Consider the following 141,792-nt stretch of genomic DNA (forward strand, 5'->3'; position numbering starts at 1 on the left):
TCGATCTATTGTCTTCCAAGAACCACGTTTCGTCGAGTATTTCCGCCTAGTGAGTGATCTAATCAACTTTTGTACTCTATCATTTACCTGTACTTGGCATGTGATCTTTTACTTTCCTATATATAATGCAATTCTTGTTACAACTGACAGGCTACGCCTGAGCTGGAGTATGGTAGGATGCAACATAGGTAGCCGACCATCTAAACGAAAGCCAAGTGGGGGCATCGAGTCACTTCGTGCAATTCCTTGGATTTTTGCATGGACACAAACACGGTTCCATCTACCAGTGTGGCTTGGCTTCCGTGCAGCTTTCAAGCATGTCTTGCAAAAAGATGCCAAGAATCTTCAAACTCTTCAGCAAATGTACAATGAATGGCCATTTTTCAGGGTCACCATTGACTTGGTCGAGATGGTTTTCGCCAAGGGAGATCCTGGAATAGCTGCTCTATATGACAAATTGCTGGTTTCCGAAGATTTGTGGAAATTCGGGGAACAGCTAAGAGCCAACTACGAAGAAACAAAGCAACTTCTTCTTCAGGTGCAATCTTCTTTCTCTCTAAGTTTTATCATCGTGAACAAGCTAGCAAAAAGTGGTGCCATCTTTAATTGGTTTTGTTAATTCTTTTATTAATTTGTGCCATCTAATCTAATTCTTGTAGGTTGCCGGGCACAAAGATCTGTTGGAAGGGGATCCATACTTGAAGCAGAGGTTACGTCTGCGAGATGCATACATCACGACTCTGAATGCTTGCCAAGCCTACACCTTGAAGCGAATCAGGGACCCGTCCTACCATGTTAATGTGAGGCCTCATCTCTCCAAGGAGATCACAGAGTCCAGCAAACCCGCCGCGGAGTTGGTGAAACTCAACCCCAGCAGTGAGTATGCCCCTGGTCTGGAGGACACCCTCATCTTGACCATGAAAGGAATTGCAGCTGGAATGCAGAACACTGGTTAAATTATGAACTTATATTGTCATCAAGTTCCCGATCGATAAATAAGGCATTGCAAGCTTCTCTTTTCTCTTTGTCCTGTAAGCTGCTAATTCGCCAAAGCAGCATTGAGGCTCTTGTCAGACAAACATTGTTGTCCGAAATGCTTTTCTCCATTGTTGCCTAATCAAATATAGAAGCTTCCTTACAAAGCTGACCGAAAAAACTCTTTCCTTTCTCACAATGTGTTTCCTGAACTTGTTAATGTTTTGAATTGTGATCATGTTTCTAGCCAATGATCTTTATTTTTGCTTATTTATTGGTTTATGCACTCTCCCTGCTGAAGCTTACTATACTTTGCATAGGGAAAGATTTATCAATGTGATCCAAAAATTTATATATTTTCACATTTGTTGTGTTTATCATATCCCAAGTCTTTATACAAGATGAACACACACACACACACACACTTAAACTAGGGATTGAAAATAGCATCAGAGAAGAACCACTGATTACATTGTCCCCAAGAATCAAATTAAATAAGAAGCCAAGTCCATCAAAGATGAATACCACATACAACTTAATATAGCTAGATGGTGTATCATTACATTAGGTTCATATTTATGAGTTTCTAAAATAAATACAAGAAAAGAACTTAGAACATCATAGGAAGTAGAACAAACCAAGTTTCCTTTATTTTCNNACCTCTCCGTAATATAAGAGTCTACTCTGGTTACTATGTTAATTGCTTCAAATTTCATATGACACAACACAATTCACACACACTAACGTATAATTCTAGTGTTTGTGTAAAAGGATCTATCAACAACACTAACACTAAATATGGTTACTATGGAAGACTTGACAAAAAATTATTGAGGTTGAATATCCTACTTTATCCATGAAAAAGTATATGTTATTCAAATGTTCATGGTATTATCCGACTCCAAGAATAGGTACCAGAATACATTCAAACTATAATTTAGTTGAGGTTCATGAAAATAAATTAGATTTAACAAGTTTGAACCCTTCATTTTTTACAGTACAAGTTGGTCAAGTTTTCTATCTTGAATACCCGATAGAGAAAAGAAGAAATAGTACGAAGGGAATAAGATATAGTGAATAGTTAGCAGTTTGTAGAATGAAGCCTTGCTCCACCATAAAAATATCAAACTCCATCACGAACCAAAACTATAATGCATTTCAAAATGAGAAAGTGGAGATATATTTAGTTGATTCACAAATTCAATTTACACCCCAATTACTTGTAGATATAAATGTCTAGCAATGAGAAGTTTGATGTACTAATAGAGTCTATCAATGAAGACTTAGAAACTATTAATGTTGCTAATGATTCAAATTGTAATAATGATTAAATTTTAGGTACAATCTTGCTTTTTACATAAAAATCTCACTAATTTTACCATGTAAGCCATTAATGTTCTAATTTGATTATTATTTAGTATGTGTATGTGTTATAATGCTATCTTACATATCTGGCATCATGTCAATATTGCAGTAGTTGGTCAGATTATTTTGAGAATTGTTGGAAATTGATAAGTATTGATGTTATTAATTAGTAATTCAAATATCTAATCATTTATTTATTATTTTGATAAATGAAAGTTTTTTCATGCAATTTTATTTTCGATGGTCATAGTGTAGTTGTTTATATAAGTAAAAAATTTAGAGAATGTCAGTGCACTTTTGGGTACTATATGGATGGTATAAAAGCAAGATGTGAAAGAATTTTAGTATAAAAATTTTTTCAAGTAATTTGAATATTATTAATACTGTATACTTTTATATCCTTTTATACTAATTTTTTAAATATTATCGCAGAAAAAATATACTTGAGAGCTAGGACATGAGACACAATTTCAAAAAATATAGAATAATTATTGTGCCAAACTATACAAGTGGAGAAGGAAGAGAACAAGGTCATCACATGTACTAGATGAGAATTGGAATGAATAGAAGACCATTTGGGCTGTAGAAAAATGATAGCAAAATTCATCGATTGCTCGAAACAATAGGAATACTGAGGTTGCTGGCCCGATCACCTGATTCACAAAACATACGTCTAGATCACGATTTATTGTAGATCATGCAATCATGCAATAGACTTGATAAGTCTACCATAAAGTTATATTAGAAATTTATTATTATTAGTAAACTTATTTTTATTTTATAAAAAAAGTTGTGTATGCAAGTTGATGCTTTACAAAGACGTACGTCTCACTTGTTGGGAGGCATTTCGCAATACACACAAGAAGAAGGATGACACTATTGTCGATGCTTGATCAAAGGTCATAGACGTAAAAATATAAACTTAATTACCAGTCACATTTAACAATTACTAGTTTTGTTAATTAGATATTAATAATATTTTTTACATAGGATGAAATCACTGATCAAGTTGCTTTAACGTCTTAGCCTGCTATAGAGGGAGAGGAGTTACAGACTCCATTAGACGATGTACTAGATGATATATGGCATTGTTGGTCGAAGGAAAAAAGAACTCCTTCTATGGCCTTGGCTCCCAGACAAAAGTTGCATATAAATGTGTGATGACTCCTAGGCTCAGGGGTCATCCTAGTTCTTCTTTATCTGCTCAAGTAGAAGCGTTAGAATAAGAAAATTAAATCAACACTACAAAAAAACAGGTTTTTAGGGACGAATTTTTGGGACGAATAATATTCGTCGCCAATCAGCAACGAATTTTGGGACGAATCTAAATTTCGTCGCTAATCTGCAACAAAAATTGTGACATACAAAAAATTAGTTGCCAATTTAGCAACTGAAAATATTCGTTGCCAATTTCGTTGCCAAAAATAATTCGTCGCCAATTTCGTCCCCAATTTGGCGACGAATTTTACTTTGGTCGCCAAATTAGGGACGAATTCCAAATTCGTCGCAAAACTTCACTGTACCACATCAAGGTCTTTGTTTTTTTTTTCACCGACGCGAACTTGGCGACGAATACTCAATTCGTCGCCAAATTGGCGACGAAAAAATAAATTCGTTGCCAAATTAGCGACGAAACAACATATTCGTCCCCAAATTGGCGACGAATCCAATCTTTCGTCGCCAATTTGGCAACGAATTTGGCGACGACATAGAATTCGTCGCAAACAAATCAACGAAACCCTAGATCTGGACTGTTCGCCACTTTTTCCACGCGAACTTGGCGACGAATCCAGTATTCGTCGCCAATTTGGCGACGAATTCCTGGATTCGTCGCCAAATTGGCGACGAAGCATGGATTCGTCGCCAAATTGGCGACGAATCCACGAATTTTGCGACGAAAATTATTTCGTCGCAAAAAAATAACTTAAACCTAGATCCCGACTTTCTCCTTTTCTTCCCACGCGACCAAATCTTCTCCTCTCACCGATTCTTTCACCGATTCTCTCCCACGAACGCCGCCGGAGCTGTTCCTTGCCGATTTTCTCCCTCGCCGAACCTTTCCTTCGCTGGATCTCGATGATTTCTGTCCGAAATCTTTCCTCCTCGCTCGCGGTAAGCTTTCTCCCTCCCTTTTCCTTTTTTTCTATGTTTTTTGCCGCCGGCGCCGCTGGAGAGAGATCACCGGACGATGGGCGGCGTCGGGCGGCGCTGGCTGGCCCTGGGCGGTGTCGGGCGTCGCTGGACGCCTCTGGACGGCGCTGGCCGACTCTGGCCGGTGCTGGCCGCCTCTGGTCGGCGTTGGCAGCCCCTGGCCGGCGCTGGCCGGCGTTGGCAGCCCCTGGCCGGCGTTGGCAGCCCCTGGCCGGCGCTGGCCGGCGTTGGCAGCCCCTAGCCGGAGCTACTGTATTATTTGGAGGGTCCTTCAGTGTTTATGAGTTTAAATTTCGAACTGATTCAAATACGGGGGAAAAAGTTTTAGAGAAAATAAGAACAGGAAGAAATTGAGTCACTTTTGTTTTTATGAAATAAAGTGGCGCATTTTACATGCTTCATTCAATAGATTGTTCGTGATCCATAGACTCTACTTTTGTTCACAATACCTCTGGTTCATAAACACTAAAAATTTTATTTCCTGATCACACTCCAAGCTACTCGGTCTCAACTATGTGGATGTCTTTCAAGTGTTGAACGACTGTTTGACGTATCAAAGTTAAACTTGCTCTATTATTTTCTGTGATTATAATACAGTTGTTATCAAGTATTCTCTTTTTTTTTAAGGCTTACCTCGTTATACAGCTATCATCCATTGCCCTTTTGAACACCTTTATACCCAGTTCGATTTTTTTATCTCTATTTTTCTTTCCCCCTTTAATGGGGTGTTAAATTCACTAAGATTGTGTCGATGAATTTAGGTAAGTTTCTAAGTTTTGATATCTCTTGGCTTATGCTATCACTGACACCCTTACTATGCAAAAATGGTTGATATCGCAGGTTCCCTTTGTTGTGCATTACTAACAGCACTCACTCACTCTATTTTATATTGAACAGGGAGTATTTGGCCACTGATAATTTTACAGGAACTGTTACAGATTTTGAAGTTCTCTTTTCTTCTACAAAAGGTGGAACCCACCACCTTAACGGTCCAACATGGTCGGTCCCACGATCATCTATGAGGAGGTAAATCGAGAAACTGCAATTGGTCATTATGCAGGAGGGTGAAAAGATAACAGAATACACAGAAGAACTTAAAGAAATTGGAGTCAGATTTGATTTTACGGATGCATCAGAATATATTGGCACCCCTCACAGAGAACCAATTCAAGGGGATTATCAAGGATAACTACTATACACCTCAACACTTCTGGTTTGAGCTGCTTGACCATTCTCAGACAAGAGCTTTAATTGAAACTTTTGTGCCTTTACCTTCATCCTTCGACACCAGAGGAGTTCCTATTACTCTGATCCAGATCAAAATGCTACCTGTTGATATTGATGTTGTTCTGGAGTGATATTAATGTATTTGATCATGATATGTATTGATATGTATATTTGTAGAGTGTGGATTGATATATATGGATATGGATGTTTGTGATTTCAATTTGTGTGAATTGATATATGTATGTGGATGTGGATTGATATGTATATTAATTTGTACAGTATGGATTGACGATATATATGGATGTGGATGTTTGTGATTTCAATTTGTGTGAATTGATATGTGTATGCGGATGTGGATTGATATTAATATGTGTACAGATTATTTGTAAAATTTGATTTGATCCGATTGGATCGTGTATTGTATATATGGGATAATCAACAAATAATGGGTGGGAAAGTAAAAATTTGATTTTGCGACGAATTCTGCGACGAAAATGATTTCGTCCCTAAATTCGTCCCCAAATTCGTCGCAGATTTGCAACGAATTCTGCGACGAAAATAATTTCGTCCCCAAATTCGTCGCAGATTTGCGACGAAAACATTGTCGTCGCAAATCTATGGGATAATCAACAAATAAAGGGGATGCGACGAATTTTGCAACGAAAATTTTTTCGTCCCAAAATTCGTCCCCAAATTCATCGCAGATTGGCGACGAATATCAAATTCGTCGCAGTTTTTTGCGACGAATATCAAATTCGTCGTAGATTTTTACGACGAATATCAAATTCGTCGTAGATTTGCGACGAATTCTTTTTCGTCGCAAATCCGCGACGAATCAATTTCATCGCAGATTTGCGACGAAAATATTTTCGTCTCAAATTTGGCGACGAATTAGATATTCGTCGCCAATCGACGACGAATTTGGGGACGAATTTTTGTTTTCGTCGCAAATATCTGCAACGAACGAGAAATTTCGTCGCCAAGTTTGGCAACGACTTTATAGCAACAAAAAAGAATTCGTCCCAAAATTCGTCCCAGAATTTTTTGCGACGATTTTTTTTTTAAAATTCGTCACAAAATCATTGTTTTTTTTAGTGCAAGAATTGATAGATCGAGTCATCACATCATTAAAGCAATTTCGAGTTAGTAGTAAGCAGTCGATGGAAGATCGAGTTAAGATGTTAGTAGAGAGACAAATATAATGTAAGAATTCATAGATCGATAGAGTCTAAATTTTTCAACGCCGCATGATTTTAACTCATAAAAGACTCAAGATCTAATACTTCTGATAAATAGCTCATATTTGCAATAGTTCTTTTGAGGTGTCCTAATTTTCAACTTAATTTTTTTTATTTATCACTCATAAAATATGCAAAACGATTCTCTTAATTTAAATATTTTATGCATTGTATTGCTTACATCTTTTCAAGAATAATATAGATATAAAATCAACATTTAAAGAACTGATTTTGATATTATACTGTCATTTTGATAGTAATAAGTAGTTTTAATTTTACATTCATATATGAACATGAAGTGTAGTTTGAATTATTTATTTATTTTAATAATCTATTATAATATACTTACTGTAGGGTAGGATGGGATCAGATGCGATAATGATTTTAAGATTTGAGATGGGAAATGATGAAATTGAATTATATGCTTGATTTTGTGGTTGAAGTTATAATTGTACGATGTACAATGTTTTTGTGATGTTAGATTTTATTTTTGAACCATAATACATGTTTTAAATATTAATGCTTTGTACATAAATGAATGTACTTGTGAATGTTGCATTCAACATTAACATACTTTGTGAATGTTAAATGTGATCATGCATAAATGTATGTAATATAAATATGAATGTATCATGGATGATTTGAATGCACATTGTGAATGCTTGTACTATATATCATAAATGTTGAATATATATCGTGAAGGATAAATCTTTATAATGTATTAATTGTAAATATGTAAACATGATTTAGATCTCACAAATAAAGAGATTATGTTAAAATTTCAATTAATATTAATGATGAAATATTAATTTAATCGTTAATCTAAATTAATGAAAATAATTTCATCGCTAAATAACGGTGGAATATAAATTCAATAGTTTTGGTCGCTATTTTTTTTTTCTCAGTGAAGGCGATGCCAATGTTAAAAAACAAACTGACAAATAATTTGTCAATTTTCCACAAATAACTTGTCCACTAGATTCCTTGCAAGATCTACTATGCCTTCTCTTTCCTCGAGTATTATAACGGCATGAGAGGAGAGGTGGCATCAGTCCTCCTTCCCGCAGCAGTCGTCCTCCTCGTTCCCATGCAGCACACGTCGCCATGCATGGACCACCTTTGCATGCATGCACGTGTAGCTTCGGCATGCCGACTGGGGGCTGTCTCCTAAGTCCTACCACCATGTGGCTGATGACTACCGGAGCAGGCGTCGTGTCTTAACTGCGAAGACATAAAACAACTTAATTATAGTGCAATGTGTGTCGATCGCATTCCTTGACGATTTGCACCCGTTTAATTTGAGGCTTCAATTATTTGAACCCCCTCAATCAATATTTCTGTTTACTTTATTTCAGCCGATCGAAGCATATATCGATCATGGCCGGATTCCAGTGAGTCAGCGACCACCACCACCACCACCACCACTGTCACTTTTCCACGCCCGAAATGGCTGGCAAGTAAAGAGGCTCCGTGTTGATTGATGATCAACGCAATGCATGCAAGAAGCTCCCTGAGTGGATTCCAACTCCTCCCTCGACTGAAATGCTTTCCACCTACTTCTTCCCTTTCGTGTCCGAACTAAACATGTGCAGTCCCAAGCTGCTGCGCAGGGCAGGCCTTCCCAAACTGAGACAGGAGGCGATCGAGGCGATTGTTGTTGCTGTTGTCCCTCCCGAGACAGAAGCAGAAGTTTCAAGTCTTTCTGACACAGTCGTCGTCATATAATTGGTCCTAGCTAGCTAACTTCTTCTTTCAGAAGCATGGGCACATCACAGCTTTTGGTGTAAAGTACTCGAACAGCCATGGGAAGCTAGATGCGATTGTTGGTCCAAGTCCAGTCCAGAATATAATATTGTTTTGCATCTCGTTTTGGCAGCAATAGATAAACTATTTCTCAGTATCTACGACGACACTTTAAATTGGAGATCTTTGGATCCGAGAATTATATATGTTGCCTGAAATCGTTTAAATATGTTTTATGATCGATGTAGTACATGTTACTTCTATTAAGTACTTACTAAAATTGTGAACTTTAAACAAGTACGGAAGTGAAACCATATATTTAATTTAAGATCGATCCCTAAGCGAGAAGATTAAGTTTCAGTCGAAGAGGATTAGGATACATCAGTAAGAAAACAATGCATGAATAGTTACTTATGAAGATTTAATTTCTTTAAAATGACATATCAGGAAGAATCATCCTTGTCATTGCATCATGCATAAATAATTTACATTAAAAACAGAGATCCCGTGAAGATCATACAATACATAGGTGGAATATTCATCTTGCACATATTGATAGTTACAGTTCTTGGCAGGAAAAAGGATTAGGACTAAACAGAGGTGCGATAGCATCCTCATGCCACAAAGTGTTATTATCAAGCTACGTGCTTCTTTTTCCTCATCAGGTAATGGCACTGATCGATCATTCCTTCAAAAGAAGCTTCTTCCATGCAACGAGCTGACGTAGAAACTTATTGACCTGTAAATAAATTCAGAGAAAAGGTATTAGCAAATTCAGTAGTAGTTCACGTCAGGAGATCATGAGCTACTAGCTAGTTGCCCACCTCAGCTGGTTCTTGAAGAGAGTAGGACGCATTTGTTTCCTTTGCAAACTTAGACACAAGGATCCCTACACCCTGTCCTCTTTCACGCAATACCTGAGATTAGGACAAGCTAGTGAGCATGATTAAGAGATTAAGAATGATCAGAAATTCAAAATGTTGAGCAGGAAAGGACACAATAATTAGGGATACCTTGAAAGCATCTTCGTCTGTGCGGTCATCTCCTATGTACACTGGAAACACATTGTTACAATTTGCGAACCCTACAAACCAAGAGAAATATCGATGTGAATGAGAACGAAGTCGATGAATGCTGCCGTGCTAGATGAGATTCTTGCTCAGGCTTAATTACCTATGGACTCTAACAAGAACTCAAGAGCCTTCCCCTTGTCCCATTCGATGCTCGGGCGAATCTCCAATACTTTTCTTCCTACGGTAAGCCGGAGTTCAGGGTACTCATTCACCACTGAACGGACTAGCTCAGCCAATGAGTTCCATATCTGCAAATTATTCAGTAAGGAATATGCTTATTCATACCAATTGCGACGAATCAAATAAAGAGTTCTTCTTCTCACCTTTTCCTCAACACATCGGAAGTGGACTGATAAAGAGAAGGTGTTGTTTTCAACTTTGGAACCTGGGACGAACTTTGTTTTCTCTACCAGCTCTTTATACACCTTTAAACAAGGAGATTGAATAGATCAGCACAGGTAAGTTCGAGTAGAATTAAACTGCTAACTGATTCAAAAACATCTCCTTTTATTCTTCTTGTATATTTCTTGGATCATACACACCTCATCCATCACAGGAAGGAACTCACTGGCCGGTTGAAACAAAACAGGGTTGGCCTGCACCCATCCACAGAGCACGAGCAGCAGGGATCAGTGAACTGTCGAGGGCAATAAAATAGGGAAGTTTTTGAGCGCAGAGATAGAGACAGACCTTGGATGTTGTCTTTTTGGTGCTTTTGCTAGGACCTTTTATGTCCATGCCGTGGCTCCCAGCGTAGTACAATTCCTTCAATCGTACAAAATCGAACACCTAAACATGCATTCGAGTGAGTTCGAGGGAAACAGATTCATGCTGACTTCATCCATTGACATGAATAGAGAGATAGGAAGCTCGCCTTGTTCCTGCATCTGCCACTCACGATGGCAGTTGGGAAGTGCCTCGCCACGTCTCTCACGGCCTCCCTCATCTGAATTCATGCGGCGATCAACGCGCAATTTCATAGGAAAAATGTTTTGGAAATTTTGTGAGGACTCACCGGCTCAGACATGAAGGCGCTGTCGGGGTCGTCGACGATGGGGGACAGAGTGCCGTCGTAATCGAGGAACATCACCATCTGCTTCCCCTTTGACGCCGCGACGACGTCGTTGAAGTTGCCCAGCGCCGACGGGTGCTGCTTCTGCAGGTCGACAAATCCCGCCAAATTAGCACCATTGAAGCTGGCCAGTTTTGGAGCATAAGTGATAAAAATTACCAGCCAATCCTTGTACTCTCCATCGGCGACGACAGACAAGTCGGAGGCGGTCTCCCTGGGGTGGGTGGGGGAGGAGGCGCGCATGGAGTCGACCAATGCGCTGGGCCTCCAGCCGGCAATATCTTCCAGGCTCAGGAACCGGTTGTTGAGGCCGGGGCTAGATTGACGTGGCGGAGGAAAAGCAGGGAGGAGGAAGGGAGGTTCAGCCTTCGCCGCCGAGGTGGTGCCGGAGATGGAGATCTCCTCTGGGAAGATGACACTCTGCTTCACCATCTCCACGAAATATATCATGCAACTCTGTTTCCTCTCTGTTTTAACTTTAATGCGGAAAAGAGAGCAGGGACAGAAATCAATGGGAGTACGAGGAGGGATCGACTAGTGCTCTTCTTCGACTTCTCACGTCGTCGGGGGAGCTCAAATAGAAGAAGGAAGGAAGAGCACTGCCATTGGCGATTTGGCGGTGATCATATAAAGGCTCAGGAGCTGCATGGAAGCGGAGGCGAAGGCGAAGAGGGGGACGCGTCAAAGCTCCCCACGAAATCACCAGTAAGAAAGCCAGCCAGTGGACCCCATCTGCCTGGGAACCACGTCGGATTATTAAAAGCTGACACGCGTTCTATTGGTATTTCCTGTTTGAGGCGGGACAGCCGAACCCTTTCCACGGTCCCCAGGCTCCAATGAATTATTTATTACTCACGCTGGATTTTATTTCTTTGTTAATTAATCAATCAATTAACAACTTTGTGATTGATTGTTCTTGAGATTTCAAAAATGTTATTGTGCTTGCTTTTTGTTTGAAAACGATGAGAAAAGGGACCACGGGTTGACGTGGAGCTGTGGGCTGGTTGGGAACCATAATAATTAATAAAATATGTTAATGAATATATTAGAGATTAAGATTAAGTGAAGGCCCATGCTCCCTTTGACACATGTACGTTTCAAAAGTTAACATCAACTTAAGCTCGTATTATATTCATAATCCACCTATGCCAACTGCCAACGTCGTATTTTCCTTCATTATAATTAAAGTATATGTCTTAGTATCCACACAACTTAATTATTTTAATTAATTCAAACATAATATATATCTCTTTAATTAACTTGTTGCACACTTGGTATTAATTTTAAACAATTTCTAAACCACGTTATCTACACAAGGTTTGGTCGTTTGGTTGCTGTACTATAACGTAAGTAATTGGTGATTGATCTATTCAGTCTTGATCACAATTATTAATTTTTTTTCTCGTGGTTATCATATTGATTAAGTAGGCTTTGCATGCATCACATGTAAAGTAATTACATAATCATTCATCTAGTGAAATGTGCCTTCGAGCTAATCAAATAGGAATGTGAAATGAAGAAGGCATCCCTCGACAACTCGACTTAGTTCTTCTTTACTACGAATTAATTGCACCATAATTAATAATTAGGACCAAAGCAAGGAGAGGTTGTGGTGAGAAGAGGCACCACTTGCACGGTTTAATAGCCATTAATTATAATCTAGATATTCTAACAGTAGTATATGCATGCATGTGACGTTATAGTGTAATGAGATTAAAGTTCATTTTGATCATCATTTATCAATATTTCTCTTTTTTAAGTAAATAATAAAATCTGTCACCGTATCAGCTCTATAGGATCGATTTCATAATTATTTATGAGGAGATAAATTAAAAAGCTACAGTTAACCACGACGGGGAGGGCATTACTTTGATTTCATCGAGATTTGACTCTTGTCCATTTCCATAAGTCTGTTTCATCATAATCAATTTAATTATGCCATGAAGGCGTATTTCTCTAACTCACTATGATGTGGAAGGAGGGCTTCAATACTCTTGACTGAAACTAATACCAATTAATTGATCATTATATATATATATATATATATATATATATATATATATATATATATATTTTTGATATCCTGTGCGACTTATTCCGAGCGACACCCCTCCTACCCACCGTCGCTGTTGCCACCGCCGTCCACCGCCTCGGGTCCGATCGACGCGCCGCTCGCTGACGCTCTGTCCGACGGTGGATTTTCGGCTGGATAGTAGTCGGAATCCGACGAATTTGGATCGACGCGCCGCTCGCTGACGCTCTGTCCGACGGTGGATTTTCGGCTGGATAGTAGTCGGAATCCGACGAATTTGGCCGGAAACGCGGCCGACTATTTCGGGCATTAATTAGATTTCGGCCGCGATTTGGCCGCCCGTGTCGGGCGCCAGATTTTGACCAAATCGAGATCGGTCTTCAGTCGCGATTTGGTCGGAATCTGACGCTCGAAATTGCCGACCGCGTTTTCGATCAAATTCGTCGGATTCCGACCATTATCCGGCCGGAATCCACCGTCGGACGAAGCGCCGGCGAGCGGCATGTCGATCTGGCCAGAGGCAGCGGCGGGCGATGGCCAGATGTCACGGCGAAGGCGGCGGCAGTGGCGATGGGTCGGAGGTGTCACGCACGGGTCGCGCGAGATACATCGCGCAGCATATCAGCTCTCTCTCTATATATATATATATAATATATTTTCGGATTTAAATTTGTATTACAGGCTCGAATGGAAACTAAACAGTCGGGTTAGAAGGCAGGCCCGCCACGTCGGCACTCGGTGTGGGGCCCTGACACCGGATCCAAGGCCTTGGTCGGTGACCTTTTCGTACCCTTTTCCCGTGAGGCCCCGGTGTCAGGTAGATTTTGTCGTCTTCTTCGAGGGGTCGCCTTCGGATCTATTAATTATTCCACCACAGCCGGGTAGAGCGAACTCGACAACCTACCGACCTCCTTGTTGGCGCAACCGAGGAAGGCCCAGTCGGGCCACGCTATGGACCCCACAATTTGACCAATAGAAGGAGGGTATTGGAGGCCTGCCACGTTGGGTGATCGGCCACCCGCTTGTGCATATGCGGATCTGAGATCGCCGTCGCCGGCGGGCCACTAACTTGGCCGGTCGGTCGACGGTTTCCACCTGCCTTGTAACCGTCAAATTTAGTTGATTAGAAGTTGGAATCCATCAGTATAGTGAATTTGTGCATTAATGCTAGCGCTCACCGGGTCAGTTTTTGGCAAAAAAATATATTATAATTTTAAATTTCTGTATATATATATATATATATATTCATTCAATTAAATATGCCAGATTTATAAAGTGAGAAGAAAAAAATAATGAATAACTTCTGATATTGAATTGAACAATTATTTATAACCAACTCTGAGTATCGATAATATATACGAGTTAATTAATAATCAGTCTGCATTATTTAATTATAGGATACGTGTTGATCATTGGCTCTATATAGCATTTTTTTCCCCTTTTGAAGAGGGTTTAGTGACACCTAAACATGGAATCAAATGAAAAGATTAGATCTGGCCTAATGATTCCAAATGGAATATTATTATTGCTCTTTTTCTAGATTAGGATAAGATAGTTCTATAGATTTTGAAGTGTATTGTGTGATCGATTGTCATATAACCTATCATACTATAAGTTGCAGTATACATAAAAAATAATATACTGCACATATTATAAGAACACTAAAATAAATAAATAGATATAGTTATTAGAAAATTACAAATATGTTAATATATCTAAAAGTAGTTAATTAGGTACGTCCTCCAATGAATTATAATTGAGATATATACAAGGTAAGCGCAGGACTGTTTGCATGATCAGCTGTTGCAGGCTACTTCTTAATAAGATCCCATGCACATATCAGCCGTACGTGCATGCATGCATGCATGCTTTTTTCACGTCCACCTCCTCTTTATATCACAAACGAACTTAGCACAAAAGCGATCTTAGCATATATACGCATTAATTGCTCATGGATGGATGCAATGTATCAGTCGATGCCCTTCCAATAATTGTTCTGTGCCCATGCATTTTAGATTCTCCTGCTGTTGTTCTCCACGATATATATATCATCACTTAGTAATTCGATAAGACACTGTCCTTTCGGATTCTTCACGGTGCACCATATGAGCATGCATGCACTTAACGTTAAGGTATCTTCGAGCTTTAATTTATAAGTGGAAGTAGAATCCTTGCGTACATGTCTTCTAAATGGGCATCTAGATTGGTAAATCAGAGTTGGTGTGATAGAAAGATCCATTTAATTATTCAGCATCCATATGAGCAGTACTGAATGCATATCCATCACAGTTAAATCAAGCTAGCTATTTGGATAAGAGCATAAAACAAGAAGATAAAGATTCATTTTCAGTTCGAATATTTCCATGAGAAGCAAAAGATTTAAAGGCTTTAAATTGCATTATAAGGAAAGAATTCTTTGATTAATGCAGTATGAATAGAACCTCAAATTGAAAGTTCTCTCTTTCCTGCACCACTTTAACATTCGGCTAGCTACTTCATTTCTTTATTGTATATTTGAACAACACAATGAATTTTGAGTTTAATTGGAATATCTAATAAATACATCTCATTGTGAGCATGAGCATGGGTTGGTATATTGTGGTATTCATTCAAATTTATTAAGATAATCGAGCCAAGTCAAAAAATGAATTAAACGGAATGATTGTTCAAGCTTGATTTGGTTTTTTTTTTTTGTTATAAGCTTGAGCTTAGTTTAAACTTGACTTAAGCTTGATTTGTTTAGATGTTATTAAAATTTTAATTCAAGCTTATTCGATTGTTTAAAAATTTTATATTTTTTAAACTTATTTGATTGATTATTAAATTTGATAATATAAATATATTTGTTAATTTTAAAAATTTTTATTTATTTATCTATCATAATTTTGGAAGTTTTTAAAGAGTTTTATTAATTGATATAATTCATAAATTGTATTCATGAATATTATTCACAAACAATATCATTGTAATCTCTGTCTATATGTTGATGTTTTACTCAGTACAAGTTTATTTATATCCATTTGATATACATAAGGCTAATTAAATGAATAAGTTTGAACAACTCATTAAATTAAACAAATAAGTTTTAACACATATGTACTTAACATCATTAATATTCGTAAATAATATTTGTGAACATTGTTCATGAATAATATCTTTGAATCATGTTTAATTTATCAATAAAGCTCTTATCTTATTAAATAAAAAATTTAAAATAAATAAAATTAAAATGTAAAAATTTCAAACAATTAAACAAATTGAGAGTATGATAATATATAAACGAACTAATTTCAAGTCAAGCTCGAACCAAACTTAAACTCATAAAAAAATAATCAAACTAAACTTGAACAATCACTTCTATGGCTTAATTCATTTTAGATTCGTCTCGACTTAGCTAGCTCGACTTGATTACCTTATCAAATGAGTTTAAACACCACAAAACTTGATTTGACTTGGTTTATTTACCGTCCTAATCACCAGCTGGCTCTTGCCTTGTCCAAATCAAGAACCAGCATCCTCGCAAGTCTCAGTTCTCACAGTTGAGTCGTCGTCACCATTAAGCTACTCACTAGGCATTAGCTGTGTCTCCATTCTTCCCACACCAAAACCTCCCTTCTGTTTCTTTTCCATCCTTCTTTATTTTTGTGTTCTCATTTTAAAAAAAGAGCTAATGTTCAAACATAAAACAGAAATCAATAGCATCTCTAATTTACATACTGCAGCTTATATGATGAATTTGTCTGCATTTTCTCCTCCCAAATATATAACTTTATTGTTGTCTTATCCTTAATCACTTCATCTCCAATGACTCTGTGAGCTCATTTTGTTCTTGCTTTTAATTTGACTAGATTTTGGTGATTAGTTTAGGAGAGCTGCTTTTCCCCCCTCCCATCTGACAGCCTCCCCTCCCTCCCTCCTCTCTCTCTCCGTCTCAAATGACACTTTTATCTCCTTCTCTCTTTTTTTTATTTTTTTATTTTTCTAAATTTTCATTTAGTTTTATTTTTAATTAATTTTATTTAAAAATCATATTTTGCTGGATTCCGCAAAAATAAAATATCTATATTTTTAATTTTATTTTTTAATTAATTTAATTTATTATTTTTTCATCAATATGATTTTTTTTTCATTTTTTTAAATTTTATTTAGTTTTATTTTTTAATCAATTTTGTTTATTATTTTTTATCAATATTTTATTTTTAGAATTTTATATAAATTTTATTTAGTTTTATTTTTTAATTAATTTTGTTTATTATATTTTTCAATTTTAACATGTGTCAAGGGTTGGAAGAAGGATAATTTAAAGTGATGAGAGATTTTGACATGTGTCAAAAGTTGGAAAAAAGGTAATTTAAAAGGACGAGAGATTTTGACATATATCAAGAGTTGGAAGGAAGGTAATTTAAAAGGACGAGAGATGTTGACAGGTGTCAATGGGAGAATGAGTAATTTAAAGAGGGTGAGAGATTTTGACATGTGTTATGTGTCAAGAATTGGAGGAAGGGATGATTTAAAGGGAAAGAAGGTTCTGACATATATTAAAAGTTGGATGAAGATAATTTAAATGTCGAATTAGGAAGGTAATAAAAAAAATGAAAGATTCTGACCTAGTTAAAAATTATATAAAATTTAAAAAAATTAATAAAAAAATAATAAACAAAATTTATTAAAGAAATAAAACTAAATAAAATTAATAAACAAAATTAATTTAAAAATAAAACTAAATAAAATTAAAAAAAAATATATATATATATAAGTATTAATGAAAAATAATAAACAAAATTAATTTAAAAAATAAAGCTAAATAAAAATTAATTAAAATTAAAAATATATATAAGTAAAATAAAATAAAAAATAAAGAAAAAGGGCAAAAACGTCATTTGAATGGGGGAGAGAGAGAGGAGGGGAGGGGGGTGCGGTGTCAAGGGGGGAAAAGCAATTTACTTAGTTTAGCAACTGGACTTGAAGGGGATTCTTGATTTGAAAGGGAGCCCTGAAACAACGATCAAAGTTGGTACTATGTGATCTCGAGATCGCGGAAATAACATTTTACAAAATGCAAAGTAAAATCGCGCGCGCACAATAAATCCAATGTGATCCCAGAAGAAAATGGTTGACCGTCTTAAATGTGGGAATTTTATGCCTACATGGAGTCTATCTGAAGCATAACCTCAGTACAAGTGAATGATTAGTTCTCGGTTATTTCATTTCACTTTCATTCGTTGACAGATAGAGTTACCATTGTCTCATAAGTAACAAAATCTGAGGCGACTTCAAAACCTTCTGATCAAACCTCTGCTACTGATTGATACGTGGAAATCTCCTACCAATTGAACTGCATAGATAATTAGAACAACTGGTTGAACAGTGGGGTGCGATTTTAGAGAGACTAGCTTTAGAGAGATCCAATGAGCGATGAACAGCAGGTTAGGTGGGACTTAACAAAGAGTGAAAAGATTCTGTAAGCCGAGTCTTTTCTCTCTATCGTCTCATGGTTTGTTTGGTGGCATCAGACTGCAGTAGATTTGTAAAACATAAAACCCATAACGATTTTGCAGTTTGAAGGCTGTCTATTTTCTTTTGATGTTTGTGCACTTTAGCTCTTGTAACTTCAGACAGTCTTTTTTTTTCCTTTATAAAATCAAACTTTTCTCTTGATGATCCCATTGGAAGCAGTAAATGAGCCAGTAGCTAGCAAAAATGTAAAGACAAAGATGATAAAAACAATGTGTTCCTGTGTTTATGAATCAGCATCTCCTTTCCGCATGACAGTTTCCTTCCCCCAAATATTAATAAAGAAATTTCCATGTGATCTCTTTCATGGACTTCAGAATTAATGGTCAACATCTCCTGTGCCATGTCTCCAAGGCATATATTGTTTAATTAATAACCAAAAGATGGAAGAAAAATACCTGCTATAAATTATAAAATGTCAGTATAACTGCAGATAATGGGCATTGCAACTGGCAAGGGGCCATCAATCATATGAGTTAAATGGAACTGATGAAACCATGTCTTCTTTACTGATTAAGAAACTGACAGCTTAGTTTTTTTAAGGAAGCTAAGTCACTTGGCTCTTGTCGACAGGTACCTTATTGGATTTGTCTACTTTGATTTCATCCATGTTTAATACAAGGAATATTCTCCTTTCAGTAATAAACTAATTAAGTTTAGTGTAGAACTTTTACTGTACTGCTATTAAAGTGTTATGGTAATTGATGTGGTGGAACTTGGGCAAGCAACTCTCAACATAACTAATTGGTTCATGTCGGTAATAATGAGGATCGAAGAAGGCTAAACAAATGAAAGAACACAAAGGAAGCCATGCCATGCACAAAATGGCTAAAATTTGACAGCTTAGCCTAGAAATTCAGCTTTTGTTCCTCATTAGTTCACTTGAGTAGCCTCTTCAGAAAATAACTGATTGACCATTGCAAAAATTTGAAATAAAAACCATAGCCATTTCCTTATGTAGAATTGCCACTCCTATCTGATGAACATCATATCTACTTTGCATTTTAGTAGTGGTGTCTGATAAGGTTTCACTATCAAATCATGCTACAAAATTTCAGCAAACCACTAATTTGGCTGGTCCTGCTACGATAAGCTCTTCCGGCACACTTAGTTAATCTGCCATAACTACCAACCGGGCAAAAATGCTGCAAAAGAGACACTTTTCTCTCATGAACACATGGATCTGCTTAATTTCCTCTTCTTGGCAGCAGGAGAGGTAGCATGAGAATTACCATGTGAGCGAGCTGAAGAATCATCACTTTTGTAGCTCACACATGAAGCATCCAGTGTTCTTGATGGGCTCTTTGGCACGGCAGAAACTGAGGGACTTTTGTTGCTATAAACCATATTCTTTGTCAAATTCATCCGTCGAATCACTTCATGACATCTTAATACTTTTTCCTGAACCGATGGAGCAAAGTCATTAACAAATGTGGATCTAAACAGAATTACTCAATTCAGTGTGGAAGGCAAAAGAATAATCTCACCTTATCTACATGTATCCAACAAGCTGAAGCATTGTCAATGTTTACAGTATGGCAACCTCTCAGGGTTGACAATGCCACTGCTGCAGCAATCTCAGAAGGCTTGAACTCCAGGAAACCAATCCCTGCAATCAAGTCATAGTCAAATTCCTCTCATGCTGTCAATCCAACATCTCTCTCAGTTTAATGTATCATGTGTAATTTACTAGCCTTTGGCAATGCCCAAAATGAGGTCCACAGAGGAAGAAAATAACGAGCTATCCGAGAATTTGCCTTCATTGAATTTATACAAAAAGTAATCAATGAATGAAAAAGGTGTCACAATATGCATCCTCCAATTAAGGGTGCTAAGCACTGCAAGTTCCATTCTCTGTATAGTCCTGGCTTCAAATGCATATTTTGCCTCACCAACCTATTTGTTCACAAACAAAGTTAACCCACAAGTAACAAGATGTTACAGTCCAAGATTTTTCAAGTAAATTGGTATTAAGTTTCTTCCAGAACCTGCAAGTCCAGAGATGAAGGCACTTCTATTTCCTCCACCTTGGCAGCAAGAGATAAGCAGGCCACTGATACCAACTGTGTCATCCAAGCCTTGTTGGTCTGAAGCAACAGTTTCACAATCATGGCACGGTGAGAAAAATCAAAATTTTCTTTAATGAATATGTTCTTGGTCTCTTTTCTTACTGGGGATTGGTATGAGGAGAGGAATCGATCCAAGTAATTTACAGACAAATAGGCGCTTAGAGGTCCAAAATTGTAATGTGCATGAACCTGTTCATTCGGAAAGAAATGCCCAATGTTCAAGTTGATCGATCTGTCAGGATCATGGAAAAATTAAGGAAAATGCGGAGTCTACCTTTCGAATCCACTCAATGGCATCACTTCTGAGAGCTAGGTCTAATTGCCCACCCAGCAGCTTCTCGGCATAGTCTCCGAGTGGCAGGTGCTGGTGGGACTCCCTCTCGATCAGCAGGGCAATGCACTCCTCCGACGGCAAAGCGAAATCCCTCAGCATCCCCCCATAAAAATCGCACCTTTCTCTGGGAGATTGGTAAAGGTTGCGCCTTTGGTGTTCTCCATGGAAGGGCTGTTCTTCTTCGCCAAGCTCCAGGATGCTATTACTGCCCTCCGGGCAGAGGAGGACGGAGGAATCATACTTATAGCTGACACCCATTGAAACTAGATCAAAAATGAAACATTCTTTTGTTCCTCCTCAGAATGGCCTCTTTGGAAACAGAAACAGCGAGGCCAAAATGAAGAAGATAGGAAAAATCATAACGGAATAAACCGAGAAGGAAGGAGAAGAGGCTTTAGGAGGGGAAGCTTGGGCGGTGGTTATATATAGGAGAATAGGTTTGCCCTGTAGCAGTGTCCATAACAATGGCTTCGTCTTTTGTACCGGGAAAGAAGAGTAATCTTGCTTTAGGGGAGTGGTTAGGCTTGAAGCTATTGCTATATTGGAATTTTGTTCAGGCATTTTCTTTGTACAATTCATCTTCTCATAAACGAATCTCATTGTTTATGCAAATAATAATATTACTCCAAACTTCATCATTGAAAATTCACTCTTGTATCTCTTGTCCTTGTGTTCCATTCTGTAGATTTAAGCATATCTTATTAAGACGTCCCAAGTTAAAAAAGTATCAATATTACTGTTTTTTCATCACACGAGTGAAGTTAATCTTTGCCCATAGTCAATGGCGGAGCCAGCCTGGGTGATTTACCCGGGCTGATCTCCGACGGTGGGCTATGCCGACGAGCTCTGAGTTATTTTACCCGGGCTGGCTCTTCTATTTTCTTTTAAAAAAAAAATTCTTACGTAAATTTAAACTGTTTCGCCGTGGAGCACCCGAGCTATAGCCCGGGTAAAGTAAAACGTGGCTCCGCCCTTGCCCATAGTTTGTTTTCTTAACGTTGAAGTTAGAAACCTTCTTGAATAAATGAACGTTGTAATCTTTCTAACTTCAACCATGGTCAAACAATGAATCGTTGATTGCAAAACATGCTCAGAAGATATTCAATGATCTTTTAACCAGTAGCTCTGGAAAATTATTTGCACTATGATAAACTTCAAATTTTCTTGCCCTTACACAACAAAAGAATTGTTCCCTGAGGACTATTTACTAAGAAAATAGATGTCTGGTAGATAATTAGGAACTTTAAGATCGTTGATTACACACAGTACCCTGCCGAGTTTGACTGGATGGATCGTTTTCTCGATTACGATTTTAAGGCGTTCCCATTCCCTCGCGAGTTTAGCCATTTGTTGCGATTCTCTCCGAGTTCAATGCGACCCCGTTCCGATCTTACCACTCTACTTTAGCAGACGAATGCTCCACTGACGAATCATTGAGTCATTGACGATGGCTATAAAACTGGTAGAGTTGCAGAGCATGCAGAGAGACAGACCATCTTCTTCATTCTTACTACACCATTCGATGGCTGCTTTACCCGTTGATCCGGAATCGCAAATTGCTCCAGCTGATGCCCAAGCCAAGTTGATCGAGAAAGCCCTGCCAGTGCTGTGGCAGCTCATCTCCCCGGGGGCCGTCAAGGCTTTCGGACCGACGGCGCCCAAGGACGGCCATGAGCGTGCGTTCGCTCTGTACGTCTCAGCCTTGCTCATTCTCTACGGCCTCGACGTCTTCCTTGCTGCATGCGTCATTGCAATAGCCTCTGACATGAAAGAATCTGCGTGGGCGCGTAAAGCCATGAGGCCTGCTCTGTTTGCTGCTTTAGCCACCTCCTTCGCTGTGGTAATGCTGGGAACTGTCCTAAGCCTTCTCCCTTGATCAATGCCTACAGGTGCTTCATGTTGGATTTTATCTTATTATGTGAACTTATATGTTATTTTATAACACACGATCTAATTAATGTTAATTGCGAGTTTATATTATTGTACTTGGATTTATACGGGTTAATATACATTCTGTTATTAATGATGAATGAGTTTACTGTTATATATTAGGAGTGATCTCTATATGATTGGGTAATTTTAGATCTTTTCATTTTCCATTAATGAAGAGAGTACGGTTTGTCATCCAAATTTTTATTGCAGATCTGCTTGTTGTTGTTGTTCTTCTCAAAATCATTGAATTTCTTGAACGATGCTGAGACGATGACAAATTTACTACGTTCAGATTCATTATTTTATTATTTATTTAACTTCTATTATAAAATCTGATGTAACTAGATCTTATGTACGATTCTTTTCAAGCTAAGTTCATATGGTTGCTAGAATTTCAATTTTAGAATTCATATTAAGAAAACCACCATCAAATGGTGTCAAAGCACAAGTCATTTTCATCCATTTTTATAGCATAAAGTTAGGAGGTTCATTCATTTTCAATTGTTCTATATTAGATTCTGTTGGCATAAAATAGAAAAGAAAACTTAGGATTAGGGGTTCGTTTTTGAATTTCTCATGCTTTTCCATGAAGAACACAAAGAACAACAGTAATCACCAATGTTTTCAAGGAAAATCATCGTGTTTGTTTCAAAAAATTAAATTGTGTTAATATTAATCAACTAGAGTGCCTCAACAATTGACTGTTACACCTAAAATAGCGAAGAAAATTTTTTTGAGACCATTGTGGCACTCGACTGATGTTATCAAGTAGATTATCATATAGTAGTAATTGACTGTTGTGTCTAAAATTGGGAATAGAAAGTTTTTAAGTCAATTGTGGTAATTGAATGATCCTATTAGTCAATTATCATACAGTAACAATCGATTGATGTGTCCTAGGTTACGCACAAAATTTTTTGGATCAATCATTACTATCAATTGACTAATATTTAAGAGTAGTAGATTGTTGATCACAAGGTCAAGCGTAGAAGGTTTGTCAATCATTTGCGACACAAAATTGGTTTCTTATTAGTCGATTGCTATTAAGCATCAATCGATCGATGTTGGTTAACTTGAGCACATAAGGTATTTTAGTCGATCAACTCACTCGATTGCTGATTGTTAGTGCAATCAACCTCAAGTCAAGTTGATTAAGTTCGATTTGATTTGACTTGGAGAGTTTCGATGTTTGATCTATATAGTATTTGATCAAGATGGTAAAGTGAGACGTCACGTAGGTCAAGATTAACTGGATACTTGACTATGTTAGAAGTCCAACATTACGTTGGCATGAGCGAGGCAAGTTCAAGTGGATTACGGTTGATCGGATACTTAGTGATTGGAAAACCGATAGGAAGTTGGCATAAGGGGAGGAAAGTTCAGGTGGGTCATACGATCGAACACTTGGTGATCGAAAATCTAACAGAGAATTGGCAAGAGGAAAGTCTAAATGAGTCACTGTTGATCGGACACTTAGGATGAGAGAAGTCCTAACAAGTCATGATTGACTGAATGTTAGGTATGAGACGAAAAGTCCAAATTAAATAGGTCAAGGAAAATCGAATGTTTGACAATGACGAAATTCAACAGGTCAAGATTGATTGGATATTGGGCAACGGAAAGTCCTGACAAGTTAAGGTTGATTAAAATGCAACAATCAACTGTTGGGTCTAGCAATCAATTGCTAGAATGCAACAATCGACTGTTAGAACTTAGAAGGAAGCAATCGATTACTTGACCCAACAATCAATTACTGGTGTTTAGTAATTGATTGTTAAGGTAAAAAAGAGTTTTTCTTCAAGTTTAAATGATCGAATTCGATGACAATCGATTGGTGGTTCTTGAGGGTTTGGAGATGAAGTGTTATTGTATTTTTTACCATCAAGAGACTATCTAAAGTGACAAACAGTGATCCAATACAAAAATTCACTTGTAAAGTTTCAACTTTCATTTGCATTTGTTTTGTATTTCATTTTTGTATTACTTTTGTAAGAATGTGTTGTAAGAGGCTTTGTCACATCTGGATGGTATCCGAGAAGGAAAATGATAGTGAGAATAGTTCATTAGGATTAGCCTTTGGACATAGCAGTCTTGGGAGGCGGTGAACTAAGTAAAATAGTTTATGTTGTGTTTGTGTGTCTCTTGTGTATTATTTATTTGTTTTGCTATGTATTAACGTATTGTAGATGAGCGCATGAAATCAAGACAAAGCGAATAGAGCTATTCACCCTCCTCTCTAACTCGCACAAGTCTTAACACTGACAACTGATCGGGATTAAGTTGAGCACAATAGTCTTATCAATCAGCTATTGTTCATGGACTAGTCAACTATTAGGCTAACACTTGACTTTCATTAAGGATCGGTCGACTACCTTTGTTCCGTTAGGCTTTTTAGGATTTATTTACACATATATTACTAAATTAAATCAATATTATTACAAAGTGAAACTATTAGATACATTTAATATATTTTGTGTTGATAAATATATATCTATGTTAAAAGTAATTGACTCAAAGGAAAAAAATATTTTTAAATCAGATATATATTTAAGGACAGGTTTAAATCATGTGCATAATATGTTGATCTAAAAGAAGACATATTACGTGTTTGATTCAAAATATTGTGAGTTGTGGACTCAAACATATACATATAATTCTTATAAAATATTAAATTATGCACATAATGTGTCGCCTCAAATGAAGACATATTATATGGCCAATTAAGGTTCGCATGAGCTATAAATTGAGAGCTATAAATTGAGAACATCATTAACAAATTAAATTATATTTTCATCCAAAGACTAAATATAATATTGTATTTGATATGGGCTCATACATATGCATCCAGATACTCATCAACACTAACTTTGTCCAATGGAAAGGATTTGTTGTTGTCTTGGACCGTATGAACTTAGACTATGCATTGAGGTACGATCGCTTTGCACCCTTGACTAGTCTAGCACTGTGGAACATATGGTTGCATTTGAAAAATGGAGCGTTATAATTGCATGAGTCTATAAGTATCATGAAATTATCCATTCAGAATCAATTAGGGGCACAATAACTAAAGGGGAGGATGTTAGAATTCTCCTGAAACAACTTACAAACCATTTCATCTTAAATGACAAAGTCGAGACAACTATGGTATTATCAAAACTTATCTCAATGCAGTATAATAGAAAAGAAAGTATAAAGAAGTACATAATGGAGATGTTTAATCTCGCCATAAGGTTAAAGATAGTAAAACTAGATATATCTGAAAGAATGTTAATGCACTGTGTCGTGATATCTCTTTTTGCACAGTTCACTCCCTTTAAGATATGTTATAATTAATATTCAAAAGAACAATGGACATTAAATGAATTTATTGCTTAGTATATGTGTAAGAAGAGAAAAGATTGAGGCATGAGACATCTGAGACTGCTTACTTAACATTCACTTCTAATGTTTGAGCAAGAAAAGAAAAAGAATCAACAATAACAGAAAAGGTAAATAAGCTGTGCTTCTGGACATAAACAAAAGAAACAAGATAAAGAATCAACTTGTTTCTTCTGCCTGAAAAAAGACCATGCGAAGAAAGACTTCCCAAATATGCCAAGAAAGATAAATTTCTTGACTTTGTTAGTTTACAAGTCAACTTAGCTATAGTAATTACTATTGACCCTTAATAGATAGTTACCGGTGTTACTACTTAAATAAGCGTCACTATGCATGATTTTTCATAAATTATTTGCAAACATGATCAAGACCCTTTTAGGCCATCAGGACGAGGAATTGTCACATGAAGATTATATTTCATATAATTCTCATAATACATAGTGGCGTAACTAGGATTTTCAATTAAGGGAGGGGGGGGGGGGGGGGGGGGGGGGGGGGGGGGGGGGGGGGGAGCAAATTCAATAAATTAAAAAATTAATACAATACAAAATGAATAATAAAAGTCATATATTAACTTCATGTGTTTTTACAATAACACTTTCTAAGATTTCATACTTTGAAAATATTGAATAATAATTTCATTATCAACTGTATCAAACACATCTCGCTATAATATATGACACCAAACAATCATTTTCTAAATGTCCAAAATTTTGCATTTTACTTCACACTACACATAATAATTTCTAAAAATTATATTTCACAATTATAATGCATCAACACTTCCAAAATCAAATTATCCAACTCTAAAAACTCAAAAATACTTAAAAAATATAAGTTAAATTTTTTAAAATTTTCAAATATTATTGTAGGTTGATTTGCACAATCCAAAAGCCTAAATTTTGAATTTAAGGAGCTGAAAATGAACTTAAATTTAAAAATTTAACCTTAGCACTTGGTTCTAGTTGAAACAACGATCCATCGATCCTTAGAGTTATTTTCTTCAATACATATTCGAGAACACAACACAATTTAATTAAACTAAAGTTTAAAATTTTTGACCCTAAATGCCCAAAATTCGAATCAACAATCAAAAAGTGAGCTAGGATTCCATTTCTACTCACCGCACACCACACAACCTCCGAAATCACACTTTAGGTATTAAAATTGAGTTTAAGCTTTTTATACCATAATTTTCAATGATAGTAAAAAACATATCGCATAGTTTCGATGAGAGAAGAGGGCCAACAGACTCGTCCAAGTCACGATATATTCTCACAAAAATAGTACTAATGGATACCTTAGGTCGAAGACTTTCCAAATATATGATCAATTTTAGTTTTTCGATGACTAACGATTGTGAATTGATCGATCAAAGTGGCATTGAGGGTTTAAGACTATTTTGGGAAAGAAATGGGGAGAGAAATAAATATGAATCAAATTTATTTTGATTTTAAAGAATTCACTTGGAGCTCTGATCTAGAAAAATTCTTGTCTAATCCGATGGAAATTTAATAGTGACAATTGTAGTATTGTTATGTCGATGTAGTATAGTTCTTGATTTGTGATGTGATAATAATTTTTATACTTGTGTATTCGTGAAGTTACTTTTATATTATATTTGATATAATTGATATGAAATTTTCTTTTCTATGCATGCATGCAGCATAGTGAATAGGTGCAGAGATAAAGATTTTATTGATTCAAATCGGAATTGATTTGGAGTTAATTTGATTAAGTTATGGCCGAACTAAGTTTATTAGCTTAAATTGGTTCGATCGATTTAAAACGAATTAGAAGAATTTTTATAATAATAAATAAACTAACTGAATTGTCGAATACGAATCAAGAGTGCTGAATTAAAATTGGATGGGGTTCAAATTAAATCCAACGAGTATGTGAGGAGATAAAGATTTTGTTGGTTCAAATCGGAATTGATTTAACCAAGTTATGACTGAACCAAATTTATTGACTTAAACCAGTTTGATAGATCCATAAATCTCAGAGGGGAAATTACACCCCTTTTCTTTTGTATTTCTGCTCCGTCGTAACCAACTCAACTATGCCCCGGAGGTGGGAAATTGCACCCCCTCGTCCTCATGTGGCTACATCACTGATACTGCAGATTCATATTTGATCTATGTTATTGATGGTGTTGGTATTATAATAATTATTGTTGGAGCTTGATAGCTTGTTAAAATTATAGTAACTATGATATCTTTGTCCTATACTAATGAAATTAATATACCAAATTATTCTAAAGGGACATTTTTACTCATAAAGTTTGATATTGTTGAGCTCAACTAATGTTTATTTATGTGTTGTATACATACTCACATGTAGCAGTACAAGTGATAGATTATTGAATTTTATCTCATTATTTGGTAGGCTTGCATGTTGTTTTGCACACAGTTTTATATCATTACGGACAAAATCATTAAGTAATCTAATTAATATTAAATATGAATTTTTATTATTAGATGTGGATTTATAGGTATAGAACTCGTTAATCCACATTCTATTATTAATGATGAGCTGATAATATAATCGAGTTTGCTGCTATATATATATATATATATAGAGCGTGATCCTTATAACATTGGATAATTCAAGAATTTTTCACTTTTCATTGGCGAGAAGAGTACAGCGCTTTCACCTAAATCTTTACAGAAGATCCATCTGTTGTTCTTTAATTCTTTTACTCTTTAGGATCATCAAATTTCGTAGACGATGATAAATTTATTGTATTCAGATCGATCGTCTTATTATTTAGTTAATTTCTGATGTAACTTGAGCTCGTATGGTTGTTAGAAATTCTGATTTTATAATTTATAATAAAGAAAACTTCTATGAGTTCGTTGTCGTGTAAAAATTATGTAGTACGTGGCTTGCTGTTCACCAACCAACGCTGCATTAATGTCCCCTTTTGATCCCCTGGCCTCTATCTCTATGTATTAATCGATCCCTGCTGTTGTTGTTTCAGTGAAAGATGTTAGTTTTTTGAATATAATTGAGTTGATTACTACGAAGTAGATTTATTGTAATGAATAAGGATTGAATCTCGATGAAATAGAAGAATATCCTTTTTCATAATGATCAACTATAATTTTTTAATTTAGTTTTTAATAAATAATTATAAAGTCGATCGTGTGAAATCAGTGGAATGATGAATTCTATTTTTTTTTCAAAAGATCTTAAATTTGCTTTAATTACCTCTCTGCCGGGGAAGCTTCTCTCTGTGCATACTCGAGCACCAAAGAGCAGTGTAGTGGCCAATCCTTTCCTTTGGTAAGAGAGGGCAACATTCTGATAGCACATTTATATATATTTGTTTGTCAAACTTATTCATTTTCTTTTTTTCTTGACTAAAAATGAACACCAATCATAATATTTGTATAAATAAATATTTGGTGAATCAAAGACTTAGGGCTTTGAATTGTGGGCTTGGAGCCCATTCTTAACGATTCTTAGTTTCCAACACAAAGAATATTCCATGTCGCTCTCTGGTTTTAGCATGCGTTCATACTCATTCTTTAATTGGAAATCAGTCGATTATATGTGTGTGTACACACACATCAATTACAATTCCTCTCTAAACAAGAAATTAATTATAGACCATCAATCAATTGTCAGTCGTCGTCAACAGCATCAATCTAATTAATTCGATAACTAATTGAATTAATTGATATTATATTAATTCAATTTATTTAATTTTATTATTAAAGTTCGATTGGTTCAATTTATCTAAAAAACTTAATTTATTCATATTCGATCGGTTCAATTTTAACCTAATGATATTACAACCGACCATGCTCTTTGTATCCCTATTTTCCTCGTGTACATGTTTCTTTTTTAATTGATACTTCTCATTGCTAACGTTGACCTGAGTTTTCTTCATTTCCTTTTACCTGTAAACCTTTTTAATTTCCTGATTGAATTACGACGCTAATGCCATTTTATATATCCTAAAATTTCTCAAAGTTTGGAAACTCATTCTAAGTTGAGATTTTAATCCCCTATCGAATCAGAAGCAATACATGAAGCGGTTATTACCATCGTAATTGTAGTATCAAACCCTACTAATTAAACTCTTGTAAGAACTTTCACTTTGTGCCTTGGATGAGTCACAACAAGACTTAAGTCGCGCCCGAACCCTAAACCCTCACCAGGCTAACCCTCATTTCAAGCTCGAACCGAACTCAGTGCACACACTTTGTTAGTGGGCATTAATTTTTTTCTTCCAATCCAGTACAAGATCTTCAATAAATTAAATGAAATCTCCGTCTAAATGGTGTGGTATATCGCATTAGACTTAAATCTTCTTCTTGAATCTCATCACTTGTCAACTTTTCTTTTCCCTGTCACCCATTGAAATTAAGAAAGCGAGCTGCAGATATATATTAATTTATATATATATCATTGTCAAATTAATTATATCCCCATTATCGAACGTCTGATGATTCAGCACCACAGCCTAGTTGATATTTAATTTCTGTCACATTCAACCATACTCTTACTTCCACAACGTGCTCATCCACCATCTTTAATTTTCAATTTTATGATGATAAATGATTCATCATATATAAAATATATTAACAAATGGTTGGATAATTAATGGTACACGCTGTTATATACAAACACACGAGGTGAGCATGACTAATTAATTATGTTTGAAGGTAGAGAACTTATAAGAATATTAATTAATTATGTTTGAGCATGACTAATTAGTATCGTAGATAAAGTTAAGCTTCGATTATGCACTGCTAAAAATAATATCATAGTAATTATCAAATATATTAGGAGAGCGTTTGACTTAGGATTATCGTTGATAACCTTAATTATCTATTTAAGGCTATTTATTTGGTTCAGATTATTGGGTAGCGGGTCGCGAGCATGAGGATAGAGAGATAACGTGAGACAGAGAAATCAAATTTTTAATTAATATTTTTAATTAAAATTTTAATTAATTGAATCAATCAACTTTTAATTGTAGTTAAGATAAACTAAATAGTTTCAATTTAAAATCTAATAAAATTGTCTTAAAATTTTTAAAATAATAAAAAATTTAAAATATCATCCAAATTTATCATCATTAATATTAATAATAATATTATTATTATATATTTATTTTATTAGCATGATCTGTACTAGATTATATACTAAAACTTCTAAATAAATAAAATTTTATTTTATTATTTAATTAAATTAGATAATATTAGATTATATTTTATTTCTATAATTATATGATTATCTAATAATCACATAATTAGATGATAATCTTAAATCAAACACATTGCATACCTACTTCAAATTAAAAATAATGCATGTTTAGGTGAGAAGTGTCATTCAAGCATCTTAAATTCATACTGCCCTCCTTTTCTTGCTCTTAGTGGTCCAAATATAATGGAAGCTATCAATTCTACCATATCCGATATTGACAATTCATAATTTTAAATAATGTTCATAAACATTGTTATGGGATAATTATAATAATTATAAAGAGCTATTAAGAATTTATAAATTTTCAAGAAAAGTCAAAGGCACTGCATAATGATATTATTTGAAGAGTATTTAAATTTATTATTTGTATTTTAAATAAAAATAAAACAAAATGAATTAAGTTTTTTTTTTAAAAAATACTAAATTAGACGCTACGCAACCCAATTTTAAACCCCCAATAATTTACACTCCTCGTGACCGGCGTAGCAACCGCGGTTGACTTTTTTAATCAATTTATGAATATTTGCGCCCACTAATTTAATTGCCATAGAAACACGGCATATCTAGCTGTCCACAGCTAGATGTTTATCAAAATACTTATTAAACAAATCGTTAACTGAATCACAATTTGATTTAAATCTACAAAATATCATAGAAGAAAAAAAAAACTTTAGGCTTCATGTGCTGATCAAAATAAAATAAATTTATAACTATGATCATGGTAAATTTTATTTCAGTCACGTGCTATCTCTATTTATTTTAATCTATCACCTACTTAGAAATCTTATAAAATTTATCATAATGTTAGGATTTTTTTTAACTTTCTGTTATTAAATCATGATGTGCCAAAATGCTCACATGATCATCAAAGTTTTCATTTGTCATATATGCTTTAATTTAATCTATAATATCCCCAACCTTGTTTGTACTTTTGTCTACATATCTCGATCATCTTCTTTAATGAAGAATAAAAAAATAGTTACTTGATTGATTTAACAATGTACCCTTGTTTTAGTAATTAACTAAGCCGTCGGGCAAAGTTGGAAAGGTAGATCCAGATTTTCACACGTGCCGCACGTGGTAACTGTTTATTCAACTCATGAAATTGATTATCTGATAGATGGATTAATTGGGTTTTATTTATTTATTTATTTTAATTCTCGTTCTCTCTATATATGATCTTCCTTGCTTCGCACAGGCAACAAAACCATCAGTAGCTAATTGTATATCTCCTCAATTAACGAAGTTTGTTCTATGGCAAGCAGTTCGACTGTAGACGCCTCTACCTCAAATAACCCTCCGCCGTCTTGTGGGAAGAGGATCACCATTCTCAGCATCGACGGCGGCGGGGTTCGCGGGCTCATCCCCGCGAAGATCATCGAGTTTCTTGAAAAACAACTTCAAGTGTGCATTCGATCGAGAATATTTATGCTTAGCTGCTTTTTTATCTTGCTGAATTATTGTATGCATATACTGAGAGGTTGAAGTTGATTCTTGGTGTTGCAGGTGATTGATGGAGGAGACGCGAGAATAGCCGACTATTTCGACGTGATCTCCGGCACGAGCACCGGCGGGCTCATCGCCACCATGCTCGCAGCGCCCGGCGAGAACAACAAGCCACTCTTTGCCGCCAAGGATATCGTTGACTTCTACCTGCAAAACTGTGACAAGATTTTTCCACAGCACAGGTTAGACATGAATCACAAATTACAGTAGTGCTGAAGAAATTAATGAAGATTTTTTTTTTTCGAAACTATGTCGATAATCTCATGTTCTTTACTTTAGGACTGTAGCTATCTTCTAAATTCTGATATCTTGTTTAAAAAAGAATAAGATGAGAGAGAAAAGATTAGTTTCGACTTAATTCCACAGTAATTTTAATTTAATTGAGAACTAGATCTTAATGTATATATAAACATTGATTGATGGAGCTAGGCTTAACAATAATTAGTGTGCATATATCTATATATGACAAATACTAATTATAGGGATCGAAATTAATCAATGATTTCCTCTTTCTATTTCAGGGCCGGGTTTCTTAATCCAGCATTAAAGCAGGTGGATGCGTTCACCGGACCAAGATACGACGGCAAGTTTCTTCACTCCAAGATTCAAGAACTCTTGGGCGACAAGAAATTAAGTCAAACGTTGACCAACGTTGTCATCCCTACTTTTGACATCAAACTTCTGCAGCCCATCTTCTTCTCAACTTATGAGGTTGAGAATCTTGAGATGGATGATAGATCGATCATCTTACTTTTTTTGTTTTCCAAATTAAAGAATAGATAGATATAGGTGATGATCGTACCTACTTCCTCCTTCCGCAGACACAGGATATTCCTCTGAAGAATGCTCGTTTATCGGACATCTGCATCGGCACCTCCGCCGCCCCCACATACCTCCCCGGCCATTACTTTGAGACCCAGGACGATAAAGGCAACAAGAGGAGCTTCAACCTCATCGACGGTGGCGTAGCGGCAAATAATCCCGTATATAACCCACGCACACACATCTAAACAATCTACCCATAATTAATCTTATTCTCCAATTCTCATATGTAATGATGCATGGTTGGTCATGAATAGACTTTAGTCGCGATGAACCAAGTGACGAAGCAAATTCTGAAGTCGAACAAGGATTTCGAGTCGTATAAACCGGTGGACTACAGTCATTTTCTGGTGATCTCGATCGGGACTGGATCAGCTAAGCAGGAGGAGAGGTATAGTGCCCAAGAGAGCGCTCGATGGGGCTTGCTTGGGTGGCTGAACAACGGAGGGAAGACGCCGATCGTCGACATTTTCACGCAGGCGAGCTCAGACATGGTGGATATCCATGCTTCAGTCGTTTTCCAGGCACTGGAAAGTGCGGGCCAATACCTTCGCATACAGGTAACCGACTGATCTCCATAAAGCTGCGCCAAGTCTATCGATTTTAACTGAAGAGATTGTACGATTAATTGAATGCCAGGACGATACTTTGACTGACGTTGCGGCTTCGGTGGATAATTCAACGAAGGAGAACTTAAGCAATTTAGTTCAGATCGGGGAGAATCTTCTGGAGAAGCCGGTGTCGCGGGTGAACTTAGAGACTGGGAAATCGGAGCCGGTGGTGGATGGAAAGGGAGCAACGATTTCGAACAGGGAACGGCTTGTTAAATTTGCCCAGAAGTTGTCTGATGAAAGGAAGAGTAGGCATGAAAACTTGGCTTCGTCTGCGTGATAGTTGTGTGCTTCAATATTGATCACCAAGCATCATCAGTACTGAATTATGTCCATCAGTGCATCAGTTCATCAGTGATTTTTTTCCTTCTCATTTACGATCTTTTCCATCAACAATAGCATTTTATGTTGTGAAAAAAATGCACTGTCCATTGCGTCATTGTTTTCGCTCCTTTTGGCTCTCTTTGGGACCAAAATATTTAAATGATGGCGGATTCTATAAGCGGTTTCATGGAAAAGTACAGGAACAGAAAACAATTCATAATTATTCTTTTTTCATTTCTTAATTTTTTCTTGTTTTTCAATATTTTTACGGTAATTTACTGAACTGCGTAGGAAAGTTTTTGAAATACCCATCACATACATGAGTTTGGAAATTCTAAAATCGCGTACTCAATTTCAGTTATGCCACACTTTAGCCTCATTTCACTTTGGCCTCATTCAAAGAGCCATCCAAAGTGGAGATAAGTTATATGTTTGCAATTGTTCTGGACAATGTTGCTAAATTCATCAAGCTCGAATTGATTTGAATTAGATTTTGATGTTTGATTGTTAGTATCAATATGTTAGTTAGTCAAGTGAGACATCAAGTAGATCAAAATTGATTAGATACTTGACAATTATTCATTAATATGTTTAGTTGGTTGAGAAAAAAGTCAAGTAGGTCAAAGTTGACCCACTACTTGATAAGATATGAAAAATTCAAGTAGGTCATAGTTGATCAGATATTTGGTGATCAGAAGTCCAACAGAGAATTGACAAGTGGAAAGTCTAACTGATTATATATAGGTGACCAGACACTTGACAATCAGAAGTCCAACATGGAATTGATATGAAATGGAAAGTCCAAATAGATTACGGTTGATTGAACACTTGACGGTTAGAAAATTCAACAGGGAGTTGACATGAACCATGAAGTCCCAACATGTCAAGATTGATCGAGATGCTAGGCAACGAGAAAGTCTCGACATGTCAAGGTTGATCAGATGCTAAACAATGGGAAAGTCTCGATAGATCAAGGTTGATTAGATATGCTAGACAAAGGATGTCTTAATAGGTTAAGGTCAACTATATACTAGACAAGACAAGAATTTGACTTTGATAGGTTAAAACAGGAGAATTAATTGATTGATAGGATGTATCAATCAACTAATAGAAGCAAAATTTCAAAAAAAAACAATATGGTTGCTACAATGTTGTTATAATGTTGCTACATTAAGTGTGGGCAGTATTTTGCTATGATTTAGTCAACTGATAAGTTTGATCAGTTGATTGATGGACACTATAACAACATATAGAAGTTTCAAAACTCGATTGATCACAATCAGTCGACTAATAGAATGTAATAGTCAACTAATGTCATTGTTCGAGCAAACAGAAAGTTTAAAATTTGACAATGGGATTCGATTGATTATGCAATAGTTGACTGATAGTTATGATAGTTGACTGATATTGAGGTGGATGGAGATGTTGAGCAGACAGGTCAGAATAACATTCAAATTTATAGTGAATCAATCAACTGATGGGTAAAATCAATTAACTGATAGGTGGAAATCAACCCAGACTTGAAGGCTATAAAAGAAGAATTTCAAGGAGATTTTCAATGTTGATTCTTAGAGGTTTGAAGATGAAGAACTATTGTATTTTTGGATTCCAAACAACAAAAAAGGATAAAGTAAGATTTCATTTAAAAGTTATTTGTGCTTTTATTTGTATTTATATCATGTATGCTTGTTGTATTTGTTGCAAGATCACGTTGTATGAGGCGTCTTCGCTTTCGAAAATATCTGAAAAGTAGAAAGTTTAGTGGTAGTAGTATCGCTAGAACTAGGCTTTAGAGTAGTCACCTTGGAAGGCGATGAACCAAATAAAATCTTGAGTTGTACATGTGGTGTCAATTTTGATACAAGTTTGTGTTATGTATTTAAAGGTCGAGCATGAAATCGAGATGAATTGATTGAAGTTATTGCCCCCCGACCCCCTCTAACTTGCACGGTCCTTAACACTATATTTAAGGAGATAAAAAAAACATTTTAATGCCAAGTGATATATGATACATTTTTTCCTAACTAATCTATTTAGGTTACAAGCAATAAATTGATATTTATTGTGTTGTTCTTGTATTTTAGTTTAAAAATTATTTTATCTTGCAGGACATAGCCAGACTCAGCAGCACTCACTATTGTCAATAGGTGTCGTATCTGATAATACTAAAGTAGGTGATAGAATTGTCTCATTCACCGACTTGTTTTATGTAAAAACTTACTTCACAACTAAATTAACATGTCAATCACTAGAAATAGATTTTTGTTCTTTACTTTTCATAGATTTTGTTGTGACTAAAGTCGGAATTTACTCTCTCTTTAATCTTTGGGGTTCATCATCTACAATTAAGTGAAGCAAGACAGTATGAAGAAATTAACAATTATGATTAAAAAATACCTATTGTCATTGTTGAAACTTTATAGTATGATAGTTATAAATTGATTTTTTTTCTGTCTTATAGATTTTGTTATTTTGGTTGAAAATTAATGTGCTTAAATTCTTATTGTTATCTAATTATTATTATTGTTGTTGAAATTTTATAATATATTTGTTGTAAATTAATATTTGATATGTTATTAAATGATCTTGTTATTTTATTTGAGAAATATTTTTTCTTAATCTATATTGTTATTGGATTGTTTTTGAAATTTTATCAGATGAGTATTTTTGTAAATTGATATTTGCTCAATATTATTATTGTTGTAGTTCTTATAATGAGATTTTAATAAAATTTCTAATACTTTTACGAGTTGAAAAAATCACTACTGTCGATTTAAGATATCACATTAATAATGTTTGAGGGCGTAGATATATTCAAGAGTTTTAGACGAGTACATTTATCTTCGTTTGAAGTCATTCAAAGTTCTCTAGATCCATTAACCACATTTAATCAAAATCCACTAAAAGTGAGGATTTGATATTTATATCATAATCCCCATAATTGCATGTCTAATTCACCGCCTTAGCCTCATTGATATTCAATTTTTGTCACATTCAATCATACTCCTACTTCAACAATGTGCTCATCAACCTTTTCCGCCCTTTGGGACTTGGTGCGATGATAAATGGAAGGATGAGTTTCCCAAGCAACGAGAGTTCAATTCCCACATAGTGTAAATAAATGCCTACGACGTTTGAACCATGTTCGTGGTATTGGGTCATCCCTGTGTCTCATCTACGTACGCTTCTTGGATTTATCTGATGGTCAATTGAAAACTTATATGGAATCGGACTGGGCACCTCTGGTGAATGAAGGGTACAAATACTTAGACACCTGGGCTTTTTTTCATCTACTTTCTTTTCCAAATTTTTGTTATGATCGAAATGTCCACAAATATTTTCATGCATGTTTTTCATTGTCGAGTTTATGTTTAATAACATGATTGAGGAAATATTTATGATGATAAATATCTCATCATAAAATATTTTAACAAATGGTTGGATAATTAATGATACACACGGTTATATACAATTAGTATACCTAGTTATAGAACTAATTGAATAAGGACACACGAGGTAAGCATCACTAATAATTAATTAGGTTTGAAAGTAGTATTGTAGATAAACTTAAGCTTCAATAAAGTTATAAATATTTTAGTATACCTACTTTTTTCGCACTGTGTCAAGAACTCCACTCACACAATTTACACAGCTTATGAATAATTGGGCCCACTAATTTAATTTAATTGCCATAGAAACATGGCATATCTAGCGGTCCACAGCTTGATTTTGGTCAAAATACTTATTAAACAAATCATTAACTAAATACTTATTAATTTGGTTTTTTTTGGTAATGTATAAAATCTACTAATTAATAATATAGAAGAAAAAATTATGACTATGATCATGGTAAATTTTATTTCAGTCACTTGATATCTCTATTTATTTTAATCTATATATCACCTAGTTAGAAATCTTATAAAATTTATCATAGCGTAAGATGTTTTTTAATTTTCTGTTATTATTAAATAATGATTTGGCAAAATGCTCACATGCTTGCATAATCATTAAAGTTTACATTTGTCATTTTTGCTTAAATAATGGTCATCTTCTTTAATGAACTTTACTGAAGAATAACAACATAGTTACTTGACTGATTTAACAATGTACCCGTTTAGTAATTAACTAAGTCGTCCGTCAACGTTGGAAGGGTAGATCAATATTTTCCCACGTGCCGCACGTGCTAGCTGTTTCTTCAACCACTATCTGATAGTTGGATTAATTGGCTTTTATTTATTTATTTTAATTCTCGTTCTCTCTATATATGATCTTCCTTGCTTCGCAGAGGCAACAAAACCATTAGCAGCTAATTATATATCTCCTCAATTATTAAGTTTAATTTGTACTATGGCAAGCAGTTCGACTGCCGTCGCCTCTACATCAAATAACCCTCCGCCGTGTCGTGGGAAGAGGATCACCATTCTCTGCATCGACGGCGGCGGGGTTCGCGGGCTCATCCCCGCGAAGATCATCGAGTTTCTAGAAAAGCAACTTCAAGTGTGCATTCGATCGAGAATATATATGCTTGCTGGGTTTTTTCTTGCTGAATTATTGTATGCATATATACTGAGAGGTTGAAGTTGATTCTTGGTGTTGCAGGAGCTTGATGGAGGAGACGCGAGAATAGCCGACTATTTCGACGTGATCTCCGGCACGAGCACCGGCGGGCTCATCGCCACCATGCTCGCAGTGCCCGGCGAGAACAATAAGCCACTCTTTGCTGCCAAGGATATCGTTGCCTTCTACTTGCAAAACTGTGACAAGATTTTTCCACAGCACAAGTTAGAATACATGAATCACAAATTACAGTACTGCTGAAGAAATTAATTAAGATTATTTTTTTTTCGAAACTATGTCGATATATAATCTCATCTTCTTTACTTTCTAGCTTTAACCATCTGCTCAATTCTGATATATTGTTTAAAAAACAGTAATAGAGAAAAGATTAGAGTTGACTTAATTTAATTTCACATGTAATAATTGAGAACTATACAATATATATATATATATATATATATATTAGAAAATGGAGAGTATGAAAACTAGAACATTTAAGAATGGAGAAAATTTTTTTCTTACTTCTTCAAATTGATGAATACATAGGGTATTTATAGGAAATACCTAAGAAGTATCTATATAAATATATGAATCAATAATAAATGACATATATGTATCATTGAAGAGTCATTCATGAATCCTCCAAAAGACCTCTAACATTCATGCATGTAATTTTAATTAAATTTGATTTATTTTCAATTTATATATATATATATATAAAACAAATTTTTAACTTCTTAATTAACCTTACTAATTATAGGGATCAAAATTAATCCATGAATTTCTCTTTTTATTTTAGGGCCGGATGCCTCAATCCAACATTAAAGCTAGTGGATGCGTTCACCGGACCGAGATACGACGGCAAGTTTCTTCACTCCAAGATTCAAGAACTCTTGGGCGACAGGAAATTAAGTCAAACGCTGACCAACGTTGTCATCCCTACTTTTGACATCAAACTTATGCAGCCCATCTTCTTCTCAACTTACGAGGTTGAGAATCTTGAGATGACTTTTTTGTTTTCCAAATTAAAGAATAGATAGATGTAGGTGATGATCGTACCTACTTCCTTCTTCCGCAGACACAGGATATTCCTCTGAAGAATGCTCGTTTATCGGACATCTGCATCGGCACCTCCGCCGCCCCCACATACCTCCCCGGCCATTACTTTGAGACCCGGGACGATCAAGGCAACACCAGGAGCTTCAACCTCATCGACGGTGGTGTAGCGGCAAATAATCCCGTATATAATCCACGCACACACATCTAAATAATCTATCCGTAATTAAGCTTATTCTCCAATTCTCATATGTAATATAATGATGCATGGTTGGACATGAATAGACTTTAGCCGCGATGAACCAAGTGACGAAGCAAATTCTGAAGTCGAACAAGGATTTCGAGTCGTATAAACCGGTGGACTACAGTCATTTTCTGGTGATCTCGATCGGGACTGGATCAGCTAAGCAGGAGGAGAGGTATAGTGCCCAAGAGAGCGCTCGATGGGGCTTGCTTGGGTGGCTGAACAACGGAGGGAAGACGCCCATCGTCGACATTTTCACTCAGGCGAGCTCAGACATGGTGGATATCCATGCTTCAGTCGTTTTCCAGGCACTGGAAAGTGCAGGCCAATACCTTCGCATACAGGTAACCGACTGATCTCCATAAAGCTGCGCCAAGTCGATCGATTTTAACTGAAGAGATTGTACGATTTGTAGGACGATACTTTGACTGACGTTGCGGCTTCGGTGGATAATTCAACGAAGGAGAACTTAAGCAATTTAGTTCAGATCGGGGAGAATCTTCTGGAGAAGCCGGTGTCGCGGGTGAACTTAGAGACTGGGAAATCGGAGCCGGTGGTGGACGGAAAGGGAGCAACGATTTTGAACAGGGAACGGCTTGTTAAATTTGCCCAGAAGTTGTCAGATGAAAGGAAGCGTAGGCATGAAAACTTGGCTTCGTCTGCGTGATAGTTGTGTGCTTCAATATTGATCACCAAGCATCATCAGTACTGAATTATGTCCATCGGTGCATCAGTTCATCAGTGATTTTTTCCCCCTGATCTCATTTATAGTGTTTATTGGTTATACCTCAGCGTGTGAATTAGTTATACCTCGAAGAAATCCTTGCTGGCTTCTCGTCGCAAAATATGGCAGCACAATCGGTAATCGTTAATCAGGCATTTATCTACTCCCTGTCGTCTTGCTTCTCGGATCTGGATCGGTGAAATGAATGGTAGTTCAAGGCATAATTGTAACGATTAGAATGATAGTTGATATGACTGAAATATATTACCCTCACATGTCATACGGGATAAAATTATAAAACTGATTCACCTTTAATATTAGAAAATTATCCTAAGACTGTTTCAGCTGAAGAATAAGAAAAATATTTTAAAATATTTCTTAAATAAATATTTCAAAATCTTTTTAAAAAACTAGAATAAGTATCTCGAAATATTTCCTAAACGGACGCTAATATTTTAGAAATCAATTCTATAAAAGATTTTTCATACCTATGGACACAGGTACACATATAAACTCTAATTTCTTCAAGTCATTAAACTTTTTCCTCACACACAACCCTAACTTGAGCGTTGGAGTAGCTTGCCAAGACCCATCTCCAAAACCTGTTAACTCTCTTTCTGAGTATTTTTCAGGTCTCTTTTCTCTCTCTATATGACTATCTTCAAGGAGCGTGTATGTCAATAGTTTATTGGCCATTAGTTTGATCATCCATAGTGTATTGGCCGGAATAAATTGGCACCGTCTGTTAAAAAATTGAGCCAAGACACTGTAATGGTTAACTTCGAAAGAACTAATAACAATCACAGCTCCATCGGGAAAAAAAAGCTACAATGAATATCTCCTTTTTGAATTTTCTCCCCTTGATCTTCCTAACGGTGGTAAAAAGTCTCCTCCGTCAAAAGCTAAGTATAGAATTTATTTCATTCCTATTTCTATTAGACTTGTTAATATCTTTCTGTGCAATATCCACAGTGTCTCATCTCGATCGTTTTAGTCTTGAGTCTTGTCTTAGTCATTTTGGTCTCAAGCCCTGCCTCGCAATCTCGGTTCCGAGTCTCATCTCGGCCATCTCTGTCCCAAGTCTTTTCTCTGTCAGCCTTGTCTCGAGTCTCGTCTCGATTAGTCTAAAGTCTCATCTCGACCACCTCTATCCCAAGTGTTGTCTCAGCCAACCTGATCTCAAGTATCATCTGACCATCTCTGTTTCGAGTCTCGTCTCGGTCAACCTTGTCTCAAGTCTCGTCTCTGCTAGCCTTGTCTCAAGTCTTGTCTCGGCCAGCTTAGTTCTAAGTTTCATCTCGTTCATCTTTGTCTCGAGTCTCGTCTCGGTTATCCTTGTCCCGAGTCTCATCTCTGCTAGTCTTGTCCTGAGTCTAATCTCGGTCGTCTCGATCTCGAGTCTCGAGTCTTGTCTTGACCGTCTCAGTACCAAGTCCCGCCTAAGCAATCTCGATTTCAAGTATTGTCTTCATCGCCTTTGTCCCGAGCCTCGTCTCGGCCAGCCTGGTCCCGAGTCTCATCTTGACCATCTCTGTCTTGAGTCTCATCTCGATCAACCTTGTCCCCAGTCTCTTCTCTGTTAGCCTTGTCTTGAGTATTGTCTTGGCCAGTCTGGTCCCGAGTCTCGTCTCGGCTAGCATAGTCCTAAGTCTCATCTCAGACATCGCTATCTCAAATCTCATCTTGGGTAGCCTTGTCTTGAGTCTCGTCTCTACCAGTCTTGCCTCAAGTCTCGTCTTGGTCAACCTGGTCCCAAGACTTATATTGACCATCTCTGTCCTGAGTCTCGAGTCTCGTCCCTACCAGCCTTATCCTGAGTCTCATCTTGGTCATCTCAGTCCCGAGTCTCATCTCGACCATCTCAGTCTCGAGCCCCGCCTGACAATCTCGATCTCGATCTCGATCTTGAATCTCGTCTCGATCGCCTTTGTCCCAAACCTTATCTCGACCAATCTAGTTCTGAGTCTCGTCTCGGCCATCTCTACCCTGAGTCTCATCTCGGTCATCCCTATCCGGAGTCTTGGCCATCTCTATCCCGAGTTTCGCCTCGGCCATCTCAGCCACGCCACCTCAATTGGCTACTGCCTTTATTAACTCATGACTGACTTGAGTTCCGGCTGAAGAACTAGTTTAGTCAGTCTGATTCACGCCTTATTCGACTAGATTTGTGGGGGGACTCATGTTATGGGTTAATACGCCTAGATCAATAAAGTCAAAATCTGATCCAATTGGCAGCAACATGACAGAGGCAAGACTCAATCTCTTAGTCGATTGGCTCAGATCGGTGCCTAACCCCATAGCTAACTTGGCTCATCACCTAGCTTGGCTCGAGGCCCCGCAATCTGAGCTCGAGCTCTCCTCACCGCCGAAGCTCTCCTCTCAGTGACCACCCGAGCTCACCCTCTAACCCAATTGTCGATCTCCCACTCAACCCCCCACTCGGTGCTCCACTAACTTTGCTCCCGAGTGAATCCATGATCTCTTAACTAGAGGTCGACTCGTCCGTCAGCTCAGCCTCTTTGAGTCTGCGCTTCTGCCCAAACCGCCACCAGAAGGACACACACAATATTTGACGTCTGACAGGAGTGTAGGATCGTAGATGCGCTAGAGGGGGTGAATAGCGCTATCTTTTTAGCATTTTCTTGATTTTTCAAACACGTCAATTATGCTCGTAAATCAAAGTTGATGTTGCAGCGGAAAAAATGAAAACAAGAAGAACAACAAGAACAATGGACACAATTTATTTTTTACTTGGTTCACAGTCACTGTTGCTACTCCAAGGTCCACGATCTTTGATCATTTACGTATGTGCAATCCATTATTTAACTCTTTCCTTACGGAAAGGAGTTGTAATGATTTATAAAATAATATTACGATAAAAATTTTATTGTAGAAATTGAAGCATACAAAAACTAAATCGTTACCCAAACCACCGAAGAAGAAGACGAATCTTGCGGTGCGAACTCCGACATTTCGACAGCTGCTAGGGTGTTCCTTCTCGCGCAAAGTGTTGTCGGCTTGCTATGGAAAGCTCTGAATTGATGTTGTGAAGCCTCTGTTCGATGTTCTTTTATAAGGCTTTTCAGGCGCCTCCACGCAGTCCGCTGATCCACCATCTACGCAGCTGACTCGGCACTTCCAGTCGCCTGGATTCCCCTTCCAATTGACTCCATGCTGACGTGGAGGATCTGGATGAACTTTGACTTTCGCTGCGATTATCCGAACTCGAGTCGCTTGGATTCACTTTCCAGGCGCTTGGACCGTCTGGTCGATTGGATTCCGGATAGAGTCGTCCGGAGTCAAAATCCTCACCTCTCCAATTTACATTATAAGTTAGTCCAAAAGCCAAAATAACAAAGTTGGATTAACAGTTTTTGAACTGTTAATTGGTCTTAACTTCAGATTTATAGTGCAACCTTAGGTTAGACCGACGCCTACTGTTCCACTTTGAGAATGCGCTCTTACCCACTCCGCTCGGAAGAATTTACCTGACTTGCCACTTCTCGCTTAGTCATGATCCTCGACCCTCAGGATTTGCTGCTAGGCTATCGGTCCACCTGACCGCCTAGACTTTCACCAAGCATCCGGTCCTCCTGACTTGTCTAGATTTCTGTCATGCTTCCCGGCCCTCCTGACCTGCCTAGACTTGCACTTATGCACTTAATCTTGCTAAGACTTTTGTTTGATCCTCCAAATTAGAACTTACCTTTGCCTAGCCGCGACTAGGACTTACTTTTACTCAATCATTCTGGGTTCACACCTCCTCGTAGATGTTTACTTAAGATGTCAACGTATAAGCATTCATGACCAAGGTGACTTGAATACCGCAAGTTTAATGAAACTCACACTTAAGTTGCACTGAGATCTTCATTGACATATGTATAAAATCATATGAAGTTTCAAGACAGGTCATTTCAATGAACTAGTTACCTTTAACTAGCATCCACATTTAACTTTCAACATCTAATGCCTCCAGCAGTGAGATCGGCTGCTTGATAAATCAAGGAGTTTAAAACGTGCTAGTTTCAACAGAATCGATAACGTCCATGCTCATCAATTTCTCGACTAGGAATAATTTTAATATATTCATAATTGCACATGTAGAGATGCTCACTAGTTGTAATCCAATCATAAATTCTCTCATGTTATGAATCGAATTACGGACATTCAATAATTGAGTTTAAGATCCAATCAAATATATAAAAAATGTGCACTCAAATAGTAAATTGTTATTTATCCAATAAATAGTATAACCGTAAGGAGATTGTCTTAATTAGAACACCTCTCAAATATAACAGTGATATGGTGGGGCGATGACACCACATCAAGGTATCTCGATAATAATTCAACACAGTCCAATTAGTCGGACTATGTCTTCTTCGACTAGACTAATTGAGGATGCTTGTGATGTGGCAGAAATATATTATTCCCACGTGTCATGTGGAATAAAGTCATAAAACTGATTCATCTTTAAGATTAGAAAACTCTAAGACTATTTCACCTAAAGAATAAGAAAAATATCTCAAAATATTTTATAAACGAATATTTCAAAATCTTTCTAAAAAATTAGAATGGGTATCTCGGGGTATTTCCTAAACGGATGCTAATATTTCGGAGATCAACTCTATAATAAATTGTTCATACCTATGGGCACAGGTACGCACACATACGCACACATAAACCCTAATTTTCCTAAATTATTAAACTCTTTCCTCACGCACAACCCTAACTTGAGTGTCAAATTAGCTTGCGGGGATTCATCTCAAGTGCTATTCTAACTCTCTTTTTGAGTGCTTTTTAAGTTGCTTCGCCTCTCTCAGTAACTATCTTCAAGGAGTGAGCACGCCAGTAATTTATGAATCGGTGTCTTGACCATCCACGATATATTAGTCAAAACAATAGCCAATGAAATCTTATGGATTAACTCCTATCATTCTCAATTAGTAAGATGATCAGCTAATAGTTTTCAAATTGATTAAATATTTTCGATCTTAAGTATTACGAACAAGAAGAGCCCATACGCAGATTAGCATTTCCCTCTTGCACACATTCAATGATGTTGGAGATGTTGATTTTTTCCTTCAGTTCAATTCAAACATTTAGTCCCACACTGCTAAGTTTAGAGTGTTTGGAAAGCCTCACGCTCGCATCAGGCCCCGTCTGATTGTTGGTTTGGTTTTATTTTATTTTATTTTTGTTTCTTTTCCTTACGCACGAAGCAGCGTCGCCTGTTCCTCGCGATCGCGACCTTTCTTCGAGTCGCATGAACACCTATTCGGCGGATATATATATGTGCGCGAAGAGAAGGAAAAGAGAATATAGATTTTCTCGAGCGCTTTTCTCGTTCGTTCTCCTTCTCTTTCCATCTGTTCTTGAGGTTTTGTGCTTGGCGATCTGAGGTTGAGTCCGCCGGCGACATTCGTCTTGGAGTGCACCTACGAACGGCGCGAGTGGTTGTCATATCTTGGGAGAATTTTGCCTGCGAGCCTTTGCACCGTGAGGCGGCAATAATTCTCTAGGGACAGTCGGCGTGCCGACGCTTCGATCGGATAACTATTCTTAATTCTGCTCTTTATATATTCTTCAGTTTGCTATTTCGGTGTTGTGCATGTATTGTTTTTTGCTTACATTCCTAGAGAATTATTGCACACCTAAGTAGATGATGATGAATATTGGAACATCCGGATCTGATGAGGCTAGTGCTAGGCCCGAGAGGTTTTTCGGGCAAAATTTTAGACGTTGGCAACAACGAATGAAGTTCTGGCTTACTACGCTGGGGCTTTTCTCCGTCATAGAATCGGATCCTCCTTCACCTGATGAAGAGGAACCTGCCCGTAGTGTTGTCATAGAGAGTTTTAAACAGAAAGATTATCTCTGCCATGGGAGAATTCTGTCTGCTCTCTCGGACGCACTATTTGATGTGTACTGCTCAACATCCTCGGCAAAAGAGTTATGGAAATCTTTGGATAAAAAATATAACTCTAAGGAATCTGGTTTAGAGAAGTACACTGTGGGGAAGTTCTTAAAATTCAAAATGGTTGAGGGAAAATCTGTTGTTGAGCAAACCCATGAATTTCAAATTCTGATTCAAGGTCTTGCTGAAGGAGATATGCCGATACCCAAAAAACTTCAAGTTTTGTCTATCATCAAAAAGTTGCCTCCGAGTTGGGAAGATTTTGGCATGACACTTAAACATAGGAGAGGTAAAATCTCTCTAGATGATTTAATGATTGTCTTAAATATCGAGGAAGAACATCAGAAGCAACATAAGGATGATAATAAGACGATGCCTATAGATTTTGCTCCAAAGGTGAACGTGGTGGTCTCTTCAAACAAAAATAAATTCAAAAACTAGAAGATGAAACCCAAACCAAAGGTTCAGAAGAAAAATGGAACTAAGTCGTGCTGGGCTTGTGGGCAAGTAGGACATTTTGCCAAGTTCTGTCCTGAACGAAAGGATAAGAAGAAGAACCAAGGCAACATGCCCAACACCAAGCCACAAGTTAATGTCGTGACGGCTAGTGCTGGCACCAACAGCGGGTTTGTTTCCTTTAACCCCGAACTAAATTTGATTCATCAACCCAATGAGTGGTTAGTTGATACAGGTGCTAATGTGCACTGTTGTGCTGATCGCTCTGCCTTCCTTACTTATCAGGTAATTGAAGGCACTTCCGTAACCATGGGGAACCATTCTGCAGCCACGGTGTTTGGGATAGGACGATCAGTTGACTTGAGATTTACCTCAGGAAAGGTCCTATCACTGCATGAGGTGCATCATGTTCCAGCAATTTGACGGAATTTGATTAGCGGGTCAAAGTTAGTTCGTGCTGACTATGAACTAAATTTTAACTGTAATAAAGTTGTACTGTTACATTTAGGAACTTTTATTGGAAAGGGTTACCTTAATGAAGGTTTATTTAAACTTAATGTTGAAAATGCTATTTTAAATAAATCTTGTGATATTGGTTGCTCTTATAACATTGAATCTTATGATTTGTGGCATGATAGATTAGGACATGTTAATTTTCATACTGTAAAAAGGATGATGAATCTTGACATGATTCCTAAGCATGCAATAAATGATAAGAAAAAATGTGAAGTTTGTGTGCAATATAAGCAACCCCGTAAACCCTTTAAGTCAGTTGATAGAAATTCTAATATTTTAGAATTGATTCATACTGATTGTTGTGAGTTTAACGGCATGATAACGAGAGACCATAAAAGGTATTTTATTACCTTTATTGATGATTACTCTCGTTATTATTATGTTTATTTGTTGAAAACTAAAGATGAAGCTTTAGATAAATTTATGATCTTTAAATCTGAAGCTGAAAATCAAACAAATCAAACCATTAAGAGGATAAGGTCTGATAGGGGTGGAGAGTTCACCTCAAACTTGTTTCAAAAATTCTGTCAAGATTCAGGTATAATTCATGAGGCCACTGCTCCATATAGTCCTCAATCTAATGGTGTAGCAGAACGTAAAAACCGAACCCTTGAAGATATGATTAATTCCATGTTAGGGAGTTCTGGGTTACCCAACTTCATGTGGGGGGAGGCTCTATACACAACTTGTCATGTGTTAAATAGAGTACCAATGAAGTCAAGGGATAAAAGCCCATATGAGCTTTGGAAAGATCGAAGGACAAGTTTGAAATACCTTAAAGTGTGGGGGTGCCTTGCAAAGGTACTAGTACCCGAACACAGAAGGAAAAAACTTGGCCCGAAGACTGTAGATGGTATCTTTTTGGGTTACGCTCAGAATAGTCCTGCATATAGATTTCTGATTATTAAATCAGAAATTTATGGAATAGATGCAAATACTATTGTAGAACTTCGTGATGCTACATTTTTTGAGGATATATTTCCTATGAAGACAAGAACACCTCAGTCTATTTCTAGTACTCCTACTAGAGATGAGTCTGCTTCCATAGAGGTCCCATTATCCTCAGTATGTGCACCTTCCTCAAGTCACTCTAGACTAGATGAATCTAGCGAGTGTACAGAATTGAGAAGAAGCAAGAGGCAACGTGTGTCTACAGATTTAGGTCAAGACTTTGTCACCTACAATATAGAAGGTGATCCTATAACATATAGAGATGCTATGACTTCTTCTGAAGCCAAGTACTGGAAAGAGGCCATTAAAAGTGAAATGGACTCTATTATCTCTAATGGCACTTGGAAGTTAGTAGATTTGCCTCCTGGATGCACCACCATAGGATGTAAATGGGTGTTTAAGAGAAAAGTAAAACTTGATGGGTCAGTAGATAAATTCAAAGCTCGCCTAGTTGCTAAGGGATTCAAACAGAAAGAAGGGATCGACTATTTTGACACTTATTCTCCTGTTACCAGAATTACTACAATCCGAGTGTTAATAGCACTAGCATCCATATATCATCTTGAGGTCCATTAAATGGATGTCAAGACTGCATTTCTTAATGGAGATCTTGAAGAGGAGATATATATGGATCAGCCAGAAGGATATGTAGCTTCTGGAAACGAGAATAAAGTATGTAAGTTAGAAAAATCCCTTTATGGTTTGAAGCAAGCCCCAAAATAATGACATGAAAAATTTGATAGAGCTATGCTATCATTTGGCTTTGAAATAAATGACTCTGATAAATGTGTATATACTAAAATGAAAGGTGATAAATGCATTATTTTATGTTTATATGTAGATGATATTTTACTATTTGGATCCAACCTTTCTATTATTAATGAGACAAAGGCGCTCTTGAGTGGAAAGTTTGATATGAAAGATATGGGTTGTGCTGACATGATTTTAGGGTTGAAGTTGACTCGCTCAACTGATGGAATAGCAATTTCTCAAGCACACTATGTTGAGAGAGTGTTAGAGAAATATGGCTATAGCCACGTAAAATCTGTAGTCACACCCTATGATCCTTCAAAGACTCTCCACAAGAATAAGAGTGGCGTGGCAGTGTCTCAATTAAGATATTCCCAAATAATTGGTAGTCTAATGTATTTGGCAAATTGTTCTAGACCTGATATTTCTTTTGCAATAACAAAATTGAGCAGGTTTACTAGCTGTCCGGACAGAACACATTGGGATGCATTAGATAGAGTACTCAAATACCTGAAGGGGACTATATCCTTGGGCTTGTGGTATGGGAGTTTCCCTGCAGTCCTGGAGGGATATAGTGATGCTAGCTGGATAGCCGACACTGCTGAGTGTAAAGGCGTTATTGGTTATGTTTTTACACTGGGAGGCGGTGCCATTGCTTGGAGGTCTGTTAAACAGACGATTATATCCCGTTCTACATCTGAGGCAGAATTGTGTGCTTTGGATACCACAGTAACTGAAGCTGATTGGCTAAGGGATCTTCTTACTGAAATTCCCTTGATTATGAAGCCAATACCTCCTATTTCAATGAACTGTGATAATCAAACAACAATAACACTACAACAAAAATGACTTTCCGCAGCGCGCAAATATGCTATCCGCAGCGCACATCGCACGCTGCACAGTTGCAAGCTGTTAAAAGTCGTTAGGCATCCGCAGCGCGCAATGCACGCCGCGGATGATCGCATCCGCAGCGCACAATGCGCACTGCGGATGTGAGCTTCCACAGCGCACAATGCGCGCTGCGGATGTGAGCTTCCACAGCGTGCAATGTACGCTGCGGATGTGATCAATCGCAGCGCGCAATGTGCGCTGTGGATAAAATAAAATAATTAAACCATTTAAATCACAATTATAAACTCAAAACTCAAATAATTAATAACATAAATACCACACACAAATACCATATAAAATTACACATTTATAATCCAACAATTATATATAACATTCACATCTGTTTTGATAAACTTACAAGACTTTGTTATCATGAACATAAAGAAAAACAGAAAATACATGAGGTTATGTGTATATATGTGCTGATACTTAGCACATATATACTTGTTGACTGGAAGAGCTTTGTTGACTCAAGATTAAGGACAAAAGTATTATCCATTGGTTGCATGTTGATGCCTTCTCCTCCAAAGAGAACCAGCCGGTTACCAAAATTGCAACGGGAAGGTTCTACTCTACCGCCAACCGTAAACTTCTTCCATGAAACTGCCTCCAGTGTGGTTAGCTCCCTAGCAAGTCTGCCCCAGCCTAATTTTTTGGTGCTCAGTTCCAATCTTATGGTCACTTCCCTTCCCCATGCATTTTGGCAAACCACCTTCCTCAAGTGCTCATTCTTTCTTAGCTGACGAACTAATTCTTCAACATTCCTGCCAAAAATATTATCCCTCACTAATTAGCCATTAACATTAGCACAAAATTGGCAGCCTTTATATGTTAAAAATGACATAATTTAAGACTTACTTTTGATTTGGATTAAGTGGATCGGTTAACTCATCTATCCGATAATCAATTGTTGGCAACCCAGTTGTATTTGGGTAACCAATCCATGTTACCTAACAATCATCATATACCACTAATCATAAGAACAATAAGCTAGTAGAATGCTGGTAACCTAAATCCTACTACGCTATGAACATGGAAGAAAAGCAGGAAGAAGGGGAACAGGAAACTCCATGAAAAAAGAAAAGTACTTCATGAAATGCAAGGGATGGTCAGCATCAGAAGATGAATACTTTTGCAATTGCTGAGAATAGCCACATAATGCTGAAAACAAATAATTTGACAGCTATTACCTGAACTGGAGCAGGCCGGCAAGCCATCATGCCCAATTTATTATTTGCAGTGTGTCCCGTAAGCTCCACCAATATATCAACTTTATCATCTCTAACCATGCTAGCAACCCTTTTCTCATCTATACCATAAATATCTCTCCACAGACCGCCCTTTTTCAGAACTCTATCCTTAAATTTAACTGTCTTCGCGTCTGCCTAAAGAATCATACCAAGTATCAAATCAGCAATGGAAAAATGGTTATTCAAAATACTAGGAAAATGGTTATACAAAATGCAAAGGCAAGAATATTCAAGAATAAAAACTGAAAAGGAAAAGACTTGGCCACACTCCAACACAAGGAAAAGGTGCAAGGAGAATGATTCAACTAAACAAATATAAGAAGAAAAATAGAAATAAAAGGAAAAGGAGAATTTTCACCTTGACAACGGCAGAGTATACAACCACCTTATAGTTTGCATAGTCATGGTGAGAAAGAGGTGCTTCAATGAAGTAGGAAACAGAGTGAGTAAAATAATCAGGGGGCACATATCCAACTATCAGTGGTCGTTCCATGTCTTTAGGATTATCCCAAGTGGTGTATTGCACATAGTGATTCATAAAGCGCCTTCCCCATTCCCTAAGAAACAGTTAAATTTAGAACCAAGCCACATAAAGAAAGAAAAATCATAAAGCAACCAAGGAATAAACTTACAAACAATCTTAGGTTCCTGATAAATAATGAAATATTTAAATAAAAAAATGACAACTATGAATTACAAGTAACTATTGATAAACCCTTTCCCAAATAAGTTAATAAAATAATTTTATTTCATTTACCAAAAAATGAAAAAGTTAGTGCTCTCAAAGAAAAATCACTCTAATGGAAGATGCAAAAACAAACAAATGAAGTGAGAATTTTGGTTATTAAATGCTCAAATGCAGTCCTACCACAATAATTATGGACCTTCTTGTAGTAGCAGGTACACTGGTGTAAATTTAGTCATTCGACAAATCAAACTGAGTGAGCATCTGAAGTGTGTTCAGACTGGCATTTGATTATACAGAGGAAAGATTCAAGTATGGTACCATAACATTCTAACATTCTAAGGACAATGAAAATTGTCTTGTACACTGCCTTCCAACCCTAAACTAGACGAGCAAATGGTATGTCTAATTCTTTGTCAACAATGTTGTTTCTAGTGTCCGACACACTAATTCTAAAATGAAACCCACAAATTAGCAAACAAGTTCTCAATGTTTTTTTCTTTTATGTTTCTTAAAATTATATAGTCTTTCCCACTAAGTATTCAACTCTATGACACTTTATACCATAAAAAGTTAAAAACCACAGTACCCAACGGCAATATTGAACTGGGATAATGCACCTTATTTGTCTTCACGGGTACGAGATCGTCCATGCTGAGCTCCTCGTTGGTAACGGGGCATTTTCCATGATTCTTAAGAAAGAAACAGCAGGAAAAAAAAAGTCAAATGTAAGATGACTAACTGAAGTATACCAGCGAGCTAATAGCCACTCGACCTTCAAAAACGAAAGACAAGAACTAGGAAATCAACGGGGAGAAGAGGCGGAGGAAAGCATACTGCAACATGGTGCTCGATCAACCGCCGCTCGAAGAGAAGCCCGGATCTCTTAGCAACAACCGGCTCCTCCGACACTTCGCCGGAGACTAGAAGGAAAAGAGGGAAAAGGCGTGGTCATAACCCTAAATTGCACCGGAGGAGCAAGAACAGAAACCATACAGACTGCAGATGGACAGAGGAAAGAGGATCTTACTCGCGCAGATCATTTCTGATTCAAGCGAGGGTTTCGCTGGTGAATTCGGCGGTGAAGCAGGAGTTCGGCGGTAGGGTTCCGCAAAGCTTCAGAGGAGCTGCGTCGTCCACCCCAGCGGCCACGTCGACGAAATCCCAGCCCCGGTCACCGCCGCCGACGTCATGCTCGCGCACCCGAACCACGCCTCCCGCCCCACGCCTGCCTGCACCGGGCCGAATATACTGCCTTGTCCCCGTCGCCTCCCACAAGGTCGCGCCGCCGCCTCGCACCGACGCGCCGACGGAGAAAACCTAAGCGGGACGGAGGAAACCTAAGCGGGACGGAGAAAAGGCGAACGCGAGGGGAAATGAGGGGAAAAAAGAGTTACAGTATGTTAAAAGAAATTAAAATTAAAATTTAAGGGTTTTTTAAAAGAAATTAAAATTAATATTATTAATATTATAATTTATAAATTTTTAACGGCGGATATTGTACGCTGTCAATATAAATTTTTAACAGCGCACATTGTACGCTGTTAAAAATACTTTTAACGGCGCACAATATGCGCTGTCAAAAATAATTTTAACGGCGTATAATGTGCGCTGTTAAAAGTATTTTTAACAGCGTATTATTGTTGCGCGCTGCGGTTGATAAAAATATGATATTATCCGCAGCGCATTTTATTGGGCGCGCTGTCAAAGCAACTATTAACGGCGCGCCTATGATGTGCGCTGCGGATGACGCGTTGCGGAAAGTCATTTTTGTTGTAGTGAAAAGCAGCGCCGCCTGTTCCTCGCGATCGCGACCTTTCTTCAAGTCGCGTGAACACCTATTCGGCGGATATATATATGTGCGCGAAGAGAAGGAAAAGAGGATATAGATTTTCTCGAGCGCTTTTCTCGTTCGTTCTCCTTCTCTTTCCATCTGTTCTTGAGGCTGTGTTTGGCGATTGAGGTTGAGTCCGCCGGCGACATTCGTCTTGGAGTGCACCTACGAACGGCGCGAGTGGTTGTCGTATTTTGGGAGAATCTTGCCTGCGAGCCTTTGCACCGTGAGGCGGCAATAATTCTCTAGGGACAGTCGGCGTGCCGACGCTTCGATCGGATAACTATTCTTAACTCTGTTCTTTATATATTCTTCAGTTTGGTATTTCGGTGTTGTGCATGTATTGTTTTTTGTTTACAGGAGATGCTCAAGTGTAAAGAGAATGAAGATGATGAACTTTCATACTGATCTGAGAGTAATTTTCAGGCTAATAGGAGATGCCTTTTTCAGGGAAAGAATTTAAGACATAATCCATTCATTGCGCACAATCACTACAACAAGAGAAAATTTATGATCATACTGATTGAGACAGGAAGGTGATGGCGACAACGAACTCACAGAACAAAGAGATCGGGATTAGGAATTTAGGATGGAGAACAATGAGATTTTATAGGTCTATGATTAAGATCGTGATTTTCATTCCATGTCACGAGACGTGTACACTCGCACAAATTTTATAGAATAATAATAATTATAAAGAGCTTTTAAGAATTTATAAATTTTGAAGAAAAGACAAAGGCACTGCATGCAGAATGATATTTTTTGAAGAATATTTAAGTTTATTGATTGTATTTTAAATAAAAATTTATTTATATTTAATAAGAATAAACAAAATGAATTAAGTTAATTTTTTTTTTTAACTACTAAATTAGACGGTACGCAACTCACTTTGAAGCCCCCAATAATTTACACTCCTCTAGGGCGGCACGGACAGTGTGGGCGCTTACCGTGTCAATAATTGCACATTGAATTTGCATGACAACGGCGGACGGTTGAATTTAAGCTGCTTGTGGGCGGCGCGGACCGTGTGGGCTGCGCGGATGGAAATATAATAAATTTAAAATTATAATCATGATAAATTTGTATTTCAATCCGGTGCTATCTCTATTTATTTTAATCTATCACCGACTTAGAAATCTTATAAAATTTATCATTGTGTTAGATTTTTAAAAAACTTTCTTATTAAATTATGACCATCAAAGTTTAAATATGATCTATTCGATCCCCAACTTTATTTACATTTTTTCTACGTATCATGGTCGTCGTTTTATTCTATAGATATCCCTACGGAGAACGAGCAATTAAGAAATTTTGAAGGTTTTTTTAGTCGTTATGAGAATTTTAAATTTTGATAAATAATATACGATCGAGAAGAGTAAAATGCATTGATAAAAATTTTAACACCCTAACAAATTGAATACAATTTTCAAAAATGATAGATTTACAAAAATTAAACTTGTTTTTTTTAAAAACAAAGTTAGTTGATTGATTTAACAATTTATCTTTTTTTTTAATAAAATTAACTAAGCTATGTGGTCCTTTTAGTAATTAACTAAGTGGTCCGGCAAAGTTGGAGAAGTATATCCATATTTTTCACACATGTCGCACGTCGCACTTGCATGTTTAATTATCCAACGCATCACCTAACTGAATAATTAAATATTTCTTGATGAATTAAAATTCTGTCCAATCCGAAATCAAAATAAACACGCTGCGCTTTTCTATAATTATATCTTAACGATAGGACCGATCGATTACTTTTATAATTAATTGAATAGTAAAAATTAGATAAAATTAAAAAGACATCTTAAATTTTATAAATCTTCAAAAGAATATTATTTTAAAAAATTATTAAATGGGTACTTCATCCAATGTTTTATAATTGATAGTTGCTACGACTTAAAATTTTAATTATTTTATTTTTATCAAAATTATTATATATAAAATATTATTATATCAAAATATTTTTTTATTAATTTGATCAAAATTACCTAAATATAATTAAAATTATTTTAAAATAGTTGTAAAAGTTATTAAACTAGTTATAGCTAAATAATAAACCCTCAATAAGGTTATATAAATTTTTTTATTAACGTAATTAAAATTATTTAAATTTTATCAAAATTATTTTAAAATAGTGATAAAAAATACTTAAATAGCTGTGAGTAGAAATTACTAAATAGTTATTACATTATAGTAAACTCTAACTTTTAAATTCTAAATTTTAAATGTCTTAAATTTTAAATATTAAATATTATTATATTAAAATATTTTTTATCAGTTACATTAAAATTATTTAAATTTTATTGAAATCATTTAATGGATCAAAATTATTTTTTCAAAACAATTATAGAAGTTAATAAATAATTATTATAATATTATAATAATATTTTATTAATTATTATATATTCTAGTAATTATAGATAACTGATGTACTATGCAGCAGTTAATTTAAAATGGTTTTTTTTTAAACTTTTCTTATTTAGACGGATATGACACTATTTATGAAATTTAAGATGCCCCTTTAATTTATATTTTTTTAAGACCTTAACAGCCAGAGGAGGCAAAGATTTAAGCTATCATATATTCCAATTCCAGCAGTAGAACTGTCACATGAACAGTTATTTTTCATCTCATATTGTAAATTTATTATCTGATTGTTGGATTAATTGGGTTTTATTTATTTATTTTTAATTCTCATTCTCTCTCTCTAGATATATATATCTTCCTTCACACAGGCAACAAAAACATCAGCAGCTAATTATCTCCTCAGATACTAAGTTTCTACCATGGCAACAAATAGGCCTCCGCCGTCTTGTGGGAAGAGGGTCGCCATTCTCTGCATCGACGGCGGCGGGGTTCGCGGGCTCATCCCGGCGAGGATAATCCAGTTTCTCGAAGAGCAACTTCAAGTGTGCATTCGAGAATTTATATATATTGCTGAATTATTGTATGCATATATTGAGAGGTTGAAGTTAATTAATTCTTGGTGTTGCAGAAGTGTGATGGAGGACACGCGAGAATAGCCAACTATTTCGACGTGATCTCCGGCACGAGCTCAGGCGGGCTCATCGCCGCCATGCTCGCAGCTCCCGACAAGAACGACAAGCCACTCTTTGCCGCCAAGGATATCGTTGACTTCTACTTGAACAACTGTGCCGAGATTTTTCCACAGTGCTGGTTAGAATAAATTTAGTAATTGCTATGACATGAATCACAAAAATAACACAAATTACAGCATAAAACCATGAATTCCTCTCTTTCTATTTCAGTATCCAGTTCCTCAATCCAGCATGGAACCTGCTGAAGGGGCTCATTGGACCAAGATACAACGGCAAGACTCTTCGCTCCAAGATTCGAGAACTCATGGGCGACAAGAAATTAGGTCAAACGTTGACCAAACTCGTCGTCCCTACTTTTGACATCAAACTTCTGCAGCCCATCTGCTTCTCGACTTATGAGGTTGAGATGGATGATATTGATAGATCATCTTACTTTTTTGTTTGCCAAAGAATAGATAGATATAGGTGATGATCGTACTTACTTCCTTCTTCCGCAGACACAGGATATTCCTCTGAAGAATGCTCGTTTAGCGGACATCTGCATCGGCACCTCGGCCGCCCCCACATACCTCCCCGGCCATTACTTTAAGACCCAGGACGATCAAGGCAACACGAGGAGCTTCAACCTCATCGATGGCGGCTTAGCGGCAGATAACCCCGTATATAATCCATACACACGCACATCTAAATAATCTACCCATAAACTAATTCTCCAATTCTCATATGTAATGGTGGTTGGTCATGAATAGACTTTAGTCGCGCTGAACCAAGTGACGAAGCAAATTATGAAGTCGAACAAGGATTTCGAGTCGTATCAACCGATGGACTACAGTCAGTTTCTGGTGATCTCGATCGGGACTGGAGCACCGAAGAAGGCGGCCTGGTATAGTGCCCGAGGGAGCGCTCGATGGTGCATGTTACAGTGGGTGTACAACAAAGGGAGGACTCCCCTCGTCGACATTTTCACAGAGGCGAGCTCAGACATGGTGGATTACCATGCTTCAGTCGTTTTCAAGGCACAGGAAAGTGAGGACCGATACCTTCGCATACAGGTAATCGACTGATTCTTCATAAAGCTGCGCCATGTCGATCGATTTGGATGGAAAAGATTGTAGGATTAATTGAATGGCAGGATGATAATTTGACTGGCAATGAGGCTTCGGTGGATATTTCAACGAAGGAGAACTTAGAAAAGTTAGTTAAGATTGGGGAAGATCTGCTAGAGAAGCCGGTGTCGCGGGTGAACTTGGAGACTGGGCAATATGAGCCGGTGGTGGATAAATATGGAAGAACAACGTCGAACAGGGAACGGCTTGTTAAATTTGCCAAGAAGCTGTCAAAAGAATTGAAGCTTAGGCATGAAAAGTTGGCTTCGTCTGCGTGATAGTTGTGTGCTTCAATATTGATCATCAAGCATCATCAATAATGAATAATTCTGTCCATCGGTGCATCAGTTCATCAGTGATTTTTTTCCCCCTCTCATTTACAATCTTTTCCATCAATAATAGCATTTGCATTTATGTTGTGAAACCGCATGCAGCATCGTCCAATTAGGACCAAAATATTTAAAGTACATGAGCAGAAAACAATTCATCAATATTCTTTTTTTCTTTTCATTTCTTAATTTTTCTTGTTTTTCAATATTTTTATAATAGTTTATACCCTTTTAGGAAATGAAAACAGAGGAAATTTTCATGAATCAGATAACAGAATACAGCGGAAATTAAGAAATCTAGCTATCAACTTTCATCTCCTACTTCGACAATAGGAACTATTATTTAAGAATTAGATTCTCTCTTAATTAGCTCTCCTACTTTACACTTCTCCCACTCTTCCTGCTTCTATTACTCTTCTTTCTGGAGAAACAAAAATATAATTTTTGAGATCGATTGTGCGGCAATATTCGTGAAGAAATCGAAAAGAACTAGGGAAAACGGGAGAAGAGAAAATTCAAAATTTTAACGTGGTTCAGTTATATGTCTATTCCACGAAATGGCCGTCAAGAATTCTCAACTTAGATTATTGTTTTAGGGTTACAAGGTTCTTATTTATACAACCCTAGCATATATGGTATTTTAGATTAAAAAAATACCATATAAATTCAGAAATCCCGAATTAGTTTGCACCTCTAGCATTGGACATGGCTTGGTCGTGTCCAGGAACATGACTTGATTGTGTCCAGGAACATAGCCTGGCTGTGTCTAAGAACACAAGCCATGCCAGAGCTCTCAGAATTTGACACGGCTTGAACGTGCTTCTCAGCACAGTCGTGTCGAAGCCACGTCAGAACCCTCAGAACCTAACACCACATGGTTGTGCTCCTCAGCACGACCGTGTCAACACCATGCCCCATAGAAGTCATATTTCAACAATCTCCACCTTGATGAATATCCACCCCTTAGGAGAAATACAAACATATGATATCCACCCCTCGAACATTGAATTTGGACTGCCCCCTAGCAGCTAAAAAAATTGATCAAGTATAAGCAATGCTTGAACTTCTCTACAGTAATTAGTTTTGTTAACATATCTATAACATGTCAGAGGTGTGGACCTTCTCAAGTAGTATTTCACTAGAAGATATTAACTCTTTGATATTGTGAAATCTCACATCTATATGCTTGATCCTCGCATGATACATTTGATTTTTCATCAAATAGATAGTACTCTGAACTATTACAATATAATTTGACTTCACCTTATTAAACGCCTAATTTTCTTACCAATCTTGTAAGCCATAATGCTTCATTGGTTGCTTCAACTACTGCCATATACTTCGACTCAATAGTAGATAATTGGTAGCAACAGGTGAAATTGCTACCTTGGAGACCCCTCCAGGGTGGCTTCACACTTAACTCAGTAGTAGACAATGCAACTACATGTTGTACTATGGACTTCCAATAAATAGGTCCTCTCGCCACAGTGAACACATACCCTATAGTAGACCTTCTGTCATCCAAATCTCCTGCATAGTCTGCATCTACTTATCTTGTAACTGAAGGGGCACTCTTCGCCCCCGGGACATAGTTGAGTTGGTTACGATGAAGGAATCAAGTGTCGAATTTCGGCGAAGCCGAGATAATGCCCTCCTGTCTGGTCAACTGAACATGATGAAACCGATGGATTCCACCTTTTATTGAAAAAGAATCACTCTGTTGTCTGCTGAATATAATGATATAGTATTCCTCAAGTATCTAAAATTCCATTTGATTGCATCTCAATGTTGTCGGCCAAGATTTGAAATAAACTTGCTCACCATACTAACAACATGCACTAGATTAGGTCTTGTGCAAACCATAGCATACATTAGACAACCAACTGCACTGATATATGGAACCTTTGACATGTCATGAATCTCATCATTCATCCTTGGGCATTGTGCAAGAGATGAAATGATGCACCAAAGGTGTACTCACAGACTTCACATTACCCATGTTGAATTTGTCCAATACCTTTTCAATATAACTCCATCGAGATAATCATAATTTCCTAAAGACTCTATTCCATATATCTTCATCCCAAGATTTTTTTGGCCGTCATGCCCAAATCTTTCATGTCAAATTCTTTGCTCAATAGTTATTTCAACTTGTTGATCTCACTCATACTCTTTGTAGCAATCAACATATCATCCATATAAAGTAGTAAGAAAATAAGTGAATCGTTGTCAAAGCTTTTTACATAAATGCAACAATCATACTCATACCTTCTATACACATTTTGAATCATGTAGAAATCAAAACACATGTACATTATTTTGGAGATTACTTTAGTCCATAAAGTGGCTTCTTCAATTTACAGACTAAGTGCTCCTGCTCAAGCTGACTAAATCCTTCTGGTTGTGACATATAAATATGTTTTTCCAAATTACCATGAAGAAATATTATTTTCATATCCATTTGCTCCAATTGTAAATCATAATGTACTACTAATGTAACACTACTCTAATAGATATATGTTTGATCACTGGAGAAAATATCTCATCATAGTCAAGTCCGAGTAACCTTTTACTACTAGTCGAACTTTAAATTTTTCTTCCATTTGCATCCTATAACTCTTTTCTCTTCAAGAAGTATCACCATATCTCATGTTTGATTCTTATGCAGAGACTTTATCTCCTCCGCCATAACACTCATCCATTTGTCCTTCTCTGACCTGTGTATTACCTCTTTAAAAATAGTAGGATCTCTGCTACAAATGATAAGTGCATAAGAAATCAAGTTCTCAAAACCGTACTTTGTAGGTGATTTGATCGTATGTTTGATCCTTTCTGTGGATGCTCCATGTGCTTTGAGTTAGCATTATCAAAACCATATGTTTCTAGCTTCACTTGCACAACATTCTTATTGTTGTTGTAATTCTCTAATAACTGTTTCTTTTCCTCTTGAGTAGGTTGTAACATGATTTTTTTCATCAAAAATCACACCTCTGTTGATCACCACCTTGTTTGCCTTAGGATTTTAAAGCTTAAAGTCTTTTACCCCTTTCTGATAACTTAGAAAAATACACTATCAAGACTTCGCATCCAACTTTGATTTGTCTTCACTTGAAATATGCATGTAGGTTGGACATCCAAACACTCTCAGATTAGAGTTAATTGATTGTATTTCCTATCCACACCTCCTATGATATTTTGTCATCTAGTGTTGCCCTCGGTGACTTATTGATCAAGAAATATGCCATATTTACTGTCTCTGCCTAGAAGTTCTTTGTAAGCCTTGTATTCAATTTGAGACATCGAGTTTTCTCGATTATTGTTCTATTCATCCTTTCTAATACACTATTTGCAATGGTGTCCTAAGAAATGCAAAGTGTCTCTTCATACCATGTCACTTATAAAATTTTTGGAATCTTGAATCTGTGTACTCAGTACCATTGTTTGATCTTGGACACTTAACTTTCCTTTCAATCTGATTTTTTACATTAGTTTTCCATATCTTGAACTTTGAAAAAGTTTTTGACTTGTTACACATAAAGTACACCCAGACTTTCCGTGAGTAATCATCGATGAAACTCATAAAGTACAAATGCCCTCCACGTAATGCTACACTAGCTGGTCCCCATAGATCTATATGAACATAATCAAGAATTCCCTCTGCCTCATGTATAGCTATCTAAACCGTACTTTGCTTTCATTTCCAAAAATACAATACTTATATAAATTGAATTTGCATATCTTGACACCCTTCAATAAATCTATTGTATGAAGTTTCAACATCCCACGCTCACTCATATGACCCAGTCGCAAATGCCACAAAACTGTATTATCAAATTCAGATTCAATTCCACAACGATAGCTCCACCTACAACTGTGGCACCTAGCAATTTATAAATATTCTCTACTAGTTTCTGTCATTTCATCATAGTATGAGCATCTTGCTGACTTTCATTATTTCGCTTGCAGATTTGTGTACTATAACCATTGTCATTCAGTGTGCCTAATGAAATCAAATTCTTCTTCAGATCTAGTACATGTCTAACATCGCATAATGTTCTAATCACACTATCAAACATCTTAATTATAATATTTTCTATTCCAATAACTTTACAGGATGCATCATTACCCATCAGAACAGAATCATAATTAACTGACTTGTAGGCGGCAAACCGATCTTTGTTGGGTGTCATGTGATAGGAACATGCTGACTCCAGAATCCAACAATATATCAAATGTTCTAAAACAGATGAAATAGAGAGCATGTTACCGTTGTCGCTATCTGAATTTTCTCCTTCCACTATATTTATAAATTTTGATGAATCGTGTTTATTCTACATTTACTTTCTTTTTCTCTAGATAATCTCTCTTGATGTGACCCTTTACCCCAAACTTATAACACGTGATTTCCATCTTCTTTCTTGATTTAGATCGATTTTTGTTATTATTGCCCGACCCATATCGAATCTTGCTCCTACCACATTCCTAATTACCTCTCACAAGTTCTTCACCTTGAGAAATCTCATCACTAGCTTTCTTTCACTGATGAAAATCCAACATAGCATTTGTGACTTCCTCCGATTTGAGAGTTTCTTTCCTCACATCAGAGTTGTAATCAAATTCTCTTAAATATGAGATGATGGTAGAGAATTCAACAACATCAACGCCTTGTCTTCATCCATAACGTGATACATCACATTATCCATTAGACAAAGCCTAATTGCTACCACTGCCTTTGCCTGTAGTTCCTTCTGGTCTGTCTTCTCCATCCAATTTGATTTCTTTTAGCCTAACGCCTTCACCATGCCTTATCGCACTAGTAGATCTTTAACCCTTCTTTGCCATAATCCAAAATTTTCAATTCCAGTGAACTTTACCATATCAAATTTCACAGAAGAGATCCCAGATATGTTGAACCTCGCTTGATACTAGTTGTTGAGATTGCGCCGCAACAATCATGAAGAAATCAAAAACAAAATGGAAAAAAATGAAAGAAGAGAGAACACAGAATTTTAAGGTGGTTTAAAGATGTACCTACTCCACAAAACGGCCAAGAATTCTCAACTTAGATTGTTGTTTTAGAGTTACAAGGTTTCTATTTATACAACCCTAGCATATATGGTATTTTAGACCAAAATACCACCTAAATTTAGAAATCCCGAATTAGTCGGCACCTCAAGCATTGGGCACGGCTTGGCCGTGTTCAAGAACACTACTGTGTCAAAGCCACATCGGAACCTGCAGAACCTGACACGGTCTAACCATGCTTCTCAGCACTGTCATGTCAAAGCCATACTAGAACTCTCAGAACATAACACGACAAGATTGTACTTCTCAACACGGCCGTGTCTAAGCCATGCCAGAGCCCTCACAAGTTAACACGGCCTAGCCGTGCTCCATAGCACGGCGATGTCAACGCCATGTCCCATATGAACCACACTCCAATATGCTCGGTAACGGTAAGGAATACAAGTCATTACTTATTTACCTGTTTTGGCTGGGTGAGGGTGACGACCCACCTCAGGAAAGTAACTGTTTTACTTGCCAATGACAGTGCCATTATATTCAAGTATTGCATTGCTTCTTCAGCACCACTTCTGCAATGCTGAAGTAAAATGGATGTGCATGACCAGTATGTTCTGCATGACGAGCTTTGAACAAGGGAAGCTCACAAAATCGATGTGCAGTAGCCATAAAACATATCTCAAATCCAGACTGAACTAGAAACCAAATTCCTAATCTGCACCAAGTTAGAGTTAGAAAACAATAGTGTGCTGGTTTCAGATTTTGTTCCTATGCATTGAACTGCAAGACAATTCATAAGGTTTTTCATGGATGCAAACACTCACCTTCGTCCATATGGTTATCTGTCATATAGGACCAAATGCATAATTCTCAAGTATGCTCAGTCTTGTACCTGTCATTTTGGGACCACGGCTGGCGGCGAGTACCTGACATCCGGCCATGTATGGGGAGATGGGGAGACGGAGTCCGCCGAGGATCTACTCCGGCGGTAAGCTGCATCTCTGGGGAAGGAGAGGGACAGCGAACTGCGAAGGCAGGCAGACAAGGGTTTAGGGTTTAGATATGGGCCATCGGATAGATAACAAGAGGAAGGGATCACCGTTGGTTCGTTTGCCCAAGCCGCGGTTTCCGTACTGTTACAAACTCCGACCCGGTTTGTTGCACAACGATACTTGGTGCATAACTCGATGATCAAGTGCAACTTCGATTTAAAGTTAAAAGAAATATTTAAAAATATTTAATCTAAAAAACTCCATTTATAGAAATAAATTAAAAAATTGAAACTTATAGGAATTCCAAAAAAATCAGATTAAATTATGAGGTAATATTTTGCCTGTGTTTGATTGGTAGTTAGGAACAGTCAAACATTTCGAACACTCCTTGATCGGGAAGGATCCGAACGATCGACGAACACGATGACGAGGGCTGCCGTTGATTCGAGCAAAATGAAATAGAAAAAATCCCACGGACGGACGCCTTCCACCCGCCACCTGATGCTGTGCTGCTCCTTCCGTTTGATGAGATTTCTCACCCCTGCTTTTCTCCTATTCACGTTCCATCCAAGACTTACAGCTGAGATCGATCCGCGTGCCCTTTTCGACCTCGGAATTCAACGGGAACAAGGTAAATTTGAGATAGTTTTGATGGAATGGAATTTTTCTACCCTTTTCCGGTGTGGTCGCATTTATTCCATCGATACCTTGGTTGGAATATGCTTCGATTCCTTTGCTCGTTGACGACCTCAATCTTGCGCCATTATTGACGGCGTCGCAGTTAGGGTATTTGGATCCTGTAACTGTATACTGCTGTTTGGGACGGGAACTGAAGGTTGGGTGGGTTTGAAATCTGTGATTTGGCTTCTCTCGTGCTCCTTGCCGTATTTGAAAAGGTTTTTTTTTCCCCTGTATTAGACTTTTGTAAAGATCGAATATTTCCTGCGATCTTGTGGAGTTTGTACATTATTAGTTCTTTCGTCCCGTTTCCGTCTCGATTCCCGGTACGTATCCTCGAGTTCCGGCAATACTTGAGAGTTGAGATTCCCAAGCGGTTGAGATTAATTGAAAGATCTCAAATTCCGGATTTTGAGGGTTTCTTCTTGACGTCTCTTCAAGTCTTGGCGGTAGGCCAAACCTTTCACTTGCGCCAAAGGAGGAGTCTTTGGGAACGATGAATGCTGTCGGGAAGCTCGGCAGTTACATCTCTCAGGGTGTTTACACCGTCTCCGGCACCTTTCATCCGTTCGGAGGAGCGGTGGACATCATCGTGGTCCAGCAGGAAGATGGGAGCTTCAAGTCTTCCCCGTGGTACATCCGGTTTGGGAAATTCCAAGGTGTGCTTAAGACGAAACAAAATGTTGTCAGAATATCCGTCAATGATGTTGAAGCTGGGTTCACTATGTTCTTGGATGGTAAAGGAGAGGCCTTCTTTCTCAGGGACGCTGAAGCTGGAGAGGCAGAACTTGCCTTGTCACCACCAACTTCGGGGGATGAAATAGAAGGAATGGCAAAGAATGGTCGATATGAGAACACTCATAGCTTTGAAGTTGATGGTGGACATGATGGGATTGCTAATATTTCAAGTCAGATGAGTTCAAGGAAATCTACATTTTTTGGTTTCATGTTTGGGCGGAAATCAATCAAGGAGAATGGCAAGGGCGGGGATATGGGGAGAGTGAGTTCATTGGAGCGTGCTGAGATAGCAGCTGATCTCTTGGAAATGAAGTGGTCTACTAGTATGACATCTAGTAACCTGCAAGTGAATAACACCCCGGTAAACATACTCAATAACAATGATATGAATGTTTATGTTGCTGATGAAGATCATCACGTTACACTTTTGCCAAAAGAACATTTACTTTGTGATGAAATCCTTAATTCTCATGGTGTGAAAATGGTTGATAGTTTAGGGGCAGGAATGTCAAGTAGATATTATTCAGAGACAAAAAAAGATGATGACCTGTCATATCTAGATGTCAAAGAGGAGATAAAAAATCCATGTACAGAAGAAAACTATGGTGAACAGAACTCTGAAATTGTCCTTGGGAATAAGAACCCTATTGGTGTTCAAATTTGTGACTTAGGTAATGCTGAAGCTGAAGTAGATCATACTCATATGAAAACCAGGTTGATTGAGAACTTTGACGAAACAGTCTCTCATGAAAATGTTCAATTATGTACCTTGGAGGTGGCAGATTCATCACATAGGAATGAATCAATCTCAGAATTAGTAGAGGTACAATCAATTGACACTGATGCCAAAAATCCTGGTTCAGCTACATTTCACAATGATACATCTGAATCTCATTCTGGAAGTGGTATGGATGTGCTGTCAGTTATACCATCATTTGAAAACAGGAAAACCAATAATGCTTCCTTCATCTATTATGAGAGTAGAGAAACCGCAAATATTATGTTAAATAATTCAGATGAAAATTGTCCTGAACATATGACCCTCCTCTCTAGTGGGATTGAGCCTAGTAACAGTGGACCTCTTTCTGATGTAAGTAGTGTGTTTCCGGTAACTTCACCATCCAAATCAGCTGCATCATCAGTTATAGGAGTTTCAAATGTTTGCCTTGAGCATAATTTGGAGGCATCCAACTCCAAAACCAGCAATTCTTTCACGTCTGAGAAATCTCAACATGGGTCCAACATAAATGACTCATTGGAGACTTTGTATGAGAATGCCTTATACACTGAATCTGATCACATTCCGAAATCTGAACGAATTTTACATGCTCTTCCTTGTAACCCTAAAGTTGCCATTGTTGTCGAACCTCTTCATGAAAAAGAAACAGTTCAGAAATTTGATTTTGATGGGTGTTCCACTGATTTGAGGGAACAAAAATCTTCCGAAAACCTATCTTTTCCCATTTCCATTTCTAGTGCTACACTTGATTCTGCTGATGCTGCAGAATCACATAATGTTTCTGTACATCCCAGTTCCTGCAATTCAATTAATGTAGATCAAAACATGGAAACAGTTGATGCATTTGTCAATATGACTTGGTCTTTTTCTCTGGAGGGGGCAAATATTGATGGGGATAATAGCAGTATGCCTATAGAAGCAACTGAATACAATATTCAATATTCTAAGAGCTCGGACGATGTCCAATTTCCATTTAGTGGCGGTGAAAATTTTAGCACTGAAGAAATTGACACCAAGCTATTAAACATTGAGAAAGTTGCTATAGCCAACACACTAGCAGATACTGCAGAATCAAATGAGGCAGAGCAAGATTTGCAGATCAAGAAACATAAACTGCCCTCAAGTGGAAATTCATATTACACCATATCTCCTTCTAGTCCAATAACTATTCCAGGCTGTAAGCCATGTCGTGGAGAAACTAACCTATCATCAACATCTTTGCCCATCATTAATAGTCATATTAAAGAGCTTGAAAGGTATTATGTTCATCAATCACTGAGTTGGTCACCAAATTCATTAGCTGTCAAGCATGAGCTGGACGCACATATAATCGAAGGTTATAGTTCTTTGGAGCTGAAGACAGAGCCTCAGAGAGACTGTATAAATAGAGAGAAATCAACTGGTACTGATCCTGCTATTTCTGCTAAGAATGAGGAACAGGAAGGTGCTATGTCAATTGCTGCTGCTGGTAAAGAAAGATTTCTTGGTTTATCAATACTTTTCCCTTTTTCAAAATCCATATCTTATATTTATACTGTCTAAATTCTAACTACGCCTGATTTGCAAAACTTAAATTATGTGTAATAGGGAAGCAATGTGTTTTCTGTCATGATACAGCGTGTTTTCTTTTTTCCTTAAAAAAAGGGCCAGAGTTAGATGACCTTAAAACATACATATTTTCTTGACTTGAAGAATTGTTCATCTAAATGCATGCTATTTCATCTTACTTATCATTTAAAATATGTCTTTGCAGACGGTACTAGAAGCAAGTATATGATTAGTTATATGGTAAATTATCTGAATGATAGCATAACATGTTTTTTTGCAGAGTTATCACTCAATAAGAATGTCTTGTTTGAAGGTACAGGAACTCATGCAGCTCAACAAGTATCTGATGCTGAAAAGGTGAAGAGAAATTTTCTGCCTTTGATCCTGCATATGTGAAGAATGAAAGGCTTGTTGTTAGTAAATAACTTCCATTCAATAAATCTATACCTATTACATTGGGCATGATTTGTTTTGGCCAGGGAAAATTGTCTGATCCTCTTGGTATGACACAAGTGGATGAATCTGTGAAAAAATATGGAGCTTCAAGAAGCCTTGTAGCATCTCGAGGCAGTTGGAACCTATGGCCTTTCTTTAATAGGTCCAAGACCATAAGCAATTCCAAAGCAACCTCTGAAGGTAAGATGGAGACGGCTGATGATCTGGCTTTCAGAAGCACAGGAAACATGACTATGGAAAGTAGCTTGCCGAAAGAGAAGGGATCAAAGAAGATTCAGTCATTAACTCCGACGACTGAAGAACTCGCTTCCTTGAATCTTAAGGAGGGAAAAAACTTGGTTAAATTTAATTTTTCTACCCCAATGCTTGGACTGCAGCAGGTTTACCCATCATTGTTTTTCTTTTACTGTTCTTGCTGTGCATACAACTTGTTGTCCGTCTTCTCATTCATTGAAAAGATACCTAATTCTTTCATATTCACTAGGTTGATGCAAGGATTTACCTTTGGAAATGGAATACTCAGATAGTTATCTCAGATGTAGATGGAACTATTACCAAGTAAGAATTATTTGAGCTCTAACTAAAAATGATTCTGTGTTGTTTTCCTTTGTGGCGGTTAATCTGTTTTTCAGATATCTGCTCTAAGATAGCATCCATCCTTGTAGAAGGCACTGGTTTGGGCTGAAATTTTGCCCATAAACTCTGCTAAATGCCTGCATTTTTCTCATTGGCATCGCTTTGTTTCAAGGCTCCATCTCTTTGATGTTAACTAACTTGACTGATATTACTAGAAGAAAGCATCACTTGTTTTTTTTTTTTTTTTTGACTTCCTACTCCATGTGCTATAATCCCCTGAATTATGCCTTCAACACATGCAGTTTTATTTTAGTTTAAGCACTTGGTTAATTATGAGCCACATGACAATTGTGCTAAGCATTGTAAACATCTAGTTACTAGCGTGTTCAGGCCCATACGATGGACCTGAGCTCTTGCACTCCCCCATTCTGTGATAGAGTGGTGTCCATGTGCACTCCAACACGTTCATGACTACCAAAGGTAACCCAAGTATATTACATCCACCGTATCACTCTCACTGATAGGTCAAGCACAGTTGAAAATAACACATTTTAAACTGCTATATGGTGCATCATTATCCTAAGGGGCTAAGGCTTTGTCTGCAATATATCATCACATCAGAAACCATGACCACAAACAAAAGGCAGTGCACCTTGTGCTTTTTCATTGTCACTTTAGTCCTGAAACAAAAGCAGCACGCACAAAGTTCACACAATATTTCATATTTAGTTAAGGCAGAATTGCTGTTGAAACATTAAACACTATTTTCTAATTCTCTAAATGTTATAATCATTGTTTTCTAGCCCTCTAAATGTTATAGTCAAAATTCTTGGGCGTGTGGTTCAACAACTTTTGTGTGATTTTTCTTTGTTGCTTCACAGATCAGATGTTCTTGGACAGTTTATGCCTTTGATGGGTGTAGATTGGTCCCAGACTGGTGTGACTCATTTATTTTCTGCAATCAAGGTCTGCCTATATTTTTCCTCTTTTACTGCATTTGGAATTTGGCGTGTGGAAACCACAGATTTAGTTTTATTGTTATATTTTCTTTTGATGTTAGAAAAGTATGGTTGAAATATGTATTACAAGGAATGTTAACTTACCAGGCACAACCACTGGCCCAAAATGTTAAAGCCCGAGTTTATAGCTAAGTCTTTTAAACTACTTAAGCTTGTTCATTAGCCCACAATACACATTGTGCGACTATTTTAGGATGGTATAATCTTCCCCATTTAAGGCTTGACATCCTGTTAAAGGTTCAAACTCTCAACTTTTAACCCGAAATCCTTACTATTCAGTAGCATGTGTGGCCCAATAGTGGATACACAAGTAGTCCTTTTCAAAATCTCTCCATGTTTACGATTGGTCTGCTTTGATACTAATTGTCCTACACTGCCGCTTAAATAAGATTGGACCAAACCCAACTACTTATAAAGCTCTTTTGTTAGCTAAGTCATCTAAACTTATAAGCTCTTGTTAGCCCACAACTCACATGACCATGTGAAACTCTTAGAATTTATTTTTATTGGAGCTGTGTGCAACAATAAAACCAAGATTCTCTCTCTCTCTCTCTCTCTCTATCTCTTGCTCTTTGTTTTTTAAGGGGTTCTTAGAAGAATTACATAATGCATTCCATTAGACTTGTCTGTCGTTTTAATCTTTAAGATAATAAGGGTCCTATCCTGGGAATTCATTATCATTGCGGTGGTGTTAAGAAATTCCTAGACTTTCCCTTACTATGTAGCTTATGAACTGCCAAATTCCAGTCAGAAAACTTCATACTTATTGAGCACAGATGGGACCGTGAGGTGCTTCTATGTTTATTCTTCTTTTTGCCCCATTCATTATCATTGTAGTGCTTCCTTTAAAATTAGTGGGGGACTAGACTTTCCCATCCAAGATTGAAGCTAAGGATTCTAAGGAATGAATTTCTCCTACTGCACTAGAAAGAAGAGATGCTACTTTATTTTGTCCATTTTTGCGTAAGTGGTTGTAAAATGATTGAACCTCACAATGGTTGATTGCTTTTTGTTACTCAGGAATAATCGGTTCTATGTTCCTGGCACTTGTTCTGGCTAGCAGGTTCAATATCCCGTTGTTATAACTAAAGAAAAGAGGGAAGTTAAATTGTGGAGTTGTGGGGTAGGGTGCATGGGGGTGGTGTACCTTCATGCAACAATTTGAGGAAGACGACAAGAATGCCTGGCAAAAGATAACCCAACCCATCTACATGACTGGGCAATAATGGGTTGTGATGGGTTTGATACCCTCATCCATTTAAACACGATTCATTTTACTTATTTGAGCACAATGCCTTTCAAACTACTCAAATATGACATGTCACCAGATAAAACATTATTCATTGTCTTGGTATGTTTTACTGTTTTACATTTGGGCCGCCCAACATTGTTTTCCAAACAAGTGATGTCACCTCGGATGATCCATTTAATTAAACAGGTCAACTCAACCTGTTTAAAATGTTGTATTCAGGTTGTAAATTTTGATTCATTTATCAAATGGGCTATGTTTAGATTAGATTAATTACATCATAAGTTAAGACGACATGACCTGTTGACCTGAATTGCCACACAACTAAATATACATCGTAGATCCAGTGGATGAGTTTCTACTACTTTGACACCGTGTGACAGAGCACCAAGATACATCGTGTATTTGATGTAGCTCTGAGATAGATTGTTTGCATTAGTTGGTGATCTCATGAGAAAGGAGGGTTTCTCATAACGAAAATTGTATCATTGGTTGATTGTCTAGAACACTAGGATAATGAGATGTTGATATCTTTTATGTGTTTTACAATAACCTGGCTCATAAGATAGATAAAATAGACTAGATTTCTTGGAACTATTAATAATAGAAACAATAAACCTGCAGTTATTCATAGAAATAAAAAAAATAGAATTTAGTCCATCTATCAATTTTTTTTATTGATCCAATTTATTTTTAAAATGTCCAATTTTTATCTGCATCACTTAAGCTGTTAGGTAAGTTTCCATTTTGATTATGTATCATCAATATTTATTCCTTTAAGATGTTGCATTGCTTTGGAATGAGTTTTATAAATTCCTACATCTTAATTTTTTGTGCAATTAAATAGCCACATGATATCATTTTTTAGTTTTGATTCTTGGTAATTGTATTATTTCAAGATAAGATGATCATCTAGTTCAGAGCACTTTAAACAGAATAAGTTTCCTTTTTCTTCAGGAAAATGGATATCAATTGCTCTTTCTCAGTGCCCGTGCAATTTCACAGGCTCATTTAACAAGACAATTTCTTTTCAATCTAAAACAGGTAATAGACAAGATCCTTAATGCTTTAATTGTTTGTAACTAGTACTTATGCTTAAGTATTGAGGCAGGACTCAAGAGGAAACACTTCCTCATCTGTTCAGGAATCTAAAATTATATTTCAATTTGCAGGATGGAAAGGCTTTGCCTGATGGTCCAGTTTTCCTATCTCCAGATGGCCTCTTTCCTTCACTTTACAGGGAAGGTATTGGATTTGGACCTCAACTAATTTTCTTTTTTTGATTGAGACAGATCTAAGAAATCTTCTTGTTTTATCTATCCTTTCCTCCCTTGTAGGAGCAGTTATTGTTCAGTGCAATGAAATTTGATAATAAATAGAACAGTTCAAAAATTAAATATCTCTTGATTTATAGATCTATATGGACTACATATTAGTTTTAGTCTTTTAGACTTCTATCAGATATCCTTATAGATAAGCCGTCATGGTCATTTGGTGGACAAATATTAGTGTACTTATTTAGTGGTCACGCTCACAGGTTTTATTATGTAATGAATCTGTGGAAACCCTTCAAGAATGGTAACAATGGTCACATAACTGAATCATATATTTTGTTTGTTTATCTTCAGAATTTCACAGATAAAATTTTCTCAAACAAAAGGCTGTTATGCTAATTCACTCTAAGTGGAAATGAATATGATCAACTATATATTAGTAGAATATGAGTTGGACAAAATAGATCCCTAGACATACAACCCTTAAAACAATACTATTATTCCCTTCTCAAATACTTTTAAAGTATTTGATGACATTCTTACAGAAATTAAGAATATTAAAGGATTTGCTATTTGAACAAACCAAGTGGATCACACTGGCTTTCTTCCAGCTTTGCGTGTTAACTGAGCGTCCTCCCACGGGAAGAAAACAATAGAAACTTAGAAACTAATTATAATTATTAAAGATCAAGCAACAATTCTCAAGTAGGCATGGTGAAATTACTATCCAAGGAAATATGACAACCTGTCAGCTGCAGAGTCACATAGCACCTGTAATTAATTATGGCTCTTTTTCTAGTAAGTTGAGTTGATCTTGCAAAATAGTTTATCCTACAAGACAATACAGCAAAAGATCTTTTGCCTTGAGGACTAGCTAAGAATTCAGGAAGCCAATGTCAGCAAGAAGTAGGTAAAACCATAAAGGGCCTTTTTAGAATTAGATTGTCACTGGAGGCGGCCCATCAGCATAATGATCTGTGAGTCAGTAACCACGGCACTATGAGAATATACGAGATAGTAGAATTGGACATGCCATGGAAAGCCAAGATTAAGCAAACATGCTTAGTCTTATGCATATGGATTCAAACAAGTTTTCAATTTTGGGTAGAAGCTTTAATTGTACATAGAAAAATTTTATGCCTTATCTCTGAGTGTCTTGATTTATGTCTTAATAACTAATTTTTTATATATTATATACTTAAGAAACATGCCATTTGCCATAAGTTAATGTTGAACTTCATAAAGAATCAATTAGGAAAAAATGTTACATTAGTATGACTTTCAGTTATGAATGTCCTCAGTTGGCTTGACAAATAACCAAATAGGACCAGTATCAAACATCCATCAAATCTCATATACATTATCTGTCAGTTATGTAAGAGGGAAGAAAGAGAAAACTGATATAGGGACAAAATTGTCTTTGCATTTGAGATATTGAATCTTCTTATTTGGCTGAATGGAGAAAATAGTAAACAAAGACAAGGAGTGTAAATTGAAGTAATGGCTCAATCTGATTAAAAAATAATGTTTATTAATATCTGTAGAGGGCCTTGCTTGTAGACCTGAAAGTTTTTGTTAAGCAATATAATGGACTTTACAACAATTCATAATTCCATGACTTGGAGAATTAAGCATTCAGCTTATTCCACTGTCTCATGTGATCAATATGATTCTATAAAATGTGTCTTTTTTTATTGTCAACACTTTATGCCTTAAGTAGAACAAGGCAAGATTCATCTGCAGAAATATGTTGTAGACAAATTAATTCAATACTTTATTAGAAACAGATTGTTAGCTTGATGGGGTCGCTACTAATGCCCTAGAAAAATGGTCTTTATTCTGCTTTTTGAGAAACTGAGTTCAACTTGTTAACTGTATCAATAAAAGTAATAATTGTCAACCTTGTTGATTGCAGTGATTAGAAGAGCTCCTCATGAATTCAAGATCTCGTGTCTAGAGGTTAGTCATGTGCTCTTATGCTAGATTTTATATGTAAAATTTGATTATTGAATTGTATTTTTTTCTTATGTTGATCTTCTTTGTGTAACATGGAACCCCTAAAAATAGTCATTTAGTGTTTGAAAGTACTATAAGGGGAGCCTTGGCGCAACGGTAAGGTTGCTGCCATGTGACCTAGAGGTCACGGGTTCAAATCCTGGAAACAGCCTCTTGCCAAAGGCAAGGTAAGGCTGCGTACAATGGATCCTTTCCCCTGACCCCGCATGGCGGGAGCTTCGTGCACCGGGCTGCCTTTAGTGTTTGAAAGTACTATGCTATGTGTGGATCATCAAAAGTGGTGTAGGTCTTTCAGAATTTTGAATTGTATAGCTAGCTTTTCACTTGTTTGACCCACTTGGATGTGTATATTGCATGCATTAAATTATTATCCAGAAGTGACTTCTCCATCTAGGTAGAAACCTAGTTTTATCTCAAAATGAAGGAACCTGATACTCTATCTGAATTTTTTGATGTTGCTACATCTTTCGTTGGTTTCTAGCTGTTAGCTTCTTGCTTCTCTTTCTATGTTTGCTGAAGGATGATATGACCATTTGGTTTAACTTTGTTGTTAAAAATCTCTCCTGGATAACAAAGTCAATTTTGGCGAACTTCTTGAAGCTTTATCTCCCACTTCTGTGCATGTAACCTTATCAAGACCTAAGTCAGAAGTCAGTATGGTATCAAAGAATTGGTACCAAAGCTTATTTTTATGTCTTTTGGAGGTGAAAGAAGGATCTTATGGGAAAAACTAACTGTATCTCAAAAAGTATTTGGAGCAGCAAAAGACAAAGGAAAAGGGAGGAAACAAAAACAATTAGGAAAAATGTGAAACCCATCTGCTATAACCAAGTTTTATTCAAATTATGATCTTTCTGTGTAACTTGCAAGCACATTTGGTTATTCAAAACAGATTGAATTATTAACTGATATACATTGATTAATTCATACTTGAAGCAATCATTCTTGTAGATCTCAAGGAGCAGAACTTAGGCAGGCTGCTGTCGCTACTTTGTGTTTGAGTTTGAAAATTTCCATTCAATGCCATTGGCAGCAAGTATTTGTGGCAAAATTTTCTAGTTTTTTCTTGAGTGAAACATGTGCGCCTTCAGTTATTTCAATCGGAAATATTACAAACTGAAACAAATCCTTGTTAGTTTTGAATGCAATACTCTTAGGATAGTAAGAAAATGAAACATGATAATGCATCGTTGATGATATGATAGCTTTGTCTAATCCAGTCAGCAAAATCTGTTTTTGATTAATATATACCTTGTCAATATTAATTCCATAAGTTACTTCAAAAATAAATTTCTTCAAGTGTTAGTTGTTTTCTTTGTTAGCGTTGCAATAAACTTTTATTAAATTGGTTTATTAATTTCTCAAGTGCTGGTTTGAGTAGTTTGTCAGAACTTAGACTAGCTGAAGAATTAAGTACACCATTTTTCTATACATTCATGATTCTTTTACTAATCTTGTGGAAAGCAACAAAATAAAAAACTTAAAAAGAAACTTCTTTCTTAAAATGCAATCTAGTTCATCCTACCCCATGTGTTTTGTTTGTGCAATTAGACAGTTCATTAACCAATTGTAACTGATCTGAAATATTCATACTTGGAAAAGATGTCAAAAACCTCTTCTCGGACATATTTCAGGCTGTCAAGTCACTTTTCCCACCTCATTGCAGTCCATTTTATGCTGGCTTTGGAAACAGGGACACCGATGAGATTAGTTATCTCAAGGTTGGAGTTCCACCAGGCAAGGTCTTCATTATCAATCCCAAGGTATAAGTCTAAGAGACGCACAGATCTATGTATATATGTTCTGACCCTGATCGGAAGATTTTTTGTTCTTTTAATGACTTTTCTTTACATTCTCAGGGTCAGATTGCAGTAAATCGTCGAGCCAATACCAGATCGTATGCTTCACTGCATGACCTAGTAAATGGAGTTTTCCCACCAGTGTCCTCATTTGAACAAGTAAAAATTCTGTGAATTATAGACAACTGATACTTCTTTCTGACTCATTTCAACTTGCGAAGGCTATGAGTTATTTGGTTCTAGTACCAATTCATCATGAATGATGCTTCCATTACAACTTATACTACATTCTGACATTGTTTTGTTTTCGTCAGGAGGACTATAATTCATGGAACTATTGGAAATTGCCTCTCCCTGAAGTAGATATAGCCTGACATCAATCTTTGACTCCACAAAGGAAATTGGCACAAGAAACTCTCACTGTCATTGAAAGGGTTTTACTAAGGAACTTCCGTTTTCTCATTTCGATTGCTGTGAAGATTACAGACTAATCAGAATGACAAAGCTGGGAAGGAGGTGGCAACTATACATATCATACTATAGGGAAAAATGAAATTCATGCATTTCTTGGATGGCATAGATAGTTTACTTCATTTGGGAGTTTCACTTTCTTCTCCTTTTGTATACAGAGTATGAGCTAACAATGTTCTGGATGTTCTGACCATCAATCTAGGTAGGTGAACTAGGGTGTGCATATACACGAAGATGTAGCATATAAAAGGGTGATAATAAACTGGTTTAATGGTCTTTTTTTCTGGTAATTTATGGAGAACCTGAGATAACTGAATAAAGTTTGGGATCCTTTCCGTAAATCTCAAACACTGGGTTAGGCACAAACAATATCTTTATCTTTCTCATATTTCATGTTCAACTCCAAGACTCACCAACTGCCTAGCAAAAATCCTGAAATGTCTCAACTATAGTAAGGCATTGCCGTGGAACTCATTAATACACTTGTGTGATCTCCATTCTTTTTATTATATGAATTTCTGCAGGCAATTTACTGGTTGTTGATCAATGCATTCTACCTAGTGGTTGGAGTTGGACATTGCATGTGAACACCAACAAGTCAAAGACGTGGATCATTGATTCTTTATGGCCAATGTGTCTCTCTTATTGTACATATTAGCTACTTTGTGACACAAAGGATGTGGAATTTTTGATGTATTAGGAAATGGATATCAAGTTTGTTCTCTGTATAAAATACAGGAAAAGAATTCACTCTGAGCAGAATGTAAATGGTGTTGCATGTTCATGTAGATGGTCAAAACATTGTTTGATTCATGGCTAGTTTCTAAGGATAAATTCTGTTTTGCAGATCGTTGCCATTTTTGTATCAGGAGCTTGGATGAAGGTTTAGTGGATTATGAACTGTACGACCTGTAAGTCAAGATCTTTCTGCTTAATCTATTTATAGTTTCTTAATATATTCAGCAAACATTTGTTTTATCTATTTCATCTCATCTGTTGTTCAATTCCATTATTCAAGCTATACAAGCACTGGCATACGTATCATCTATCAAAAAAATCACATGCACGTCTCATACTGTTCATCTCTATCTACGTTCGATTCGTAGATCGAATCGAAATCAATTAATCAACGCCTCCAAGAAAATTATTACTCTCTCACTACGCCGTCGCCCGCCGCGCTCCGCCTCCAGTGGCCGTCCGGCAAGCGCATCTCCTCCGCCCAGCGTCGCTCCTCCTCCAGCTCCGCCCGCCGCGCCTCCGTCATCCGGCAGAACGGCCGCAGCGCCTCGTCCATGGCGTCGTGCACCCGCCACCACGTGGCGTGCGCAGCGTCGCTGGCGTAGCTCCTCTGGTCGCCCACGTTCCAGTTGCAGTCGTACTCCCGCCGGCAGTTCCAGGGCTTGATGCCGAGGTAGTGGATCGCGTACAGCTCTGACGGCTCCGCGGCGAAGAGGCGGTTCTTGACGCTGGCCTCCGCCGTGGTGTTCGACCAGATGTTCTTCAGGAAGTTCACCCGCCGCGGCAGGCGGTGCCACCACACGAACACCTCGTTGAGGAACCCCTGATCGCCGCCGTTGTACGACACCACGTCGGCGCGGCGGGCCATGAGGGCTCGAAAGGTGCAGTTCGATGGCTCGATGACCATGACGCCGGAGTTGAAAATGACGCCGTCGTTGCCGACGGCGGAGATCTGGGGGAAGTGGAACAGGGGATCCAGGTTTCGGAGCACGAGGATGTCGGCGTCGATAAAGACGAGCTTGTGGTAGTCGGTGAGCTGCCACAGCCGGAGCTTGCTGTAGTTGTACTCGTTGTAGGTGCCGCGCTCCGCGCGCGGGTTCCGTATGCGCTCGATCTCCCGCAGCGACCACCCGGCCACCGCCAGCGCCCGCAGCTTGTCGCCGGCGATGGAGCGGTCGTGGAGGAGGACGAGCTCGCGGGTGGACCCGGTCCGCCGGATGCTGTGCGCCAGCGCCACCGCCCCGCATACGTACGCCTCCGACGAGTGGAGCACCGTCACGTAGGCCTCGCGACGGCGAGAGCTCGCCGGCGCCGCCAGCTTCGACGCGTCGTAAACCACATCAGTTCCTGCGAATCAATAATTCAACTCTACTGTTCTATCATTCACCAATCTAAACACTATTCTACAACAAATCTCAAAATTTTAACCAGCAATAACTTTCTAATCCTTACTCCTCTACGAATCAGTTTTCAAATTATTGAGATGATCTGCTTTGCGTAACGACGAAGCATGCAGTTCTGTCACCATGTGCCGTGTTTAATGCAGAATCAAAGGAGGGACAGGGCTCTGTCCTGAACACAGTACTGGTTGTTGAGCCGTTTAGTAAGTAATTATCACCATACTAGAGACATCTAAAGAAATTAAAGGAACCGATTTTTAGTGATCAAGCACAAAATACTGACACAGCTTTGGAAGAAACAGAGCAAAATGAAGGGGGAAAACAGAGGAGAGATTTTGATGCCACTTCAAGTATGAGCAATCAAACCATGTAAATGATCTGATTTCATGTGAGACAGTTACATGACTTTGCTTTCAAGCAGGGAGTGAAGATGGATCAAGCTTAGTCTCTCATCAGAAACACTAGTTGAGCTGTTGTTTTCATGGAGTTGCATACAATTGGAGGATTACATTAAAAGCAATGAAGAAAATCCAACGCTCGACCTGGATTTGAGGTACTGTCTCAAAGGTTAGTGGGTCCTATCAGTCGATGCCACCAACAACCCTATTAATTATCTCCCTCAGTGCATTCATTCCCCCCTCTTTAATTGAAGAAAATGATATCTTTTCCTACTGATTCAACAGAGATTGAGCTTTGACTGCCAGTATATTCGACTGAAATTTATTGCTATTGTCCGTAAAAACAGTGCACCCAGTGAGTCCTAATCTTAATGGCCATCAAAGCTCATGGTGATGAATCATCAGAACTTGGTTGTAAACGAAATGGCAATAGTTTGAATAATTTGTTGTTGAATTTGTGGAACTTCTACTCCGGCAAAGTATCGAATCGCATGAAAGAATAGTTTTTGAAGCAAATGATCGATAATTAGTAGATTTGGATAGCGTTGCAGACCTTTTGCCCACAGTGGCATGGCGAGATTGCAGGAGCCGACGGGGAGCGCGAGCTTCTCCTCCAGCCTCGCGGCCTCCGCCGCGTAGACCCACCAGTCGCCCTCCCTCGCCACCACCTCGTCGCACCGGAACACCTCCATCATCGGCGGAGGCGCCGCCGCGCACGCTCGCAGCGCCACCCTCACCCTGCCCCTGCCGTCCCTCCGCCCCCGGCGCGCCGCCACGCTCGCGGCCGCCAGGTGCACCTGCAGCCGCCCCACGTCCCGCCCGCCGCGGCCACCGCACGGCAGCAGCGCCAGCACCGCGTCCACCTCTCCCGCCGGCAGCGCCGGCAGGGGGATCTCCGGGCATGACGGCCCCTCGTTCTCCTCCTCCTCGTCGATCCACTCCGGGAACAGGTCCTTCCACTCCAAGTGCTCCGACACTGGCTCGAACGCCACCGCCATGGCGGCTCCCCGGTGGATCCCCCACTGCTCCGCTTCCTCCTCCGCCATGTTCACCAGCGCCAACCTCGCGCCGCCTCCGAACGCCTTGAGGAAACTAGGCGCCGCCGGCGTCTCCATCGCCGTCCGGTTCCATTTCTTCAACAATCCTCCTCCTCCTTCCGCCTGCACAACATATATATATACTTGCTTGTAAAATTTCGACTCCAAATGGATCCACCGGTTTCTTCAAAACGATCATCATGCATCAAACGGTGAGTACTCACCTTACCTTCTTCATGAACAGGCAACCACCCCGGAGCGCACAGTTTCCCGAGTCGTCGTAGAGCGAAGCGGGGCGGAGGAGTAGGAGGGCGACGTAGGCGAAGACGAAGAAGCTCAGGAAGGCGACGTTGATCTTGATGACCAGGGCTTTGGACGCCACGGCCTTCATCACCGACCCTCCTCCCAAAAAACACATCGCCATTAATGCGCACGCAAGCGAGAACGAGAAGTAGTCTCAGCAAAGGCTGGGGCTCGGCCACCCTTCAACCCAAATTTATAGGACCATCTTTACTTTAAATTTTTAAAGTTGGTCCTTGCCCGCTGCGAGTGACTGCATAGGTGAAGCTATGGGTTAATGGTAAAACGTTATGTCATATCACATGATTTATTACTGATGAAGCTGTCGTAGATGACATGACTTCTTTTGAAATAATAGTCAGGAGTTAAATGAAAATTGAAAGTCTGAACTAATGTGGTAAGATAGATCAATATGAATATGAGAGAAACAATCCCATCAAGGTGAAATAGCTGTCATCTCTAGCTCAAATCGTCTCGGCTATCTCGGCTTCATATCTCATCTCAGTCATCTCGACTATCTGGGCCTCGAGTCTTGACTCGACTATCTTGGTCATCTCGATCTCGAGTCTCGTCTCGATCATCATCTCGGTCTTACCATCTCGGTCTCAAGTCTCGACTTGATCATCTTGGTCTCACGTCTCGCCCTCGAGTCTCGTCTCGATCATCTCGGCCTTGAGTCTCATCTCGGCCACTCTGCCTCGCTGATTCCATCCTGGACTTCACCTTTACATTTTCTATGAATCGCTATCTTACATGACCTATGAAAAAGGAATGTGAATATTCTCATAGACACACGGCAGTCCAAGAATGAACAGGCGGTTACAAGGTTATCAGACCTAGTCCTCTTGAATACCCCTTTTTCTATACATAAGACCAAAAGAAAACGACTATCGGATATGGTCCCCTTGCAAGTTACTATAAAGGTGTTATCCTATCCGACGTAGAGATGCTTTAAGTAGGTTATAAAAGACCTAACACACAGTTTTATTCCATGTTCGACTTTGCAAATTCTACTAATATTATCTTTTTTTCTGTCCACATTTCATTATTTTTCATAGAACCCTAACTTGAGCATTGGAGTGGTCTGCCAGGACTACTCTCGGTACCAATCTAATCTCTCTTTGAAATGTTTTTCAGGTCCTCATCATCTCCCACGTTTTAGCTCATCTAGAAGGTCATACACGTCGGATTGTTTATTTACTGGTAGTTTGATCATCCGCAGTATTTGATCGTAACAATTTGTTTGAACACTCAATTAATCCCTATTATATCTAAAATATATATATAATTTTATATATTTTTTATTTACAAATTGTGCTGGACATTGACTCAGAAGAATCAGTGATGAGTCATTCAACAAAATAAACTGAAATTGATGGCTAATCATTGATTACTTTCGGATCAATAAAGAGATTGTTTCATTGTAAATTTTATTTCATAGTCTGAGGAAAGAAGAGTCTTTTTTTTCTTCTTCTTCTGCAACTTGCAGTAAAAATTTCCTTCAGTGAATGACCAAGTAAAACTGAAAAGTCCTTCAAGAGCAAGAGTGAATTCAGAAATAAAATGAAAAAAAAGGAGAAAATCAGCTCACATGAATGTTGATGATACTAAAAGATGTTATTTCTCAGCAAGATCCAAAAGATGAGGTTTGGTGCCTGGTAATGTTGGTGAAGGGCGACATCAAGTGGATACTGATAAGGCCCTTAGCTTTAAAGAAAGTGGCTGGGAAGCAAGGGGCCCCTGTCTTTCTTATCTCATCTTCCCTTTTGCTCAAGATCTTTGTCCCTGTTCATAGCTTGGACACGGCAACCAACTCCAGTCGGTGAAGCCGTGTATGGAAAAGCAAGGAGAATGCAGGTGGCCTGTTACAAGAAGAAGAAGAAGAAGAAAAAGGATAATTTCTACAAATTTCATTGCTTGAGGATTTAGTTACCTTGTTTTTTCTTAAAATCCACAGTTAGCTTAATTCAACTCCAGTGATTAGCAATATTTCTATAGAAGATATTGAAGGCTCTCTCTTTGTCCAAATCTGGTTCTATTTTGTTGCAGTGGTTCATGTTCAATTGTAGTCTTGAGCCCACACGATTAAATATTGTTCTACTTTAGTGGGAAGCAATCAAACTGATTAGGCCAACAATATTTCTATAGAAGATATTGAAGTAAAAGGTAATCTTTCTTCCTTTTTAGTGACAATCGATTTATTCTTACCTTTTTGGTGAATGCCAAATTTTTCACCTTTTATTGAAGAAAAATTACAACTCGTGCACCAGCGATGTGTTGTCATACAAAATGGAATAATAATAAATAAATTGAGTCTACATTAGTCCACAACAAACAAAAAAAAAATAGTGCTGAAGACAATTTTCCAATTTTATGCGTTGTTTACTCTAGAAAATGGACGAGAAAAATGGTGAATTATATGAGAGTTTGGAATGATTTAAAATTCGTTTGTAGACGTAAATTAAAATAACTTGCAATGACTAAATTTTAATGGATCTAAGCCCAATAACCCATGTACTAACTCTTCCGGCCCAATAGCAAAGCCCAAATTGTAGGAATCTAAACCCAATTGCATTTTTTTTCTTGCAACAACAACAATAATAATAAATAATAGTTTGACATAGTTTGATTATTTTTAAACTGCCTTCGGTAAATACTAATACTGGCGATAATAATAACACGAGACCGCGACCATCATAATAATTAAATAATAAACAAATGACCAAATAAATAGGGGATAAACTGTGTTAATTAAGGCGATAACAAATTTTAAGCTTCCTTCCAAAATCACCCCTTTAAACGAAGCCGGCGTCTCTCTCACGATCGCGGTCTGAATTGATCTCCGCTTCGCCGCGCCACCGCTCCACTGCCGTTCCACCGCCAGGCTAAGCCTTCCTTATTAGCACCTCTGCGGCATAAACCCTAATCCTCATCGCTATCGGTTTGCCGTGAAGGGATCGAGGGTTAGGGTTTGGCCGATCGGAGTGGCGGCGACGGGAGACAGCGTCTCCCTTTGGCATGGCCCATCAGAGCAAATTCGTTTCCGTTAACCTCAATAAATCATACGGGCAACCCTCCACTTCCTCATCTGTACATGGCCGCCTTCGCTCTGGCTCCGCCGGCGGTGGTGGGAGTGGAGGTATGGTCGTCCTATCCAGAGCTCGGAGTTCGGTTTCATCCTCGGCGAAAGCCGGTCAGAAGCTTGCCATTCCGTCCCCCTTGAATCTGCCGTCTCTGAGAAAGGAACACGAACGCTTCGATCCTGCTTCCGCTGGTTCCGGTGCTGGGCATGGAAGCCTAGGGCTTGGATCGCGTACCGGCTCTTCGGTTTTAGGCTGGAGCAAACCAGCGATTCCGCCAGCATCGCCTTCTGTCCCAGAGAAGGACGGCAGCATCAGAGGGGAGGCTCACTTGGGAAGATCAGCCATCGTAGGCAATGAGCTTGGAGGTAACCCTTACATGCCACCAGGTGCTCGTCTAGGTGGCCAGCTGCTGAATGTTGCATCTGCTCAGGGGTTTCTGGAGAAAGCTGTGATCTTGAAGGGCGAAGACTTCCCTTCATTGAGAGCAACGTTCAGCTCAGCTCCGAAGCAGAGAGAGGCATTGAAGCAGAAACAGAAGCAAAGGCAGGGAATTGAGGAGCAGTCTAATGGCCGAGAGGTGCCTGTCCTACGTGCACCTCTCCAGATGCGGCCTCAGATCAGATCGTCCCGTCTTATAACAGATAACGTGTCAGATGTAGATGGCGGGTCAATCCATCCACTTGGTTCTCCAGACAACTTGCAGAAACAGGATGGTCACTTGCCTACTCTATTGCCACAGGTTTTGCTGCATCACACGTCAGATTGGACAGATGATGAGCGTGATACAGGACTTTGCATTCCTGAACGAGAGAGGGATCGTGGGTTTTCAAGGTCTGAATCTGTTCAGATTCATGATGCCTACAATGATCGATTGCTGCAGGATACAGGAACTAGCAGTCCTTGGTCCAGGGATTTCTTGAAAAGCAGTTCCTTGGGGAGGGATTTACACAATGCAACTAATGAAATTCATGAATTTGGCTCTTCAAGGTTTTCAACGAATCCAAGGGATAGACCAAATGTGAATGCATTTGCAGCAAACAAAGATAGACATAATTTTAGACCTTCAAGTGGAAACAGGGAAATTAATGTGGATGGCATCAATGCTCATTCATTTTATGGAGAAAATTTTGGTGATGGTTTTAGTAAGCGAACCCAAGATTATAGGTACCAAAGGACAGAATCGGGTTCCCTTGAGAGTTTAAGAATTGATAATAAAGTTGTATCAGAATCATTCAGTGGTAATAGTGTCGCAAAGAATGTCCCTAACCACCACAATGGTTATCCTAGTAGGTGGTCAAAAGGAACTTCCTTTCAGAATAACACATTGTTGAAGGGACAATCTTTGATCAAAAGTAAAGCTACTTCCTTGAGCAATCCAATACTGAACTTTGGTAGAGAAAAACCATCTTCATCAAGTGGTGTAAAACCCTTCCTTGAAGATGCTGAATTTGACAGCAAGGATTCTTTTTCAGGGAGTATGAGAGACATGAATGCTAAATTGTTAAAGAAGAAGGTTGTAGAGAGACAAATTGATTTGCATGACCCAGTTAGAGAGTCATTTGAAGCAGAGGTTGAGAAAATTCTGAGGTTGCGAGAAGAGGAACGTCAACGTGTTCTGGAAGAGCAAGCTAGAGCCTTGGAACTTGCACGAAAAGAAGAGGAAGAGAAGGAGAAGTTGGCCAGAGAAGAGGAGGAAAGAAGAAGGTTGCTTGAAGAAGAGGCAAGAGAGCTTGCTTTGCGACAAGAGCAGGAGAAATTGAGGGTTGCTAGGCGAGCTGAAGAGCAAAGGATAGCAAGAGAAGAGGATAAGAGGAGATATCAAATGGAGGAAGCAAGAAGGAAAGAGGCTGCACGAAAGAAGCTTTTGGAGTTGGAAGCCAGAATTTCTAGACGACAGGCTGGAAATAAAGGAAAAGATAATAGAGTTCCTACATTTTCTAATGAACAAATACCTGATGTTGATAGGGAAAGAGACATTCCACTAGTTGCAGAAGATGGAGGCTGGGAGGATGGTGAAAGGATGGTAGAACGGATTACTGGCTCTGGATTTTCTGATTCTTCATCTGTGGATAGATTTCTGGAAGTGGGGTCTAGGTCTCAATTTCCCAGGGATAGTTTTCCTTCTGTTGTTGACACAGGAAAATATTCATATGTTGATTCAATGATTCCTTCCCTTGATGAAGAGAATGCTTACAGTAATCAAAGTCAGGATGTTTTTGGTTACAAGAGGAAAGAGTTCCATGATGGTACTGAACCAATACCTGGTAGACCATCCTCTAAAGAAGTTATGATGGAATCTTCCCAAATGCTAGATGAATACCACGAACAGAGGAAACCAAGATGGAGGTCTAACAAAAGGCTTGATTATTTCAAGAGGAATAATGATGCTGACGCTGAGTTTAATGATGATCTCAAGTTTGGAGATGTTAGAATGGTGCAAGGAAATTCACATGGAAGTTCCCATGCCCAATATAATGAACTATCATCTGATTACTCAGTTGATGACTTTTCCTCCTTCACAAGGTCGTGCCAATTACCAAGGCAACCTCATGTGCCTCCACCTCCCTATGTAGCCCCTTTGCATAGAAATTCTTTTAGAGACACTAAAGAAAGAGCTAGTCCATCATGTTTCGTAGACAATGATAATCATTATAGTCATGCAAGTAGATATGATTATCAGGTTATGCTGAAAGGTAGTGACTATTTGTTTTCAGAAAGTCTTCAACAAACCCCCAAAGCTGCTTCTTTTGAGGGGAATTCTATCAATTTGGAGCAAGAATCAGAGAAAATGAGTGCAAGATGTGGTTCGCAGCTCTCCTTGTCTGTTTCGAGCCCACCTAGTTCACCTGCACTTCTTTCACACCATGAGATGGATGTTTCTAGGGATTCTCCCCCACTGCCAGCTTCTGCTGATGGCGACCATACTATTGTATCTGACAGTGAGCATATTGTATTCCCATTGGAAGGTGGTAGTATGGATAGAATGATGACTTCAAGTTCAGTTTCTCCTGAAGTTGATGATGAATGGCCTGTTGCGGCCAACGAAGAGACACTGGAAAATGAGTGCCATGAATTCCGAGACATAGCTGAAGCGCATGAAGGTGACAATAATAATCTTCATCAGGTTCAGGATATGGAAGATTTACAATCTGATACACAAACTTGCAATATGGAACAAGTAATTCTTGGATTTAATGAAGGTGTTGAAATTAAACTTCCAAATATAGATACCTTTGAGATATCCTCTAGCAACAGTGAAAAGGAATTTAAATTACATGCAGTCCCTGCAGGTTGCTTGGAAGAATTGATTACTAATGGTGAAATGTCTGCAAGAAAAGGCACTGCTGATAGTTATTCGACAAATATAAGTGAAATGGAACAGGCTCTGCACAATTTATCTCTTGATCCAGCAGATCCAGCAGGAATTTGACTATTCTGCAAGCAGTTTTGGGGCATCTCAAAGCTCAAGATTGCCAGATCAGCCTATGACTCTTGCCACAAGCTTGTCGGTGCCATCTTCAACCACAGATGCACTCAGTTTATCCTTCCCTTCTATTGTTAGTCAGGTTGAAGCTCCTGTCAATCTTCAGTTTGGTCTGTTTTCTGGCCCTTCTTTGATTCCTTCTCCTATACAAGCCATTCAGATTGGTTCAATTCAAATGCCAATTCATGGTTATACGCATACAAGTCCATCTCTACCACAGGTTAATTCTTTCCATTCTCCTTTGTTCCAGTTTGGACAGCTTAGGTATGCCCCAACTCTCTCTCCAAGTACATTGCCACCAGCCCCTCATGCCACATCGATCATTCAGCCTCCTGTTCCAGCTCCTTATTCGTTTAATCAAAATCCTGCTGGTGGTTTTTCTAACCAAGCAACTCAAAACATTTCTCAGATGACAAAACGAGATGGAAAATTTTCTAGTTCTTCTGATAATCAAATTTCTCATGTGCAAAAAATAGCCAAACCTTCTCCAGGAAATTTGCCAGCTGAGCAGCTTAAACCATTGTTAGAGGCAGGAAAGTATGCTTCTATAGCTTCTCAGAATCGGACAAATGCATGTTTTATGGGTGACAAGAAAGGTACAAATGATTCAGCCTCTCATGCTGACAGACATGTTTATGATGATACCACTGAGAAGAGAAACTATCGAGGATATGGTAGGCGAAAAGAGCCTCAACCTCAACAGCATGGTGAATTTCATTCTTCAAGGTACATTTCTGGACAAAAAGCTGCTCCAGGTACTTCAGTTGAGGGTCGAAGGAAGAGATATGCTCACAATGTTAGAACTCCTGCCCCAACATTATTTCCTGATATGGATGAACTGCAGGGAGATTTAAGCAGCTTTCTTCGTAGATCAAAGAGAAATACCCGAAGAACTGAATTCAGAGTCAGAGATAATATTCAGAGAAAGAAAGCACAAAGCATAGAATCATTAAATAATGTGGGGTTAGATGTGAATCCAGTGGCTACTGGAATTACTATGAACTTCAGTAAGAAAGATGAAGCTTTGACTAAGTCAACCAGGCTTACCAATCAACCAAATGACTCTCGTTCAGGTGCTTCTACTTCTCAAGCTGTGAGTTCTGATAGGAAGGCTGACAAAGTTGCAAGCAATGAATCTATTTCAAAGAACACCAATATTGGCAAGTTGCATGCCAGTAAAGGCAATGCAAATGCGAGTGACACTATCGAGGATGACGGTGATGCTCCTTACTGAGCGGAGTCGTTCGCATTTTTAAGCAAACAGGAATTGAAATTCCTAGTAATGAGGATGACTTTATTGAGGTAAGGTCCAAAAGGCAAATGTTGAATGATCGCGTGAACAAAAGGCTAAAGAAAACAAGTCCAAGGCTAGGGTGCAAAAGGTAATTTATTGGACTTAATTCCATGTGATACTTGTGTAGAAGTATTTCAAAGGACTTTATTTTTTGTTCTTTTTGTGATCAACAGGCTCCTGTCAAACAATCTTCCACTTTACTAAGTAATGCATCCAAAGCCAACTCTAATAAAGCAGTTGCATCTTCTATTGGAGACACAGCTAATATTCCTTGCTCTAATCCACTTGCTGCTGGGGGAAAGGGATCTGCTAAACTTGAGGCATCATTTGCATTGACTGCCAGCATGTCATCTCAGACGCTGCCTACAATTGGCACTCCTTCAGTAAATATCATTTCTGAAAAAAGGTTGAACAAATTGAAGTATGGACTATCTTTTGGGTGGTTTCTTTGTTTCTATAATTGATTTTTTAATCACAATGCATTTTTTACAGACCAAGCCAGGTGATATCTGCACCTGCTGTAAATGATAGTGAGTCAATGCCTGTTTGGGGCCAACAGAAAACAAAAATGATGACTATTCTCCAATGCCTTTGAGCTTGTGGGACAGTGAAAATCAGGTAATGTCTTGCAATTGATCATATGTTCTTGTCTTGTATTGTGTAGTTGGCTTTGACAACATTTTTGTTATCTGCTGTGTCCAATAAAGGCAAATACGCCACCTCACCAACATTTGCTCATTCAACTAGTTTCCTCATGCGGATACAGACCCTTGTTTGTTTGTAGCTGTAGCAGTTCTTGGTAGAATCCTTGGTAAAACCCCATTCTGTGGTTTGGAAGGCGTGTACTATCTTACTATTTATAAGAAGACATCTGTTCTGCATGATCTAGGTTCTTTTATTGACTGAAGTCACATTTGTAGTTTTACAGGATTCAAAACTTGAAATTATTATGATTTTCCATATTTCCATGTAGCATTTTTAATGTGCTTGCATTAGCTTTTGTCATGTTGGCTAGCTTGACTGATTTCTATGCCAAAAACCATCAACTAGCATGCTACATGCCAGATTTATTCTTTATTCATCATCATCATTGAAGGTTTGAGGATGCAGTGGGTTAAGCTTACTTGAAATCTGTTTATGCTTTGTGGATGTAAAAAGGTTGGGGATGTGGGAAAGGGGAAGAGAAGAATATGGCTCTTGCACTACAAGTTCATCAAACTCATCTGGGGCAAAATATGTGGCCTTAGTCCATTGTTATGTGGATAAAGAGTTTTTGATTCATATTCCATAGTTCTCTATAACAAGAAAGTAAAATATCAAAACCAAACAAATTCTTGAATTGAGATTCTGTCTGGTTAGAAAATTTGTTTTTCTGTGCCTTTAATTTTGTTTCTTGTCTAATCAAACCTTTAAATTTTAAATCAATCTAAATTTCACTTGTTCCCATTTTTGTGGGCTTCATTATTCTTCGTGTTAGGCAATATTCACAATTGATGTAAAATGATATGAAGTTCCTATAAACTGCAAGTCATTTGGCCATATTTGTAAACAGTTGTCAGTCTAATAATGTAATCTTTTATAATTCTTATCCATCACTGATCAAAAGAGATTTGGTTAATTTTCTTCTTTATGAGGCTTTTGAATATCAGCACACTGATAATTACCCTGAATATTACCTATTTGTTGCTGATAATTGTGGTTTAGTTCAATTTTTCACGCGTTGGCTTGACAATGATCCGATAAATTAAATTTTAATGAGAAGTTTTTGACACTTATATTACCGAGTCCTTAATCAGCTGCCATCTCCTTTTTTCTTTTCCACTTCTGTTGATTAATTTGAAAATACTTCGAAAAAAGGTATGAATATAAATCTCTCTTTTTTTTTGTGTCTGTGTTTAGGACTTAACTCTTATATGCCCAATTCTCTCTTTTCTTTATTTTTTCTTGTTTTGACCTAGATCTCCTATTATCCAGAGAGCAACAAGATTTGTTTGGGTCTTGATGCATCTGTCATGCCACTGCCATTTTTTTCTTGATGTGTATAAGCAGCACATTTAATTTAAGTGAAATATAGGATACATGCAATCTAGTCTGTTTTGAGCACATTGTTGACCCTCTTGTATCTACTGACTTTCCTGCAGGCCAAATTTTAAATGGTTCTAAGCTGTAAATGATCATATAGGTTACCAAGATCCCATTGCACTAGTAGGCTCTATGTAATGGTTTTGTTTCACAATAATTATTAGCCTAGACATGTTCTTTTAGTCAACTTTTGTTTTCTTCATATTCATGTGGCATCCAGATATTTGTAGAATTCGGTCTTCTTAGTGTTTTAATGATCTTTGCTTGACCATGGCAATCTGCATTGCCAGATTGGATTTATTTGTAAGTTCTGGAAAATTTTCAATAATAATCATATTGCTAGAAGCCTTTTTTTTAATTGCTATAGGCAGCATAATAGTCTCTCTCTCTCTCTCTCTCTTTCTCTTGTTTTTTCTAGAATGTGGTGTGTGTTATTTTTTTCGTCCACAATATTGAATTTTACATGTATTGTGGGACAAAGCTTGGTTGTTGTTGTTGTTGTTGTGTTTTGTCAATTTTGTGGTTGCTGAACTCTGTATATTATCATCTTTTAGGCAATTGATTTGACTCAGACTCAGCTTGATGAAGCTATGAAGCCATCACATTTTGACTCAATAGTAGCATCTAGCAATGTTCACGAATCCCCAAAACTTGCATCTTCTGCTGTGACTCTAGAGCCCACTTATCCTTCATGTGCAGCATCAGTTAATTCCTTGATTGCCGCCAAGAAAATCCAATTTGGCAAGCAATGTTCTTCTTTTATATTTTAATGTATGAGCAATGATACACTACATGAAAAATATAGCATGAAATTCAACATGACACACTTCATGCAATGGGTCCCACAACCATGCAGTGGGGCTCACATCCATGCAATTGACTGTGTCATGTTGAGTTTCATATTACATTTTTCATGTAGCGTATCATTTTTCTTAATGTATTCCAAGTGTTTCTGGACAAAATGTTGAGTTTGTCTAATTCTTTTGTTTCAGGAGCAGTGATTCTACCAAATGTTTTGCCTTCCATCAGCCAAACCATTTTGAAAGGACTTGGCCCTCCAGATTCTAGCAAATCAGACTTGAGTAAGGATCAAAATTTGGCAAACAGCAATCATGCTATGTTTCTAGTCAAGGAACAGTGTTCTAGTCAACCATCTGCAAGTCTTGAAGATGCAGAGGCAGAAGCTGAAGCAGCTGCTTCAGCTATTGCAGTAGCTGCCATTAGCAATGATGAAATTATTGGACCTGTTATTGGTTCCTCTTCAGACACCAAAACTTACTCTTCTACTGATGGAAGTGCATTGGCTGCTCGAGGTGATAAAATAACTCCTATTATCTTTCTTGTATCTTCAATATTTCATTATTATGAAGTCACTGCTCTGAGAATATAATGAGAGCATATGAAAAATTCAACAGGTGTAGCAGCAAGCCAAGAAATAACTGTCCAGTTTTCCAGTGAAGAGTCCTTAACAGTTGCTCTTCCAGCAGATCTTTCTGTTGATACTCCACTCTCAGCATGGTCTGCTTTACAAAGTCCACAAGCTTCCATGTCAATGCTCTCACAATTTTCTGGAGCAACACCTTCACATTTCCCTAGCTTTGAGATGAATCAAATAGCAGATGGGTGTCTTTTTTCATATGGGTCAAATGATGAGTCTTTTGGTTCACAGAGTCAATCTCAAAATGGTTCTTTGGGTTCTAGCACACTGGGAGCCTGGCCTCAGTACCACTCTGGTGTTGACTCTTTTTATCGCCCACCGGCAGGTTATAATGGCACATTCATCAGCCCTGGAGGAATGCCTGGTGTTCAATGCCCCCCTCCCATGGTCGTCTACAATCATTTTCCTCCAGTTGGACAATTTGGGCAGATAGGATTAGGTTATATGGGGACTGCATATATACCTGCTGGGAAGCAACCAGATTGGAGCGCAAAACAAGTTTTTTCTAATGCTAGAGACAATGACAGTGATCCAAGCAATCAAAACACTGTATCGGGTCAGGGAACCCCAACCACTGCACCAAGTACTATCCATAATTTAGGTCCAGGATCATCTCTGATGGTTGCTTCTCCTCTAACCATGTTTGACATAAATCCTTTCCAGGTATGTGGAATGTGAATTGAACTATAGGCAAAAACTAGGCTTCAATTTTTTTAAAAAAATCTGACATGCAATTACAACTAGTGCATTGTTGTTCAAAGAAAGCCAAGTCCTATTTTATGTTTCTATGATTATTGGATGGATTGGTTTTCCTGTGGTTGAAGAAGTATGACATTTTGCTTCTTGTCAGTCAGAATCAATATCACTGTGAATTTACATCTGTAACTTGAGTATCTACTTTCTGTTCAGTCAACTGCCAATATTCCGCTGCAAGCTTGGTCTCCTGTGCCTCCACCGCTCCATTCTGTTCCTTTATCCATTCCGCTACAGCAACAGGTGCTGCCACCTCAGCCAGAGAATAGGATCCCTTTACAATTTGGCCGAACTGGAGATACATCCATGGGAAATAATAAGTCTGATGTTCCTCATGCATCTGCTTCAGCCGAAGTTAGTGAGAACATTTCTATTACAAATTCTGCTGTCCCTATTATGTCACTTGAGCTTGTTTCAGCCAAGCAACCAACTTTGAGCACTATCAATAACGAGTTGGCCAGGCCTTTAGAAAACACTATAAACTTGAATGAGAAGAAAGTTGCAAGCACAGTAGCACGACCTATGGGTGCTGTTGTTAATCATGGTGGGAGCATCAGTTCAAGTAGCAGCAGACCTAGTGGCCAGATATCAGATGCTCACTCTAAAACTCAACCACCATCAATACCTGGGAGCAATCACCTTCTTGCAGCTGGATATGGTGATCAGCAACGAGGAAATGTGAACCGTGCAGGCTCTGGAGGCGATTGGCATCGAAGATTCCAGGTCAAAAAGCAAGGCACTAGTGCAGACAAGAATATTGCTCCTAAAATGAAACAGATGTATGTGGCTAAGCCATCCTCCAGTGGAGCTTCAAACCAAGGCTAGGTGAAGACTTGATCACACCATATTGGTATCAAGAATCCTTCTGTGTCTATCTTCTTAATAACAGAAGTTGCCATGTCTCCGCTTTAGTTAGCTTTTCCATCAAGCATGAGAAGATAAAAGACTGCACGGCCTTCAAATCTCTATGCCCTGGTTTGGTAATCTATTTTTGATGAACCATGATTTGTATTATGGTTTGATGGCATTTTCATTCGTATGGTATATTATGAGCTCGTTTGTTTCATGCGAACAAAGTTGATCGTGTTATAGTTCCATTGATCATTTTTTATGTTGATTGTTTACACTCAGTCTTCTTTTAATTTGCCATATTTTGTGTGCAAGAATGTTGATTTGTGTGATGCGTTTTGGGTTGCCTGGTTGCATTTCGATGGGTATTTGATTAGCTTGATTTGAGTAAAGGGAGAACAAGATCATCACTCGGCATCTTGGTGTTGCTTTAGGTTGCAAAATCGATACACAACATTGCTAAAAGAATGACCAAGTACTCACAAAACTTTAAGTTTTCCAGGATGGGACAGAGTGAATCGGCAATGGTTTGTTGCCTTCCATGTGATTTTATTGTAGTTCTTGGATCAATTTAAAATGTAATGAGTGGAGCCAGTCGATCGACTAACAAAATCTTTTTTTTTTCTCTATCCATGTTTAAGGAGTAGAGCTGTTAAATGGGCCAATTTATAATGGTGCGGATGAATCTATTAAAAATTCATCATATGGTGGGGCGAGACAAGTCGACATATTAATTTGGCGGATTGAAAAATCTCCAATCTAAAATAAGTTGCGAGTTAGACAGGTCAATCTACGGACCTATCAAAAAATTAAAAAATATATTAAAAATTATTTTTAAGTTTGAATTACAGTTCAAATTAATCAAGTTGAAATTTTTAAGTTTGATGTAATTTAGACGGATCAAGCCATTAATTTATTGAGTTTTCTATTTTAATTTTAAAATTTTAAATAAATAAATAAACTTTCTCAATCCTCGAGCCAACCTAAGTTTGTCGTGGACCAACCCATGCGAATCACGAGCCTAGGTGGATCAACCCATTTGAACCCATCTTAAAATGAGTTGATAAAATTTCAATTCAATCCACCTAAATTGCATAGTTGGGCGGGCCAATCCAACGGGTCGTCCGACTCAAATTGATGGTTATATTGAGTAGGTTGATCGATCTCGATGGATCCAAGTGGTTAGGAAATAGTGAGTTGGATGGCCGTTTGGTCCAGATGGACTAGTCAAGTTGAGTCGTTTAAGTGGATGGTGGGGTTGGCTAGTCAAGTCACTTCAACCAGACAACTCTATACATCAAGTACAAAAATATTTTTCAACATATTTTATTATGACATCCAAACAATACAAATTAATATATTTTCTTTCAAAAAATATATTTTTTAAATACAGTATGTTATAGAAATAAATTATTCTGTAGAGAAGAAATGGAGCCTTGGCCAGGAACAATCCAAGACTTCAACTGGATGCTTTTAGAATCAGAATTGTTGAACAACTCCTTATTTCTGTCACTTTCCTGATCTTTGAACCAAACTATCGACGTATTATTTCGATCTTCAATCGAATGTATTATTTTGGTAGCTTATTACTAGTAATTAATGAACTTGGGTGTCATGATTTTTTTTGTTAACATTTTATAATTGACTTAATAGTCATGTTCCAAACTAGTCATCATACGATTTCATGTAGTTATTTGGAGAAATTTAAAATATATGCGCTGGTGGCCGATTCGGCCGGAATCCGACCGGATTCTGGCCGAAATCGGCCGCCAGCGTCTGGCGGTGATTTCGGTCGGAATCCGGCCGGATTCCGGCCGAATCGGGGCCGGACTCCGGCACCCGCCGGACCGCCGGTGAGTTACGGTTCCAACGGATCCGGTCCGGCGGCAATCGGTGGTCGGACGGCGATGAACATACGCCGGGAAGCGGCGAAGGTCCGAGGAGAAACACTGTCATGATTTTTGGACGGTGTGGGTTGATCGCGATTGGGCGTGGACGGCGTGGATTGATCGCGCACGGGTCGCATAGGAATCTGTCATGCAGTATATCATTTCTATATATATATATATATATATATATATATTAAAATTTAAAAGTTAGATTATAATATTTAAAAAAATTAAACCATAAAAAAAATTAATTATTCACATGAAATGTCAGATAAAAAATAAAACAATCCGACACATCCCACCCTATGAGTAATTAATTTTTTTTATTTTAAAATAATAAATAAATAATCTTCCAAATATTTCGTATTATAAAATAGACCAGATATTAAATCCCTATATATACATTTATTTATTTAAAACTGTATCATGTTCAAATTGTATATACCAATTAACTTTGTTTATATACAACAAAAGATTTTGATTTCATATAATAATAAATAGCATGTATAATATGCTAATATGATATTTCCACACGAAATAAGTGTTGAAAATTAATAAACAGCTGTATTTTATAACATGAAATAATATTGTCAAAAAAGGGTTCTTGCATTCAGCACCTGCAGATGAACTGATCCAACCAAGGGTTCATCCAACAAAATAACTGTGCATTGGAGAAAAATAAATAAATAAATAAAAACTTGATTCAAAATGAAAATCCAACTCAACCAAGACGTCGAAACTCGAAATGCTAACATATCGTAAGTAATTATTGTTGATATATTAAACAACCAACACTTGAACGAGACAACGAAAACACAAGAAAACAACAAGCTATATATGTATATCTTGCTACAGCAAGAAACATTACAGCAGAAAGATTTAATAACCATAACTTGTTCTTCTCATGATCCTCAGGAATTCTTCAATATCAACTTCTCCATCACCTGAATACCAAAAAATATCTCATGAAAATAGCAACAATGTTCAAACCGTCTATGGGTGACGTCAAAAAAAGTGACTAAAAGTACTATGATTATGCTTAGAAAAGAAAAGAGAAAACATGCCACAATGGATCCTCCTCCACAATTAAAGTGAAAGTATTTCTTACCATTGATGTCAGCTGATTTTACCATCGCTTGGATTTCGTCAAGTGTAAAGCTCTCACCCAAATCATGAGCAATCCGTTGGATATCAACATCAGATATCTTCCCCTGAGATGGATCCAAGACAAATTTCAGTATTACCCTAAAAGCATAGTGAAAAAGCAGGATGCTAGAATTTGACATTATTATCCTGGTCAATAATGCGAAAAGCCCTTGTAAGTTCTTCTTTGTTGTCCCTTTCACCAATCTTGGCCGTCATCATGGAAAGAAATTCTTCAAATTCAATAGCTCCATTCCGATCCTTGTCTATTTCAGACATTAAACGGTTGATATCCTAAATATAGTGTTTTAGCAAGTGAGTTGCAATGAAAGAATATACAGTAAAGAGCTTTAGCTTTAGATGTTTGCATAGGAAAGTCAACAATTTACTGAGATAACTCCATCAAGGTAGCAATATATCATCATTATTGCATTAATTTAATTTCAACCACATAAGAAATAATCTGTTGAGCTAGAGTTTTTGAAAGAGCTTTGAATAAGGATTACTCTCAGCATCAGCAAGAGTTCCGTTCACAACATTGAACTCAAAAGACCAAAGAAGCTTGATTACAGATAGCATCAAAATGATAAAAAGGGAACTACATAATCCATCTGAATGCCCTACCATGAAACATAGAGACATGATGATCATCTGATGAAGGTGTTTGCCATTGAGTTGGTACAGAACTTGAAAATTGTTGTCAAGGTCTTATTTTCAAGAACTGAATCATCAAATGAGTGAGGGCTTGCTCCCATATGTAACATATTATGATGAAATAGGTGGGAAGGCCATCGATGTGATGGTGTCATTGGCCTCCCCTTTTCCTCAAAAGAAAAAGGATGATTATCGTATGATAATATGAATATACAATCTTACAAAATAGACAAACCTATTTCACCTGACAACTAAAAAAAAAAAATTTGTGCAATGTGGTTAACTCTAAATACGAATGCAATAACCAAATGCTTCTTACTGTCTATTTATACACCTAGTATCCATGGCTTACTTTTCCCTTTCATTCAACTTAGTGAGATTGCTATATGACATGCTATGTGGAGCCTTTGATGATACTTGGAATATAATGCACAGATAGATGATTAACTAAATCAGAAAGAAATTCAGTTTGAAGTGCACAAAAATAGAGAAAGAAAATAGTAGGAACTAGAAAGAAAGGAAACAATATATTGTGCTTAACCTCATCTGTCATTTCAAACCCCAGGGCCCTGCAATGGACAATAAATATGTTAGCGCGACCACATCAAACTGGATAACACATGAAGAGCAGGATGGTAGCACCTCATGGCCACTGTCAGCTCCTTCGCATCAAGACTACCTATACAAGACAGATTAAGAAGAAAAAGATGCTCAAGTTTTTTTAAAAAAAAAGAAGAAGAAGAAGAAACTGTTATTCTAAACGAGAATAACTCCAACTCGATTTTCCATACCAGATTGATCGGTATCAAACAGGTCGAATACTTCCTTGATCTCCTGCTTCTTCGGCTGGCTCAACCCGTGGTGGCGTGCTCGAGGTTTCTCCCTCCTCGACCCCATCCTAGCACTCGACTGCACAACCAAAATCGGATCTTTATGCGTTGTAACGTGAGATCAGGAAAAAGGGAGATAGATCCGGTCGTATTCGCAGATTTTTCACCGAAAGGGTGAGAATGAAGCGAGAATTCGAGATCAGCAGAGGAAACGGGATCGGCAGACTTACCATTGCAGAAGATTATCGTGCTCGCTTGCTTCGATTCGATCTCGTGGAAGGCAAGACCTAGCGACGAGGAACACAGGGGAACGCGGCGGAAGCTTCCATATCTTTCGATCATAGATTAAAATAACGGGTCGGATCCGATAACAAATCTCCTCGCTTATGCCCGAACCTGAATGAAGCCCAAGCAGAGGCCTTCATTAAATTTCACGGCCCATTGCGGCCCATTATTTTTTGGGCCGAATCATGAAATCCTTCATTCAAAAGGTGTCTATTTCGGGAGTTCTTTCTCATATAAAAACTAAATGAAGATCTTTGTTATGATAGTGTGTTCATAGAATGAATGACTCTGCACCAAATTATGTATCAAATAATCTTATAAAATGAATGTTTTTGCACCAAATTATGCATCAAACAATCTTGTAAGTTACTTAAGTCACAACAGTTCATATTATGTTGCAGTTTATTAATGTAAATGCTAGAATTCCTTAACTTGGAAATGGTCAGGATAGAAGATGTCATTGCCATCTTTGAACAAGATACAACATTATTGAGTCGTCGCTGTCGTCTTCGTAGATCAATTCCTTAACTTGGCTTGGCACTTGAGCTGGCAGATGTGAAGGTGGTCGCCTCTGATTGAGTTGTGTTATCTGTTTTTGATGTTAGAAACAAGTAAATCTCCTCACTGATTTGTGGAAATGAAATTGATGGGGGAAGGCACACCACAACCATCAGAGTCTGAAAGATGACACTGAGAGGTCTTTAGCTTCTGCACACTGCAAAGCATCTGCAGTTATGGACCTGGCATTTGGTTGCATTCCAAACAAGAGAAAGCTGACAGAAACTCACTAACATGGTTTATGCTCTTCCCTTTGGAGTTTGCCAATTGCTTTTAATTAGACACAATCAAGAATAATAAGAATAGTTTGTGATATTTAATTAGTTTGTATAGTGGAGGATGAATTGTTGAATTCTCACTTGGATTAACTACTTCTTTGACTTAAGGAATCATATAATAGTTCTTAGTTAGGTACTAAGATTTGGATTTAACTAGACCTTCTAGATATGGATTCAACTAGGTCTTTGACTTAGGAAATCATGTAGTAATTCTTCCATAAAAAAGAAGATGAGAGTTGAATTCTCATATGATTTGGAATCAACTAAGACTTTGACTTGGGGAATCATATTATAGTCATTCTTTCAGAGACACGTGGTGAGGCAAATAGTTTATTTTTAGTGACTACTCTTCATGATCGTGTGACTTCTTTGACGTTTAGCTAGAAAAATTATATTAATTCTTTTTACTCAGTTTATTTAAACTATTAAAAAAAGACCATTGGTATATAAATATCTTGAACTCTAAAGTTGAAATTAAAAAAAAATCCTTCTTCTAGATGAGCATTTAGGCATAGGACAAATATAAATTACCTATCTAATAACTAAATAAATTAACTTTATCGTCATAATTTTTTTTTAAAAAAAATCCAAAATGCAATAATATTGTCAAGAAGAAGAAAGGGAGAAGAGAAAAGGAACATGGATAAATCTTTCTTCTCTAATTCTAAGCAGCAACAAAATTGTGGCTTTATTAGAACAAACTGATTACGTTCTACTAGAATCGATCGAAATATTTCAGTCTACGATCTCCACAAACAAGTAGAACAAATTAATTAACTGAGCAATATATAATGTGATGATCTCTAGCAGAAGTTCCACAGGTTGATGTCGCCGGCGGCCAACTCCTCCCAGTCCTCCGGCCAATAATTAGAAGACACCGCCACATATTGATCATCCGCGTCCTTCGGCGACTGCATCAGCGGTTCGAGATCCACCCAAGCCTCATCCGCTACTACTTCCCCCCTCTCGGTCGTCGTCGTCGCCGTCATCGTGGAGCTGGAGCTCGCCGGCACGACAACGGACCGGCACTGGTCCTCGTCGGAGTCCGAAGGAGAGTTGGCGGCGGCTGCAGCAGCGGCGAGTTTCTGGATGGACTTGGGGGACAAGGCGGCAGGGGCGATGAGGCGGCCTCGGGGGAGGGCGGCGGGGAAGTTGAAGGTGGCGGCGGAGGAGCCCTTGAGGCAGAGGAGGGCGGCGTCGTAGGCGCGGGCGGCGGCCTCCGGGGTGGAGTAGGAGCCGAGCCAGATGCGGGTCTTGTGGAGCGGCGCCCTGATCTCGGACACCCACGAACCCCAGCTCCGCCGCCGCACCCCGTTGTACTGCCTCTTCCCGCTGCTCTTCCCCATTAATTATCGCCTCCTCTCCTCCTCCTCCTCCTCCTCCTCTCCTGGCGAAGTAATCTAATCCACTGTAGCTGCCTGAGATGATAAGTTATTTATAGGCGCCACGGAAAATCGATGGAGAAGGACCAACGCAAGGACAGACCGCAGAGGCCGACGGATGGATGGATGATGCGTGGACCGCAGAGTATATTTATTGACCTCACCTGAGATGGAGCCCGTAGCGGTCCAAGTCGTCCTACGTGAACCGTGTTGCGCGAGATTTATTTCTGCTGTACTTTTACCCACCCGCACAAATTTTCCCCTCATATCATGCTTAATTTTATCCAAAATTATAATATGTATGTATAAAATTAAAACAGGAAATGCTTCTTCTGTTTCATCAGATTAAGGAGAAGAATTGAAAATTAAATGTAATTTTGGAGAAAAAAAGATTGAAACCATGGTAAAAATAAAATGCACTAGATTAATTAACTCGATATTAGTCATCTCATCCAGGTTACACGTGCCCCAGGGGTGCACAAGATTTGAGGGCTCCTTGTTTTCTTTACAGGAATCGATGTTTAACTTGAGGAATAGGTAATCTCACCCTCTCGCATAATAAAATCCATGCAGGGCAGACCTTTTTTTGGTCTTAACAAATAATATTACTGTTCCTTAAAAAAAAAAAGGAAATCGCATATTACCTCTTGTGATGGTTGCATATACTGGAAATTTAATAAATTTTATAAAGAGAATATTGCAGATTGCTATGCTTTGGAAGGAGTAGCCACCCTTTTCCCGCCATCATTAAACAGCATTAGCTGTAACTGGGGTAGGTCGATCGAGCAATCAGATACAGGAATAGATACCAAGGGCTCCACACTAGAGAAATCCGACAACATTTGACCTCACGGCCGAATCTGGTGAATGAGATCTATTCCATCTGAATCGTGCAACTGTAGAAGATCCATCCATAGCAATTTCATGGAGATCGTCATGTTGGGCGACGAGTGAGACTAAGTTTTTCACAACTAAGATCCTGGAAACCATAACACATTCAAACCACCAGCATTCATCAAACACATTATAGTAAGACAGTGACAGTAGGAAAACTGAAAACCTAGAAGCAAGCATAGGATTCTGTCAGCTTGCAGTAGCCAAAAAAACAAAGGATGTCATGCCATGCAGTACAGTAAGCTAACATTACCAGGAATTATTAGCTGGTTGAATCTGTTATGGCCCCCTGAAGGTTTAATCAGACATGGGAAACCCAGCCTCAGGTCCTGACAGACCCTACCTGGTGAGGTAGTACACAATGGACTCATGAACCTATTGAGTGATGTCAAATAAATGATAGTAAAAGCTATGCAGATTTCTGAAATTTGATCCAAACTCACACCTGAAGTTTCTATGCCCATGCAATCAAGCTTATAAACTGATAAGCTGTAGTTAACTGTGCATAAAGCTCCACCTACTGCTTAAGCCATCTACTGGACCTTCTCAAGATGAAGTGCATCCGAATATTCATTCTAACAAGCAAAAATTACTGAGACTCATGCCATGGGATGTACTTGTAAATCCAACGAAAGGATTCTCCTTGTACTACTGGCGACCTGCTCGATGCTCCACCACATGAGCTGATTGTTTAATGTTTTTTTGCTAGATCTGAGATCATCAGAGTTGTTTATTCCTCCCTCCCAAGGCTCTCCCAGGTGCTTGATGGCAGTGTCATCAGTCCATTCTACTCCTGATTTACTCTTTATTATAAGTGGTGATCATGTTCATGTGGTGAATACTTTGCACTGTGCTTTTTTATCAGCTGAAAAACTCTCCTTATTCTCGCATAAATGATTCACTAAAACCTGCGCATCTGAAGACAGTATCAAGGTTTGAATCCTGCATAGGAAGCAGATGTTTTGAAAGAATGACTGAAAACAATTAGATCAAAAACAAAGGTGAGGGCATCTATATCATTCAGACCAGTTGAAGTAGGAGAAGTTATTTACTAATCTGAACCACGCACAACCTATCAGAATGCTTGCTGAATCAATATATTGGAAGTTAGCTGCTGACCCGATCCCAGATTGAGGTGAAAAGAAAAGATGAAGCAACTGTTTGCAGTATTGTCTTTGAATTGGTTAAGATCTGCTAAAAAAAGATGCTCCATGTAGTGATTGAAAGTTACAATAATAAACGACTTCCAAATGCAAGCTCTATTTCACCCGACCACAGGTAAGAAAAAATCTCTAAATTGAAATGATGCTCGATTATTTATAACTCTCAAAGCCAACATTAAGCACAAAATCTGAATGTATAATAAAAAAAATTAACCTGTAGATAGTAATCTACATGTACTTGATTGCATTCTTCCTCCAAGCCTAAGAACCACAGTAGCACACAAGGTAAGTTGCCAGAACAAATTACTAGTATCTGGTAAACAACAGTGGTTACCAGAACATGCACCCTGTTTTTAGTAGTCTCAACTGGCATGCTTATACTCAAAGTTAGACTAGTATCTTAAGCACACTAATCAATACATAATAGCAATAAGTGAGCACTACTGAGCACAGCAAAAGTCAATAAGTAGCACACAAAAGCAATATATATAGCCAATAGGTAGCCCACAAATATATAGCTTAGAGGAGAGAACTAACCCATTAACTTGTTAGACCTCAACCATCTCTTATAAAGCTCTTATATTATCCCATAAATCACCATGTGTCAGGGGCATTTAGATATCTCCAACAGTTTACTTATAGAGAGTTGATTGAAAATTAATAAAATTTGATGAAAATTATTAGTAACTAGAAAAATTCACTCTAGCTTGTTATAATATTATATTAGTAGTCATCATTCGTTAACTGTAAAACCAATTCTTTTGCGAAGGTACAGACCTCATAAGGCCATTTCTTTCCTACATGAACTGGTCAGTTTCAGTTTGTAAAAAAGATGCCAAGTGTTCAGTTTTATATGCTATTGTTTTTTATATATATAAAAGTATAGAAGCTAGAGAAAAGGTTTTGATAGCTCTATGAAAACAAAACAAAAGGGAAAAGGAAAAAAAATTGATGGGTTTCTTTAAAGTAATTGACTAATTAGCTTGCTTTGCAACTTTGTCATAAGACAAAACAAATTGGTAAGAAATTTGTCTCTCATTGAAGCTAATTTCAATGAAGATACAAAAAATGAAAGACAAATGCTGCCAATCAAAACGAACTCCCTCTAAAGCGGACCTATTTTTTGTTCTCACTTAATGTTCCCTTAGTGTATTAATCTAATCATACAACGAAGAACCCAAATGGTTCTTTAAAAGCTCAAGAGAAACTTCATGCAAATGCAACAGCAAATTGCTAACCAATCCAATATTGATCACTAAGAAGAAAGGACCAAAGGATTATGCAACCAGCACACAACTAACAAAATCACAGAGAAAATATGTAACACCCAAGAGCAACAAACAAAGAACATTATAGACAATAAGTAGGCACATGCCCAGTACAGGAAAAAGGAGTTTCAATGTAGCAGTTAATTCAAACTCTATGCCACATGATTGGTTTCGGCTACAATCTTACAGCCCTTTGCATTAGTTAAAACATGGTCCAACTTTGTTGCTACTGTAATATGAACATTATTCAGGATATGTTACATTTACAAATTAGCCAAAATCCATGAGAGAAAAACAAAATTCTCACAGGTATTGCTTTCAAATCTATTACAAGTGTATCGACAATCTGCCACATGGTATGGAAATACCAAACTCACAAACTCATAATGGCATTCTCCATTGGTTTATTTTTAGGTGTATCCTTGTAAAACATAATGAGATTGATAACAAGGGAAAAAAATAAGCAAGTAGAAAGTTCATCCAAACTGGTTTTCTTCATTTATTAGGAGTAGAAAACCTTAACAATAATTCTTATGCTAGGATCAGACCAATCACTGTATTGCCAATATGAACTGATCAAAACAGTCAGAAAATAAAGATTGGATCAGTGCCTAGAAGGGAGCTTGATAGGAACAAATGAGCACTTACAAGGTCTGACCAAAATGATTGTACCCAAATAGATCCCAAATGGCCCATAGCCAATATGTCCTGATATGAAAAAAGTCAACATAATGCTGCCTGTGTTTTCAATTTATGTTTGACCATTTGGAATCAGCACAATAAATGTTTTTCGTTGAACTTTAAACCAAAACCTACCAACATAAGTTAGAGAAAATTTTCAGGAATTCACCAAAATAAAATGGAAAAGGGTGATCACTTCCTGAAAATCTAGACTATGAAGGTTACGGTCTAACTTCTGTCAAGTACCAGAGGTTAGAGCATAACCATAGTAGTTCCATATCTCCTTGAAACCATTTTCCTTGGATATTTATGTGTTTACTAACTATAGAACTTTTGGTATATATTAAGAAACACGAACTTTAACCCTCCACCAACAGCTTATCACTCTGCCCACTAAGAAATTGTACACGATTAAGCACATATTAATTCACCATAAGCATAATCGAGGTGTCAAAAGAATTGATGAGGTGCTTTTCGTCTCAGTTTGGATTCCCTTTCTTGCATCAAGGTAACTATAGAAACAAGGATAATGGTTTGAACAAAATTAACAGTTCAAGGAACACTTTATCACACAAAAGGATACAAAATAACTAGTAATGTAACCGATCATTGAGCAATAGTAAAAAAGGTTTAAAAGAAACTTGTAAACAGAGCACGATTAATAACATAATCACTAGAAAAATAGGAAGTGAATGAAGATAACAAGTGTCTACGTCCATGGAAATTACACGGTCCATGTGCATTCTCCCTTGTAACCTTCTCTCGAACTTTAATCTAAACTATAGATAAAATATTAGTACAACTTGCAGAAACCTAAAAGCCTAAAGCATGTATCGCACAAAACCACCAATATGTTCGATTCTCTTGCGGAAAATTCAATCTTCACAGATGATAATCGAACCATGATCTTCAGTGTACATTTAAATTAAGAACTGAGCAACGAAAACGGATGCAAAAGGGCCACCTTCGCACTCCTTCAACTGTTCAGAAGCAGCAAGAACAGTCGAAGGGGCAAAGAGGGGTACCTCCCACGTCAGCCTTCCCCCAGCCGAGCTCATCCGCGGAGTAGATGGCCAGGCCATCCGCTGTGCGCCGCCGACGACCTGGAGTCCCGGAATCTTCATTCAGATCCACTTTCCTCCTCTTCTTCTTATCCTTCGTCTTTGAGCTACCGCCCTCCCCTACCACCTTATCAAGCTTTTTGCTCCTATCCTTTACTTTCTGATCATCAGCAGGAACAATCTTTCTCTTCTTTCCCTGGAAAATCTCATCGATCTCGTTACCGATTTTCTTCTTCTTTCTTTTAATCTTCGTATCGCGAACCTTTTCCTGCACCACCGCAGCGACATTGGTTTTTCCTTCAGACATCGGCGGCGTCGGTCGAGACAAGGCGCACCTCAACCCTAAAGTCGGCTAAGCGGAGTTTGCTTAAAATTTTATTCACTTTAGCACTAAAAAATTTAAATAATTTTTAAATAATTATTTTAAAATTTTTTTACTCGACACTTTCAGCCCTTTAAACTCTTAATTTAATCTTTAAATCATGTTAATGCCGACATAGCCACAAATTATTTTTTTGTCTTAGAGACTAATTAAGATGCCTAGATCAGCTTCTTCTTGTGGAAGTACCCCTTCAGGTGCCGCAGCTGCAAAGCCGAAGACAAAATGCACACAGCGACAGACATCAAACTGAACAATGCAACCCTGTAGTTCGCCTTCTCACTATCATTCTTCATTCTTTCTCCCCTGCAGATTCCATAAACCAAAACGCAACAAGTCAGTGAGTTGCACTTAAATGCCGAAGTCGAAACTGTTAATCTTACTTGCCGACCAGATACAGCATGCGTTTATGGATCAATGTCGCGTACACCACCACCTTCCTTAGCCCGAGCTCAACACCCTTTTGGAAATTCATCAAGAAGTTAAGGTACTTGAATTAATAAGAATGAATTTAAACGTACAAGTTCTAACGTAACTCAATGCATCATGCCTTAATGTTTTCCTTCTTGGCAATGGCTTCCCAGTCCCTCGCAGCGAAACCGATCTTCCAGTCGATGTTGACGCCTGCTTGAACGCTTGTGTTCTCTGTATCATCCAGCGTGAAACATAGTTTGTAGGTGCCTTGCTCACTCGCGGTGAATCCAAACTGGCCTGTTGTTATATTTTCTTGATGATGAAGAGTGTTCTCAGTCGGCGAAGTCACCTGGAATCGGATAGCTGTTTTGGATTTAATGGCGGGCGTGACGTAAACACACCATTAACTCTTCTCAATCTGGTTCGATGCCAAATTTTGTAACGCGGTTTTGGATTTAATTCATTAATCATTCAAATTTTGTAACGTCTTTTTTTTTCCATTTATATGCTTATCCAGAATAAAAAAATAAATAAATGACTTTGTGTGGATCACCACATGGCACATGCTCTATTCGGGAAAACAATTATTGTTATGTATTCATACGTGAAGCTGACACGGCGGAGGTGGACATGCACGATCGAGACGTGACATCCTGCGCGACGACGAGAAGTGGCTAATCAACTACGCCAAGTCAAGCAAGCACTGATGCATCGTCGTGATATTAATTTGATAAAAATAGAGGGCTCTATTTGCACTTTTCACTCGTTTGATGTGTTGATACAATATTTACTGAAAATGTGATTATCAATTTAAAATTAGCAAATAATGCATTCGTGATTAATTATTATTTTTTTAAAAAAAATATTTTCTATTCTCAAAATATGATTTTGGTTGACGAGCAAAGCATGCACAGTGAAGCTAGTGGGGCCCCGGCGATTGTTTTTTTCCATTAACATACACGTATTTTTGGTTTTGATGCCCGAGTCCCTGTACATTTTAAAATCGCAGATTTGTCGTCGTTTAAAATCCGTCCTTGTAATTGTTTATTCAAGATGCACCGCCATCAGCCTGACAAAATATCTCGGCGTCTAATGTTGCGGGTCCCATCGTTAGGGTTGAGATATTTAGACAGATTTAAATCTACTTAAAATTATAGACATTATGGATACTTAAATGAATAAAAAAAAGTAAGCCAGCGAAGAGAGGCAGCAAAGTCGGAAGGCGGTAGCAAAATTAAGAGGCGAATACTGAAATATCTGATTTTGAAGGGTTCGATATGCAAATTTCGCCGAAGATATATAAAAACAAGAAAAGGCAAGCTTTATTCAGGATTCCCACATTCCTTTCCCTTCGGTCGTTGGTAAAAAGTAACGCACAGCGGAAAAAAAAGGTCACTCCGATTCCGACGGCAAGCGGCAGCACCAGCGGCGGAAGAACAAGGCAAGAGGAAAACAACAGAGCGGGGAAGGTAAAGCCAACGTCGTGCTTGAAACGAAACAAAGACTAGGAGAGAGATGGGGATAAAATTATGGGGCAGGATCGTTGGATGGATTCCGGTCGGTGCGTCGTGACGGAATCGATGCCTCTTTCCACTTGTTCTACTCAGTTGGGAGCTCAAGCCCTTTTTTGGTTGAAAAATTCTTGATCCTTGGCGCGTCCTGTTGGCGTTTTTCGCTTCCGGATTCGCCAAGCTGGTTTCTCTTTCTTTGGCTTCCAATTTTTCAGTTGCGTCCTGGATGCTTGTTCCGTGCGGTTGGTGCTACTCGTTTTCATATTTCTAGGGCATCCGGAGTGAAGTTTGGGGTGCGAGTCTCGGCGAGGTAGGGTTTCGATTTGCTCTTAGCACTTTATATTTATCTGTGGTCTGATCGGTTTCTTCGAGTTCATGGGTGAAAGTGATTAAAGAATGATCCTCTGTGAGGTGAATCTAATAGATTTGAGTAAGACAGGACTTTATTCCGTTAGGACCTAAGCTCGTGGATAAATGAAAAGTGTAGTTTAGATAATTTTTAATATCTTTGATGATGAACTTGAAGCATAGTATTTCAATGGGAGGGTGGATTGATTCGCAGGGTGAAAGGCTTAATATATACGTAATAAGTTTCCTTACTATCTCCACACTCACAATTTGGAGATCTGTAACCTCAATCCAATTAAGGTGAGGTACAGATTTTGTGGTGATGCGGATTTCTTGGAAAGGGTTGCTTTACTATGTGGAAGCCATTTTCAAATTGAAGTTATCCTATTTATGTCTTTGATTACACTTCTTAAGGTTAAGGTTAGCAGGGTGTGGTGTCCTGATCTTGTCTATCAGTTTTCAACATTGAGATCTCTCTTATACTCAATGCCTTACTTCCTCAGCTGTGTTGTTTGGAGCTAATGACATATTCATTTAGAATTTTGAATAGGGAAAATACCCAATTAGGACCTCTACCAATGAAGAATTATGAGTTCTGATACTCTCACGGTTTTAAAAAGTCTTTGCTTGGGCTTCCTATGAGGTTGTCTAGGCAAATTTTGAAGGGAAATGCATGGAAACCACATGTGGCTGCATATGGCATATGCACTCTGCATGTACTGTTAAAAAAACCATATTTAGTTTGCTCAAATCTATTTAAACACAAACAAATTTAGTTAAAACCCTAAATTTTCCTATTCAGAATCCTGTGAGTGTTAACTTGATAAATAGGTTTGACATCAATATAAATATATCTTTAAAAATTTTAATACTGATATGCATATGCTCTTGCATTCCACTATGCGATAAAAAATGAGTCCATTGCATTACCGTCTACTTAAACTCTTGAATCCTTGTGTCCCTTGTTCAAAAATACCCAAATTAGGCTCCCTCTCGGCCCATTCTACTAAAATACCCTTCTCACTCCATGTAGGCAATTCTTCTTGTATAGAATTTACTGGTGAATCTATTGTTGGATTTGTGATTGTCAACATTCAGGTTCCACTTAGAGGTGTTAGAAACGGAACGTTAGAACATACAAAAGCTAATATGTGATTTTATTAGTTATTAAAATACGTCAACCACTTTCAAATTTCAATATGGATTTTGTACATGATTATTTGGATGTGTTGGCCAAATATGATTTTGCATACATTGTTTTTTCTGGCCCTAAGAAAGATTAATTGTGTACTTCACCATGGGGAGCATACATGAGTGGGTGAATGTGATGGCACCTTTGTACTGTGCCTTGTTGTTGTTCTTGTTTCCCATATTCACTTACACAGAGATTACTATCTAGCTTTTAGACTCAGAAACTTTTCTGCTACCTGTTTGTTTAATGCTGAAATTGTCTTGCAGTCTCATATATGGAGATCTTTGCTTGTGGTTTTATCTTATCTTGATTCTTTTTTCATGTAGATCTTAGTTGGGAACATAACATGTCAGGTTTGAATATGAGCCCTGAGCTTGGTGGAAGGTGAGATGTTTTTGCCCTTGTTTCATCTACCTAGGTATTACATTATTTTCTCTCATCTTAAACAACACATCTCTACATTCTAAGATGGTTGTTATTTAGAGTCTTCTTGATAAAAGCATCAAGTAAGACAGGTTTATGCTCTTCTTATCTTCTATTGAAATTTTATTTATCACTTGCTTGCTAGCTATGGTGAGAAGATACTCTCAAATGGTGATGTCTATGTTGGAAGTTTTGATGGTTTTCTTCCTCATGGGATAGGAAGATATACCTGGTCAGATGGAATGATATATGATGGACAATGGGAGAAAAGCAAAATAACTGGTAGAGGAAAGATATATTGGCTATCTGGTGCAACATATGAAGGTGAATTTTGTGGAGGTTTTCTCCATGGTTCGGGTACTCTTTTTGGACTTGATGGTTCTGTCCATAAAGGTTTATGGAGGATGAATAAACAACATGGAAAGGGAGTCAAAACTTATTCTAATCTAGATGAATACGATGGTCTGTGGAGGGAGGGTCGCCAAGAAGGTCTTGGCACATACAGATGGAGTAATGGCAATACTTATACTGGAAATTGGAAGGATGGAAAGATGTATGGTAAAGGGGTTATGAAGTGGGCAAATGGTGATATATTTTATGGTGATTGGTCAGACGGATTAGAAAACGGCTCAGGCTGCTACAAATACGCAGATGGATCAATTTATATTGGAATTTGGAGTAAAGGGTTAAAGGATGGACATGGAACCTTTTTCCCTCCTGGAAGCAAAGTACCTAATGAACTTAGATGTCCAGAATCTGTTCTGCATGATAATATGGTACAAAGGCTTTTCCATTCTGCATTATACAGTGCTGAAGCACCAGTGAGCAAAAAGCCCTTTAATGGAAGATGTAAAATCACTAGATGGAGCACACTTGGTTACTTCCATAAATCAAAGCGAATATCACATAGGCCATCATCTCTTGGAGTCTGGAACATTGACACTAGTTGTAGTAGTTTGTCAGAGAGCACATCTCATACACAGTGTTCTTCATCTGATGAAGGGCAACATGTACTTGTAGATGCCTGTGTTGTAGCATATGATAGAGAGTACATGCAAGGAGTTCTAATAACTGAAAGCATTAGTTATTATGATTTTGAAAAATCTCAAAGAAGTAAAAAGAACTGGAAAATGAAGCAACAATCAAGGGGACCTGGTGAAAATATTTACAGAGGCCACAGGAACTACTATCTGATGCTAAACTTGCAACTTGGAATTAGGTAAATATCTTAAATTAGTGAGCTTGAGAACATTATACATTCTGCCTTTCATTCCTTATCTCTTTCATTTTGTAGCTGTGTAACTCATATTGCGCATCAAACTATTTTTCAATCATTTTGTTGGATTACTCTGTGCTTTGAAGTTAATTTATTCTGATGATAGAGATTTTTTTAAAGAATTTGGTAGGTTTATTTCTATATAGGAATTCAAAACAAACCTCTTGACTATTTATTAGTGGCCGAGCTGAGTTTATATATATTTTGGTTGAAAAGCTTGTGCAAATAAATCTTCATCACATTGAGCCATCTAGAGTGTTTTTGACATCCTCCCTCACCCAGTTGACATCCTCCCGTTGAAAAGAATGTCAATCAAAATAGTGAAAGTTTGCTTCTTTTCATTATCATGTAACTTTCCTATTGAAATGATTCTCATGATCTATCCTTCGTGAAATCTATCTTCCTAAGCCATATATTTAACTTTTATTTGTTTTAATAATTATTTGTTAGTGTAACCTCAATGTGGAGAAACTGAGTTCTCCTTTCGAAACTGACAGGTATACAGTTGGGAAAATCACACCAGTGCCTATGCGTGAAGTCCGATCCTCTGATTTTGGGCCTCGAGCTAGAATACGAATGTACTTCCCTTGTATGGGATCTCAATTTACACCTCCACATAACTCCATTGGTTTCTTTTGGAAGGACTATTGTCCTATGGTTTTTAGGTAATTCAGCATCATTCTTTCTGATTCTTTATTTGACTTAAAACAATCATTTTAGATATGTATTCTAGTGATTTACATCAGGTTAGGTATCTTTTTGGTCTTCCATGCTCATGCCATGCGCAAATAGTGAGAAATAGTTCTTGATCTTGGTTATGATGCTAGAGGTTCACCCATTTAGTCAAATATCATATAAGGGACTTTGCATGAAGCTTTCCAACATTATCATTTTGTATTTTCCCAACTTTTTCCCTCTTTCTGTATTGGAGTATAGACTTAATGACATACATTTACAACTTTACCGGCCTCAACAAAATAGCATGCATAGCAGGGATGGTGGGACAGTTGATGCAATGGGGGTGACTGCCCCAACTATCCCATAGGGAGTTAAATGGCTTTTTTTCCCTACTCAATCTAGTGAATAAATTAATGCAATTTAATTTTTTTTTCTGGAATCAATTTCCCGTAAAATTACTTGGCTTTGCAGGAAAAGTTACGAACAGTTACAGTACATGGTTTCATAATCTATCTTTCCTTTATATAGTTTAATCATACTCTTCTTGCATTGCATTTCTGTGATATATTCTTTTATTTTGTTATACCGTAGAAATTAGAAGTTCAATCTGCCTCCTAGCCTTGGGTAAATTATAAGAAGAAGATTATGTTAATTTTTATTTTCCATCATCAAATGATATTAGAAGTAGAGGAAAGGGTTTTCATATATTATAAGTTAGTGGTTGCACCCAGTGCCTATAGTGATTAGAGTGTCTACAGCTTTATAAATTTCAGCAGACACTTGCAGGGACACAAGCAAAAGTGCAGATGTTACAATTGACACCACAATTTGTTCACTCCTATCATTTTTTCAAAAAAATACACAATATATCTGAATATTTGTGCCCTACAACTACCCCGTGTCTCTTTGTACTTGCTTTGTTGTGTGATTTCTTATCTGCAACCTGGTTTTTTCATTTGATTGCTTGAGAGTTGGTGCTCACTGTTTTCTTTAATGCAATATGTTTTCAGGAATCTTCGTGAAATGTTTAAGATAGATGCTGCAGACTACATGATGTCCATATGTGGAGGTGATGGCCTAAAGGAGCTTTCATCTCCAGGGAAAAGCGGCAGCATATTTTACCTTTCTCAAGATGAAAGATTTGTGATAAAGACTCTGAGAAAATATGAACTTAAGGTTTGAAATGAAATTTATTTTCTCCCACGTTTTTTTTCAACTTTCAAATGTTGCTTGCTTAGGTACCATTTAAATGAAATTAGTTACATGAAGTTAAATGTCAAAACTTTGTTGTTTCCCTCTTGTCCTTGCTTAGGATTGATTGTGTAATAGATATAAAAATGGGTATATCTTCAGTGCAAAAACATTGTTATCTTTTAATTTGGCAGCATATTATACACTTTTTGTGAACAAATCCTATACAAATTGCTAGTTGCAGCTCTTTTGCATAATTTCTTTCCCTAGATCCTTTATCCATGATATTTTTGTTTCAAACACACAGGAGCTTTCTACTACATGCTGCTTGATGAAGCACCAAATATGTAGTTCTGTAGTATTCTTGGGCTCTAGTGCATTAATTTATAGGTACATCTCTTTTTTGTTTTAGAATCAATTCTTCTATCAGTTTGGATTCAGGAAGGGATAAGGTCAAAGGTCATAAGATGCTTTCAAACTGTGTAAACTTCCAACCTAATTTGGTCTAGTTTAGAAGAATTTTTTCGTAGTTCCAGAAAAATGCTGCTTAAAAAAGGATTTTCTGCCATTGCTTAACTGTGACAAAGTAGATCCACTATTAGTTGTTCATTAAATGTAGTTGGAGTATAAGCAATAATTTGGATAGCAACTACATTAGTATAAAAAAATTTCAATTTAACTGAAGGTTCTAAATTTCAACATTTAACTTGTAGATCCTGTTAAAGATGCTTCCGAATTATTATGCTCACGTTGGAGCCTATGACAATACCCTAATAACAAAATTTTTTGGTCTTCACAGACTAACTATAAAAGGGAGGAAGGTGTGTAGACAAATTTTCATCACAGTTCTACATTTCAAATGCTTCCCTGCTATTTAACACTTTGTTCTTGTAGATTCGCTTTGTTGTTATGGGAAATATGTTTCGGACAGAACTGCGAATTCACCGCCAGTATGACTTGAAGGGTTCCACTATTGGAAGATCTACAAGCATGCATAAAACTAATGGGAAGACAACATTGAAGGACCTTGATTTGTCATATGTTTTTCATTTAGAGAAATCATGGCGACAGTCACTTTTTAGGTCAGCTACTTAAATTCATTGCCTTGTAGATGATGTTTAGTATCATGTTAGGCTTTCTTTTCTGGCAGAGGCAAGGAATACATTATTCACTCAAAAAAGGGCCTATCCTCTTCTACAAGTATTCAAATAGTAGAAAGATAATGGAAAACATGAGGGAATATTTGAATTTAGATCCTGGAACATTGCTAATATTATTACTAAGTTTGCAAAGACCTTGGAAGTAGTTGCGAAAATCCTAGGTTTAAAACCAGCCTCCTCCAAATGAGGGATTGCTCCCATAATATATAACTAAATATAAAATTGGGCAAGCCATTAGCCTTTCCCTTTACTCAAAAAAGGTATCCTTGCCATGTTTTATCCTTTTTTATAAGATTTGCCATGTTCCATATGAATATCATATTTTATGTGGTCTCATTCTTGCTAAGTTACTGTTTGCATTATTAGTTTTAGTATCATTTTCACATCACTAGCTTCTTTCTGGCTCTTTGCATATGGTATTACCCTCCTCTGAAATCTATCAATAAGTTGATATCCTTCATCTACCTTGATAATTATTGATGTATTTCTGTAGTGTCATGTCACATCACTGGCTTCTTTCTTGCTCTCTTTGAATGGTCATCCCCTTCTCCAAAACCCAACGATAAGTTAATATTCTTCAATGACCTTGATCACTGTGAGAATAAATCTAAGGAATTTTATTATCTAGTTTTTCTGAGAATAATATATGTATGATAACTAAAGAAATGCTGTAAAATTTTCTTGTAAACAAATTAAGTTAATTGGGAGGATCTTCACCATCCAAACAGAAGGCAAGTAAAATTGGGATGTAAATATGAGATACACTTAAAGTCTGAAAAGTTGGGGAAGCTTAGTTCTAAAATGAGACTTAAATGCATCATTTCTTGCTCTGCTTGGGAAATATGTCCTCTACTTGTTAAAGATACCTTGCCTTTCTTTCTTTATGCATCTCCCTTATTCTATCTGTTCAATTGAGAGTTGAGGTATTGGTTAGTCTGACAATGGTGAAAATTAACAATGCTAGATATGTATAGAATTATTATCTTCCTGCAAAATATTTGTCAAGAAACAATTTGCTACATGAAAACATGATCCAGTATGCTAGTTAGTAGTCATAGTATGGACCATTTTGTTGGAGAACTCTTGATCATGAATCTATGGTTCATGCTTTTTGCAACTATTGATGCATAGTATTGCATACAACAGTTTTTAGGTTACAAAACCTATATATGCGAGAGCAATTAGGGGACTAATTGTAAATAGTTCATATACTAAGTTGTATATTGTAAAATGACAATAACGATTTATAGACATTGGTAGATGGTATCCAAACCAGGATATAGCTAGGAGTTACTCGGATCAATTTGTGTATATCTCCATCTACAATTGTGAGATCTCCTCCATTTTTAATTTATGAGCCAATGTTAGCCGGAACACCTTAACACCTAAGCTGCTGAGATTCTAGTGTCCACTTCAGGCCACATAGGAATAGATTGATGCACAATTATCTAGCTGTCTATTGATCCCAACCTTATGAGTGTATTTTGTTGTTTCTTCTCTTGCTTTGAGATTTTGGCTTATGCAATATAGAAACTAATTGATTACAAGGGCAGCCAAACTTTTGGTTTATGTAATACAGAAACTAATTGAAGAAAAGACTGGCTAGGGGCTTATTCAAGAAAAAAATCCTAGCAGAATCACACAAGTACCTTCTATCTCTCTATGCTCAATCTTGTTTGCATCTTTTCCTATTCTTTCTTGTTGTCGCTCCTCACTGACCAGGATACATTTGTGGCTTGTGATCTGCATTTCATGTCTGATTTTGAAGTTCATGATAATTTTTTTTTGATATTTGCAGCTTCACAATGAATTTAACTGTGAGTTTATTATCATGATTAAATACTAGAGATAGCCTTGAACTCACTAAATTAACTTTCTTTCTTTTCTTTTTTAAATTTTTTCAGACAAATCTCTCTAGATTGTAAGTTCCTGGAATCACAATCCATAATCGATTACAGTTTGTTGCTGGGTCTGCACTTTAGAGCTCCTGAGCATTTGAAGGCATATTCAGAATCTCATAATTTACCAACAGAGAATGCAGGTTCAGCAGACAATTATTGTAGGTATCTTTTCCAGTTATGGTACAAAGATACATTTGTCTACTTTTTTATATTCATTTATGTAACTTCATTCTCATGGAAATAGTTTGCCAATTAGAGATATTTTTATAGTTACTGAATTTATTTTCCTCCATTATTTAATATAAATTTTGTGCCTCATTTTCTAAATTGAGTCAATGATCTTTGTTGTAGATTTTGTGGCCCAAATTAGGCAGTAAATTTTAACAACCTTTGGAATTTGACTATCCTTTATAAAGTTCAAAACCCTAATGAAGTTTGATAATAGATACTGCCCAATATTTACTGAATATTGGATAAAAGTACATGGATATATCACTCATACACAACTTTTTTGCTTCATATTTGTTTATGAATTATGGCCAGCTATAGGAGAACAGGATATTAATATGGATGTATGACAATGGTCTCAATGCTGCTCTGATGACTTTGCAAAAGATAAATATTGCTGAAACTTCATAAGTAATCATTGATTAGTCAAATAATCCTTGTGTATTTTATGATGGTCATGTTCTTGGTCTTCTTGCCTTCTGGTTATATATACATGCATATTTTACCACAATTAGTTAGTGAAAAATTAAGTAGTTCTAGAGGGATGGAACTCTACTTTTTACTACACGTTTAGAAGGAGAGACTTAACTGCCATTACCATAGATCTCACACACCAAGTTCTAGGTCATTTTTTGTCAATCAACATGGCCCCTACTGGTTTGCTGAATATCACCGGATGATAATAGGTCTTGTAGTAAGCTTGCATACTTGTAAAGATCCATCTATCTTATTATGATCTCCTGCTGTTGTTGGGATATGGAAGTGTGACCACTGTCACTGTCACACAAACACATTAATTTTCCAAACAAATCTTCAGTATATATATTTTTTCAATTTCTGTAGTTCTTGTCTCACATTTTCTTTTTGCAAGTCAGAAACTACTTTCACATTCTGAAATCTGTGAAATCAATCCTTGTATGGGACATGGAAATGTAGAAAACATTTGAATAAAAAACAAACAAAGATGTAATCCCCATTTGCTTTGATGCTACCTATTCAATTTTTAGATGTTTTAAACCTGGCCCTAAATCATTGGGCTGATTTCAAACCTAAGTTGTGGTAGAACTATTTTTTTTGTCGACATATTCTCAAGACGCTTTACCTTGCACCTTTAAGAAATGATTATCCAAAAAAGTGAAGTGAAATGGCATTGTCAGGCTATTTTGTAGTTGGCTGTTCAATATAGCCGTGTTATTCCGTAATTGTTCTGCATGTAACATGCCGGTAAGTTTTGGTTATCTGTATGGTATAGGTGTGAATTCTTTATCAGTTTCTAGCCAGGCAATTGACACGTCAACCTAATCTCTCTAGTGTGCAAGCTACAGTACCCATGTCACTTCCATCATAGATGCTGCTTAAAATATACATTTTCCTCAACTTGTTTACTCTGTTACCAAGAATCCAATGCAGTAGGTCCTCTTTTAGGTTCTGATATGACAAATTGGTGTGAAATGTTTCATAAGTCCATTTCTAGAACCGTAGGAACATGGATCTTGTGGAAACATGCTTTAATTTTGAAAAATATCCTAACATCATTTGTCAGATGCAATGAAACCTTATGTAATTCTAAATATAGTTAGTTGTAGATCTGGGGTTTTTGTCCAATATGATAAATAAGCAAATCTTAACTTCGTATGAGAACGTATTCATGAATTTGAAGACCCCCATACCATGCTACCCATTCCCTTGCTTATCATGTAATGACTTTTATTGTTATTATGCTTTTCTGTGATTTTCCTCTTGTGATTTGGTCATGGTCTAAGCCTGACCAAACTTCAATGTAAGAGATTGTTAGATTATGGTTTTGGTTCACATGATCATAAATATTGCTATTAGTTCACCAATCAATCGGATAAAAAATTAATCTAATCTACAGTTCATATGAGTAATTTTTTAATTATATAATGGTTATTTGCAAGGTTCAAAATTCCATTCAGTGCTAGGTATAGTTGGCCAGCCTGAACAGTTCTATTTGGTGGTTGGCTAGAATGGTTCTATTTTGGTGTCAACTGACGTACCATATGTCTGAGTTTGTGTCAGTTGACACAAACAAAAGGGGGCAGGAAGAGGATGAAAGGAAGATGATTTGCACGTCCCTAGACCGTTTTTTTATAGCATTTGTTTTCAACTTTCTTTTCCTCTAGGCCGTTTTTTTATTGTGGACTATACATTTGTTTTCTCTCATCCAGCTGAGGCCCAGTTACATGAAGAAATCAGAAACCTTCCAAAGGGTTTGTACTTGGTTGCACATGAACCAAGTTCTGTCAGTAGTCTACCAGGTTCACACATCCGAGGCAGCACATTAAGAGCATCTGCAGCTGGTAATAAGGAAGTTGATCTTCTTTTGCCCGGCACTGGAAGGTACATATTAATTTTTTTTCAATCTTCTTGTTTGCTATTCACATGTAGCCTTTTCCAATTAACATGTATTTTACACATGTTTTAAACCTCAATAAAAATTCTTGTCAGTCCAGTAGTAATAGAGATAAAATGTAAAATATCATAATGAATCACTATATGAGCTAATGAAGACTTCACGTTAATCTTTAAAGAAAAGGCTGATCCAAAAAGATATATACTGGACATTAATGTTAAGTGGCATTTGAAAGACTTAAAAACCATAAAGAACTCACCTCGTATCTAGATAACAGAGTAGATGATTTCTCATGTACAGAGAATTACCTGGGACATATTCTTAGCCCATTTCCATAACTGTTTGAAATCTGAACGTAGAACTTTCCAGTGAAGCCAGAACAAACCCTATGCTAAAGGTCATTTTGGTTTAGACAAAAAGGTAGCCATATACTTTAGTATATTTGAGGACCAGCCTGTAATTATTCTATTTGACAAGTAGCTGTAGAAATATCAGTGAGAGATCTTCCCAACTGAGTTTGTTGGTTCCTTGATCCAATCTCCATAGTTGAAAAGAGGGTGTTGCCCTAAGATGGTGATATTTTGTTTTCTATTAGACTCTCACAAGTGTCATCTAGCAAGATGCTCGATGCTTTCTCTTGTTCATCGTGTCTTTCTACAAGTATTTTTACTTGCATCAGGATCTAAGTACCTACGAATATGGGCATTTCCCGGAACAATAGAAACAAGTTTAGTTGAATGAATCTCACATGCATTAATGCTGCCAGCTGTAGTAATTTTTGCTTGTTAGAATGTTCCAGTCTAAGATTGTTTAGATTTCATGCCGAGGTTCTTAGATACTCCAAGTCACATCAGGTCTTGTATTAATATTTAATGAGTGTTTGGAGCTGCCAACCATCCAGTGCTTTGAGCATACACATCTTATACACTGATCAGCCCTCCTGTGGTTGTATTTGGACGCATTGTAATCTTGTCAGATTTTATGTAAGCATAGATTGTGTTATTTGAAAAGAACACTTAAAGAAACAAAGGAAGGCAACATTATACTGCATGCATACAGATTAGATTTTATTACATCTAATAGTGTCATTGTGGTGCTGTTGGCAAAGATATCTAATAATCAGTACAGGTTGCGTGTACAATTAGGAGTTAACATGCCAGCTCAAGCTAATTCGAAGCTACTTCACAATGGGCTACTTGATTCAGCAGAAACCGGTCCCATTGAAGTCTATGACGTTGTTCTCTATTTTGGAATCATCGACATATTGCAGGAGTATAACATGACTAAGAAACTGGAACACACCTGCAAGTCACTCAAGTACGACCCCCTGTTGATTTCTGCTATTGAGCCAAAGATGTACTCAAAGCGGTTCATCAGTTTCCTGAAGGAAGTTTTCCCAGAATAAGCTCTATTTAGAGGAATCCTGGAGGAGCCCAGTAATGGCACAGAGTCGATGGGTGAAAAATTGGTCAACAGCGTGTGCTCATGTATTCTTTTTCCTTACGCCATGACCCATTAGGTTAAGCTTTGGCTGTGGATCCATGTTCTCAATCATAATGCCGTTTTCCCTGTACAATGTGTATCCTTGGAGTTCGGTAAAGATTTTCAAGAAATTTATTACAGCTTCAGTCAATGCCATCAATCAACAGAATGGAGAGTCCATGAACATCTTGTCATCGTGCAAACACACAGTGGTTTTCTCCAGCCTCCAGCCAGGATGATGTTACGTCTGTGAGATTAATCAGTGTTTCCCGATGTGTATCGTGACCAACCATCATGCCCCAAGTGATCCATGAGAATGTTGAGGAATAACTCCTAATACACCTACAATTCATTTTGCTCACGTTCTTTCTTTCTGTTCCTTGATTATGAGTGTTGTAAAGTTCAAATGAGTTGAGGATTATAACTGTCCATCTCATTCATGAGTGAGTTCAAATTCCTCCTCTATTTGTGATGCGAGAAAATTGCGCCATCAAAAACAGAAAGCCTCGTTTAAGCACATTGGCGAGGCTACTAAAATATGGATAGTGTCTGGTGCTGGTAACTCAAATTTGGATTCCAAATAAAAAAGACAGGTATATCTGGATCATTTACCTTTTTAAAAGGTATTTGCACAATTCTACATTTTATAAGATAATGACATCTTTCGTTGATTCACAAAGCTTAGTTAATGTATTTTACCATCCCAGAGAATGATTAAGGTGGAGACGAAATATGAATGTGTATATTAACAAAATGAACAAGATGTTTCTTTATATATATCAAATTTATTTGAAATCCTCCTCTATTTTTATGCAAAAAGGTGAAATCCTCTTCTACTGACAAATGGAGTTACATGTGTCTACTTTTTTATAAAGGTGGAATTCGTCATTTTAACGGTTTTACACGGTTGGTTTTATGATCATATGTGAAGAAGTAAATTGAGAAGTTACAATGATTATGACGGAGGAGAGTATTGTTCGATTTCATCGAGATTTGAATTTTTATCCTCTTTTATAAATTTATTCTATTATAACCAATTTAATTATGTCTCATAGGGTATATGAGTCTACTTAATTCATCTAAACTCGCACTTAATATCTAATTTGATCGAGTGTTCTGCTTGTTTAGCTTCTTTATGTTATTTAAATATTAATATTTTGCTCAAACTATTTTCCCACGTCTCGTGGCAAAAAGAGCACGTTTATCCGCTGCCTGTCCTCGGCACTACGTGGCGCCACAGGTTCCGATGCTCGCAGCCATGGCGTTTGCACCGGCCCCGCTCGCTACTCCCTCTGCCGCTATTCCGACACCGAGAAGCCTCTTCCTGTGCCACCTTCAGTTTCCATCTCCCCTTTCCTCGAGCAGGCTCAAGGAAACGAGCGTCGCCGCTCCCCTTGAGTTCTCCGGCTCCGCCTCGCTGAGATGGAGGGCTGGGGTTTCCTTCTTCCCCTCGTTCCTCAATAAGAAGGCCAGGTCCCGCGAGGATATCAAGGAGGAGCTTCTTGCGGAAATCGCGCCCCTCGATCGTGGTGCTGAAGCCACTGACAAGGACAAAGAAAGGATCGATCAGGTTTCGTCTTTATCTTGAATAGCTTGTTATAGGCAAAATTTGGATCAGGTTTCTATCGCTTCTGTAGTTGAATTACCCAACTCAGTTCATCAGGGAATGGCAGTGGGTTGGATTTCTCTACAATTCCCCCTATTTTTTCCTCCAAGCAAAGTAGTTCTGCGTAATTTGAAATCCTTTCACATGTTTCTTGGTTTCACTTATGTTTAACAGAAAGGACTAAGTCTTAAGATCATTGCAGAACTTTAGATGATATAACACCACAGCTCTCTAACACATCTGGGTTCGTGGTCTTTATTTGTGGGCTAAACTGAAGACCCTTACCGTTGTCTTTGTATAGTGTAATAAAGATGTAAGATGCACCACCTTTAACAGACTGAACTCTTGCTGTTTGTGATGGTCAGATAGCATGTGAGCTTGAAGCAGTAAATCCGATTAAGGAGCCTCTCAAATCAGATTTGTTGAATGGAAAATGGGAGCTTATATATACAACTTCGAGATCAATTCTGCAAGTCCAGGTAGATGGTGTATGCTGAGATTTTATTTCCATTTCTCAGTCCTTAGTTACTTTTCTTAGTATTTTTGGTTTGTTATGGCTCCTCATTGTTTCCCACTGTTTTTTTTTCTTTCATTTTTCCATAAGGCCGATTTATGCTTATGGGCCTTGTATGCACTCTTGCACTTGGGAAATACTTTGTTAGCGACCATAGTAGTCATCCTTTCAATTAATGCTTTCACACCATTTATATACTTGGTATGGAATATCAATTTCTTCTCTCAAAATTTCTCTAATTTGTTCTCTCTCTCACCATCAAATTTTATATATTTTCCCTGATAATTAAGAATTTACTATAGTAGGTGTTCTTCCTGTTGTGTTTCATTAGTTATCTGAAAGTTGCCATACCACTTTAAGAAGTTATTTGAGCACTGACAATGAATTCTATCAGAGACCAAAATTTCTACGACCCAATGGAAAGATCTACCAAGCAATAAATGCTGATACCTTACGAGCTCAAAATATAGAGACCTGGCCCTATTTTAACCAGGTGATTCTTACTTTAAATTTAGCAATATTCTTGACAGGAAACATGTCAATAGCACTAGTCTATTTCTCAAATGTGCTTATACCATATCCATGCAGTTAATGCCAGTGATGTAAGAATCAGAATTTAGTACATATGGTTCTTATTCTGCCATCAAATTGTGCATGAACTGACAATTTTGATTACAGTTGGCATTGGGACAATCATTTTGAGAAATTTGGTTTATTGTAACTTGCAGAATTCCAATTGTATCTATATACATAAAATAAACCTTGTTTATATGCTGGCTCATAACAATCATCTGCATTGGAAATGACCTCATTAGTATCATCTTTCTAGCCTAATCTTGTTCCTTTGTCTCATGTACATGAAAGGAATTGATCCATTATGTTCATTCAAACTACAATCTTGTAAGTTGCAAAAAAAAAGTTTCATGCATATACAATCAACTTTTCTTTTAAGGAACCATTTTCTAACTTTTGCTAGCTTGCATGGATTTTATGTTCTGAAAATTTTTAGGTATTAAAAAAGAAACTAATTTTTTTGGTACATGCTAATAAAGCATATTGTTCAGAGTGAATTAAGGTTTTTATCATGATCTGATATTGCTGGTAGGATATTAAGAAACTTTTACGAACTTTCTTCTAGTTGCTTGATTGAATTTACATATTTGTTTTGTTGAACTCGATCTGTAGTACAACTTTACAAGTTTACTTTTGCAGGTAACTGCCAACTTGATTCCCCTAAATGCTAGAAGAGTGAAAGTTCAATTTGATACTTTCAAAATACTAGGATTGGTGAGTAAATTTCTCATACTATGCCTTTGCAAAACGACAAGGAATGTGGTCCTTAGCCAACAATTTCTGCAACCTCAGTTTGATTAATTGCTCAGTTTAAATTCAGAGTTGTTGAGCTTGAACCTAACCTGTCTGCAAATCTGATCAGGATAGTTGGTTGCTGGGCTAGTTTGGTTGAATAGAATTATATTTGATGTGCACTAAAATTGAGATTTTATTTAGAAATGATAACCCATAGGTTTTCTCGACATATGTACATTATTTTTCATTTTATAGTTTAATTGGTTTTACATAATTTTTCTTTCTTATTCCATTTTCTCATTTGCAAGCTGAACTCACGGTAATTGAACCATTTACATCTGGTTTGTTTAATACCTTTACTTTTTTTTCCTGTGTTAGACAGATTAGTAAAATTTTGATTTCTAGCTTTAATTTCTAACCAATAACTTATGAATATAGACACATATTGGGCTGGTAGAAAATGGCGATGCCATTGTTTAGGCATATTTCTAATATGTTATGCATGTGTTTCTGATCTACCAAGACATCTAGCCAAGGTGTAAAACATTGGTTTATCCTTGACCACAACATTACAACACTGGCTCAATAGTGTTGATACTAGTAGGCACAGGTTAAATATGTTGACTTGTTGCATTGGTCTAGGAGGAAGAAGAGGAGACGAATAAGAAACAGTAGAGGAAGAATAGAAAGAACACATGGAACATAGTTGAACCCCTCTTCCTTGGAAGTCCATTTTGACACCGGACGGGATTAACGATTAGTCGGAAATAATCTTCTAAACCATGTTGATTCGGAAGAATACTAGGAGATAAGGAAATAAACGACACTAAATAATTATTTAAATAGACTCAAAATTCTAAGATGTAAAAGAAAGAAAAAAATCCTAACAAAAAAATCTTAATAGATTCTAAATTCTAAAAATTCTAAACGGACTCAAAATTCTAAAATACAAAAATAAAAATTATCAAAAATATCCTAATTATCAAAAACTCTGAAAATTACTAAAAATGATAATTTACTAAAAACAATAAAAAAGATCTAACGAGTCCTCCTGCATCAGTTGTCCCCTGATTGAAAAAAAAAAATCATCCTTTAAGTTTAGAGTAGTGCTTCTATCAAGAGCTCCTTCGGGATCAACAAGTTTTCCTCCAAGATTAACAAGTTTTTCAGTAACAATTGTTAGTGGATAACCATGAAACTTTGAGTACTCATCCAGTATCCAAGTGGTTATATGTGAATTAATCCCCATATCAGGTGTTGGAACATCTATGTGAATGTCAATTAGATCATGTATCTCTTGAGTGAAAACTCTAGTAAGTCTCTCAAGTTCAGATTTACTAAGTTCTTCAATATAGTAATCAAATATAATAGGATCATCCTGTAGCTTTTGCCTGTCTAGGTAATCAATTATCGCGGAGTGTACATAATCAAAACCAAGCTCACCTTCCAGCAAGCTAGCACGTAAAGCAGAATGACCAAAAGGATTTATTTGTCAGCCAACTTAAGGAACCTCAGTAAATTATTTCTTGATCATCTAATGGCCAAGAGTTGTTTGATTAATCATATCAATGTAATGCACTGTGGCTTCATCATGCATACACCAACCACCATTTATAAACTCTAACGGTCCAGAATCTATGTAGGTTAGGTAGAAGTGTCCCCTGATTCATTCTTAGAAATCAACAATCTCTTGTGAATGACTAAAATCTCAGGGTCATCACCATAAAGTACCTTGTCATATATTGATTTGCTAGTTGACTCGGTCTTGTCTTCGTTGTAAATTTGATCATCAACTATTTCGATCTTATCGTCCATATCTTTCTCAAGAAAATTTTTATCCAAATTAAAATAAAAGAACTTACAACCTTTAAGATCTCGAGTACTATGTTCATAGTGTGAGGCTTCGTCAGTCGGAATCTACCTGTCACATCTTCGACCATGCCTCATGATCTTCAAGATCTGGCGCTGCTAGACGTCGAGATAACTCCGTGACTTATCTGTAAATCTTTAAGTATCTCATCTCGGATGTTACGATTACGGTCCGAGGCTTCCTCAATCGTAACCTGCCTGTTACGACAACGATCACGACTACAACCACAACGACCATCCATGGGATCTAAGAACTCTGATACCAACTGATGCCGGACGGAATAGCGAGTATTCTCCGGGGAGTATTGATTTCATTGATATATTGTGAACGTCAGAAATAAGCTTCTAAAATTTATTAATTTGGAAGAATACTAGGAGATAGGAAAATAAACGGTACTGTCGAAAAATATTATTCATTAACAACTTAACCCTAAACATCAACTAAATAATTATTTAAATAGATCCAAAATCCTAAGATGTAAAAGAAAGCAAAAATCGTAACCGAAAGAAAAAAATCTTACTATATTCTAAATCTTAAAAATTTTAAACAGACTCAAATTCTTAAAATACAAAAGATAAAAATTATCAAAAATTCTGAAAATTACTAAAAATGATAGTTTACTAAAAATAATTAAAAAATCTAACGAATCCTCCTGGATCACATCTCTATCCTCATTGATCTACAAGAACCGCTCCCTTGGCTATCCTCGCTTGTATCAAGGTCAAAACCCAATTTGTTAGTCTAAAACCAATTAACTTAAATTGTAAACAAAAGAGGAGATTGATCATTGAGGTCACTATTGATTGCTCGAAACACTTGCAACCATGCAAGAACAATATGCAAAATGCAAGTTAACAAAGAGTGAGGAGAAGAGGTAGGGCAAACAGAGGTCATTGTTGTTTCATACTGTGGTGAACTAGTTTCTGATTCATTTCCTCCTTCCTATTTGAAACTGAAGTGAAGAACTAGTTTCTGATTCATTTCCTCCTGCCTATTGAAACTGAAGTGAAATGTTTAAACCATTCATCCAATTGATGCTCTGTAAGTTTTTAGCTAGTGTAGGAATAGAAAAATAGGAGGATTTTCTTGTAGAGTCTCTGGCCTTCTTTTATTTGATTGATAAATTTTACAATTCTAGAACTGAAAAACTCCCATTCTATGCTTGGTATTTTCAAATAGTTTCTTGTTCTTGCTTAAAAGGCTGACAATTCAGGTCATGTTGTAAAAAATGCTCTTGCAATTCCATGGTAATATAAAGTTCTGAAAAATAAATACTTAATTCTGTTATTTTTAAAATATTGTAGAAAGATTGAGAAAATTTCCGAAAGAACCCCAAGGTGATGAAAAAGATTCTATTTTTCTACAAAAAATATTTATTTAAAATGTTTTTTTTGTTGCAATTCAGACATCAAATTGTATGATGTTATCATGTTGCGTTCAATACTTCAAACCGGGTAATTAGTATATGGAGATATTTGTTAGACATACTATAGCGTAGTTATCTGGTAAAAGATGGTTGTAAATTGGCTTGACTTTGGTTTTGTGAGATAATGGATCCCGTAAATCCTCTCTTCATTTGTGCACAGATTCCAATAAAAGCCCCTGGAAGAGCCAGCGGTGAATTGGAGATCGCGTACTTGGATGAGGAGATCAGGTAATTTTGCCTTGCGAATCTTTACAACCTCAAAGATAGCGTCCTTTAATTAGTTCTGGGTAAACAAATTATCAAAAAAGAATACTGCAACATGAACAATAAACTTTTTTCTTTGAACACGTTATATATCTATCATCTGAATAAGTTTATGTTCAAAGATGCTTATACATTGATTAACATGACTCAAGGACCTGCGAATTCAGAATGACTGGATTAGCATTTTCTGACTAGAGACGAGCATGACAGGGTTGTTTGTGACGAGGGAGAATAGATAAATTGTTGGATATGCATCAAGGTATTTTTGCTCTATAGTCATTTTCACACACAAACATGCATGCACACGCACCGCACGCAGAGCCGATTACGCATGGGCTTGGATATTATTGATAATGCTTGGGTTGGATAACTACGGGGGTGCGTGGTATTCACTTCACAAGCATTAGGCCTATCGACACTAGTTAAGAGCATTTAGAATTGTCTGTTCATTCTAAATGTTGCCTGAGGTGTTCTTGTTCGGTTGAATCCTGAAGCTGCACAGCCTGCACTACGAGTTCATGCTTTCTTTGCAGGGTTTCTAGAGGTGACAAGGGGAACTTATTCATATTGAAGATGGTTGACCGGTCCTATAGAGTTCCACTTTAATGTTGACAAAGTATGTTTGACTTCATCTCATCCTCCTCTCCTTTATTACTTTTCTTCTTCATTTTCTCTTCCACAAATTACTACTGGCAGAGTTATCCTACCAAACTTACCTGCTAAGGGAATTAATACATGCATTGTAAATATGCATAACTGTGTTGTATACCAGGAGATTGTGGATCTTCAAATACGTAAAGAAGAAAGTTAATATTGCTACAGGTGTGGTTGCCTTATCATGTATGATGACGAACTTAAAGGATTCCCACTCGCGCACGATAAAAATCCAACGAACAGAGGTGACAGAAAGAAAGATCTACCTGTGAGAAGAAGGCCGATCGAGATGTTTACAAGTCAAAATTGGCTGCGAGTCTGAGTGCCACCCGAATCATGACGCCATTTTATATACTGAAGAATACAAATGGCGATCCACAGTGTTCGAACCATAACAAAAGCATGCAACGAATGAAGGCTGCGGGGGTGCAGGCTTTTTGCGTACGACGTCGTCTCCAGCTACGCCAATCCGTTCCCCTGTTGCTGTTGACGCGACGCGCACGAGGAAGGTCGAAGGAGAAGCATGAGCGGTGGCGGCCCCCCCCCCCCCTGTACGGATCTTGACTAGAAGGAAGCGCCAGTGCCCGGCTGGCAGGGGCCGCGCGGGACGTGCAGCTCTGGTTCGGGCAACAAACCTCGCCGGGATTCGTGCACCCGCCACCGTCATGCCGCCTCTTTCCAGCGATCCCACGCCACGTCCTTTTGGTTATCCAAATCTGCATCTCTCGGATTCTAAATAGGAATTCTCTGACAGGGATATAAATTCAAATGCCTACGGTAATTATTTTTTTAAAACTTTTGGACGTCGTCCCTGCCTTCCTTGTTCATGTTAAGACAGGACGTGCATGCCTACTCAAGGTTCACGGCTCGATCCTTTTTCTGATAAGACGGCTCGAATGAGACGCCAACAGTTAACCTTTCTACAGTAGTTTTGTTCCCACGGCGGTTCTTGTTTAGGTTTACTGTTGGAGAGAGAGAGAGAGTGAGACAGAGGTGGCTTTGAAGATGATTTGATGCGAGTTATTAATGAACCATCGGTCGTAGAAGGGCAAGTTTACTCAATTTCTACTGCGTGGAAATTATGGAATACTGGCACTGCTACTGGCGCAAGCCTAATCGTATCATATTATCATTCAGTAATCTAACTATCAATAAAGAATGACCACTACCTTCAGTTTTAGCTTGTTGCCTCTCACCGTTGTAGCTTCTCTACTGGCAGTCTTCTTCTTCTTCTTAAGCTCCTTGGCTTTCTCACTCGACTGCACTGAGTCTTCTTCGCTCGAAGGGCAGTTGTAGCTGATCCGCTGGGCTGTGCTCGTTCGTCTCAGCTTCTTCGCGTGAGGTACGTCGATGCTTCTTCATTGTTTAGCTTTTTCTTAAATTTAGCTTCCTCCATATAGACTTTGGTTGGCTTTTTGATTGCGTAGGCATAATGAGAGATTACCTAATACCTTAAGCTTTAGCAGTGTTTGAAACTTCAGAATCTGTAAATAAAACTAGGAATACAAATCGGTGTGAAGCTATGAACGATCGAATTGTAACTGGCTACACGTCTTGTGAACTGTGAATGTCTCACATGCTTCTCGAGATTACAACATCAGACAAAAAATAGTTAAGGGAGTAGAGTTACCAAGGAAAAGATTGTGAATCCATGAATTAGACCTTGTGTGACGAATTAAGGCCTATTATGAAAGTCGATTTAGTTTCATTTGTAGCAAGTACATGAATCACAACATATGATTAATTCTCTTTTTTAAGGAAAAAAGAAAGATAATAGTAGCTCAATGGTCGCCATGGCCATTGAGAAAACATGGTAGAGTCATTCATGGTGTCTGAGAAGAAGGGGAGAGAATTTTGGAGCTAGTCACTAGAGATTAGGAGGGAAGTATGAGGAGACAACAAGAAGAAAATATTAATATGATGAATCTATTAAGAATGCATAGTGAATGTCAAACATAATGCGAGATTTTAAAAATATAAAGGTCTGTCCTAATTTTAAGAATAATTCTAAATATTGTATTATATTTATGTGTTAATCCTTAAATTTAAGGTGATTACTGTTGGATAAACTTAATTATGTAAAATAAATAAACTTTTCTCTTATCATCCACCTATTTGGTTTCTATTGAAATTAAAATTGAATTATATCCCTCTTCTGACCATGAAATTTGTTTGTTTATATATTCAAGTGTTTATCTTCAACGAAAACCATTAACTTTGTTGGATGAGTTTTAGTCCTTTTTGATAAATTCATCCTTATTGTTGAGAAATCAATGTTTAGTACAATATCAAATGAAAGAGTTTCAAAGTCGTATCGTTAAGAATCGCCAAAATTGAACTCTTTGATCATTATGTTCAGTATCCAAACAACCAACTACTCACGAGAGAAGGAAGACGGATGCAAATAGTCTATTACTCCCAGAACTTAGGCATAGCCATCAACAATCCTTGCTACAATAGAAGGCTGTCAATTACTTTTAGAATGAGGAAGATGGAAAAGATAAGGATTAGTTCTATTCTGTGTCACGGTATGTTTGAGTTAATCAAGTGAGTGAGACCACGATCAAGAGACCAAGGGACAAACACATAGTAGTTGGAGGGATTCACAATTTCTCACTTGATAGGGATCATAATGGATGAAAAATTGTTATGTTAGACACTCATCTTCCCATATATTGCACGGGATTGTTGTGGACACTTTTGTGTGGAGTTGTCACACATGACAATGATGAGCTTCACCGTCCGTGTAAGAATTATAATTAATTCATAGAACATTGTGGAAAAGTATGTGCATCACCCCTAGAAAAGTGCAGAACTTGTTTCCATTGGCCAATCATGTTTTTAGATATGCACTTGACATATAATGTTATAGATATTGATTATGACTCCTATGAGCAATTGATTGCGATATCATTTTAAGTGGATAATATATACTGTAATGTGCATTTCATATAGTTCATAATACTATAATCTTGATAAAGACACCTCTTTAACTAATTTATAGATAATCTGTGAAACTCTCATTGTATGTTTATGCTTACAAATCTCTTTATGATGAACTTGCACCCCCTTATATATATGCACCATCAAATCATTGGAGACTTGTTATATATCTTAGTTGTTTTTTAATTGATTTTTTTATAGCTATTTGAACTCTTAGCTTTTCGTATCTTATTCTTGATTTGTTATATAAGGAAATTTACATAGCAACATGTATTTCTATTATTAACATTTTAGTAGAAATTCTTATGAAAAGAATTATGTTCAAAAGGTTAATATATAAATTAGATTGGGTGCAACATGAATTGCTTGATCCACTCATTCAATTAGTAACTTAGAGGAAGACTAACTCATCATCTAATAGACATTTAATAAATATGGATTTTTGTTGTGGACAAAAATCACAAGAAGAATCATCTTGTTTTTCAAACTCTTAGAAAACCTATATGATAAGTGTTCTTGGTTTATTGCAGAAACATATAAGTAAATTCTTGGTGAATGTTGACTCAGAAGCTGTTAATGTGATTTCTCTACTGTTCAATCATCTGACTAGAACTTTTCAAACCACTAAAGTTTGCTATTTCTACAATAGTAGAGGCTTGACACAATAACTAATGAAAACCTCGAATAGCACACCCAAGCTATCTCATGGTAGTCAAATATTGAAAATAGTGACAATGAAAAATATTTTACATGCGAAGACTTAAAGATGTTTGATTTTGTATTTAAGAGATTTTATCATATAATAACATGGGAATTTAGGTTTCATGGTTATAATTTTAAATAGATTATTTAATTTTACTCTTGTAAGTTTGTCTATGTTTAAAAAAGTCTCATTATAGCTCTTTCAAATTATGATTGTTTTGAATGAATGAACTTAATGTTTTTTTTAGTAAAGTGTTTTTTTTTGTTGACTCTTTTAAATGTGAATTCCTTTCTCTTCTTGAAGGATTTCTTATAAAAAGAATGATTCTTCTTCATTTGGTTGGGCTGTTTACTGTATTATGGATTACTATATATCATCACCAATTATTTTTTCCTCCTACATCCAGTGTTATAAATTATAGTATCTCGCAGAAATTTCATGTTCGATCGAAAGTTTCCATCTTTCTGATTCTTTTATTGTTGCTTGATCAGGAATTTTAGATCTACTGTTTCCCTTATATACCATCAAGTTTTTTCTTAAAGGAAGGATCCTTGAAATATCTTATCACTAAGAAGACACAATTCCTACTCTTTCTTTATGAAACTTCAAAAATATTACTGAATTCTCACAAGAATTCTTCATGATGCATGATTATGATACAGAACTCCGAGATATCTTATCGATCCAACTCGATGTAATTTTCTTATTAAGCAAAAAATGGATATTGAAAATCAGGTGTTAGCTAATGTTTTAAGAAGCTATAGCTATTTCCTTACTATGACGCAAATGAAGTTTGCTGAATTTCAAGAGCTTAGCTCTATGCTCATAAATTCTCTCACATTCATCAATGTTCTTTGTGCATCCAATTAAAGCTAGGAATTCTGATGATATTTCTACTGACTAATTTTATCTGTTTAACGACCAACCATGATTTGCACATCTGAATGGTGAAGAGGTTTTCTCCATCTCTTTGATATCTTCCAGACTTGAACAAAGAGGTAAATTGTTTCCTCCCTTATCGATCTGCTGATATTCCTGACAACAAATTAAACACTAAACTTTCTAAAAATCCTCTCTGGTCTTAATGTCACTTACAGAAACTAAAACATGAGACCTAAATTTCCATCTCCAAAGGGATTCATCAGAAAAAAATAGATTACTAGATTGTCAATAAAAGCTCAATCTGTGGCTAATTTATATGATAGAATATGTTTTCTGCATGAGATTTTATTATAGTTGGTTAATTATCTTTGATGCAAATTTTCACCTTCATAGTTAATTAAATTAATTATTTCATATCTGAAATAACAAACTTCAGGGTAAGATGATAGACAGTTATCAGCAATGCAAGTTCTGCCATTAAGATTGTTTTTGCTTCTAGGTTTGCATGATCACCCATAATTTTTGCAGAAAAACTGGCTGACTTGAATTTAGCATTAACATATTAGCAATTGACGGTAGATATTAGCATGTAATGGAAGTGTTCAATTTCTCAGAATCATTCTGTAAAAGCATAACAATATCTCCATGTTTGCAGAAAAGCATAACAATAAATGGTATACTTAATGGTGCATATGGATCATATTTCCATGTTAATTGATCAATACCTAAGTTTCTTTCAGAGAAACTTTGAGGAATAATAAACTTATCTCATATATGATTTCATTGGAATAAGTCTCCTGAACACTTAATTCACATAACCTTGATCAGTGATATATAGCTTGATTAATATTTTATGCCCTCAGTGTTTGGAAGCAATTAAATTATATTCTACATGCTGGATGACTCGAAACCTAGCTAATATAGTTCAAGTTATCTTACAATTTCTCTTACAATTTCCTCATAAGTCCACTTAATTTACAGGATCAGTAGGAAAACTTGCAAGATTGTTGAAATCAAGTTTACAGGAGCCATCATATTAAAAATGAAAACCACACTGATAAAACTAGCAAACTATATAGATTATAAGGGATCTAGAATCACAAGGCAATAAGTTTGATATTACTGATCATTCGGACGGTTATTGGAGGAAGTCTCTCTTCTATGATCTTGAGTACAAGGAAAGGGCTTCCATCTCCCACTGTTCTTCAAAGATGTAGCTCGCGAAGTTCATTTCTGCCATGGTGGGCTGACCATTGCCGAAGATCGGGCCTTCCTCGCTCGAATGGTTGGGTGGCACACGAAGGTCCCCTTCCACCTCTTGATCAGCAAACTCGAGTACAGACTTTAAATCGAACGGGCTCAAGTCCGCTCTAGCGGGATCCAGGGCGATCGGGAACGAAGAAGACAGCATCCTTCGCTTCACCCTGGTCCTCTCCCTCGCCCTCTCCCGCGCCTTGGCTCGCAGTTCTTTGGCCTGCGCCGAGTGGAGCTCGGTCTTCTTCGCGGGCTTTATGGGTTCTTTCTTGGATTTCGTCTTCGATGACGACTTGATAGCTTTCCTAGATCCGGAGGCACCATCGTGAGGCAAGGTTATTGAGGATTCAGTGCTCCTCAGGCTTTGGTTGCCGGAAGACGTGCCGTTCTTGGATGAGGAAACAAAGGCGAGTTCTTTAATGGCTGCTTTGGACTTGGTGAGAAGCCATTGCACCGTCTTGCTGGCCTTGTCGAAGCCGAGCATGTCCTGAAGCCGGAAGAAGTTCCTTGCGACGTCGATCGAAAGCCTCATCCTGCGGTCCCTCGGCCCCTTCGCCGTGCATATCTTGCTGTGTCTCCCCTTCCTCGTACCTTTCTGGACTGACCTCTTATCTCCTCTTCTCGAGTCTGCAGCAGCAGCAGCAGGAACACTTGCATTCGCGACGGCAGCCGAACCGAAGAGGAAACGGCCGTCGAAGCCAGCCGTACCGTAAAAAGCAGGAGCAGTGGAGGGGAAGTAGGAGAAGCTCGGAAGAAGATTAGGGTTTAGCTCGAGTTGCAGCTCGTTCATAGAACATTGGTCATGATCAAAAGGCAGCATTTTTCGCTTTAAAGCGATCGGGAAGGAAGAAGCAACTCGAAAGCGACGACGGAGGAGGCGGTGAAGTAGTGGTATTTATCATGAAATCAAAAGCAGCAGCAGCAGCAGCTAGCTCCGTTCTTCTTTTCATCAATTGGTCAAGAAGAACGTGGGAATGGATAAAATGGGCTGCATCATATACTTGGGGTTGAGTTGAAAGGTGAGATCAAAAGGAACTGTTTATTATATTACAAGGTCACCACCACCACCATCACCACCACCAACTAACAAATATAAAACAACTCGTGTGATTCTTCTTGTGAGGATGGGCCAGAGCCATGCCTGCAGCCGCCTCGTGATTGGCTCAGTCCATGTGCATGCATGTATATCCATGGCCGACCTGAGTTACCTCTACTAGCTTCTCCAAAAGTGAACATGGCATGCATACATATCCACGACTGTTAATTGTTTTCGGGAAAAAGCTGCTGTCTCGGAGGTGAAGCTTTAGTTAGGGTTTTACTGTCGAGGGAGTTAAGTTTCACACATACTAAGGACCACGGCCAGCTCTTGTCTCCATAAGGCAACAGTGAATGGTTCAGATCACGTACTGTCGCCCCTCTCCTAGCTTCATGCTACCCACGTCCTCTCTCCTGCAAACAACAAGGACAATAATTTCACTGATTTAGCCCTACGCTACCACAGCCTGCAACCCTAACTTTGACCATTCACCTCTCTCTCTCTCTCTCTTTCTTATAGTGCTCATGTGCGCTATCTCTTCCCATTTATACGTGCTGCGGCTCTTCTTCATCTCTCCTTATCCTGAACCTACTGTGCAAAAGGTCGCAAATCATAGCCGTCCCAAGTTGCTTGTGCCCGTGCATGCACTCCCTGCAGCTCCCACTTTCTGATGATGTGATTGAGCGAAGAACATGAAAGGCATATTCCTAAGCTTACACCTCCAGTGGCAAAGCTATAATTGCACTTCATCCACCTTTTATCTTGTCAATTTTACGATGGATTTGGATGTCATTAATTAACCCAGGGCTCCTAATCCGTTGCCTTACTGCACATGTATGCGGATGCGACGCCGGCTGTGGGGGAGGCAAAAGAGACTAACAAGAAATGGACACCAATTAAACAGCAAGGTGAATGGCATCTTTAGCTGCACAGAGAGCATGGCGTACGAGGGCACTGTGAGAGAAACTTGTCCTTTCTAAACCTGATCCTCCTGTTCTTCACTTTGTGGCTAGCCGCCTGTTGCCTTCATCATCATCAGTTGCTGCGCAGTAGTGGATCGATGTCTTTGTCATAGCCTTTGAGAGCAATCACAAGTGGGATAAGAAACACATTTCCATGGGCGATTGAATGAATCAGCTATAGCTGAGTGGGGGAAAAAGAGAAGATGATGACCCTGGAAGACTTTTATTTCTCTCTTTTTACCAAATTGAGAAGCTTATTTTATTATCTTAAGTACACAAACTATATCTGTGATTATGGATTGCTGATAGATTTGGTGCCTAGAATTAGCTATAGGGTGCTTTGCTTTGGGGGTTAAGTGGTTGACTTAAGGCTCAAAAGGTGATCATCAGGATTATTTAAAAGTTGATTTTTTAACACTCTTTTCTTTTCTCTTGGATTTCTCTTCTCTGAAAGTCAACATAATCTAACTAGTTAGATCTCTTCCATATTAATTTTGTCTTGAGCTTCATTTTGACTTACTTAAATGTTGGAGTGGAGTAGTACTCTGTCACCTCGCCAAATATATTTGATTATCCAAAATTTTTACACACGTCCACTTCCAGCTAAAGTCCAACCCAATGCTCCATAATCAGTGCCTCCACTACATCAATCTCTTTTTTATTGAAGAACTAATAAACAAATCCTTTGCTTAGAGTCTCTTTTTAATAGAAAAAAAAAAATCTATATTATAGGATAAAATTTACAAGATACAATCATAAAAGTCCCTATGTTAGACGTTGCATTATAATAATTGTGGATAGAGTAATAATTCTTTCAACAAGTACTAGGAGAGGAGGGTCCGGAAGGGTCCCCGGCCTCAATGCCTCTATATCTTCTTTCTCTTTTTTTTGTTCTTTTCCTCTCTTTTGTTCTCTTTACTCGTTCCCTTTTGTTTCTTTATTGTTTTCATTTAATTAATATTAAAAAAATACTTTTGAGAGGAAAGAAATGCACAAAGGTTTTATTCTCCTTCATCGATTTCTCCTTTTATTCTATAGAGATCTGACTCCAAATTACTTTTAAGAAATTAATTAAGTAAACAATAAGAAAAACAGACGTGTGCCCTCGGGTAATAATGCAATAGTAATAGTAAAATGCTCAATGATTTATTCAAGAATCTACAATTTGAATTTCAATTATAATATATTATGGGATTTTTTATCTAATGAGATAAAAATTAAGACATTGACTATTGGTGAGAAATCGTAGGTGTTTTTGAATTTACTTTGTGATCATCTATTTTCAAAATTAAGTTAATAGTAATAATTGGACATTTAAAAAAGAAAAGAAAAACAAGAGAGACGTTTTCATTTCCACTTTCACTTTCATCGTGGCTCTCTCTTTGTTTCTTTATCTTTAATTCCGATCCTTCAAGTACACGTAGCTCGGCACCATCGTCCTCGACGCTGCTGCGATTTTCTTCCCTGTCTTCTACCTCCTCCGAACTGCGTAGATCCATCTCCGTAAGCACTTCCATGAGCTTCGCAATCTCTTCGGGTTCGCAGTGTTGGTTTCTCCCTTTACTTTCTGGATTAGTTTTCTTAATCAGAGTGTTAATTTCTCACTTCCTGCGAGTTCATTGTATAAAATTTATTGTTAATTTCCGAGTTTATGAATACTGTTGATTAAACTTTGATTCATTTTACCCAAGGAAAGGATGTTTACTATTAGTTAGGTTTTGAAAGTTGGAGTACAAGCATTTCCACTTTTCACATCTTACGTTAAGAAGACCAAATCTGATTTGCTGAATGACTTTGTGAGACATCGTTTTGTAAGCTGCCATCTTCAAACTTCTGCATTAGGGCACACTTTTACTTCTTACAACTAGTAGAGTTGCATTCGGGTTTTCCTTTATGTCGAACTTGAAAGAAAAAGTTCAATTTAATCAGTCTGGTTGCGCAATTGTGGCATTTTTTGTGACTTTTAAACAGGATTTATCTAGGCCCTTCAATTTGAAAGGTTGTAACTCTTTAGATCAAGTCTTATCATCATCGGTCAGATTATGATTCTTCACTATCCAATGCTCTAAATCGTGTCACATGTGATCCATACACTTTGATCAACGGTTGTCATCTGTTCGCTCAGTCAACCCTACCACATAGGCACTGTCAAAGTGTGTCAATAAAATGTCCATTGCGTGCGTGGCGAGCTCGCAGGTGCGAGCATCTGTTCGCTCGTGAGAAGAGAGCACGTGGATCCATTCAATCTGACATTTTAGATCAAGTCTCATCATCATCGATCAAATCACGACTCTTCACGATCTAATGCTCTAAATCACGTCAAATGTGATCCATACACTTTGATCAACGGTTATCTGTTCGCCTAGTCAACAGTCTAATCATCTCTCCCTACCACATAGGCACTACCAAAGTGCGTCAACAAAGCACCCATTGTGTGCGTGGCGAGCTCGCAAGTGCAAGCACCTATTCACTCGTGAGAAGAGAGCACATAAATTTTCGTGTTAACTCCACTAATACAACAACATTAATAAGGAAGGGAAGCTCATCGAATTTTACCAATATGGGATTATTCTCATGCATTTCCTTTTATAACATTAATTAATACTTAATGTTATTCTGGACTAACTTTAAACAATTAATTTCTCATTCACCCTTAATCGATTTTGAATAAATTAATAGTATAGATCTATCTGCGTAAAATGTAGATTTCGATTTTGAAATCAATTTCAACTTTCATGACATCCCGATTTAGATCCAATATCCAACTAGTGTCAGTAGTTATTGACATTTGAATATGCTACAAGTATGCATGCATTAAGGTATTGATCACCTAATTCTTTTGTCTATCATTGTTAATGTTGCAGTTACTCATCAAGCTGATGCTATTTTATTTTAATTTATGCATGAACTTGCTGACATTATTGTTAAGCTGCATGCCTTATTAGTGGAGACAAACCATGGAAACTTCACAGCAATCAATATAAGTATATAACTAAACTGATTATCATTTCTTTTGTGTGTCTTAGCTTGTCCATCGTTTATTTGTTTCAAAAATTGGCTTCTCTTATTTCTATATTATTTCAGTACTCAAATAGCTAGCTAACTAGCTAGCTGAGAAAATAAACTGATTTATTGTGTTTGGTACAGTGGAATGCATTCTTACAACTTCTCTACTTTCATGTGACTGGCAATCATAATTCATAATCAGCTGAACAAATGGTCATGGTATATTCTCTATAAAGCATGCATTTAATTTGTGTTGCAATTGGTGTTTGGAAGTTTATAAGAAGAGATAACAAATGGTTCTATTTGTATTGGGTATCCTTCATCAGTCTTTGTTGGTGATATCTACATGCTACTTTGCTGGAATTAATGGCTTTGGCCCTAATCAGAATTCTTAGCCATTTCAGGTAAGTTCAAATATTTTATGTAACCCTAAAATCTTGATCCTAGATGTCTATATAATAGGGATGCGGTCGCCGGTTCATTTTTTATCTCATCCGAAAGAAGAATTTGACCGTCGTTGTTCTAACTCCTACGGAAGATTAACCCTCGTTGCAATCTCTTTTTCTTGCTCATCCGGTTGATCCAATGACATTGAGGAGATGGTGATGAACCTCCACAAGCATCTATGTTTTTTTTTTTTTCACTAGTAGGCTTATTATATTTTATAAACTGTTATCGGATGCATCAACTTAGGATAAAATTGTTATCGTATGATTTAGAGATAACGATTTGAATTTTAAAAATAATTATATATAATGTAAAATAATATTGCATACAATAGATTTTTCTTTCGAGCCACGCATTCGTGGGAATTTAATACTCTGGATTATTTTTTATAGGATGCATCATCTTTTACTATTCAGATTTTAAAAATATCCTCGTGCTCACTTAAACGCCTCTAAAATTTCAATAAACATATCGCTAACGAGTAACGATCTTTCATTTATTTTAGAAAAATCTTCTCTTGATCCAGAAACAACGTAAATAACAGAGGTGCCAGATCAGAATCGTATGACGCATGTTAATGATGCCAGTTCTAGCTAATACCTAATATATGCAAGTACAGTTAATTAGCGTGATAATTACTTAATTTCTTCTCGAGATCTGTGGAAAGTACAGTCTTACGTCTTGTTTAGCTGACAACTTGGTCATAAATATTAATAGCATATAATATATAATTAAAGGGGCATTTTCTCATAGGACTCGTTAGGCTTTTGAAAATTTTCAAAGTTGCTACTGCATCTCATATTTTCTAAAAAAGTATTTTTTTTTTTTAGTGTTGGGCTACCTGAATTCAACGTTAAGTATTTATTTATATTCATTAAATATGTATAAAATTAATTAAATGAATAATAAATTTAAACAACTCATTAAATTAAATAAAAATACTTGAACATATATGTGTTTAATTCTTTAATATTTATGAATATTGATGAAGTATTATTCATCAATAAAATTTTTATCAGTATGTTAAATAAATTTAAAATTTTAAAATAAATAAATAAATTTATATTATCAAGTTCGATAATCAATTAAATAAATTTAAAATGTAAAAATTTTAAATTTTAAATAATTAATTAAATTTGAATTAAGAGTTTAATAATATCTAAATGAATCATACTCAAAGTCAAACTTAAATCAAGCTGAAATTAAAAAAAAATTAACTTAAACTTGAATAATCATTTCAAAAATTTAATTCATTTTAGGCTTGTCTTGACTTAGTTAGCTTATCAAACAAGCTTGAACAACACAAAGTTTGGCTCGGCTCGACTTATTTACAGTCCTATGCCCATGATACGATGCAATGGTAAAAAATTTTCATAATTAACCAAGCACTTATGGGTTGATTCTTAGTTGCGGTGCACTTCGAATTAATTTTCTCAATTAGGAAGACAACCATGGGATGTTGATCATGGAGCGAGCGTGTTTGTACCTCCGGATTTATCTAGATAGTCAGTGAAAAATTTTCATAAAGTCGAGTCGGTCATTTTTTGAATTAGTCGGTTCAAAAATTGAATATATATATATATATATATATATATATATATATATATATATATGGGTTTTTCTCTGCTGCGCGTCGCTTCGTCCGCTACTTGTCCGCGACTGCCTACGTGGCTGAGAAATCCTCTCCGCGTCGCATCCGCCGTGGCAAACTGGCCGAAACAGCGAGAATAAAACCCTAAATCTCTACCGCGAAATAAAAATCAAGCGACAAGCCCGCCATCTCCCAAAATCGCCCGCGGCCGAATCATAAATCCCAGCTTCCCTCGCCTCGCCGTCATCTGCTCCACGCCGATTTGTGATCCCAAAATCGCCGTCATCCGCTCCACGCCGCCGGCAATCATCGCGACGCGGAGCAGAAGAAAATCCTACC

The 141,792-nt window shown here is 37.4% G+C and overlaps 15 protein-coding genes and 1 pseudogene across 19 annotated transcripts; 9 read left to right on the forward strand and 7 right to left on the reverse strand.

Annotated features, from left to right (window-relative positions):
• LOC141811948 (phosphoenolpyruvate carboxylase, housekeeping isozyme-like) overlaps positions 1 to 956 on the forward strand; it is a 1,628-nt pseudogene extending 672 nt beyond the window's left edge.
• Positions 957 to 9,381: 8,425 nt separating this feature from the next.
• Positions 9,382 to 11,276, reverse strand: LOC141811949 (putative trehalose-phosphate phosphatase 6). Its single transcript, XM_074700036.1, has 10 exons — positions 11,004 to 11,276; positions 10,788 to 10,928; positions 10,647 to 10,718; positions 10,463 to 10,561; positions 10,315 to 10,368; positions 10,096 to 10,197; positions 9,873 to 10,020; positions 9,713 to 9,783; positions 9,524 to 9,616; positions 9,382 to 9,438 (listed from the first exon to the last, which is right to left on the reverse strand). The coding sequence occupies exons 1-10, from the start codon at positions 11,274 to 11,276 to the stop codon at positions 9,382 to 9,384; spliced, it is 1,110 nt and encodes a 369-aa protein (XP_074556137.1).
• Positions 11,277 to 19,557: 8,281 nt separating this feature from the next.
• On the reverse strand, positions 19,558 to 21,060 carry LOC141811493 (cyclin-D3-1-like). The gene is made up of 6 exons (XM_074699521.1): positions 20,734 to 21,060; positions 20,562 to 20,648; positions 20,379 to 20,477; positions 20,085 to 20,286; positions 19,878 to 19,999; positions 19,558 to 19,791 (listed from the first exon to the last, which is right to left on the reverse strand). The coding sequence occupies exons 1-6, from the start codon at positions 21,049 to 21,051 to the stop codon at positions 19,558 to 19,560; spliced, it is 1,062 nt and encodes a 353-aa protein (XP_074555622.1). The 5' UTR covers positions 21,052 to 21,060.
• Positions 21,061 to 32,544: 11,484 nt separating this feature from the next.
• LOC141848465 (patatin-like protein 2) lies at positions 32,545 to 34,762 on the forward strand. Its single transcript, XM_074736497.1, has 6 exons — positions 32,545 to 32,727; positions 32,830 to 33,011; positions 33,351 to 33,540; positions 33,651 to 33,812; positions 33,909 to 34,211; positions 34,291 to 34,762. The coding sequence occupies exons 1-6, from the start codon at positions 32,578 to 32,580 to the stop codon at positions 34,540 to 34,542; spliced, it is 1,239 nt and encodes a 412-aa protein (XP_074592598.1). The 5' UTR covers positions 32,545 to 32,577; the 3' UTR covers positions 34,543 to 34,762.
• A 4,171-nt stretch (positions 34,763 to 38,933) lies between these two features.
• LOC141848527 (patatin-like protein 2) lies at positions 38,934 to 41,110 on the forward strand. Its single transcript, XM_074736566.1, has 6 exons — positions 38,934 to 39,083; positions 39,186 to 39,367; positions 39,943 to 40,132; positions 40,222 to 40,383; positions 40,485 to 40,787; positions 40,859 to 41,110. Exons 1-6 carry the CDS (start codon positions 38,934 to 38,936, stop codon positions 41,108 to 41,110), a joined length of 1,239 nt encoding a protein of 412 aa, XP_074592667.1.
• A 5,716-nt stretch (positions 41,111 to 46,826) lies between these two features.
• LOC141811558 (uncharacterized) lies at positions 46,827 to 47,522 on the forward strand. The gene has a single exon (XM_074699579.1). The coding sequence runs from the start codon at positions 46,827 to 46,829 to the stop codon at positions 47,520 to 47,522; it is 696 nt and encodes a 231-aa protein (XP_074555680.1).
• A 9,693-nt stretch (positions 47,523 to 57,215) lies between these two features.
• Positions 57,216 to 58,860, forward strand: LOC141811711 (patatin-like protein 5). The gene is made up of 6 exons (XM_074699756.1): positions 57,216 to 57,326; positions 57,413 to 57,594; positions 57,687 to 57,876; positions 57,974 to 58,135; positions 58,226 to 58,528; positions 58,609 to 58,860. Exons 2-6 carry the CDS (start codon positions 57,494 to 57,496, stop codon positions 58,858 to 58,860), a joined length of 1,008 nt encoding a protein of 335 aa, XP_074555857.1. The 5' UTR covers positions 57,216 to 57,326; positions 57,413 to 57,493.
• A 6,894-nt stretch (positions 58,861 to 65,754) lies between these two features.
• Positions 65,755 to 78,187, forward strand: LOC141848470 (phosphatidate phosphatase PAH2-like). 3 transcript variants are annotated; one of them, XM_074736502.1, is made up of 11 exons: positions 65,755 to 68,548; positions 68,909 to 68,985; positions 69,108 to 69,464; positions 69,569 to 69,642; positions 70,542 to 70,626; positions 72,886 to 72,972; positions 73,101 to 73,173; positions 75,118 to 75,161; positions 76,853 to 76,981; positions 77,078 to 77,176; positions 77,332 to 78,187. In XM_074736502.1, exons 1-11 carry the CDS (start codon positions 66,100 to 66,102, stop codon positions 77,389 to 77,391), a joined length of 3,534 nt encoding a protein of 1,177 aa, XP_074592603.1. In that variant the 5' UTR covers positions 65,755 to 66,099; the 3' UTR covers positions 77,392 to 78,187. The 3 variants fall into 3 exon arrangements, with proteins under 3 accessions (XP_074592603.1, XP_074592604.1, XP_074592605.1); XM_074736503.1 differs by having other exon boundaries at positions 68,942 to 68,985; XM_074736504.1 differs by having other exon boundaries at positions 68,948 to 68,985.
• Positions 78,188 to 78,471: 284 nt separating this feature from the next.
• Positions 78,472 to 81,507, reverse strand: LOC141848626 (UDP-glucuronate:xylan alpha-glucuronosyltransferase 2-like). Its single transcript, XM_074736673.1, has 3 exons — positions 81,291 to 81,507; positions 80,578 to 81,184; positions 78,472 to 79,573 (listed from the first exon to the last, which is right to left on the reverse strand). The coding sequence occupies exons 1-3, from the start codon at positions 81,483 to 81,485 to the stop codon at positions 78,636 to 78,638; spliced, it is 1,740 nt and encodes a 579-aa protein (XP_074592774.1). The 5' UTR covers positions 81,486 to 81,507; the 3' UTR covers positions 78,472 to 78,635.
• Positions 81,508 to 84,355: 2,848 nt separating this feature from the next.
• On the forward strand, positions 84,356 to 94,599 carry LOC141848632 (uncharacterized). Its single transcript, XM_074736679.1, is given in 11 exon segments — positions 84,356 to 87,850; positions 87,852 to 89,154; positions 89,157 to 89,258; positions 89,261 to 89,310; positions 89,396 to 89,643; positions 89,715 to 89,767; positions 89,770 to 89,840; positions 91,859 to 92,045; positions 92,297 to 92,617; positions 92,720 to 93,405; positions 93,652 to 94,599. Coding segments are annotated over 11 exon segments (7,161 nt in total). The 5' UTR covers positions 84,356 to 84,379; the 3' UTR covers positions 94,321 to 94,599.
• A 2,465-nt stretch (positions 94,600 to 97,064) lies between these two features.
• On the reverse strand, positions 97,065 to 99,182 carry LOC141848472 (putative calcium-binding protein CML13). Its single transcript, XM_074736506.1, has 7 exons — positions 99,091 to 99,182; positions 98,822 to 98,939; positions 98,673 to 98,709; positions 98,572 to 98,599; positions 97,518 to 97,670; positions 97,342 to 97,444; positions 97,065 to 97,177 (listed from the first exon to the last, which is right to left on the reverse strand). Exons 1-7 carry the CDS (start codon positions 99,091 to 99,093, stop codon positions 97,113 to 97,115), a joined length of 507 nt encoding a protein of 168 aa, XP_074592607.1. The 5' UTR covers positions 99,094 to 99,182; the 3' UTR covers positions 97,065 to 97,112.
• A 1,443-nt stretch (positions 99,183 to 100,625) lies between these two features.
• LOC141848471 (ethylene-responsive transcription factor ERF014-like) lies at positions 100,626 to 101,359 on the reverse strand. Its single transcript, XM_074736505.1, has one exon. It carries the CDS (start codon positions 101,325 to 101,327, stop codon positions 100,785 to 100,787), a length of 543 nt encoding a protein of 180 aa, XP_074592606.1. The 5' UTR covers positions 101,328 to 101,359; the 3' UTR covers positions 100,626 to 100,784.
• A 5,586-nt stretch (positions 101,360 to 106,945) lies between these two features.
• On the reverse strand, positions 106,946 to 110,453 carry LOC141811560 (transmembrane emp24 domain-containing protein p24delta3-like). The gene is made up of 4 exons (XM_074699581.1): positions 110,393 to 110,453; positions 107,360 to 107,586; positions 107,193 to 107,269; positions 106,946 to 107,115 (listed from the first exon to the last, which is right to left on the reverse strand). Exons 1-4 carry the CDS (start codon positions 110,451 to 110,453, stop codon positions 106,971 to 106,973), a joined length of 510 nt encoding a protein of 169 aa, XP_074555682.1. The 3' UTR covers positions 106,946 to 106,970.
• Positions 108,573 to 121,733, forward strand: LOC141848549 (phosphatidylinositol 4-phosphate 5-kinase 1-like). 3 transcript variants are annotated; one of them, XM_074736590.1, is made up of 10 exons: positions 108,573 to 109,044; positions 110,601 to 110,658; positions 110,843 to 111,916; positions 112,471 to 112,638; positions 113,662 to 113,827; positions 114,556 to 114,663; positions 114,737 to 114,924; positions 116,907 to 117,061; positions 119,321 to 119,492; positions 120,634 to 121,733. In XM_074736590.1, the coding sequence occupies exons 2-10, from the start codon at positions 110,621 to 110,623 to the stop codon at positions 120,908 to 120,910; spliced, it is 2,346 nt and encodes a 781-aa protein (XP_074592691.1). In that variant the 5' UTR covers positions 108,573 to 109,044; positions 110,601 to 110,620; the 3' UTR covers positions 120,911 to 121,733. The 3 variants fall into 3 exon arrangements, with proteins under 3 accessions (XP_074592691.1, XP_074592692.1, XP_074592693.1); XM_074736591.1 differs by having other exon boundaries at positions 108,573 to 108,692; XM_074736592.1 differs by lacking the exon at positions 108,573 to 109,044 and having other exon boundaries at positions 110,622 to 110,692.
• Positions 121,734 to 122,185: 452 nt separating this feature from the next.
• Positions 122,186 to 128,794, forward strand: LOC141811612 (putative plastid-lipid-associated protein 4, chloroplastic). The gene is made up of 6 exons (XM_074699629.1): positions 122,186 to 122,557; positions 122,959 to 123,072; positions 123,502 to 123,600; positions 124,320 to 124,394; positions 127,872 to 127,939; positions 128,509 to 128,794. Exons 1-6 carry the CDS (start codon positions 122,234 to 122,236, stop codon positions 128,579 to 128,581), a joined length of 753 nt encoding a protein of 250 aa, XP_074555730.1. The 5' UTR covers positions 122,186 to 122,233; the 3' UTR covers positions 128,582 to 128,794.
• Positions 128,795 to 134,316: 5,522 nt separating this feature from the next.
• Positions 134,317 to 135,427, reverse strand: LOC141848243 (transcription factor TEOSINTE BRANCHED 1-like). Its single transcript, XM_074736301.1, has one exon. It carries the CDS (start codon positions 135,229 to 135,231, stop codon positions 134,317 to 134,319), a length of 915 nt encoding a protein of 304 aa, XP_074592402.1. The 5' UTR covers positions 135,232 to 135,427.
• Positions 135,428 to 141,792: the final 6,365 nt, after the last annotated feature.

Source organism: Curcuma longa, chromosome 17, assembly GCF_044706935.1.
Source record: "Curcuma longa cultivar G26 ecotype Majalengka, Jawa Barat chromosome 17, ITB_CL_G26_1.1, whole genome shotgun sequence".
In the NCBI taxonomy this organism is placed as follows: Eukaryota; Viridiplantae; Streptophyta; class Magnoliopsida; order Zingiberales; family Zingiberaceae; genus Curcuma; species Curcuma longa.

Bases quoted from the DNA above. Each gene is read 5' to 3' on its own strand.
- LOC141848243 (XM_074736301.1), bottom strand. From the start codon at position 135,231: ATGCTGCCTTTTGATCATGACCAATGTTCTATGAACGAGCTGCAACTC.
- LOC141811612 (XM_074699629.1), top strand. From the start codon at position 122,234: ATGCTCGCAGCCATGGCGTTTGCACCGGCCCCGCTCGCTACTCCCTCT. The intron at 123,601-124,319 runs GTGATTCTTACT...TTACTTTTGCAG, and splicing joins CCTGGCCCTATTTTAACCAG to GTAACTGCCAACTTGATTCC. The intron at 124,395-127,871 runs GTGAGTAAATTT...ATTTGTGCACAG, and splicing joins CTTTCAAAATACTAGGATTG to ATTCCAATAAAAGCCCCTGG.
- LOC141811558 (XM_074699579.1), top strand. From the start codon at position 46,827: ATGATGATGAATATTGGAACATCCGGATCTGATGAGGCTAGTGCTAGG.
- LOC141848527 (XM_074736566.1), top strand. From the start codon at position 38,934: ATGGCAAGCAGTTCGACTGCCGTCGCCTCTACATCAAATAACCCTCCG. The intron at 39,368-39,942 runs GTTAGAATACAT...TTTTTATTTTAG, and splicing joins AAGATTTTTCCACAGCACAA to GGCCGGATGCCTCAATCCAA. The intron at 40,133-40,221 runs GTTGAGAATCTT...CTTCTTCCGCAG, and splicing joins TCTTCTTCTCAACTTACGAG to ACACAGGATATTCCTCTGAA.
- LOC141811560 (XM_074699581.1), bottom strand. From the start codon at position 110,453: ATGGGAAACAAGAACAACAACAAGGCACAGTACAAAGGTGCCATCACA. The intron at 107,270-107,359 runs GCATGATGCATT...AATTTCCAAAAG, and splicing joins CCAAGAAGGAAAACATTAAG to GGTGTTGAGCTCGGGCTAAG. The intron at 107,116-107,192 runs GTAAGATTAACA...TGGAATCTGCAG, and splicing joins ATGCTGTATCTGGTCGGCAA to GGGAGAAAGAATGAAGAATG.
- LOC141811493 (XM_074699521.1), bottom strand. From the start codon at position 21,051: ATGGGTGTCAGCTATAAGTATGATTCCTCCGTCCTCCTCTGCCCGGAG. The intron at 20,287-20,378 runs GTTCTGGAAGAA...GTGAACAAATAG, and splicing joins CTTCATCTCTGGACTTGCAG to GTTGGTGAGGCAAAATATGC. The intron at 19,792-19,877 runs GTGAGATTATTC...CCATCGGTTCAG, and splicing joins GTTGGATACATGTAGATAAG to GAAAAAGTATTAAGATGTCA.
- LOC141848470 (XM_074736502.1), top strand. From the start codon at position 66,100: ATGAATGCTGTCGGGAAGCTCGGCAGTTACATCTCTCAGGGTGTTTAC. The intron at 68,986-69,107 runs GTGAAGAGAAAT...TGTTTTGGCCAG, and splicing joins AAGTATCTGATGCTGAAAAG to GGAAAATTGTCTGATCCTCT. The intron at 77,177-77,331 runs GTAAAAATTCTG...TGTTTTCGTCAG, and splicing joins CAGTGTCCTCATTTGAACAA to GAGGACTATAATTCATGGAA.
- LOC141848471 (XM_074736505.1), bottom strand. From the start codon at position 101,327: ATGGGGAAGAGCAGCGGGAAGAGGCAGTACAACGGGGTGCGGCGGCGG.
- LOC141848472 (XM_074736506.1), bottom strand. The intron at 98,710-98,821 runs GTATGGAAAATC...TGTCTTGTATAG, and splicing joins GTTTGATACCGATCAATCTG to GTAGTCTTGATGCGAAGGAG. The intron at 97,445-97,517 runs GTCAAATTCTAG...GATCCATCTCAG, and splicing joins TTATTGACCAGGATAATAAT to GGGAAGATATCTGATGTTGA.
- LOC141811949 (XM_074700036.1), bottom strand. From the start codon at position 11,276: ATGGTGAAGCAGAGTGTCATCTTCCCAGAGGAGATCTCCATCTCCGGC. The intron at 10,369-10,462 runs GTCTGTCTCTAT...GGATGGGTGCAG, and splicing joins CCAAAAAGACAACATCCAAG to GCCAACCCTGTTTTGTTTCA. The intron at 9,439-9,523 runs GTGGGCAACTAG...ATTTATTTACAG, and splicing joins CTCTTCAAGAACCAGCTGAG to GTCAATAAGTTTCTACGTCA.
- LOC141848549 (XM_074736590.1), top strand. From the start codon at position 110,621: ATGTCAGGTTTGAATATGAGCCCTGAGCTTGGTGGAAG. The intron at 112,639-113,661 runs GTAATTCAGCAT...ATATGTTTTCAG, and splicing joins TATTGTCCTATGGTTTTTAG to GAATCTTCGTGAAATGTTTA. The intron at 113,828-114,555 runs GTTTGAAATGAA...TTTAACTTGTAG, and splicing joins TGAGAAAATATGAACTTAAG to ATCCTGTTAAAGATGCTTCC.
- LOC141811711 (XM_074699756.1), top strand. From the start codon at position 57,494: ATGCTCGCAGCTCCCGACAAGAACGACAAGCCACTCTTTGCCGCCAAG. The intron at 57,595-57,686 runs GTTAGAATAAAT...TTTCTATTTCAG, and splicing joins GAGATTTTTCCACAGTGCTG to TATCCAGTTCCTCAATCCAG. The intron at 58,136-58,225 runs GTATATAATCCA...GGTCATGAATAG, and splicing joins GCTTAGCGGCAGATAACCCC to ACTTTAGTCGCGCTGAACCA.
- LOC141848465 (XM_074736497.1), top strand. From the start codon at position 32,578: ATGGCAAGCAGTTCGACTGTAGACGCCTCTACCTCAAATAACCCTCCG. The intron at 33,012-33,350 runs GTTAGACATGAA...TTTCTATTTCAG, and splicing joins AAGATTTTTCCACAGCACAG to GGCCGGGTTTCTTAATCCAG. The intron at 33,813-33,908 runs GTATATAACCCA...GGTCATGAATAG, and splicing joins GCGTAGCGGCAAATAATCCC to ACTTTAGTCGCGATGAACCA.
- LOC141848626 (XM_074736673.1), bottom strand. From the start codon at position 81,485: ATGGCGATGTGTTTTTTGGGAGGAGGGTCGGTGATGAAGGCCGTGGCG. The intron at 81,185-81,290 runs GTAAGGTGAGTA...TATGTTGTGCAG, and splicing joins GTTGCCTGTTCATGAAGAAG to GCGGAAGGAGGAGGAGGATT. The intron at 79,574-80,577 runs GTCTGCAACGCT...ATTGATTCGCAG, and splicing joins CATGCCACTGTGGGCAAAAG to GAACTGATGTGGTTTACGAC.